The 141,728-nt window shown below is 35.6% G+C and overlaps 15 protein-coding genes and 4 pseudogenes across 19 annotated transcripts; 11 read left to right on the top strand and 8 right to left on the bottom strand.

Annotated features, from left to right (window-relative positions):
* Positions 1–10,193: 10,193 nt before the first annotated feature.
* LOC104727859 (uncharacterized) lies at positions 10,194–10,655 on the bottom strand. The gene has a single exon (XM_010446923.1). It carries the CDS (start codon positions 10,653–10,655, stop codon positions 10,194–10,196), a length of 462 nt encoding a protein of 153 aa, XP_010445225.1.
* A 14,283-nt stretch (positions 10,656–24,938) lies between these two features.
* Positions 24,939–34,294, bottom strand: LOC104727858 (vesicle-fusing ATPase-like; annotated as a pseudogene).
* On the top strand, positions 31,711–33,177 carry LOC147933823 (uncharacterized; annotated as a pseudogene).
* An 8,668-nt stretch (positions 34,295–42,962) lies between the features above and the next one.
* LOC104727857 (vesicle-fusing ATPase-like) lies at positions 42,963–47,587 on the bottom strand (annotated as a pseudogene).
* A 14,911-nt stretch (positions 47,588–62,498) lies between these two features.
* LOC147933822 (uncharacterized) lies at positions 62,499–69,328 on the bottom strand (annotated as a pseudogene).
* A 3,101-nt stretch (positions 69,329–72,429) lies between these two features.
* LOC147933821 (uncharacterized) lies at positions 72,430–72,909 on the top strand. Its single transcript, XM_087472342.1, has one exon. It carries the CDS (start codon positions 72,430–72,432, stop codon positions 72,907–72,909), a length of 480 nt encoding a protein of 159 aa, XP_087328468.1.
* A 13,190-nt stretch (positions 72,910–86,099) lies between these two features.
* On the top strand, positions 86,100–87,008 carry LOC104722877 (uncharacterized). The gene has a single exon (XM_010441130.3). It carries the CDS (start codon positions 86,431–86,433, stop codon positions 86,893–86,895), a length of 465 nt encoding a protein of 154 aa, XP_010439432.1. The 5' UTR covers positions 86,100–86,430; the 3' UTR covers positions 86,896–87,008.
* Positions 87,009–89,085: 2,077 nt separating this feature from the next.
* Positions 89,086–91,195, top strand: LOC104722876 (CRIB domain-containing protein RIC11-like). The gene is made up of 5 exons (XM_010441129.2): positions 89,086–89,371; positions 89,743–89,897; positions 90,233–90,330; positions 90,528–90,630; positions 90,726–91,195. Exons 2-5 carry the CDS (start codon positions 89,840–89,842, stop codon positions 90,950–90,952), a joined length of 486 nt encoding a protein of 161 aa, XP_010439431.1. The 5' UTR covers positions 89,086–89,371; positions 89,743–89,839; the 3' UTR covers positions 90,953–91,195.
* A 2,878-nt stretch (positions 91,196–94,073) lies between these two features.
* On the top strand, positions 94,074–95,704 carry LOC147933820 (uncharacterized). Its single transcript, XM_087472102.1, has 2 exons — positions 94,074–95,310; positions 95,670–95,704. Exons 1-2 carry the CDS (start codon positions 94,074–94,076, stop codon positions 95,702–95,704), a joined length of 1,272 nt encoding a protein of 423 aa, XP_087328228.1.
* A 4,309-nt stretch (positions 95,705–100,013) lies between these two features.
* LOC104722875 (homeobox-leucine zipper protein MERISTEM L1) lies at positions 100,014–105,658 on the top strand. Of its 2 annotated transcripts, XM_010441128.2 has the most exons (12): positions 100,014–100,440; positions 101,101–101,163; positions 101,805–102,179; positions 102,276–102,393; positions 102,600–103,256; positions 103,336–103,437; positions 103,553–103,753; positions 103,841–104,015; positions 104,165–104,436; positions 104,518–104,613; positions 104,713–105,169; positions 105,253–105,658. In XM_010441128.2, the coding sequence occupies exons 3-11, from the start codon at positions 101,947–101,949 to the stop codon at positions 105,154–105,156; spliced, it is 2,298 nt and encodes a 765-aa protein (XP_010439430.1). In that variant the 5' UTR covers positions 100,014–100,440; positions 101,101–101,163; positions 101,805–101,946; the 3' UTR covers positions 105,157–105,169; positions 105,253–105,658. The 2 variants fall into 2 exon arrangements, with proteins under 2 accessions (XP_010439430.1, XP_010439429.1); XM_010441127.3 differs by lacking the exon at positions 101,101–101,163 and having other exon boundaries at positions 100,022–100,440.
* Positions 105,659–106,116: 458 nt separating this feature from the next.
* On the top strand, positions 106,117–108,862 carry LOC104722873 (beta-glucosidase 47-like). 2 transcript variants are annotated; one of them, XM_010441124.3, is made up of 12 exons: positions 106,117–106,377; positions 106,476–106,542; positions 106,683–106,741; positions 106,852–106,927; positions 107,003–107,077; positions 107,153–107,240; positions 107,329–107,581; positions 107,652–107,767; positions 107,858–108,113; positions 108,200–108,302; positions 108,385–108,478; positions 108,556–108,862. In XM_010441124.3, exons 1-12 carry the CDS (start codon positions 106,183–106,185, stop codon positions 108,743–108,745), a joined length of 1,572 nt encoding a protein of 523 aa, XP_010439426.1. In that variant the 5' UTR covers positions 106,117–106,182; the 3' UTR covers positions 108,746–108,862. The 2 variants fall into 2 exon arrangements, with proteins under 2 accessions (XP_010439426.1, XP_087331708.1); XM_087475582.1 differs by having other exon boundaries at positions 106,121–106,377; positions 107,138–107,240.
* Positions 108,349–111,366, bottom strand: LOC104722874 (RNA pseudouridine synthase 6, chloroplastic). The gene is made up of 10 exons (XM_010441126.3): positions 111,038–111,366; positions 110,816–110,947; positions 110,476–110,730; positions 110,306–110,387; positions 109,915–110,030; positions 109,771–109,825; positions 109,559–109,670; positions 109,306–109,475; positions 108,872–109,212; positions 108,349–108,748 (listed from the first exon to the last, which is right to left on the bottom strand). Exons 1-9 carry the CDS (start codon positions 111,271–111,273, stop codon positions 108,931–108,933), a joined length of 1,440 nt encoding a protein of 479 aa, XP_010439428.2. The 5' UTR covers positions 111,274–111,366; the 3' UTR covers positions 108,349–108,748; positions 108,872–108,930.
* A 673-nt stretch (positions 111,367–112,039) lies between these two features.
* LOC104722872 (uncharacterized) lies at positions 112,040–112,738 on the top strand. The gene has a single exon (XM_010441123.3). It carries the CDS (start codon positions 112,240–112,242, stop codon positions 112,591–112,593), a length of 354 nt encoding a protein of 117 aa, XP_010439425.1. The 5' UTR covers positions 112,040–112,239; the 3' UTR covers positions 112,594–112,738.
* A 2,981-nt stretch (positions 112,739–115,719) lies between these two features.
* On the top strand, positions 115,720–118,918 carry LOC104722871 (tobamovirus multiplication protein 1). 2 transcript variants are annotated; one of them, XM_010441122.3, is made up of 11 exons: positions 115,720–116,360; positions 116,704–116,794; positions 116,885–116,937; positions 117,053–117,145; positions 117,238–117,309; positions 117,571–117,643; positions 117,766–117,811; positions 117,913–117,976; positions 118,146–118,199; positions 118,303–118,380; positions 118,468–118,918. In XM_010441122.3, the coding sequence occupies exons 1-11, from the start codon at positions 116,199–116,201 to the stop codon at positions 118,558–118,560; spliced, it is 879 nt and encodes a 292-aa protein (XP_010439424.1). In that variant the 5' UTR covers positions 115,720–116,198; the 3' UTR covers positions 118,561–118,918. The 2 variants fall into 2 exon arrangements, with proteins under 2 accessions (XP_010439424.1, XP_087327119.1); XM_087470993.1 differs by lacking the exon at positions 116,885–116,937 and having other exon boundaries at positions 116,704–116,821; positions 117,030–117,145.
* A 219-nt stretch (positions 118,919–119,137) lies between these two features.
* On the top strand, positions 119,138–121,548 carry LOC104722868 (GPN-loop GTPase QQT2). 2 transcript variants are annotated; one of them, XM_010441119.3, is made up of 7 exons: positions 119,138–119,256; positions 119,684–119,747; positions 119,887–120,007; positions 120,127–120,353; positions 120,470–120,760; positions 120,847–121,052; positions 121,128–121,548. In XM_010441119.3, exons 2-7 carry the CDS (start codon positions 119,718–119,720, stop codon positions 121,390–121,392), a joined length of 1,140 nt encoding a protein of 379 aa, XP_010439421.1. In that variant the 5' UTR covers positions 119,138–119,256; positions 119,684–119,717; the 3' UTR covers positions 121,393–121,548. The 2 variants fall into 2 exon arrangements, with proteins under 2 accessions (XP_010439421.1, XP_010439422.1); XM_010441120.3 differs by having other exon boundaries at positions 119,170–119,256; positions 119,681–119,747.
* Positions 121,549–121,555: 7 nt separating this feature from the next.
* Positions 121,556–123,665, bottom strand: LOC104722869 (derlin-2.1). The gene is made up of 6 exons (XM_010441121.3): positions 123,323–123,665; positions 122,989–123,088; positions 122,360–122,574; positions 122,185–122,268; positions 122,045–122,098; positions 121,556–121,951 (listed from the first exon to the last, which is right to left on the bottom strand). The coding sequence occupies exons 1-6, from the start codon at positions 123,419–123,421 to the stop codon at positions 121,769–121,771; spliced, it is 735 nt and encodes a 244-aa protein (XP_010439423.1). The 5' UTR covers positions 123,422–123,665; the 3' UTR covers positions 121,556–121,768.
* A 173-nt stretch (positions 123,666–123,838) lies between these two features.
* LOC104722867 (uncharacterized) lies at positions 123,839–130,633 on the top strand. The gene is made up of 20 exons (XM_087470991.1): positions 123,839–124,659; positions 124,762–125,230; positions 125,324–125,409; positions 125,516–125,629; positions 125,721–125,909; positions 126,007–126,072; positions 126,265–126,318; positions 126,437–126,562; positions 126,668–126,784; positions 126,992–127,099; positions 127,203–127,329; positions 127,592–127,729; positions 127,943–128,119; positions 128,201–128,481; positions 128,821–128,998; positions 129,087–129,319; positions 129,429–129,618; positions 129,690–129,915; positions 130,004–130,159; positions 130,277–130,633. Exons 1-20 carry the CDS (start codon positions 123,955–123,957, stop codon positions 130,365–130,367), a joined length of 3,831 nt encoding a protein of 1,276 aa, XP_087327117.1. The 5' UTR covers positions 123,839–123,954; the 3' UTR covers positions 130,368–130,633.
* A 5,984-nt stretch (positions 130,634–136,617) lies between these two features.
* LOC104722865 (peptide methionine sulfoxide reductase B8) lies at positions 136,618–137,688 on the bottom strand. Its single transcript, XM_010441116.3, has 3 exons — positions 137,316–137,688; positions 137,065–137,221; positions 136,618–136,946 (listed from the first exon to the last, which is right to left on the bottom strand). Exons 1-3 carry the CDS (start codon positions 137,402–137,404, stop codon positions 136,785–136,787), a joined length of 408 nt encoding a protein of 135 aa, XP_010439418.2. The 5' UTR covers positions 137,405–137,688; the 3' UTR covers positions 136,618–136,784.
* A 1,625-nt stretch (positions 137,689–139,313) lies between these two features.
* On the bottom strand, positions 139,314–140,390 carry LOC104722866 (peptide methionine sulfoxide reductase B8-like). The gene is made up of 3 exons (XM_010441117.2): positions 140,143–140,390; positions 139,889–140,045; positions 139,314–139,684 (listed from the first exon to the last, which is right to left on the bottom strand). Exons 1-3 carry the CDS (start codon positions 140,247–140,249, stop codon positions 139,523–139,525), a joined length of 426 nt encoding a protein of 141 aa, XP_010439419.2. The 5' UTR covers positions 140,250–140,390; the 3' UTR covers positions 139,314–139,522.
* Positions 140,391–141,728: the final 1,338 nt, after the last annotated feature.

Here is a 141,728-nt window from a genome sequence, read left to right as displayed (position 1 = left end):
AATTTATCGATAAATTAATAATTATTAATTTATCGATAAATTAATAAAATATTAATTTATGAAGAGATTTTTTTTCATGTTCATAATTTTGAATATTTTTAATTAAAAATAAGATACCTTTGTTATAATTCACACTTCTATAGAATTTATAATTTCGGTTATCGTAATATGATTGATGTCAATCGTTTAGTAGATTATCCAGGTGAAAATGATAAATGTTTAGAAATTCAGAGTATAAAAGAAATTGTTGTTACTATCTTTTATGATAGAAGTTTGAAAAGATATTGCGGTATCGTTAGAACCAATTACACGTAAAAAAACAACTATCGCGTGTAGGACGCTCCATAATTTTTGGATGCAATTTGAAAAAACAACACTAAATTTTGATGCAGTGAGAAAGATTATAGATGGACTCCATCCAGAATGCAAATTCAAGATTATTCAAACACCAACAGAGCCATATTTCAGATATATATATATATATATATTTAGTTTATATCATTATTAATTTATGATATTGATGGGACTATATTTTTACATAAAATTTCAAAAAAATATATTATCTCATTATTTTATCGAATTGTGTCATTTTTTACACCAGCCCAACTCGGGACTGGAAAAATTTATTAATTTATCGCGAGTATTAATTTAAAGAGTATTAATTTATAGTGGTTCTACTGTATTTGTTTTATTGATCAAAGTCTCGAGCTCAAATACAAGAATTCGAGGCACAATGAATCAATCTATAAACCCTAGTTGTGTTCTAGACTTGAGTCATGTGTCTTGTGTTTTAGGTCTCTTGCTTTGCTCTCGATGATGTCTCTCGTGGAGTTCGCTCTCCTTTTATATAGAGATCATTTTACTCTAATCCCTTAGGATATGTCTTGGGCTTGCCGAACCTATCTATAATAGGGTCGGTCACGAGACTCTTGGCCCATTAGCGATGTCGGTCATTACACTCTTGGTCCATTAACTGATCTAGTCCCGTGACTTTCGGCCCATTCACGAAGTTAGTCGCGAGATTCTCGGTCTCGTGACAGAGTCAGTCACGAGATTCTTAGTTCATTGAACCAATTAGGAAGCTTTTCCTTTTACAAGATAAATTCATATTTTTGTTGACTTTATCCAACAAAATATGCGTTGACTAAATAAATTATATTTATTTATTTATGATGATAAAATTATGCCCAACAATAGTACACGGATTCATCTCTTAGAGATGAGAGTGACTTACTTACAACGAATATTAAACAACATCAAAAAAACCAGAAAGAAATAAAGAAAACACAAAACTTACTTACAACGAATATTAAACAACATCAAAAGCAAGAGAAAAAAAATAAAGAAAACACAAAACCGTTTCCAGAGATTAGTGTAAGGTTTCTTTGCTGGTTGTAAGTATGTTTGGTGCATTCTCGTTTAACTAGTGAGGAATTATTTATAGTGTTTTGAAAATGAATATATATTAACATTTTTGAAGTAGATTTTGTGTTATACCCTTTTAGTTTTGCTTATTTAAAATTTCCAAAATAGCATTAAATCAGATTTTGTTTCCTAAATATTTTAAATTCAATTCCAATTAAAAATACAGCAAAATCAATATGGAAACAGAAAATATGATATATTTAACTACAACTTATATTGTGTTTTGAAAATATTCTATCTTTGAACCATTTGCAAACAAAGAAAACAACAATTTGATTTCCATTTTGTTTTCCAAGACCTGTGAATTTTGATTCTTAACGTAAGAAGAAATTTGATTCATATTTATTTAAATATTATATTTAATATATATAAACTTAATAATTGTTAAAATATTACGAATATGTAAAATTAAAAAGGTTTAAAATAGTATATAATATAGTTATATAGTAGATGAGTTATAAAGAGGAGATGTTGGAATCAATAAAGTATCATTAAATTTGTGCTAACACGGGTTAAGTCCTCATTTTATTAGTTTTCAACACTATTAATATTAGAATATTTGACATATAAATTCAAGTTGATTTAACTAAGATTGTGTAAAATAATTAAATCATTAGGAAAAATGTGACTTAATCATAGCGTATAAATGACTTATTATGTATTTAGATCCCTTATTTTTTGTTATAATATTTAAAAATCAAAATAGAATCTCAAACACTAAACAAAATAAACTAAATATAACAAACAAATGGTCATGAATTATATTATGGGTTAAAAAGTTAATATAAACATTTAGCCGTACAAATAACCAGAAAATTTAGTTATTCCTCTTTTGACAAAACATTCAATATTTAACAAAGAAATACAATATAAAATATTAATAATAATAAAAAATATATGCAAGCGGTGTACCGCGGGTTAAAATCTAGTTAGGTGTAATATGAAATTAAGAAAATTGGTGGGCAAGCAAAAATATTTAAAACCTGAAGGATCTTTTAAAACGTGAAGGATTTAAGGTATATTTATGGAATATACTATTTATTAATTTTGTATGTTAAAATTTAAATTTACTTTCCATTTAGTTTTATATATTGATTTTCTGTACTATAGGAATCGGAAAATGAATATTGGATTAACATAATTATTATGATAGCATTAAATGATTAAATCGATATTTGACGTATTAGGAATATTATTTGATTTTACATATTTTAGTAATTATTATTTTAAGAAATTTTCTATGGATGAACTTTGTAATTTGGTATAACTAAAAGGGTAGATTGTCAAATGTACTTCAAAAATATATATATAAATATATAAATTAAATAATATATTGTTGTAGTTTTTAAATTATAAATTAGTAGTGTGATATGGAATTTTAATTTTTTTTTATTCCGCTAGTCCCGCAATGGATTTAAAAATTTTAAACCCCCCAAAACTATCTTATAAAACCTGAGTAAATAATATGCATGTATCTGTCTCGCTTGAGTTCACATGACACACATACATTTTACTTAACAATATTGTTCTTTTCCAAATTGATTTTTTTAGACCCATACTCACGTCCACCTGCAAGCTTTGGTTATACTAAAAGGCTTAAAAGTGAATAATAATTAACAATGCTATGCAAAATTTGAAATTGGATATCTAAGTAAAGATATTTATTTCGGTTCTAGATTTTGAGATAATTATAGAAATCTAATTTAATATTTGAATATTATCTTTTATATTATATTTTAAAAGGTTCTTAAGAAAAATATGATAATTAATTCAGCTTAATACATATGGAAAAAACAAAAAAAAAATGTTGATTGTTTGTTAACCAATATGAAAACCTTAATATATATTTATTATATATTTTTCCTTTAAATTTTAGCATATTCCAGTTCTTTAAATTGAGATTTTTAATTATTTTTATTTTTGTAATAATTCTTTAATTACTGTTTGGTTTTAAATTTTGATTGAAAATATATATATGTTGCAAAAAAATCGTATTATGAATTTAAAATAAAATTAACTAACCTATATTTTAGGGAATACATTTAATTTGTTATCTTAATAATCAAGCATTTAAACTTCAAATCAGAATCAAATATAGTTTGTTACCTTAGTTTTAAAATTCACTTTAATAAAGAAATCAGAATCCAATATAGGATCCTAATTATTTGGACTTGCCATAACTACTCAAAGTTAAAAACTAAAAAAAAATGAATTATAAATTCATATCTCATAACTCATAAGTTAACCAATTCCAAAACTATATTTTACTGTGATTGGTCAGAAATATATTTTTATAACAATACGTCTTTTGTTTTGGAACTCAGAGGAGTACACTTAGAAAAAAAAGGCAAATCGGAAATTAACATATACTAAACATGCGGATCTGTCTGTTAGCCAATATGTCTGAGTTAGGTTCATGTGTTGCTATTCGGATCTGGAATGGATATACGCTGATTCAAACAGATTCCAAATCTGCAAAACAATTTAAAGCAAATTTTTTTTAATATAAACATTTAAGGATATCAAAACCATATTAGTATCTCTAACTATTATTGGCTGGGAGCATTAATCGCAAATCATTCATACCAAATAATGCATTTGAAAAAAACTAACCATATAGAAATTTGATTTACACCGAAAAACTGTTAATATAAAACACTTAAGTAAACCAAAACTAAATCAGTATCCCTAACTATTAGCTAGGAGCATTAATCGGAAATCAAATAATTAGTATTATTGTTGAATGTTGTTTAAATTATTGAATACATTAAACAATTAGGCATATTAAGAAATTTCAAATAATATTCTGAAACCGACTAAGCTATCCTATAAATATAGTCATCGTGTGAATTGAAATTAGGATTTGTATCACTCAGAATTTATCAAAAACTATCGAACCCCAATATCTCCAAAACAAAAACGTATTCTCAACAGAGATTTCTTTTTAAAATAAAAAATGAAGCATGTTTTTGTGGTTTGTTGTTGCTCAAGTTTTTTTTTCTGTGGTTTGGTTTTCTTTAGAACCCAAGATATATCACAAGGCAAACACTCAAACTAATGGTGTTGTGTCAGATTCTCTTTTGGGGATATTTTCCAGTTTGAATTTGGACCCGCGGCTGAATAAATATCAGTCTTGTGACTCATATTGTGAAACATAACTCTTTGATTGGATTTGTTTTGGTTGGATTTGTTTTAGTACCCATGGCTAACACTTTGGTTGGATGTTAAAGTCTTTTAGACTAAGAAGCAGAACACTTTAGTTGGATTGGTTTTGGTATTGGAAAAAAACATAGAAACAAGTATGTTTTGGTACCTTTAATCTTGGCTATTTTTTTTCTTTGAATTTACTTTTAACAAATTTAAGTCTCATAACCTTTTACTTTCATCTGATGATTAAACAAACACAGAGCAACCTCAGATCTACAAATTAAATTAAATTGTATACATGAGTTTAATGAATGATATAATAGCATGTGCAAATAATGATACATGAGTTTGTGATCACATAAATATAATTAAAAAAATAGCAACCACAGATCTACAAAACCTTAAAATCGAAACCCAAAACTGAGACTGGAATACTTTTTGAGTGAAAGTTCACTGAGCTCTTCCTGCAAAATAGAAAAATAATTGATGGATTAATGCCAAATTATGTAAACTAAAACCTTAAATATGTGCAAGTAAAAAAACCCAAATACAATGTCACCTTATATTTCAAATTTGACCACAACTATTCGATTTACAAAGATGAAGATGACGATAATTAAGAAGAGGGAACGAGATTGAGAGTGGGAGAACGAGACAGAGAACAAAGAACAACACAAAGATTGAGAAGGAACAATAATGGAGATTGATAATGGATCGAGACTAAGATTGATAGATTGAGACTGAAGATTTAGAGCGAGGGAACGAAATTACAACGATGGAAATGTGAAAGTTAAGAGGAGGGAACAAGAAAGGGATCGAGCGGGTGGGTGAAAGAAAGAAGAGAGGGAAGATAGCCAAAAGTAATTTATTTTCTATTATTTTTTAGTTTCTACTAAATTTTTAAAATATATATCGCTAAATTTTAGTTGTATAAAATAAAATATATTTTTAAAAATATTATAAAATAACTTTCTATTTTACAATGGGTAGTTATTATCATTGTTATTATATATTACTAATCCAAATTAAATTGAGTAAAATAAAATATATTTAATGTATTAGCCAAACCAAATATATTACTTTATTTCATAAAATACATTATTTTGTTAACAAAAGTATATATTATTTTATTTTAAATCAAATTGTTATATGATTGTGTGATAATTTCACAAACCTGAGTTTAAGGGAATGAGATGAGAATATGAATATTATGAACATGGACGAGATGGAAGTACAAGGGATGGGATGAAAGGAGACATAACGGAATGGAAACATAAATTTGCAAAAAAACATATATAGAACATGTTACAACTAAAATAAATTAGCGATTGAAATCTTATAAGTAACATATATTTTATTCCAATTTATCGAATGTAAAGCGATAAAAATTATAAAAATAAAATACATTAAATGATATTTTTAATAGTTTAAAAAACTAAAAGAAATGTAATATTATATAAATAAATCAAATATAAAGTAATAAGGAGAAAGAAGTCATTAGTTTTATTATAGTGTTTTTGTCCGAATTAGGAGTTCAGGAATTTTTGTTCTCGTTTTGTCCCATCTTTAAGGAATACAAAATGTTTCCCATGTCAGGAATATCCCGTATTGGAAATGCACTGTTTCATGCGAAATGCATTTGAAAACGCGTAGAAGACAGAATGGGACATGACAAAAGGAAACATGAATTATTTTCACCCTTAAAATATTTGTATTTGTCTTTAACGGTGTTTAATCGTTTTAATGGTTTTATATCCATTATGATAGGACAAGACGAATTTTTTTTGTCCTGAATAAACTTACCATATTTCTCTTACTATATTTTAGTGTAGTTGTCTTTACTGATAACAAAAATTAATCCGATAATTCTTTTTGTCTAAGTCGAATTAAAACAAATTAATATAATTCCTAAGAAAAATATGTTCACAAACTGATTATCAAATTTAGTTTTTTTTTAAATTAACTTCGCACGTATGTGCGGGTCGATCCCTAGTTTGTTCTTAAAAACGGCGTAATAATAATATATCCCAACAAAATGTTTTTCAATTTTCATTACATCACCAATTTTTTTTAATTGCGAAGGGAAAGTTTTCTAAAATAATAATGTTCATCTGCCATTGATGTTCCAGGTCAAGTTTATTTTTTTTATTCAAATCATTACCAAATTTGTTTTAGTATGATATAGGAAACGATATTTAATGTGCCATTTAATTTAATGTGCCACCCATTAAGATTACATTCTTTTAGAATTCTAATTTCACATAAATTCATTTCCTTTCAATTTCACTCGTTTACTCCGCCGACGGCTAATTATATGTCTTTAACTGCCATCTATAAACTTCAGCTGAATTGATGACAACCAGCAATTTATTAAAAGAGTTGGCTATGCTCCGGATATCTGGAAGAGAGTCCTTTGTAGGTCTTGATTTTACTGACTAAACATATCACCATCTCACCAGCTGCATACCTATATCATCATTCTGCTCGGCAAAGGATCCCCACATAATACAAGGTAACGGGTAGCCTCTCATTCCTTTATGAAGCATAAGATGTCTTTAAAACTAAATGATAAAATAATAACTTACATGAGTTTTGAATAGTGGTATTTAACTTACAATTCATCTCATAGTTAGAAGTCAATCTTGACTTATTATTGACGTCGATTGTTTCTATCTCACTAACATTGAGAACTTGCCCCACAATGTCTACACGGTAGAATTTTGAATAAGTTAATAAACGATTATTAAAAAAAGCAAATAAGATGTATAAGAGGATTCTTTACCGATTAACATGTTTGCATTAAGTAAGAACCCCAGTCAAAACATCTTTGAAAGTAGTAAGAGTTAGGTAGGGGTCATCAGAGGATCGATCTTTGTTAAAATGGTTTGAGTCAAGAAACCCATTTTGTTATAACATGAGCAACTGGTCTCAATTGATGCCAGTCAAAATTTTTGAACGCTTCTCCATTCTCCTGGATTCAAATGCCTTTGAAAACGAATAATATAGTCCTTCTTGATAGAAGTATATATTTTAGTTACGATATCAAATCATATGTTTGTTGTTGGATAAATTAGATTGTAACTTACTTGTTCATCAGTGAGGATCATGTCAAAAGTCTCACCAAACCTGGTTGTGTTGTGTATGTTTTCCAGGTGTGCAGGAATCGGAACTTGCACTTGCCAAGACGTCTTGTACGGCTTGACATCATTGAGAAAAGTAATTGCTTGCACCATTGATCTTGAAGGAATGAAGATGGCGTTTGGTTGAGTAATGAGGTATAGTATTAGTCTATTTATAATAATATTAGCTAAACCTAGAGTATCAAATGGCTTGTTTGGTGCAAATCTTGGATGAAAATTATTTATCGAATATTTTGAAGATTTAATCATAAGAATACAATTATGATTGCTAATAGTTGAAGCTTTTTTGGTAATAATTGTGAAAGCTGCTTTTATTTAGGGATGATTATTGAGTAAATATGGTTATTAGTTATGATTTTGCAATTTATATTTATGCTGTTTTAAAAACTATTATGTGATATCAGTGACAATTTAAGGAGTAGTTTTTTGGTATGTATGTCAGCTATTGGTAGCTAACTTTATGGCATTTAATTCGCAAATTACGTGATATTAAGAAAATTACAATCTCTAATTTTTAGGTGATTTGATTGTTATGTTTTGTAGGAGCCCAATATGGATCAAAAACAGAGTCCAATAAATAATTAGAGGCCCAACAAACAATTGAAGCATAAAACAGAGTCCAATAAACTGAGATCTGATACAACTGGGTCGGGTTTAGTAAAAACGCGCGGACCCTTAATTGGATATGCGGTTATATTTTATTATTTTTATTAGACCAAATTACCCCGACGAATTTCAATTAAGGCTCTCCTTAATGTTTAATTTAGTGGCAATTTTAGTAAATAGGCTAGACATTTTGGACATTTTTTTATTTGTACTTATCTTTTTAATTATAAGAAGATTTTCTAAATAATAACAATTTAATTCTTATACCATAATTATTCAAGAACTAGGCTAGGTGATTACGCTCATGAAGGTTACTTCTGAGCTATTGCATAGAATGGAACATAAGGGGATTACATGTATAACATTGCAGCTTTGAGAAAATATGATCCACCTGCTTGTGATGATTTGCTGAAAACAGATCCCAAGACATGGTGTAGAGCCTTCTTCAGTTATCACTCAAGCTGTGAGGATGTTTGCAACAACCTTTCTGAGAGTTTCAACAGGACAATTAAAGATGCTAGGAAATTGCCGGTGATAAACATGCTCGAGGAAGTCAGAAGAATAGCAATGAAGCGTAATAGTAAGCTAGCTGCAAAGACACAAAAATGCAAACTTCGGTTCCCACCAAAGGTAATGCTAATACTAGAAGCAAATCGTAGATCTGCCAAGTTTTGTTCAGTTCTCAAAAGTGGTGAGCACAAATACGAGGTCTTGGAGGGAAGTGGCAGTTTCTGTGTCAATCTCCTACATAGAGAATGTGCTTGCAACCAGTGGAATCTCACAGGCATACCCTGTCCGCATGCCATTTATGTCATTAATGAACATAACTGCGATCCAGAAGAGTAAGTTAAACTCATTATTTCGAATCATTACCTCATTGTCTTATACATTATGAACTGATGGTATGTTTTATTTTGTAGCTATATTGATAGACGTCTACAAACAACGGTCTGGCAAGCTACTTACAAGGATAACATCGATCCTGTCAATGGGGAAAGATTGTGGAGGAGAACAGGCAAAGGGCAAATTGAAGTGCCTGACAAGAGGAAGAAGCGAGGGCGTCCAAAAAAGTTTGATAGGATAAAAGAACCAGATGAATCATCAAGTAATCCAACAAAGCTCACTCGTGAAGGTAAATCTGTGACCTGCAGCAATTGTAAACAAATAGGTCACAACAAAGGAACCTGCAAAAACCAAACTGTGCAATTAGCTCCTACACGCAAGAGAGGAAGACCGAGGAAAAGTCTGGTAAGCAATTTGACCTTGTATTTTAAATAAATCATATCAAATATTAATTGCAAGGTTAACACATCAGATTTGTGATAGGATAATGATGATCCATGGAGCATCGAAAATGCACCAAAGAGGTGGCATAGAGCACAGACCCAATCAACACCACCTATTGCTCAAAGCCAATCAACGCAACAACCCCAAATTCCACAACATTCAAGTGCTCCAGCTACCACTAGTGGTCCAAGTAACACAACTGGAAAAGGAAGTGCTCGTGGACGGCCTCCTGGTCGTAAAAATGGAACAGGCAATGGTCATGGCAAGGGACGTGGTAAAGGGTCCGATGAACCTCCTAGACCGCCTGTGTTTTTTATGTCTCCATGGAATGATAAAGTGTTTGATGTTTGGCAACCTGACAAGAAGTAGAAAAATATTTGTATGTTTTTTGGTTCTATCTAGGATCAATGTAGGATGTTAACTTTGTTTTGGCCCCTTTCTTATGGTCAGATCCTTTTTTTGTGTTTTGGGATGTTGGATCTTTATAACAAAATGACTCTTTCAGATCAATGAAATTAGGATAATTTCATGGAGTAAATTACATTATGGAGTTCATTTCATACACTTAAAAACAAAAGAAACAGTAAGCTAAATCTTTGCCATTACAAGGATCATGGCAATTACAACAATGAAACCTCCCCAAGACAATAAGATAAACTGCCTAAGCATTTTTTCCCTCTCATTAGCAGCCATCACTTCACTTTCAAGCTTCTTGTTCTCTTCAATTTCAACCTTCTTCTTCTCTTCCTCGGGTTTGTTCACTAAATCATGGGAGAGAGCAGTGGAACCACTCACATTCATTGCCTTCAGAGATTCTTTCAATACCTTCATCTCATCTTTAGCCTCCAGTAAACTCACCTTCTGCCAACCGTATGGCTTTTCTTCATCTGCCCACTTTGCAAAACCATGAACAACACACTTGAAGAATCTTCTACCCGGATTCTCATTTGTCAAAGACTTTACAAGCGTCGTAGCTCTACCACAATTGCAGCAAAGAGGACCCCAAATCCGACTCGAATTTGGATCTGACCCGGAACTTTGACTCAACATTCTCACGATTAACCCAGGAAGAGAAGAGGAAGAACAAATTGAATTAGGGTTATCTATTAAGGGGGTTCACGATTTAGGGAAAAACAAAAGTGAAGGGCAACAATGTCTTTGAGTGGGTTTAATTAACTACGTGTTGTTAATTTTTAACCATGGTTAGTGGTTCTGTCACGACCCTAAACGGCTGTTAACCACGGGGTCTTAAGCAACCAACACAAATATAAACCAATGTTTTATTGAACAATAAAAAATATATCAGGTATTAAACTTCCAACTAAAAAAGACCAGATATTAAACTTTCAAAGAAAAAACAGATGAAATATTTTTAAGCTTTTTTTCCGGCTAGGTGAGCACGATAACTTGTGTATTCCAGTATGTTTCTACATTTATATTTTTCCGCAAAATATGAAGAAACAAAAAAAGAGTTTCCCAATTTTCTATTTGCTTATCAATATCACAAATGCACAGAGATGTAATTGCTCCCGTGGATATCAAACAGATCGATCCACCGTTAATGGCCCATGGAAGATAGAACATTAGGAGTTGATTAATTATATGTTAAACGAGTTCTGGACTATTGATTAATTGGACCATAAGCAACAAATTTTTTTAAAAAAATTGAACCCAAAACAATAGCTAAGTATAATAATTTCAAAACGTTTTTAAGAAAATAATTATAGAAAAAACCAAAAACTAAACAAGTTCATTTGTTCGACCAAAAAAAAGTTACCATTCATTTTGCAAAAGCTACATCATACACCAAAATTTAATAACCAAATGCCAAAAACCAAAAATTAGAAACCAATTAAAAACTGCAAAACATTCATGGCCTATATTTTTAGCCATCTTCTCATCATATACGACCTTAATCCTCAGAGGTAAAATCATAGGAAAAAAAAAGAAGAAGTATGAGCTAGAAACAAAAATTAAGAAATAACACGTGGCAGCATGCATCCGCTAAAAGCATCAATTGAAAAATAACAAAAAAAAAAAGAGAAATTTAAAATCTCGTTAAACATCGCACCTTTGATTCGGTGTCACATTATTCATGGCAGCTTCGAAATCTCCGGTAGTTAGCTTCAAACCCTCCGTCGTGGGCACTCCACCGTTTTTCAAAAGTTGGGCCGACAGAGTGTTGCCTTGAGCAAGACGAACGAGTAGTTCAAGTTCGGAACGATTATAGCTACTGGTTTGAGAAGCTGTGAAACAAAAACTGAAAATAAGAATTAGGAGGACACAAGAGAGAAGATTGTGTGGCCTTGAGAAGAAACGATATGAAAATATGAGACACAAACCTATCACACGAAGGTCAAGGTCTGAATCAAGTGCACCTTCAGACCTCATTTTCTCGGTGGCAGTTTCAAGGATACGCATACGCTCGTCATTCCTGAGAGGTGTAACTTGAGCCTTTGATGATGTTGCACTATCCATGCTGACAGTTGTGTTTGGTGGTTTGTGTCTAAGACAAAAAAGCAAGAGGATTGATGAACTTAAATATGATAGAATGATGATCTCAATGTGTGTGTTTTGTTAGGAGATGATCTATTTTGGAAGAAATCTTAGAAGTATCATAGTTTCTCTAAATTTATACTTTAGCGTTTAAATTTATTTATACAAAGTTATAACTTGTCTAACTATTTCTTTACATATTTAATATTTAATAATAAAAAATATACTTAATTAGCAATAGAAAAATATTCTAGCGAATGTTAATAAGTATATAATCGAGTTAAATAAAAAGCTAAGATTCGTTATAATATTTTCTTATTGCTAAATAAGTATATTTTGTCATTATTAAATATATTAAAAAAAAATTGTTATGCAAAGTTATAACTTGTCAGTAAAAAAATGTATAATGACGATAAGTTGTTAGATATATTAATGGAAACATAAATGATTGGGTATTACTTTCACCCTTTGAAAACGATACTTTTTCATGCGAACATAGAATTCTATATGATACCATGCACAATGCAATTACAAATTTACGATTATAATACTTCTTACCTTTCATAATATAGGATGTTTAGAGAAGTATTTTTGTTTCAAAATAAAGGAAGTTTTATGCAAGATTAATTTCATATTTTGTATTATGCAGTCTTGATTATGTTTAATTAAACTTTTTAAAAGTAACTACTTTTTAATATGAGTGTTTTATCTAAAACATATATTTTACCTATACTTTGTAAGTGGAAGAAACACAGGTAATGTCGCTTTTAAATTATTCAATTGAGGGAACACACCAACAATCTATATAATTCATGCACTTTCATTAATCCCTATATAGCATTGTGCATGGTATATCTAACAATGACGTTTGCATCTAAAGTATTTTTTCAAAACGTGAAGGTACTAACCAATCATTACGTTTTCATTCATATATGTATCTAACAATTTACTGTCATTAACTATATTATAAATTATTCATTTTCATTTACATTCATATACATATTGTATGTTTCAATATATAGGCGACATTACCAATTTTTATTTAAAGAAAATAAATACAAATGTTCTTCTTTTGATATCTAACTTAACATATTAATTTGTTAATTATCATTATACTTTACCTCTCATTTATATATATGAGTTTATTTTGTAAAACAAATAAATTATCATATTATTTATTATAACTAAAAAATGTTTTTATTTCCGGATAGACCATAAGTTGAATTTTTAAAAAACAAATATAAATTTTTTAATCTATAAAATATTCAAACTTTAGTAATATTATATATTTAAATATAATATCTATTGAATTAATAATTATACTGAGTAACGGGTCAAACTTTGAATATTTAAATTCAATTTCATATTTTTTGTTGAATTTTATAGTCTTATATAATATAATAAACTTTAAATAATTTATTTTGAAATATTTTTAAAATATTGAAACTTGATATAAAAGTTAGAAACTATGAACACTCTAAATTGATTTGTTATAGCAATGTCAACTAGTCAATAATATGTCATCACTATAATATGAAAGAATTTTAAGAAACCAAGTATATTAAAAAAAAAAGTTTAACAATATATTAAATTACTTCTAATATGATAACTCACTTTTAAAAACCAAATTTACAAAATTATGTATTATAATGACATTCAAGTCATGATATAGAATATATATTGCTGAAATAACTTCACATACATAACTAATACAACATCTTAAAATTTCATTTTAAAATATAAAATATACAAAATTTTGTATAAAATAAAATTTAACCAGTGTTATAGCACGAATATTTATCTAGAATAACAATATAAAACTTACAAAATATGTCTTTTTTTCAAGCCATCATATTTAGCATATGATTTTATTGCATAATGTTCTATCAAAAAAAACTTTTTAAAACAATCACATAAATTATATTTTATATATATTACAATCGGTGTTCTATCACGGGTGTTAATGTAGTGCAAATGGAATATAATGTTAAATGCTCGACAAAGAACCGTCGGTGCAAGTTAATAACTCTGGGAATGCTAATTGAATTCTTTTTGGAGTTAAATTATATATACTAGAGGATTGTTCGCGCTACACACGGGTTAATTATTGACATTCATTTTACAACACGTGTTATAATAAGTAAAATTTGTTTTTTTTATATTCAATTACTGTCAATTAAATTATTGAATGATACAATATCTTTGGTAAATATGAGAAGATGTATTATGTATATGATGACATTGGCTCAAGAAATTAGTAACTGGAACTTGAACCCGAAAAATAGACAAACGTGGATACAAATATTAAAACTTTTATTTTTGCCTATATTATATAACATTTTTATTCATGATTTTATGAATTTAATCTTACATGAAAAGTACACGATGGAATAATTATTTGTCAATGAAAATTAGATGATACAAATTAAATGTAAGCTCAAATTAATTTGTAGTTTTTATTAAAGGAAAACGTCCTATTTCCCATGAGAACTAATGCATTGTATCACATAGAGTCAGAACTTTAACTACCTCTTATATGTCTCCGAAAAAATATTTCTCAACCTAGGTCTCCATAAATCAAAAATTATATTACTAAATCTCTCTGATTCCATATTTCTCATCTATTTCCCCGTAAATCAGAGTTTAATCAGTTTATGAACTTAACCCGATAGAAAACCAGTTAAACCAAAATCGAAACGAAAATTTAAAATCAAACTGATCTTATAAACCCGACCCGACCTAAGAATTTTAGAACCCGATTAAAAATTCCCAAATTCTCAGAAAAAATAATTTGTCAATTTGGTTGATTTGTTTATTTGAGTTTTGTTGGTTGCCGTGGATTTTCTGGGTTTGTCCATTCATCGGAGCAGTCTTCGTTACCATTCGAGAGGATTTGATTTTGTTTTTTAAATAAGTTCATTGTTGCTTTATTGGTTTGTATCAGCTTCAGATATTTGAGATCTGATCATATTTATTTAAATGGCTTTGTGTATTTTTTCTTCTTTCTGGGTTATTTATTTGATATGGATGATGTGATTTAACGTTAATGGAAATACGATACAGGAGAAAGATGGGAAAAAAAATTCTTTTTATTTTTTGAATTTTCTGGGTTTGGTGATTTTTTTACGTAATTGGGTTGAAATCAGGTTTATACCGGTTTATAATTTTCCTTAGTTGGTTAAGTAAATAACAAACCACTTACATTTAGGCATTTAGCCACCAATTAGAGTTCACCCTAATATTCTCTTCCAGAAACTATTATCGAGGCGCCGCGGCCACCATCTCTCCGACGCCGGTAGGGCTCCAGTTCGCCGGCGTCGAGTGCTTTCACTTTCTTCGCTTCTCTGCTGCTTCCTGTTCTCCCTCTTTTCCTCTTTTAATTCTTTTTCCCCCTTTTATTTTCCTCTCATGAATCTTTTGCAATCCCCGACCAACATCCCAGATCCAGACGATGAAGACCTGCCTCCGCTCTTGTATCGAAGGATGAGGAGTCCGGCGAACCCCATCCTCAACTATTCTCGCCCAGGTCTACCGTCAAAGGTTTCAAAGTCCCTACATCTCCAATTTCTCGATTCGGTGTGTGCTTCGCCTCTGAAAAACTCCTTTCAGCTACATCATCCGGTCCTTCGTTTGAGTGGTTGCTTGACGGAGTATCTCCCAGAGCTGCGTCTTGCCCCCGATTTTGGACTCCCATCTCCCAGACTTGTCACCTCGAGAGCTTTGCAGACCCAATGGTTTTGCCAAATCCTCAAAGGACCAGGTTCTCTCTATCAAACTCCCTGTTATCCTATAGACTTATCCTATAGACTGTTATTAGCTTGTTTGGTCATACTCGATGTTCGAAGACTGCATGAGAGAACCCAATTAGCTAGTGTGTCTTGGATGTACAATGAGTATATTAGAACTATGGCTACTGCTCAACTTACGACATTGTTTGTTGGCCCCCATATCTGGAATTACCACGTTTGCCTTAATTCCCAACATTCACACCCTTTCCTGAAGTGCAGGCTATTTGTCTTTGTTCCCGTGTTCTGTCGAATGCAAACCCTGTGTGGAATTCTTGATCACCATTTCCATGGCAGAGAGGACCCACCTGGATTGCTATGGCACTACTTTTATTCTGTGCACCTGCTTTTAGCTTCTTCTCCGGTAAACTCTACTGTTCCCATTGCCCTACAACCATCCTCTCCTTCGAAGCTGAGGTCTGATTTCTCTTCACCAATGTCTTTCTGACTACAAACTTTGTGTGGAATTCTTGATCACCATTTCCATGGCAGAAAGGATCCACCTGTTATGTTACGGTTCTACATTTATACTCTGCGAATCCTAGTTTTAGCTTCAACTCTGAAATCTCATGCTCCTAAGTTCTTCAAGTTTCATGGCATACTAGACCTGAATTCAAATTGTTGAGGCTGTGGTTATGGTCTAAGAAGTTTCTCTACCAATAACCACCCCTCGATGATTCTAGCTGTTTACTTCAGGTTCCACATTAATGAGCAAACATGTACCACCACTTTCATCACCCTCCGTGATATGATCATAAGACCATCCAAGAAGATCCTTAAGCCTTGTTCAACACCAACTAAGTTGAAGATAAATTTTTCCAGTCAAACAACCATTTGGGATACATTCTTTCCGCATCTAGAGCATATCTCGAAGTGGAGTCAGTCCAATCAGAGTTCAGATGAAGGAGTTATTCATTTTACAAATCAGGTGAACTCATGGCTACGCGACTTGGACCTACGAGCATTAAAAAGAGGATTCCGACCAAACCAAAAGGATTCAAGCTATGAACCAAACTGTTCTGGAATCTTGATCCATTTCAGAACCATTGAGAATTGGAATCGCATTCAAATCAGTTCATATTCGAAATATAGGGATATTTCAAGTCAGTGGATCTGTCCCAGTTCCAGTTTCGCGTCTGAGCTAAAGATCGTATCACACAGACCAACTCAGAAATCATTTCGACACGAAATCAATTGGTGGATGTCAATTGATCGCTTATGTTTCCAACAAGCCCAATAACACAAGATTTGGCCAACAAACCACAAGGTTACGCCCCATTTTCTAAAGGAGGTCAACCTAGTTCTACACTTGAAGAGTTTTAGGTCCACTTGGTTTAGGAGCTTCCAAAATTATATATGGCAACCAGGAGATGTTTCTACTAAGTCCAGGATGAAGTAAAGATACAGCCCATGTTGTTTATCATCAGCAAAATTGGACCAAGGAGTGAAAGAGAGAGAAGTTCAAGGATGCTAATTCAAGAGATTACAGGCAAGGAGAGCATAGGAAATTCTATTGGAGATGTTGTCTACCAAGTCCAGCCTACTTTGAGCCTAATTCAAGTCCAAGAACGCCCAAAATAATCACTTTATTTTGTGGTCAAAAAGGGATGACGAAAATGAAGTTCATCTCACCTTGGGAAGAACACCTTGGAAAAACAAAGTTCAAGAGTTGAATCTTCATTCAACTATCTATCTTTATTGTGTTTTAGTTTCAAGGATAATACTTGACTTTGTGACCAAGTTTTCTATCTCTTTATAAACTCATGTAATCTCATTTGAGAATCATCAATCAATTTTCCTTTTCATTTTAAGAGTCTATCTCTTTGTTCTTTGTCTAGAACATTTCTTTGTTTCTTGGTGTGTAAAATCCAAGCAACAACCTCCTTTTGCTGGACTAGTGTGTCATATTTAGCAGCGATTGGAGTTGGGAATATCAACAGCCTTCCGCAATTGTTGTGCGACCCCTCAATCCATCAAATCTCCCTTGTTGCACCTTGCACCTTGGCGAGTTTCTATCATTTCAAATCCGGTTGAGTGATCCTTGAATTTTGGGCGTATCAAGTGGTATCAGAGCCTCTCAACTGGTACTTGTCTGTTCATCTTCTCATCTATCCATCTTTTCATCTTCTATATTTTTCTTTCATCTTTTATCTATTCATCTTCTTTCAGAAAAAAAAAACAACAAAAAAGAGGGAAAAAAAAGAAAAAGAAAAAAAAGAAAAAAAAGCAAAAAAAAAAAAAGAAAAAAAAAGCAAAAAAAAAAAGAAAAAAAAAACAAAATGTATAATGATCGTCGAGAACGTGAGATCACTAAAGACGGAGGGCTTGGGATTCCAAATCTACAATTCCAAGGTTGTTGAGGGTTAAGATGAATGTGCTCTACGAGAGGTTGGATGTAGTTGAAGCAGAGGCACAAAAGAGACAACCACAAATATTTCATCATAGAAGAAAAATTGATCAACCTAGAATAGCAAGGGCTGATGATTATTAATGTAGTCAATCATCAAGAGAGAGCCACATGACACCAAGAAGTGCTAGAGAAGGAAGAGGAAGAGTGGATGATAACATTGGTATTTTGAAGTTGAAGATTCCTACCTTTCAAGGCAAGAACGACCCAGATGCATATCTAGAGTGGGAGAAAAAGATTGAGTCCATTTTTAGTTGTCAAAACCATTGCGAGATGAAGAAGGTACGAGTTGCAGCCACATGATTTTGTGATTATGCTATTACTTGGTGGGATCAGTTGGAGGTAAGCAGGAAGAAAAATGGAGAACACCCCATTGAAACTTGGGCAGAAATGAAGTATATTTTGAGGAAACGATTTGTTCCCTACCATCACCATCGTGGTTCAAATCATATGCTAAGGAGGACTTCTAGACCAACTGATGGAGGGTCTACTATTACGCCAAGTTACCAACAAGCAAGGACGTCTCTTGTTTCTAAAGAAGATAAAGTTGCTTTTGTTTTGTTACCATCACCCAAGGAGCATAAGGAGTTGCCGATTCAGGATAATCTGTTGAAAATAACAAATTCATTGAGTGAGAAAAGGGAAGCCGAGGAAGCAGAGCACAAAAGATCAGACTGAGGAAGCTGCGAAGGAAGGCATGGTCATCAACAACCTTGGAAGTGTGGATGATTCAGCTAGTGCATCAACAAAGAGGTATCCAATATTTTATACACTTGAAGTATATACCTTGGATTTCAAAATGGTGCAAGCAGTGGAATTTGTTTTTGGAGAATCAGTATTTTTCAAACCAGAAAACAGAGTAAAGAGTTTACTAGAAGAGGTTATGGATCCAAGTAGAAAAGAGCCAACATTCCATTTATGGTCAAGTAAGATGGAGCAAGTTTTGGATTTTGAAGGAACTAAGAAAGGTCTCACTCAAAGCATTGCAACTTTGCATCATGGTCAACAATATGGAATCTTATATTCCCTCAATGAGAAGCCACCAGAATCACTTCAACACTCTCCAACCAAAGGCCTTACAGTTTCGAGGACAAAATTTTTTCAAGAGGAGGGGTATGATATGATCATGAGACCATCCAAGAAGATCCTTAAGCCTTGTTCAACACATACTAAGTTGAAGCTCAATTCTTCCAGTCAAACAACCATTTGGGATACATTCTTACCGCATCTAGAGCATATCTCGAAGTGGAATCAGTCCAATCATAGTTCAGATGAAGGAGTTATTCATTTTACAAATCAGGTGAACTCATGGCTACACGACTTGGACCTACGAGCATTAAAAAGAGGATTCCGACCAAACCAAAAGGATTAAAGCTATGAACCTAACTGTTCTGGAATCTTGATCCATTCCAGAACCATTGAGAATTGGAATCGCATTCAAATCAGTTCATATTCGAAATATACGGATATTTCAAGTCAGTGGATCTGTCTCAGTTCTAGTTTCGCGTCTGAGCTATAGATCATATTACACAGACCAAATCAGAAATCATTTCGACACGAAATCAATTGGAGGATGTCAAGGATTGCTTATGTTTCCAACAAGCCCAAGAACACAAGATTTGGCCAACAAACCACAAGGTTACGCCCTATTTGCCAAAGGAGGTCAATCTAGTTCTACACTTGAAGAGTTTTAGGTCCACTTGGTTTAGGAGCTTCCAAAATTATATATGGCAACCAGGAGCTGTTTCTACTAAGTCCAGGATGAAGTAAAGATACAGCCCATTTTGTTTCTCATCAGCAAAATTGGACCAAGGAGTGAAAGAGAGAGAAGTTCAAGGATGCACTTATTGAGCTAATTCAAGAGATTATGGGCAAGGAGAGCATAGAAAATTCTATTGGGGATGTTGTCTACCAAGTCCAGCCCACTTTGAGCCTAATTCAAGTCCAAGAAAACCCAAAATAATCACTTTATTTTGTGGTCAAAGAGGGATGACGAAAATAAAGTTCATCTCACCTTGGGAAGACAAAGTTCAAGAGTTGAATCTTCATTCAACTATCTATCTTTATTGTGTTTTAGTTTCAAGAATAATACTTGGCTTTGTGACCAAGTTTTCTATCTCTTTATAAAATCATGTAATCTCATTTGAGAATCATCAATCAATTTTCCTTTTCATTTTAAGAGTCTATCTCTTTGTTCTTTGTCTAGAACATTTATTCGTTTCTTGGTGTGTAATATCCAAGCAACAACCTCCTTTTGTTGGACTAGTGTGTCATATCTAGCAGCGATTGGAGTTGGGAATATCAACATCCTTCCGCAATTGTTCTGTGACCCTTCAATCCATCAAATCTCCCTTGTTGCACCTTGCACCTTGGCGAGTTTTCATCATTTCAAATCCGGCTGAGTGATCCTCAAATTTTGGGCGTATCACTCCGGGTCTTTGTCCCCCGAATCCATACCTTGGCTCTACGTCTGCTGATGCTCCTCATTTCAGTTAGTCCCTTGGCTCTGATTCTACTATCAACGACAGTGTGTCTTTTGACCGTGACCTACTTGTCATCTCTCGAGATCCTCGATGATGTCTAATCCTGCAACCATGATAGAAATAGAAAGCCCTTGTGTCATAGCTCTCAAGGAACCTTGCTTGATGTTTCCTTTATGTTTGTAATTGCTTATGGCTTTGGGGAAAGCCTTTTCTTGAAATCGTTTAAACTCTGGGATTTTTTATCCCTTTCTTTGTATGGTTTCTATTTGAATGAATAGAAACATCGTTTGTGCAAAAAAAAAAAAAAACAAACCAACAATAAACCAATTAAATCCAGATATATGGGGTAATATATGAGAAGTACGAAATCAGAGATATTTAGGAATATAATTTTTGATTTATGGAGACCTAGGTTGAGAAATATTTTTTCGGAGACATATAAGACGTGGTCAAAGTTCTGGTTCTATCTGATACGATGTAATAGTTTCATGGGGAAATAGAACGTTTTCCCCTTTATTAATTGTGTATTCGTTTCTTTCTTTGATGTCATTCTTAAATACAGCATATGATGATGAGGGTAAAATTCCCTGAAATAATGATTGAACTCAAATTTTCAAGTGAAACATTGATAAGCTCAAATTAAACCATAGAGCTACTCTCTCAAATTAAGAGATCACTGCAGTACTTAGAGGTCGAATTCCACAAGGACTCAAGATCAAACACAATGGATTATAGAGTTTTGTTATTACGCTAAACAAGATGATTTAAATTAAAAAAGCAATGCAAAATATTAAATTAAACTGTTGTGAAATCAGAAAATCAAAAGGTTAAGCCTAGAGAATTTCTCAGGAAATTATGAAATATTAAATCAGATAAATTAATTAAGGTTCAAGCAATTAAAAATCAGATCTAGAACTCTAATCTTTTGGTAAAATAAATCAGTTCTCACTGCAATTATTATCTAGATATAAAACCAGAATATCCAAATCTCTTTGTAAAATTCGAAGTTAAAAATCAGCTTTAAGAACAGGTTTAGATAAGTTCACAAAATTATTAATTCAAATCTCTTTGTAATAAATAATTTTGCTCATCAATGGTTTAATCAGGAAAATAATTCTATTCTCATATTAATTTATTTCCCTATGATAATAATTCTAGGTGATCAATCAAGAATTATTGTGAAGAACAACAAAGGATGAAAATTATAAAAGATTAAGCACCCTAAAAAATCTCAGATCTAATAAATCATAAAAACCCTATAAAAATCTCTAAACCTAACAATCAAATTACTCATACATGTTTAATGAAGAACAAATCATAATTCTGAATAACATGCAATAGATATTAAAAGTAAAAAGAAGGAGTTCATGAATTCTTCTCTCGAAGGAGTTCATGAATTCTTCTCTCGAAGGAGTTCAGATCTCTCTCCCAAAAGCTCTCAATATCTCTCAAAAACTGCTAGAAAATAACTTGCTAGAATAAAATTTAAGGGTTTACAAAACCCAAAAACACTATAAATATGTCCTAAAACACGTCCAGGGGCTTATGTTGCAAATATGGAAAACTTTGGCTGAATTTGTAAAACTTCCAAAACTTGGCTTCTCTCGCAGACAAAACAGGATGTCGACCGACACCAAGGTGGTGTGGATCGACACCATCACTCTTCATCGATTCCAAGTTCGTTTCTTCGGGATTAATGCTCCAAAATGATCCAAATTATTCCACTTTGCTCCATCCATGCTAAAATCTTAGAAAATCTGTAAAGACTCAAAAACATCCTAGAAAACAAATCAAAAGACTCTAAAAGACTCCTTATATCATGGTTAAAAACCACAAAAACCATGATATATCAAACATTAAAAATATATATAACCGAGATGTTACGAAATGGTGGAAGTTGTGTAGACACTTCTGTTCGGCTAAGAGAAATATGCTTGGGAAGCTTGGGAAGAAATACATACCATCAATATACATTTCTTGAATACACCAGTAAACCGTGTCTACCATCCCATTACCGTCACCACCGATGAGTTCCTGAAAAGAAAGAGACGAATGATGGTTTTCTTAGTGAATCAACAACATCAATATTCATGGAGTACTGTAAATAACCAGAAAGAGAATTAGCAAAACAGGACAAATATGATTTAATGGTGTAAAAATCCCGTCAAGTTCTTCAAATAGGCCATGTAAGTACAAAAACACAACAATAATTATACTTCAAATTATAGCCAGAAAGGCGAAAGAATAATTAATAAAAGTTGGCAAGAATCTTAGAATTTCTCTACAAACTTAATTTTGGTTATGATGATAATTAATAACTTTTGGTAAGACAGAGGAAGGCTAGAAGATGAATTCAAAACTTAAAATACGATAGCAACATGAATGGAGGTGAAAGTGTAAAATGTATATGAGATAATAGCTTGGCTAAAATGATTTGCTTTTTATTGCGTAATACATTGTCAGCAAAGAAAACCATTTGCTAAGTCGGGCGTATGCCATCAGAGCTTAATCCACATGAAGAAATGAATATTTGTATTGGATTCTAATAATTAAAAGTGAATAAGTGAAAGATAATTAAAAATTGTTAGAGAGTTTTGTTGATTAGTTTTCTAAAATTTTGTAAAGTGCTCCAAACAATCCATGTATTTTTTTGATACTTTTTATGACTTTATTTTGTAAAGAAAGTGTCTAAAATCATGAAACAATAACATAATAATTGAATTTATTGGCAATCCTAGATTTTTTTGTTTTAATTGAATAACACAAAAAAATTAATGACTTTAAAAGATTTTAAAAGACTTTTTACAAATCACAAACTAATAACACTAAACTTTAACAGATTTTAACAAAATCTTGATCTAATAACAACAGATTCTACATAACATTTAAAATCTTTAAAACTTTATTCAAATCTCAAACCAAATAACCTCCACTAAAATTTAGGAAAAAAAATCTCTAGTGAAGAATCAATACAAGAAAAGAAGAAGAAGTTTCTCTCATGTGTTTACACATCAACGTTTTAGTTGAAGGAGGAGTTGACACATGAGTTAATCATACCACGAAGTCCATCGTGATAATGTCCCACTTCCACTCAGGAATGGGTAAACTCTGCAACAAGCCACTCGGAACTTGATGCTCAACCTTCACTAACTGGCAAACATCACACCTCGTGACCCAGTCAGCTACGTCCTTCATCTTGATCCGATGATAATACCGTTTGAGATCATGATACATCTTAGTCGTTCCTACATGAATAGAGAACATGCTAGCATGTGCCTCCCTCAAAATATCACGCCTCAACTTCTCATCCTTAGGCACGCAAATTCGACCATACACAAGAATGATACTATTGACGGAGACCTGATACTTCGAACCAACATCCCTTGAGACATTCACCAGCCCTGCATCCTTCTCCTGAGCCAACCTCACTCTGCTCAGTCCGCTGCCTCTAGTCCCAAAGACTCTTGTGAAATAGTACACAGAACTCTCAGAAACTTTTAGAAATTGTTCTTTCACTAAAGGAGGCGGAAATAGGTTATCTAACCCTAAAAACGTCGGCCTCTCACCTTATATACAACCCCCAAAATAAACCAGCTAGAACCGAGAATTTTAAAATCGAAAAAAACCACCCGCTAATTTATGGTGTTGATCGATGCACTCTTTGCACCAAGCGACACTCATACCAAATCCACAAATCTTAGTTCGTGGATGTTACACCAGTCTGGGTTTCGAAACCCTTTCAGTCACTTCGGATTCCATATAGGTCATCAAAGCCATCAAATCGGAGCATCCTTCAACGGAGCTTCATGACATTCTACATGATATCTTTTTTCTATCTTTTCAGAAAATTTCCTTTAATTGCATCCCGAGGGGAAACAATCAAGAAGCTAATGTCCTTGCAAAAGAAGCTTTACGAAGCCTGGTAAGCGAGACTTAGTTTTATTTAATGAAAACCCACTGGAAAAATTAACTCCATCATAAAATACATAAAAATACCATGAAGTGACCAAGTTAAAGTCTCTCATGAATCAAAAATTAATTTTTGGCAAAAGAAAAATAATTACTAAAATAAAACCATAACCACATATTTAAATAAAATAAATCTTGTTGGTTTTAGTTAAATTGTATAGAGTTTAATAATCCAGTACGATTTAAACCGATGCTAAATTCCTGTAACTTCACCGAGGCAATCAAAGAAGTGAGCGATGTTGAGTTTCTCCTTTCTGGTGTAGATACTCCCTTTATACCTGCCATCTCTTCGGGCTGCCATTTCGATAAGAAAGTACAGCTGCTTGATTGGAATCTATACGTAAGATGTGATCCAATGTTTAATAGAAGTATGGTCATATCATAATTACAGTCCCTTTGGTTTATCAGTTCTAATAAAATAGTACGTAATAATAACTAAAGACACAATGAGATCGAGACCACATCCATCATTAAGGGCTTTGGAAGCTTCTTCGATATCATCCTCTCAGAACACATCTAGTTGCTCCAGCACCTGAAGCATAACATGTTAGAAATACCAGGACTGTTGTGATGCGCCAACATGAACCATTTACATATGTTTTTCTTATAGAAACTTTGGATTAAAAAAACAAAAATAAATACACAGTAGCCTTATATATGTTGGACCTAACACAGGCCCTTTATAACATGAATGAAAAATAAGTGAGTTGCAAGGAAAACAAATTACCTTCTTTGCATCTTGTGTCCTCAGTAGTGGAACAGAGTATGTGACTGAGAAAGCCTTACCCAAACCAACAGCTTTTAAGAACTTTAATTCACTTGTTGTACCAAGTACAAGAAGTTTGCTCCCCTATCAACCAAAAAAAAAACATTAACCAAATTAGAGATATTATGTGAAAATTACTTTAAAAATTGTAACCGGGAAAAAAACCTCCGGGGGAAGCTGATTGAGAAAGATAAGCAATGTTTGAAAAATCGTGTTTGAAAACCGTGGTCCAATTTCTGAGTATTCCAACAACCTACAAATGTTAGCAAAGTAGGCATAAAAAAGAATTTATGAAACCAATCAAGTAATGGAAGGAAAGAAAGAGTAGAGATGTATGCACGACCTTTCAATATTGTCAAGGATAACAATGCTCGATGGTGATTTGTATGCATCCTCAAACACCTGTTCATTCACACACCAAAACAAGTGTTAATAGACAATCAGTGTAACGTCCCCGAACCGCCGTACGGTCGGACAGGACCGCGGACGGCACCGAGACGCCACATGTGTGGGAACCGCACCCTGGTGGTCCGGTCGAGGGACGGAAGCTGCAGCTTCTCGACCAGTCCTCCTGGACGCGACTCCGCCCGCGGCTGAGGTTCACTTAGGCTTTGCAACCCTTGCGTCCCACGCGCGTTGTGTTGACCCGGATAAGGTCGAGTACCATTTGCAACTTGCCATGTTTTCCCCGAAAACCGAATATATATTACTTTAATAATTTATTACATTGAAAGTAAATCATCAAAGCAATATATATAGATAATCGGATAATTTTACAGAAATCATTTAGAAAAAATACAGGGTTTTACAAAAAACACAGAAAACCCTATCCGGTACCCTCAAGTTTGCTCCAGCTCTAGACTCACTTAGGCTTCCTGCAAGACAAAATAATATCATGAGTAATCTAAGATTACTCAGTGAGCCTGGACACTCCTTTCCTAAACAGGATTCTACTTCCCCAACCCAACTACCCCAGCAAGCAAAGCAAACAAGCAAGGCAAGCAATCAAACAAACAATCAAAGCAACGCAACAGAAACAATAGCGGAAGCAATAAACAACAAACAAGCGAGAGAGGTTAGAACAACACGACTCGACTCAGATGATCTAAACTCGCTATTCACAGAGAAAGACGACTAAAGGGAACAAGGACTACTTGGACACTTTAGACTCTTAACTCTTACACGACTGGAATATAACAAGGGATACTTGAAATACTCTAGACTCTTTCACCTAAGGGCCCTCGATAATCTGTTCCGTTCCACAACATTTCCCATGCCGAAACCACAAAGGTAACCAGCATGAGCCCACACAAATGCTACATCGTCATGTAGCGGTCACGCTAGTAGCTAGCTAGCCGTGACATTGTCCCGCTCGAGTGGCCATCGGGAACTCTCGCGAGACAAACCGCATTTGGAACAGAAGATCGACTACTCTATTCTTGCTAGGACTCAAGAAACAAATTCGACACACTTAGCTAAAATTCACAGAACAATTCAAGCAAGAAGATCAAGCATTGCAAGCAAGAAAATCAAGCAAGAAAACATGCAACAATCAACAAGCAACAAGAATGACAATTCATGCAACTTAGATTGTTCTACAAGCATGCAACCAATTTAAGCAACTTAAGCAATTTAATGCAACAAGTTCAAATATGCATGCAAGCCAATTTTTAAGCGAGTTAACCAATTAAATCCTTTAACTCCATTTATGCATGCAAGCCAAACTCGTCCAGTTTTATGCAATAAAATTGCAAATAAACTTCACCAATTTAATTTATGCATGTAACCGATTTTAAGCAAGAAATATTGCAAGTAAAATCCTTCAAATTCAATCATGCATGCAAACCCTTTTGTCCAAATTTTAAGCAAGTCCAACTTACTTTAAAATGCATCCAAATTCATTTTCGCATGGTGATTCCTAGCTCAAATTCTATGTGCATTTAAACATGAATTTAGCATGAATCCTACCATATTTCGCATGCACCAAATTAAACTAATTCTAACATGAATCTAGTCTAAATGCAACACGAAAAGGAGTATGTGAAAGGATCTAAAGATCAATGCAGCACTCCACACACAATTACTGCAGAACTCACTCTGATACAGCTGATGATGGTCGGACTTCACTGTACCGCGGATCAGACAACTCCCCTTATGGCATCCAACAGCGTCTTCACAACAACTCTTCCTCAACTCTTTCTCTTTGTCCGCAACATCGTTTCCCCCTTGGCTCAACAACGACCCTCTCGAACCACTCTCTCCTCTCTTGACTTTGAGAGAAAAATCGAAGCTTTGAGTGTTTAGGGTTTTAGAGAATGAGAAAAAAATGATCTCAAGGGCATATATATAGGTCGATCTCCCCCTCTCTTCCCTTAGTGCGTTTTGACAAATGGCAAGCATGAGCTTGCATGTGGCACGTGTAAGCCAATCGCCAGCCACTTGGCAAGCATGAGCTTGCATGTGGTGCGTGTATTGCACTCGCCCTTGCATGAAATTTGATTGGCCCAAATAATAGAGACACAATGATTATGCCGCCACTAACCGTTCGTTCTTCAGCAAAAACTGTACTGTCCTACCGTCCGGTACGTACGGCATCATTCGGACATCTCTCGGCCATAGGTCAGTCTTGGTCCGGACTGCGTTCGGTTCCTCCGGACTCCCTCGATCTTTTCTTGGACAACTCTCGGTCCTTTCTCCCTTCGGTCCTTCCCGTCCCTTCCGGCACTTCTCGGAACGTACTGTCTTTCTTGGTACTAGACCGTCTCTTCCGCATACGCAGTTTTCCGCATAAACCGCCAACTTCCGATCGGTCTTAAGGTCTCGATCGTACATCCGGCCACTTTTCCGCATTCTCCAACTCGTGCATTTTTCCTCGGACTTCCTTCGGCCTTTCTCCTTTGTTTTTCTTCCTCTTCCTCTTTAAGTCTTATCCGGGCCATTTCTCCGAACTTTTATTTTGGGATTTCTGCCCTTAGTGAGGGTCACTACAATCAGAGCACAAAATAAAGAAGTAGCACAAGCTTTTTTGAAGCTAGGACCTTAGCAATGCGAGTTGATTTTGTGCTCTCCTGAAGACCAGCCATTATCTCTGCAGACACCTGTCCAAGTGGTGAAACAAAATTATCAAAAAAAAAAAAGAGGCAACAACTTATAAAGGGTCCAAAGTTACAAACCATGCACAATGAAAGAAAAGAGTGGCACTTACTATTTTAACATATGGGAAGTTAGTGTCCATGCCAATGGTGGCTGCTAACACAGTTTTCCCACTGGCCAAAGAAGCTTAGATATTAGAAACGCTAGAAACAACACACCAAAACATAGATAACGTTTGTTTATCTCTTTTAAAAAAAAGTGTGTAAGGTACCTTCCACTAGGTCCCTCAAGAAGGCAAGTGAGTGGAGGACTTGTTTCGATGACAACTTGGTCAACAAGAAACATGAATCTTTCGTAGATGAGGTTTTGCCGATCACCACAGTCCACAAATCCCTTGGGTCTATATAAAGGAAATATTATACCAGCATTAGAAATTTTCCTTCAAGTAAGAGCATTAATTACTCAGATCAACTGATTCAACCAAATGTACCTGCAATTTTGAAGGTCCTTTGAAGAGGCTCCAAATGCAGGCTTTATTTCACGTAATGATTGAAGAAAATCCTCCATCGTAACTTTGATATTCTCTTCATCCACTGGTTTTGTAAGATCCTCCATGCTCAGATGTCTGTTCAAAGCATATGATGTTGCACTTTTCACAACACCTTATAGCTCAGCACCACTGTAGTTCTTCGTCTGAGAAGCTTTGCAGTAAAACAATATTGGACAAATCATTTCAAGAGTCAGATTTTATGCTAGCAAGTAATAAATGCCTATGTCACAAGTCACAAGTCACAAATCATTTCTGTCAATCTTATAAACATGCAGAACAGAATTGGCAATTATCAATGGTCTGAACAAGTATAATCGATGAAAGCATACCAAGCTCCTGGAGATTGACATCAGGAGAAAGGAAAGAGTTTTCCTTCATCATTTTCGTATGAATCTGAAGAATTTCTAAACGTCCAGCCTCATCGGGAAGGCCAATCTCAATATGAACCTCTAACCTTCCAGGCCTGTAGAACTCAAAACATTATTATCTATGTCCACTAACACAAATCTAAAGTTCATCTAAGCTAAGACACAATACGTTTTGGATGGCATCTCGTCAAAGTGAATATAAGAATATAAACTACTTTATACATAATTGGATTAATAATGAAATGACACTACTAATTAGTACAGGGAGGCATAGAGACCTTAGAAGAGCTTCATCAAGCATATCCTTCCGGTTTGTCATTCCAATAAGTAAAACATTGTTCAAGGCCTCCACACCATCTATATGGGAGATAACAAGTGTTAGCAATATCTGAAAAGATTAAAAAAAAAACAAGTATATTTTTGGGCCAATAGCTTGATCGTTTGCAAACCTCTGTCAGGAGCTGGTTTACAATACTGTCATGGACACCTGTGCCATCCCTGCTTGATCCTCTTGACTGAAATTTTGCAATACATAAAATTTATATAACTTAGTTTTAACTCATATAGTCTACCAATTAACGATCATTGCTCAAAAAATCCCACGGTATATATGATTGTTCGCTGCACTGAAGCAACATTCTACTCTCCAAGATCAATAGGGAAACACAAAACATGAGTGTGTTTTAAATGACCGCAGCTTTAATAAAGTCATGTACCTTACAAATAGCATCGATTTCATCGAAAATAATGACATGAAGCTCACTGTCATCACCTGAAAAGTTTAACAAGAGTGCCAAAATTAGCACACTTGCAAGAAAAGGATAACATAAAAACACAAGGCAGGTTCTTCCACACCAAGGTTTTTCAGGTCATTCTCAGCATCAGCAAACAGGTCTCTTATGTTCTTCTCTGTCTCTCCCACAAACTTGCTTAGCACCTCAGGACCATTCTGAAGATGTATTGGATGGCTGAAGTAGTGTTTGTGTGATTCAAGACGTGATGCAGGATTGCTGTTGTTTTATGTCACTGAGAAGTTTCTAAAAGGTTTGAGAAGACAATATTGAAGGACGTTTTAAGGATGAATTGAAGAGGAAAACTACTATTTCGTTGGTTGATTAAATTGGAGTTTTACAAGGAAAAGGAAAATATCAAAAAGGAAAAAGTCTATTTCTTATGAAATTTGGAAATCTTCTCCTATGCTGATTAGGAAGTCTTGATGGGTATATAAGGAGGTGTTGGGCACATCCTAGAGAAGCAAGAGAGATGAGACATAAAGAATAAAATCCTAGAGAGCTTTCTGTTTTTGTGTGCAACTTAGTTTTGCGGTTTGGTGCTTGTGTTGTTCAAGCTTATTTGTTCGTCGGTGTGACGTGTGTGTGAAAGTTGCTCAAGAGAGTTGAAGATCTGAAGTCTAGGCTCAGGGAGAGTTTATCCCAAGGTTAGGTTATCTTGGTTTGTATCTAGGCTTGGTGTTAGTCTAGTTAAGGGTAGAGATGTATCCTTAAGATTTCATGTTATTGAACGGAGCGGTGAATTAAGAGGGTTGTGCTTGATTTACGCGTTTGCGAATAAGTTGTATTTGCTTTCTTGTTCTAGTGAAATTGAAATCTGGACGTGGTCCCGGGGAGTAGGAAAAACCGAACCTCGTTACCAAAGTTCTTGTGTTCTTTACTTTCTGCAGTTTATGATTGCCTCATCCGCATTGACAAGTGGTATCAGAGCGGGTTCTCGATAGAGATTCAGTCTAGTTTTGGGTAGATCAAGGGTGAAGGTAGTTCAGGAAGTGAGGCAGAGCTTTGAATCAGTTGTGATGAATTCATACAGAGAAGGCACTTCTATGTCAAGACCACCGTTGATTGATTTAACGAATTACGGATATTGGAAGGTTCGTATGCAAGCGTTTATTAGTAACCTTGGTGAAGATTGTTGGAATTCGATTGAGCTTGTTTGGGAGCCCCCTAAATTCGTGGATGATAAAGGAGTTGAGTGTCTTAAGCCAAGAGATAAGTGGACTGCTGCAGAGAAAAAGCTATCAAGTTGTAATTCTACAGCCAAGACTGCGATTTACAATGCTATTGATTCAAGCCACTTCAAGTTGATTTCTCAATGTGTATCAGCTCAGAAAGCGTAGAAGTCATTGGAGAATATGTTTGAATGTACTTCAAGTGTTAAGAGAACAAAGCTGGATATGTTGGCTTGACAATTTGAGAATCTAAGGATGGAAGAAAAAGAAACTGTGGTTGAGTTCAGTGCTAAGTTATGTGATATTTCTAATGGGGCTTTTGCTCTTGGAAAGCAGTACAAAGACAAAAGGCTTGTGAAGAAGTTGAAACGGTCATTGCCTGCAAAATTTGAGTCAAAAATTTCTGCAGTTGAAGAAGCTCATAATTTAGATGAGATGGCTTTTGATGAGTTTGTTGGGATTCTTAAAGCTTTTGAATTAAGCAAAGCATATGAAGCTGAAGGAGTAAAGAAGAAAGATGATGTTGTTAAGGAAGCAATAAAGAAGGAAGTTGACAATGGAGTAGCTCTTAAGGTTTCATCTTGTGAAGATTCAATGGCTATGTTATCAAGACAATTTGCCAAATTTCTGAAGCGTAAGGGTGAAGAGAAGAAAAGTAGAATGGGTGAAGAGAAGAAGACTTCAGCAAAGAATGTTCAATGTTTTGAATGCAAAGGATATGGTCATGTACGGTCTGATTGTGCCAATCTACAAAAGCATAAGAAGAAGGCTATGAATGTTGTTACTAGTGATTCTGAAACTGATTCAGATGAAGAAGAAGATCTGAAGAATTTTGTGGCGTTTACAACTTTTGAACATAGTTCTGAATCAGCGTCTGCAACTGCGTCTGAATCTGCAGCAAAACCTGCAACTGCAACAAAGCATGAGTCTGAGAGTGATAGTGATTCAGAGGATATGAGTTATGAAGAACTTGGTAAGAGTTATGAGAAGTTGTATGCACATTGGCTTAAGGTAGTTGATGAAAATTCAGTTTTGATTAAGGAGAAGCTCGAGTTAGAGGCTAAAGTCGTTGAAGCAGAGAAACATGCAACAGAGAAGGAAGAAGAAGCATCACAAGCTAAAGTGAAACTTGAAGAAACTCAAAAAAATTTGAAGATGCTTAATAATGGTACAGAGAAGTTGGATAATATTCTGAATATTGGCAAGACAGATAAGTGTGGCATTGGATATGAAGGAAAATTTTCAAAATCGGAACGGGTGTTTGTTTCAAGTGGAAAAGTCATGTCTGCTTCAAAGACTACTTCGGAGACTGCTACAGAGGCTGCTTCAGAGACTGTATTTGTGAAAGGATGTGGTACAAAAATCTCTGAATTTCGGAATGCATCTAGACAAGTGTTTCGACCTGTTTGCCATCATTGTGGTGTTTTTGGGCATATTAGGCCAAGATGTTTCAGATTGTTGAGAGAGAGAAGCCGAATGGTGAATGCTTATGATGTAAGGTTTCAAGGTCCTACATGCTATCATTGTGGAGTTCAAGGACATGTTAAGAGGAACTGTTTCAGGTTCATTCAAGAGGTTAACCATGGAGGTCTAAGTCGTAACAAGATATGGGTTAGAAAAGATAATTTCAATGGAGGTGGTGTACTAGGCTATCAACCGCGTATTGCAAAGCGGGGAGAATTTTCCAGTTAGTTTTGACCATGTTGTGACTCATTCAGGGGGAGAATGAAGATGTGTCTAGTGATGTTGTTTAGGTGTTTATACTGATGAGTTCACAAGCATAGTCAAAAAGGGGGAGAATGAAGATGTATTGGATGGCTGAAGTAGTGTTTGAGTGATTCAAGACGTGATACAGGATTATTGTTGTTTTATGTGACTGAGAAGTTTCTAGAAGGTTTGAGAAGGCAATATTGAAGGACGGTTTAAGGATGAATTGAAGAGGAAAACTACTATTTCGTTGGTTGATTAAATTGGAGTTTTACAAGGAAAAGGAAAATATCAAAAAGGAAAAAGTCTATTTCTTATGAAATTTGGAAATCTTCTCCTATGCTGATTAGGAAGTCTTGATGGGTATATAAGGAGGTGTTGGGCACGTCCTAGAGAAGCAAGAGAGCTGAGACATAAAGAATAAAATCCTAGAGAGCTTTCTGTTTTTGTGTGCAACTTAGTTTTGCGGTTTGGTGCTTGTGTTGTTCAAGCTTATTTGTCCGTCGGTGTGACGTGTGTGTGAAGGTTGCTCAAGAGAGTTGAAGATCTGAAGTCTAGGCTCAGGGGGAGTTTAGCCCAAGATTAGGTTATCTTGGTTTGAATCTAGGCTTGGTGTTAGTCTAGTTAAGGGTAGAGATTTATCCTTAAGATTTCATGTTATTGAACGGAGCGGTGAATTAAGAGTGTTGTGCTTGATTTACGCGTTTGCGAATAAGTTGTATTTGCTTTCTTGTTCTAGTAAAATCGAAATCTGAACGTGGTCCCGGGGAGTAGGAAAAACCGAACCTCGTTAACAAAGTTCTTGTGTTCTTTACTTTCTGCAGTTTATTATTGCCTCATCCACATTTACACATTCACCATCTATATGATGTGAAGATGAGAGGGAAAGAAAAAAAGGAAGGATTTAACACATTTATACTTCTTGAATAAAGCCAACAGAACAGACACATACATTTGTGTTGAGAGGATCAGAAATAAACCTTTGGCTCCTTTCCTTTAAGCATTTTCCAATTTGACGTGCAATCAAGGTCTTGCCAGTACCAGGAGGTCCGAAAAGAAGCAGATGATGTGTATTACACCTAACCCATCCATCAGTAGCATTCAATCTCTTTACATATGTTCATGAAAATATCTTCTCTTTTCAGGTTTAAGTTTCCAAGTTAATGAATTGGTGTAATAGTAGTGTAATCTCTATAGGTGTAGGAGACTGCAGTGAAATATGCTACAGAGATCCTGTGGTAAAAGACCGACCATGGACTGCAGTTATGGATTGTTCTCCTGGAGATGCCAAATACTCTGAGGTATTCACACTCTTCTTAAAACAAACACTTTTCTTCAGTAAAGAGAAATAGACTGAACCGTGTCTAACTTGTTTTTACATTGTTTAACAATTCCGGAATGCTTTCACGCATGTGTTGCAGGCTGTGGTTACAAGGTTCGTTTCCTTGCTTCAGCCTTCAGTTTGATGTCTTTGCAAAGTTTCTTGTTCTTTGAACGTGTGTGGCTATTTGTATAGTTTGATGTTGAAGCTGAGATAGTCAATAAGGTGAAACCAAAGAGACCTCCACCACCACCGCCAAAGCCACAACCACCACCAAGGTCTCAAAAACCAATGCAGCCTTCTACTGAGGATGTTCCTGCAACTTCAGCTTGACATATCACATTTCCCATCAAAGGCTAACAACAATTGAAACTCCTCGATTTTTGGCATCTAACATGTGAAGGAGTATTAAGGTTCGGAGTAGTCAACTAAAAGCAATAGGTCCATATTACACTTTCTTGATAGTTTTGTAATCGAAAATTGGAGAATATATTAGTGGGAGTCCCACTGTGGGACTCGTCCGGTCGATGGACTCTTATGAACTTTTTGGTCCATACGGCATATTAATGAACTAGAAATTCACAAACAGCTCAAGTTCATGTTCCTAAATCCTAACCATAACTCAAACATCACCTATAAAAACTGTGACTAGTTAAAGACGATTGAATTTTTATTTTTTTACAATTCTGGACTACATTACGACTACTGAAGTAGTCCTAAAGTCCTAACTACTTAAAAGCAACTTTTGAGAAAAATGGTTCTTTAGTCATCTTGAGTCTTAATGACGGATAGAGATCACATAATTTCGTTTCTATTTTGAAATTTGCGTGTGCATATGACTCTTTACGTACGAGGTAAACACATCATTTTAAAAGCATTCAATACATATATCTAGTAATAGTTTGTTTGCAATTTTCTTAGACAAAGGAACATTGATGAACATTTTAAAAGCATTGCTATTTTTTAAGACAAAAGCATTCAGCACGCGAATGCTTTCTGTGACTCATATGCCGGATAATAATCTGTATGATATTTCCTCTCTATAATTCGCAAAATGACCACCTTAATTAGAAACTTTCTGTTTCATTGATAGAGAAAGGTGGGGTAAAGATGTGTTCACACACAAACTCAAGCTGAAGAATAAGCTAACCGAGTATATAGACTAAACCGGAAACTGGTTAATTTAATGAAAGGGTTGAAATTAATGAAAGGTTGATAATTTCTTGCAGAGGAAAGTGATTGAAAGTGACCATCAATGAGATGAAATGTAATGATGAATCAGATATGCGCACTTTTGCTGTACATTTCTTAGCTTAATTAACCAGACCCATTTTTAAGTTTTGTTTATTTTCTCGCCCCTCAAGTTGAGAAAAATTGAGAAAAAAAAACCCCAGAAAAAACCACACATTGAGATCATCACTCTATCGTTAAGTTCATCAATCTTCTTGCTTTTTTTGTCTTAGACACAAACCAGCAAACACAACTGTCAACATGGCTGGTGCAACATCATCAAAGGCTCAAGTTACACCTCTCAGGAATGACGAGCGTCTACGTATCCTTGAGAAGCCACAAAGAAAATGAGGTCCGAAGGTGCACTACGGTTCAGACCTTGACCTTAGTGTTATATTTTGACGACTAATGCCTTTTGAATTATAATTATCATTCGTGTTGCTTATGGTCCAATCAATAGTCCAATTGTCCAAAACTCGTTTAACATATAAATAGTCAACTCCTAATATTCTATCTTCCTTGGGCCATTAACGGTGGGTCTGTTTAATATCCACGGGAGTATTTACATCTCTGTATATTTGTGATATTAATAAGCAAATAAAAAATTGGGAAACTCCTTTTTGTTTCTTCATATTTTGCGGAAAAGTATAAATGTAGAAACCTACTTTAATACACAAGTTATCATGCTCACCTAGCCCTAGGTCTTGAATAGTTCTTTTGATGTGGTTTGTATTCCAAATGAGAATTATTGATACACAAACCATTTGGGAGAGTTATTGATACACAAACCATTCGGGAGAGTTATTGATACATTAGTGGGACTCGTCCCATGGACCGATGGACCCTTATGAGATAAGCTACTCTAGCCTCTTCGGTCATCGTAGCCTCGGCTAACCTTGTTACGCTCCTTCAGATAGGTTTTCAGGGCAATGCTGCCTTGACGGTAGTCTTGGGTGCTAGCCTAGCCAATGAGACTCGACGATTGGATGGACACTTGACACTTCTGTGTTGGTCAAATCTGCTTGAGGACAGCAGTAGAACTTTTAGGAGAGTTTCCGTTGTGGCGCGTCGTGTGAATCATAGTCTCAGCTTCTCATTTCATACCCTCGAGTAGCTACGGTGGTACTGGATTTGGTAACAGTTTAGCCTCCGGTGGACGGTGGCGCCTTTTTTGCTATCTCCATTTGATTCAGGCCACAAGTATTCTTGACTCGTTGATTTTGCTTCAAGCCCCGGATTTGATCGTGTCTTGCTGTTAGCGTTGCTATGAGTTGGAGTAAGCTTTGCAATGTGTTTTTTTCTCGTGGGTGCGCTTTCTTTTATGTCCTAGAGGAGCTGGCTATAGTAAGGCTAATGGCGCTCGATGCGTTCTGGGAAAGCTCATGGATTTGATATTCGGTCTCTCTTAGACTCTCGTTTGACTTGTCTGCTGTTGACGGCCCATTGACTTTTTTGGATTCGGCTACTTGCAGTTGCTCTTATCTAAAACCATTTTTCTTTTAGTGAAATATTTCCCTTCGTCATTGCATTAGCAACAGACAAAACACAGGTCTTCTTTTCTAGAAGAGGTGGAAAGTTGGCGAATAGGAAGAGAAAATAAAAAGAAAAGGTTTGCCAAGTCGGGAAGATTTAGACTACGTCTTTAGTTCTTACTTAGCCCTTACTACTACGAAACACTCCATATTTCGTAGAACGGTGTGGTTCTCACATAATTAATAATATTAATTGTAAATATAATGTCGTGTCCTAGTTAAATTTTATGCAATATGTATTGTTTAAACCAATATAAAGTAAACATGTGGCAAAAGAGAGCCACCTCTCTCCTCCTTTTTGTATATATATTTTTTTTTTCTTATTTAGATTTCCTACAACACCACAACCTCTCAATTTTTTTGTGCTAATTTTCAACTATTCCCAAGGGTAGGTAACGCTATATTTCCCAAATCCTTTAATCATATGCTTTCCCCGTCTCTATATATATGATAAATCCAAAACACTCACACACACATTAAGATCATCACTCTTATGTTTTAATCGATTCTCTTGTTTTGTTTTGTTTTTTGTCTTAGAACACAAACCACCAAACACAACATGGCTGGGGCAACATCATCAAAGGTTCACGTTACTCCTCTCAGGAACGATGAGCGTTTACGTATCCTTGAAAATGCCACCGAGAAAATGAGGTCCCAAGGTGCGCTTGATACAGCACTTGACCTTCGTGCGCTAGGTTTGTGTCTCAAATTTCCATTTCGTTTATGCAAGCCCACACACGCGCTTTTCTCTTGTGTTCTCTTATTTCTTATTTTTAATTTTTTCTTTTCACAGCTTCTCAAACCAGTAACTACAATCGTTCCGAACTCGAACTACTTGTTTGTCTTGCTCAAGGGAATGCTCTGTCCGCCCAACTTTTGAAAAACGAAGGAGTGCCCACGACGGAGGGGTTGAAGCTAACAACCGGAGATTTCGAGTCTGCGATGGATGATGTGACACCGGCAACTCAAAGGTGATTTCCGTTGAATCATGAGTTTTTATACTTTTCAATGATTTTTTTTTTTTTCAATTTTTGATCGATAAGCTTTTAGGGGATGGATGCTGATATCTTTTCCATGATTTTATTTCAATATATTTTGTTTCCAGCTCATCCATACAAATTTTTTTTCCTATGGTTTTAGCTGTCCATGATGCTGTCAAGAAAGAAGGGCTGAGGAAAGTCGTATATCATGAGACGATGGCTACAATGGTTATAATGATACGTCTATTAATTGTATGTTATAATGAAGGTTTGATGCATAATTTACTACTTAATTGTTTGGTTATAATCATCTGATGTATAGAAATAGCGTCTGGTAATATACGTACTAGTGAATCTTATATTTGGACGGCTCTTAGTTTGCTATATGAATAAATAACTAAATATCAAAAATTCAAAATTTGAAGTACATTTGGGAAAATAACTTTTTTTTCTTTTCGTAAGATTAACATAATTAAGTTCTTGTCATTTGAATAAATATCAAAACTTGAAAATTATTATTCTTAATATCCAAAAAAAATATACTTAAAATAACTTAAAATAAATTATTGTTCATAATTTAAATATTCTAGATATTTTTGTTAAAAAATGTAAATTCTTGTCAATAATGTTATGGAACGGGTTAGAGTTAACAGAAATATGTTTGTATAGTTTTTTACGGGTTGGTCTACTAAAATACACAAAACATTTTAGTTTGATATCAAATGAGTTAACGAGAAGTGTTACGCAAATCTTAACCAGTCAAAATAAAATAAAATATATAATCTAATATTATAAAATCTAAATATTAATCAAAACATATTAAAAACAAATACAAAACTATATATTTTTTTAGTAATTATTCAAAAAAAATTTTGGGATATAAGGCGGGTTAAAATCTAATATTGTTTATTTATTGATGTACTCTTATTTGTTCTCAATTATAAATTCTTACGTCTATATATATATATATATATATATAATAACATATATACAATATCGACGTAAGAATATTGAATCAGAATGACGAAATATATCTGTAACAAGAATGACGAAAATATCTTACGTCTATATATAAATTATTCGTTATATAATATATAATAATATATCTGTAATAAGAATGACGAAAATTTTAAGAGTTAAGACATGAACCGAATTCGAAGTTAACCCAAAAGTTCATCTATAATGGTGGCGGGGTCATGAAGACATGAACCATGAGTTGAAAGAGGAATTATTTATTATATATAAACTAGATTTTAATTGTGCATATTTTTTATTATTTTTTATATTTTATATTGTATTTATTTGTTAAATTTTGAATATTTTTCAAATAGAAGAGTAACTAAATTTCCCCGCGATTTGTGCGTTATATGTTTATATTTATTTTTAACCCGCAATATACTTGATGACCATTTGTTTGTTATATTTAGTTTATTTTGTTTAGTGCTTGAGATTTTATTTCGATTTTTATTTATTATTACAAAAAATAAAGGATCTAAATACATAGTAAATCATTTATACGCTATGATTAAGTCACATTTTTCCTAATGATTTAATTATTTTACACAATCTTAGATAAATCAACTTTATTTTTATATGTCAAATATTATAATATTAATATTGTTAAAAAAAAGAGGATTTAACTCATGTTAGCACAAATTTATTGATATTTTATTAATTCCAACATGTCTTCTTTATAACTCATCTACTATATAACCATATTATATAGTATTTTCAAAAATTATAATTTTACATATTCGTAATATTTCAAAATTTTATTAATTTTATATATTTTAATTATAATAGTTAAATAAATGTGAATCGAAGTTCTTCTTATATTAAGAATCAAAGACCACAGGCTTCGGAAAACAAAATAGGAATAAAATTGTTGTTTTCTTTGTTTGCAAAGAATTCAGAGATAGAATATCTTCAATACACAATAGAAAGTATGGTTAAATATATCATAATTTCTGTTTTCATATTGATTATGCTGTATTTTTTTAAATTGGAATGGTATGTAAAATATTTAGGAAACAACATTTGAAATAATGCTATTTTAGGAAATTTCTTAGGAATTAATTTTGTAAATAAGTATAAATAAAAGGGTAGAACCCAAAATATATTTCAAAAATGTATATATAGATAACTATGGAGGCTTTTTCACAAAATGGAAAATTCTTTACAATATACGAAGTTCCAAACTTGTGCTTCTACTGCTGGAAATGGTCCTACTTCTTCACATTGATCTGTAACTAAATAAAGACCTTTTTCGATACTCACTAAGAGTTCACTGATTTTTAATAATTTCTGTTTTTTTTTTTTTGGGATTTATTAGGTTTATGTACTTTTCATATGTGTAACTTTAATCTTCAATGTATATATTCAGAGATGATATGTTGATAATACAATATTACTTACGTTTCTTGTCACCCAAGAATTTCCTCTTGCCATACTCTGTTTTCTTCACAGAACTTAGACCCTCCTCTGTTTTTGTTTTTTATGAGCTCGCAAACCTACCTATACATAATTACACACAATGATTTAGAGGGGTATTGAACTTGTATTTAGAGTATTTTTAAAATCACTTGTTATTTTGATGATTTAAAAAAAAAAAAAAAATTCTTTGTTATTCAACTTGGAATTCATGTAAAGTCATTTAAAAATTAAAATAATATACAATCTCTTGTTATTCAATCAGTGATTTACAAAAATTACTTGAAATCTAATGTTATTCAAAATATCACAATTTAAAAAAAAAAATGCTGTTGTGAATGATTCTAGAAGACTTTTCCTTATTTTTTAGTTGAAAAATATGTCTAACAAAATCATACCCTTGAGGTAGTTTTTTAAATGATTTCAGAAGAAGAAAAAACTGTATAACATGGGAAATCAAATTTGAAACAGAAAATCAATTTCTGCTCTCACCTAGACTGCTAGACACGTCTTCTCGCTCTTCCCCACTCCTTCGCTCCAATCCTACCACTGGTGAATTCGGTCTTGGTCTGTATTAAGATCGGAGAGCTTGGTGGATTAACAATTCTACTTAATGCTCTTACTCAAACAAGTTTAATTTATTTACTGTCCAGGAAATCCCTACAGAATTGACAAATGACCTAAAGCTTGTCTATCATTGATTCATTGTGGAATAACTGCACGGAAGCTGCCGGTATGTGATTTCATTTTTTGGCGGGTGCTTTTTTTTTTGTCCTTATCATCTCGTCTGTGATTAGAGCACAATCCTCAAATAGCTGTTGAGATTCTGGCCAAGTTGATTAACTCCCGAGAGATTGTTGAGTAATTCATCCATGTTATCGGTTCCACCATTTACTAGAGCTGTTTTGTAAATGGTATAATTATATATTGTTTTCGATCTGTAGCAGCAAGACAAATACATGCAAAATAGGCTTGTACGGCTTGTTTGCGTCTTCTTAAAAAGCTTAATTCGTAACAACATCATTCAACGGTATGCATTCTCTGTTTTTGACTGATTGCTATCAAATTTGGGGATTTTGCTTTGCTAATAACACAAAGAAAGATCAACAGATAGAAACATTCACAGAGGAATTTGTAGTCTATCATTATGCTTTACACAATTGGGTAACATATATGTTTTTTTTTTTTTTTGTGTGGTAAGTGTAATAGTGAAGGATCTATTCATAGAAGTTCAAGCTTTCTGCATTGAGTTTTCTCGGATTCAAGAAGCAGCTGGTCTTTTCCGGTCCCTAGGCCTAGGCTGCTAACAGTTGACCATGAAAGGTTTGAACCGATAATACCAACTGCTGGTTCTGATCCAGAGTTGTTGTTTGATTCGACGAAGTCACTTATTTTATACATTCAATGTATATGTTTGTTACATACAGTACTTGCATGTATTACTATATTTTCCATTTTAAAGAAATGGTTGAGTTTAAGTATAAAGAATTGTTGAGAACAACGATTTGTTGAATGCATTGTTATTGTTCTTGTTTATTGAAAGTTCAAGCATAGTTTAGTTTTTGTAGCTCGCTCTAGTGATACGATGGTAGCTGTAAGAAAGATTCTGAACCAGGGTGGTTCGTATGCGACGAGGACACGGTCCCTTCCTTCTCAAATTTTGTTCTTTTTAATTTGTGTGGTAAAATCACTCAAAGTTTAATAATAAAATCTCAAACAATCACATTTCATTTTCTTTTTAAAAATATAAAATCTCTAATAAGAATAATCAAATCTCATAAAAACTCACTCAATCATTCAAAATTCTAAAATATTAAAATCCTACCAAATATTTTAAAATGTCAAGACAATTACCCCTCTAAGTTGCCTTAACAAAATGTTTTCCCCAATTCTCTATTTAAGCGAGAGCAGCATGAGCTAAAGCAATCCTTTCACCTCTTGCTAAACAAACAGCTATGGTGACTACATCACTCAAAATTGGAGATCAGCGGTAAAATAAATAAAATTCCATGTAGATGTATACTTGTACTGACCAAGTTAAGAGCCTCTAAAGAATCAAATATTAATTTTAACAAAAGGAAAAGGATTACTAAAATAAAACCATAACCACATATTTAAATAGAATCATTCTTTTTGGGTTTAGTTAATTTATAGAGTTTGATAATCCATTACGACCTAAACCAATCTCGGCTATGCCATCTGAAGGCTCCTGCAATGTGAGTCTTATCCTGTCCTCCATACAATTTCATTACACAAACAATATGTGAGTTCCTAAAATCAGATGCTAAATTTTCCTGTAACTTCACCAAGGCAATCAAAGAAGTGAGTAATGTTGAGTTTCTCCTTCCTGGTGTAGATACTCCCTTTAGACCTGCCATCTCTTCGGGCTGCCATTTCGATAAGAAAGTACAGCTGCTTGATTGGAATCTATACGTAACATGTGATCAAATGATTAATTAGAAGTATGGTCATATCATAATTATAGTCCCTTTGGTTTGTCAGTTCTAATAAAATAGTATGCGATAATAACTAAAGACACAATGAGATCGAGACCACATACATCATTAAGGGCTTTGGAAGCTTCTTTGATATCATCCTCTGAGAACACATCTAGTTGCTCCAGCACCTGAAGAATGAAACATGTTAGAAAAGCTAGGACTGTTATGATGCGCCAACATGACCCATTTACATATGTTTTTTCCTATAGAAAATTTGGATTAAAAAAACAAAAGTATAGCCTTAAGTATGAAACCTAACACTGGCCCTCAAACATGAATGAAAAATAAGTGTGTTGCAAGAAAAACAAATTACCTTCTTTGCATCTTGTGTCCTCAGTAGTGGAACAGAGTATGTGACTGAGAAAACTTCAACCAAACCAAGAGCTTCTAAGAAGCTTAATTCACTTGTTGTACCAAGTACAAGAAGTTTGCTCCCCTGTCAACAAAAAAAACAATAACCAAATTAGTGAGATATCATGTGAAAATTACTTAAATTTTTTTAACCAGGAAACAAACCTCCGGGGGAAGTTTATTGAGACAGATTAACAATGTTTGAAAAACCGTGTTTGAAAACCGTGGTCCAATTTGTGAGTATTCCAACAACCTACAACAAAGTAGGCATAAATAAGAATTTATGAAACAAATCAAGTAATGGAAGGAAAGAAAGAGTAGAGATGTATGCACGACCTTTCAATATTGTCAAGGATAATAATGCTCGATGGTGATCTGTATGCATCCTCAAAGGCCTGTTCATTCACACCAAAACAAGTGTTAATAGACAATCAGAGCACAATATAAAGAAGTAGCGCAATATTTTTTTAAAGCTAGGACCTTGGCAATGCGAGCTGATTTTGTGCTCTCCTCAAGACCAGCCATTGTCTCTGCAGACACCTGTCCAAGTGGTGAAACAAAATTATCAAACAAAAAAAGAGGCAACAACTTATAAGGGTCCAAAGTTACTAACCATGCACAATGAAAGAAAAGAGCAGCACTTACTATTTTAACATATGGGAAGTTACTGTTCATGCCAATGGTTGCTGCTAAGGCAGTTTTCCCAATGGCAAAAGAAGCTTAGATATTAGAAAACGCTAGAAACAACACGCCAAAACATAGATAACGTTTGTTTATCTCTTTTAAAATAAAGTATGTAAAGGTACCTTCCCCTAGGTCCCTCAAGAAGGCAAGTGAGTGGAGGACTTGTTTCGATGACAACTTGGTCAACAAGAAACATGACTGTTTCGTAGATGAGCTTCTGCGGATCAACACAGTCCACAAATCCCTGGGGTCTATATATATATAGGAAACATTATACCAGCATTAGAACTTTTCCTTCAATTGAGAGCATTAATTACTCAGATTGTCTGAAGAGCAGAACAATTGATTCAACCAAATTTACCTGCAGTTTCGAAGGTCCTTTGAAGAGGCTCCAAATGCAGGTTTTACTTCACCTAATGCTTGAAGAAAATCCTCCATTGTGACATTGATATTCTCTTCATCCACTGGTTTTGTGCTAGCAAGTAATAAATGCCTATGTCACAAGTAACAAGTCACAAATCATTTCTGTCAATCTTATAAACATGCAGAACAGAATTGGCAATTATCAATGGTTTGAACAAGTATAATCGATGAAAGCATACCAAGCTCCTGGAGATTGACATCAGGAGAAAGGAAAGAGTTTTCCTTCATCATATTCGTATGAATCTAAAGAATTTCTAAACGTCCAGCCTCATCGGGAAGGCCAATCTCAATATGAACCTCTAACCTTCCAGGCCTGTAGAACTCAAAACATTATTATCTATGTCCACTAACTCAAATCTAAAGTAACACACAATACATTTTGGATGGCATCTCGTTAAAGTGAATATAAGAATATATAAGAATATAAACTACTTTATACATAATTGGATTAATAATGAAATGACACTACTAATTACACAGGGAGGCATAGAGACCTTAGAAGAGCTTCATCAAGCATATCCTTCCGGTTTGTCATTCCAATAAGTAAAACATTGTTCAAGGCCTCCACACCATCTATCTGGAAAATAACAAGTGTTAGCCATATCTGAAAAGATAAAAAAAACAAGTCTATTTTTGGGCCAATAGCTTGATCGTTTGCAAACCTGTGTCAGGAGCTGGTTTACAGTACTGTCATGGACACCTATGCCATCCCTGCTTGATCCTCTTGACTGAAATTTTGCAATACATATAATTTATATAACATAGTTTTAACTCATATAGTCTACCAATCAACGATCATTGCTCAAAAAATTCGACGGTGTATATGATTGTTCGCTGCACTGAAGCAACATTCTACTCTCCAAGATCAATAGGGAAGCATAAAACATGAGTGTGTTTTAAATGACCGTAGCTTTAATAAAGTCATGTACCTTACAAATAGCATCGATTTCATCGAAAATAATGACATGCAGCTCACTGTCATCACCTGAAAAGTTTAATAAGAATGCCAAAAATTAGCACACTTGCAAGAAAAGGATAACATAAAAGCACAAGGCAGGTTCTTCCGCACCAAGGTTTTTCTGGTCATTCTCAGCATCAGCAAACAGGTCTCTAACATTCTTCTCTGTCTCACCCACAAACTTGCTTAGCACCTGAGGACCATTCACGATCTATATGATGTGAAGATAAGAGAGAAAGAAAAAAGGAAGGATTTAACACATTTATACTTCTTGAATAAAGTCAACAGAACATTTGTGTTAAGAGGATCAGAAACAAACCTTTGGCTCCTTTCCATTAAGCATTTTTCCAATTTGGCGTGCAATCAAGGTCTTGCCAGTACCAGGAGGTCCGAAAAGAAGCACCCCTTTAATGTGCTTTGTCCCAAGTCTACAAGATCAAAAGAATATTAACTTTAAAGGGAGTTCCACGCAGCATAAAACTTTCAAAAATCTGCTTGAAGAACAAATCACAAGAGACCTGTTGCTGACATGAGGAGGAAATATACGAGAAGCAAATGCTCTTCGGAATATATCAACAAACTCTGCCTTTAAGCCACCAATACCAAGGGACTGAAGGTTGAACTCCTTCTATTTAAATATTTTGCTAGTAGCAGCCTCTCGCTGGTTGATAACCTGTTACACAAATCAGGTTTCGGATAGCAAGTAACATGTTGAAGTGAGATTACATGTTGAAAGTAAATGTCAATTGGATTGACTGTCACACCCAAGTGATTAAACAAAAATGTGATTCCAAGAGAATTGATAAAAACCAGACCTTTATACCAGTTGCATTTGATGCTTCAAACACAAAATATGTGTCGTCGCAGATCATCCCTCTTTCTATGCCATTAAACTGGTCTTGCCCCTCTGTTACCCGCTCGATTGACCGTAAAAATGTAATTACTTCCATGATACTCAAATGTAACTCTCTGGCCTACTGTCAAGACCTGCATATAAGCATGCATAGTTTCAACGTGAACCAATTTTCAAAATATTCAACGTGAACCAGTTTTCAAAATATACAAAGCATATCTATTAGGAGCCAAATTACAAAAGGCCAAGACATGATATACGAAGCAAGAATCAAAAAAGATTTACCTGGTTAACGAATTTCCTCTTGAGTTGGGTTGAAAGAAGCACAGCATCAACCTGTTCGTTTTTAGTGCCTTTCTTTACAAACTCTAACTCAAGTGCCAGCAAAGTCAGATCAAAATATTCAGGAGGAACGAATCTGCAAGAAACAGAACAGTCTTTAGAGACAGACCAAACAAACTACGAGACAAGACAAAAATCTTTAAAGGACCCCCAAGTGTGAGAAATACCTGCTGATGGATACCAAGTCATCAGCAGAAACTCTAGCATGTCTTCGATGAACAGCATTCAGAGCAATAGTTCTATCATGGATGCTCTCATGTCAAGTATGTAACAGTTAAGGTTAACTTACAAAAAAGAATTGAGTAGCAGTCCGACTAACTGAACCCAATATATATAGTAGGGCATTGATACAAATAAAGCTCACCTCTTCCTATCCGACCAAACAAACAAAAAGTTCAAAACCTAAAACTTGAGGACCAAGATAAAAGTGGCTAAATTTCTAACTTTACACGACCGGCTCCGTAAAATACGGGAGTAACAAGTGAGGTAGTTCAATATGTGTAACTTGAGAAAACTATGTACTACTTGAAATCAGAAATCGCATTGTAAGGGTAGCAAATAAACTTGAAAACAGAGGTAAGATAACAAAAGAAAAAAAAAGATATGACAAAGATAAAACGAAGACGTCAGCGACGTTGGCGAGGAGGAGATCGGTGCCGGGAACCGCGAATTGACAGAGATCAGAGGGTGAGCAGTAAGCGAGGTTGGTTAAAGCTAGATGAGCCGCCGGAGTGGTGGTCATCTTCATGGTTATGACGACGGATGAATGTGATGATCCAGAGCGATCCGCCATGACTTGTAAAAGTTGTTTCCTTCGTTGAGAAGTATAATAAACGGCGAGGAGAGTCAAATTCTTTTCCCTTCAGACATTGGGGGATAGTACTTGACTATAAATAAGTTTTTTTCCTTTTTTTTTAAATCTCCAACCCTAATGGTTGATTCGTGAACCAGCCACAATAGAAACTTCACATAATTATCTAATTAAGGTAACTGACATTTTCCAAAAGCCAATTAGGCAACAAAGTATTCAATAAGTAAGTTCCAAAGAAGAAAAAAAATGTTAATTGGTAAGTTACTTTTGTACGATATCTATCACAGGACAGGATTCTGTTTGAACTCATGTTAAACTAAAGTGATCTTCATGGACTACTGCGAAATAAAAGTACAACCAGGCAGGAAATATATGAAAAAGTAAAGTCAATATGTCATATTTAGGTGACGTGGTAATAATATTATTAAGTTATTTGCATATCTTTGTTTTAAGAAGAAAAAGTAAAAATTCTTCTTACCAAACTTATAAAAGTTTGATACTTTGTATTTTGTAGGATAAACTAGGTCTAGTAGATGAAAGGTGGTTTCTTTTTTACAAGTTGCTTAAATCCTGGATAGTTCTAAAGTTTGTAATACTAACCCATATTAGTTACTCAAAAATAAATTAATCATATAATTAATATTAAACAAATCAAAGCAATCCACTAACTATTTAAACCAAAATCATCTTTCCACTAGAGAAACCTTCATAGGTTTCTCAATCATTAAGATATTAAGAGCATTGTTTCTTGTCAAGGAAGGTTCATAATTCTGGAAAAGGAAATGATTGTGATCACCTATTCTTTGAAGTTCAAGTCGTATTTCTTGTCTGATGAGTAGAACTCGGATGCAGCGACATCCATTCCAATGACAACTTTGCCAGTGTATCCAGCCTTCTCGATGGCAGTCTTGAGCAGTTCAAGACCTTCCTTGTTCTCCTGAATGTTTGGTGCAAATCCACCTTCATCACCAACGTTTGTTGCATCCTGGTCTTACAATTACTTAATCACACACTGAAAAAGAGCCAGAAGAGTAAATTCGTCACATAAAAGAAATGTGAGACAAGTCATGTTAACCCCAAGGGATCAATCAGTACAACAAAAGACATGTTGTTTGACTTAGAATACGTTATTAAATCATAATTCACCAAAATGATTCTATGATTCAACATATATGTCTACTACATAAGACAAAAGTAACGAATAACAAGAACCTACAGTGAGTTCTACCTGATCAGCAGATCATAATTTTTATAATAAAAATAAAGAACATAGGACGAAATGATAGTCTAGAGCTATGTGCTTCATGTGTGAGTGAAAAACAGGGTTTGCACAAAGGAAGGTGGCACCAACATTATCACAATAGACGATCGGTATGACTTGTATATGGACGCCAAGCTCAGTTAATAGATTGCAAATCCAACGTAGTTTAGCAGAGGTATTTTGGCGACTGCTCTGTATTCGGCTTCAGTGGAGGACCTAGCAACTGTTTTCTGCTTCTTTGCGGACCAGGAGACAGGGTGAGTACCCATGTAGACAATGTAGGCGTTTGTGGAGACATAATCATCAGAGTCACTAGCCGCAAGAGAGTTGTGAAACCCAATACTAAGTAGATACGCCCGTAACTCCGTGTACCAAGCACGAGGAGCTTGCTTGAGGCCGTAGATCGCTTTACGGAGGCGACAAACATAGGACGGTTGATCGCTGTCAATGAAGTCGGGTGGCTGCTCCATGTAGACCTCCTCGTTGAGAGTCCCCTGTAAAAATGCATTATTGACATCCAATTGGAGAATCGGCCACGAAGAGCTCACGGCGACATCGAGGACCAAGTGGAGTGTGGTTGATTTGATCACTGGACTAAAGGTCTCCGTGTAGTCACGACCGTATTGCTGGTTATATCCCTTGGCAACAAGACGAGCTTTGCACCTGCCAAGTTTGGCATTTGGTAAAAAATTATTTTTATAGACCCACTTACATCCGACGATATTGTGATTTGGTGGTCGCGGAATCAAGTCCATTGTCTGATTTTGAGCAAAGGCGTCTATTTCTCCGGACATAGCATCTCGCCATATTTTGTCTTTCAACGCCTGGTTCAAGGTTAGAGGTTCAGTGGGATAGGGAGAGGATAAGGCAGCAGAGAGGTTTAGTTTTGATTTGGGTTTGATGATATTATTTTTACGCCTGGTCTTCATAGGGTGAACATTTTGAGTTGGGGGTGGAGGTACGATGACGGGATGAGAGTCGGTGGACGAGGGATCGGAGGTCGAGGGAGAAGTGGGTGTCGAGGGTGGTGAGGTGGGTGTCGAGTGATGATAAGTGGGTGTCGGGGGTTGAGAGGAGGATGAAGACGTTGGGTTGTGAATAGAGTGGGCTGAGGATGTGTTAGTGGGCTGTAAGTGTGGATTTGGTCCAAGGTCTGGGCTTGAAATTCTTGATGGGCTGGACTGAGTGTTATCGGGCTCTGCAACGACACTAGGTGAGTTAGAGGCACTTAACGTGTCTGTGGAATTGATTTTCGGCGACGCATCCCAGTGAGAAGCTGAGCTCAAGGTCCCGGCGGAGACACTGACGGTGAGACGAGTGGCGGCGGGTGAAAAGGAATGACATCAACGGAAGGTGGGGTTGGAGAAGAGGAGGAGAGGGGTGTTTGAGGAGAAGATTCGGGAGGTGACTTGAACGGGAACCGGGTTTCCTCAAATTTAACGTGACGAGAGACATAAACTCGGCCAGTGCTAGGTTGAACACATAGGTAGGCGCTCTGAGTGAGAGAGTATCCCAAAAACACACACGAAGTTAAACGGTGCTCGAGCTTGTGGGCGGTGTACGGACGTAACCATGGGAAGCAAAGACAGCCAAATACTCTGAGTTTGGAGTAATTTGGTGACGATCCAAACAACCGCTGGAACGGAGACTCCATGTCAATGACTGGTGTCGGAAGACGATTGATAAGATAGACGGCGGTGGCGAAGGCGTACGGCCAATATGTGTTAGGAAGACCACCATGTGTGAGGAGCGAGAGACCAGTTTCGACAACATGGCAGTGCTTCCTCTCTGAAACTCCATTGTGCTCCGGCGTGTGCGGCGGTGAGGTGAAATGAGAGATACCCGAGATAGATAGAAAATTTCTGAGGGCCACAAACTCTCCTCCATTGTCTGAATATAGAGTGCCAATCCTTGTACCGAACTTGTTTTCCACGAGTGCTTTGAATGGGATGAAAGCTTGAGATTTGTTTTTAAGGGGATATAACCAGGTATAGCGAGTATGGTGATCAATGAGAATCAAATAATATTTGTAGTTATCAACAGAGACAATGGAAGAAGTCCAGACATCAGAAAAAATATATTCAAGAGGTCGTGTGGATGTGATAGAGGTTTGAGAAAAGGGTAGCTTGTGGCTTTTATTAATAGAGCAATCAGAACAAAACAAATTTTGAGAAGAAGATGTAGAGTAGGGATGTGAGAATTTAGAAACGACAGATGTAAGAATGGGTGAAGCAGGGTGGCCTACGCGATGGTGCTAGTCCACTAAGGTTGGTTTGGAGGGTGTTGAAGCAAAGAAAGCAGAGAGGGTTGTTTGTGAAGCCAGCCACTCGTAAAGCTCGTCTCTAGTGTTGCCTTGTAGCAACAGGGCCCCCGAGCTCAGATCCTTCACCTGAAAGGAAGCAGGAAAGAATGCAACAGACACTTTATTATCATTGCATAGCCGATAAACAGAAATTAATTTTTTTGTGGATATGAGGAACATAGAGAACTCGATTCAAGAATAGGTTGTGAGAGGGAGAGGGTAGAGATAGTGAACCAGTGTGAGAGATCTGGAGACCGGAACCATCACCAATAAGAACAGAGTCATCACCACGATATGGTTGGTGCGTTGCAAGTTCGTGAAGGTCACTGGTCATGTGATGAGAGGCTCCACTGTCCAAGAGCCAAGGGTTGGGGGAAGACGGAGCAGTGAGAGCGAAATTGGAACGGGGCTGCCATGGACGAACAGGAGTGGGAAGAAGACCATTGGATTGAGCGGCTTGATGAAGCTGAGAACAGCGTTTGGCGCTATGACCGAAGACACCACACAACTGACACTTGCCTTGGTAACCACCGGTAGAACGGTTGTCTTGACGCGGCGACGATAGGTATTGGAGGACCTATTGTTTCATTGTTGATGTGAACGCTGAGCAGACTTGTGTGGAGGACGAGGGCGAGATGTAGCAACATTGGCAGAGAGAGGAACAGATGGAGACGTGACAAGAACAGCGGTCAACAACTGAGCTTCTTTGTTGAGAAGCTTTTCATGAACTTCAGTGAGTTTGGGGGATACTTCACGACCTTCAACTTGATCAACAACAGATCTGTAGTCTTCAGGGAGACCACGAAGAACAACTTCAATCTGCTCATCAAGATCAAAAGGCTTACCAAGGAGAGCCAATTTGTCAAAATGAGTAGTTAAGCCTTGCATATACTCATCGATCGTTTTATCACCTTTGGAAAATTGTTGTAGTTGAAGTCGTAACTGCTGAATGTGACCCTTGCTAGATTTAGCGAAGAGATCAGCAACAATGCGCCACATTTCAGCAGCAGTTTTTGTGGTAGTGACAAGAGGTTGCACCGATGGAGACAGAGTGCCGAGAAGTCCACTATAGATCAGCTTGTCTTGTCTCTTCCATTTGAGAAAATCTGGGTTCGGAACTGTGGCATCATTGGAGACAATGGTCTGAGCCGGAGGAAGACTAGAACCATCAACATAGCCGGCCAAGTCGTACCCATCGAGAAGAGAGTGGATCTGGAGACTCCAAGTGATGTAGTTGAGAGAAGTGAGCTTAATAACATTACTCATGTTAATGTTGAGAAAGCTTTGGGTATAATCAATCACTTCAGCGGTGTTAGCCATGAAGACAAGAAAAGAAAAAGATAGAAAACAGAGGAGAAAAGAAGAAGGAAACCGAGAGAAACGAGATACAGAAAAAAAAATTTAGAGATCTTTTACTGCTCTGATGCCATGTAGAAGATGAGTCTTATTCATGAACGAGATCTTTACACACATATATATAGTTTGTACAGAGTAGATATTCTAGGTTAAAAACATAAACAGAACATTCTATATACAACATGATACGGGATATTCAGTAATGAAGAGCGTATCACTTGCGTATCAAGGTGTATCCTTAACACATACAACACAAAACAAGAAACATTTTTTTTTTTTGAATTTAATATTAAATTATATTCAAAACAAAAATAACTGTTTTACAACAAGTGCATCAATAGCTTTAAACGTTTGCTATAAAACTGAAGAGTAGAAAAAATTGTGATTAATGCAAAATCTAAGACTGAGAGCGGGCGAAGAGCCACCGTTGATAGCCCCTACATAGCGATGATCCCCCAAACGTTGAATTATGGTCAGCTGATCCTTAACTTGCTTATCTATCCAACCAATAAGAATGTCGGCAGAGTGAGATGGCTCACCATGCAGCCTACCATTCCGCTCCCGCCAGACAGTATGAAGCACAGCCTGAAACACATAGCATATAAGAAATCCATTGACCCGATCACCATGCGATCCGGAGATATAGGCCACGACCTCTGTCCAATCAGTAGTATAACGTGTGTGAAGTAGACTTTTAGCAAGAAACATTTCTCTCACCTGTAAGGACTGATAATAGCAACCAACGAGTGTGTGATCAAAGTCTCCAGCTTTAAACGACTTGACAACGGAAAGCCTCTTGTCAAGCTTTGAATCACCCATCTGAGGAAGAGGTTTAGCCTCATCTTCTTCATCTTCTTCCTCAGTTTCAACATCATCGTTGATGTCCCTGTAAGGCTCGTTACATCTAGGACAATTGCCCCCACCGCTTGTGATACAATCAAAGTAACAATCTCTACAGATCTTGAAACCACACTCACATCTCCCATGAACAACCTTCTCATCACAAACAAACCAAAAAATATCAGTCCAACATCTCTAAGAAACATCTCTAAGAAGACCATCGCTCATCACCAAAAGCTAAACCCTATAGATTCGATCACACAAAATAAAATAAAAATAAACAGAGCAATTGAGAAATAGACTTACAGATCGAGGACGGCGTCTTCATCTTCCTTGGCGGTAGTGACGGCAACCACCTCAAGCCTAACGATGAGAGGTGTTCGCGAAAAGAAAGAAGAAAATGAGGAGAAAAAAAATTGTTTTTTGTTATGAAACTAGAGAGTTGAAGGATGAAATCTCTTGTTCTTATTAATGATAATCGAATGAGGTTACATATATATAGTAGAGTACAAGGGCTAAAGCCCATAAAGCAATAGAGTACATAAGATAGGCCATGGGCCGCGAAGCAATGGCCGATGGGCCGTACATGTGCGGACAGTAAATGGGCCGTAAGGCCATGTCCTAACGGACTGTGAGCGGGCCGGTCTATGGAGTCCACAAGTGTTTTACAACACTCCCCTTGGACGAGATGACCGTGCCATGTTGGATGGGATCGCTGCAATGTGCTTAGGGGATGTTGCCTCATTAAAACCTTACCAGGAAAACCCAATGGGACAAAACCTTGGTGAAGGAAAAAGAGTACAGAACACATTGCTCCCCCTGATCCAAACATCACTCCAAGTCCAGAAGTCTCCGCATTCCAATCTTGTGCGTGAACTTCCTGAACGTCGATGTCGGCAATGCTTTGGTGAAGAAGAACTTCAGCAGTATGTGCTTCGTCCGATCTCCCTTGATGTAACCTTCCTTGAGTTGTGCGATACAGGCCGAATTGTCCTCATATATGACCGTTGCTTCTTTGTTGTCGTCCATGCCGCTATCCGTCCATATATGTTGAGTCATCGAACAAAACGCACTAAACCTTCTTTGCTATAACCTGCATCAACAATACCAACTAAAACCTTCTTTGTTATAGTTAGTAAAATATAAACCCAAATCTTACCTTCCTTGTAGGTAACATAATAAATACTTAATTTCACTCTAGTGCCTTTGGGTTAGTCAAGAACTAATTCTTGCTAGGAGGTTCACGGCAAAACTTATCTCTGGTCTAGTGTGGCTAGCCAAGATTAATTCTCCTATAGCACTGAGGTATGGCATTTCAGGACCGAGAACTTTCTCATTGTCCTTCTTTGGACCAATGGATCTTTATCCAAATCAATGCTCCTTACAACCATTGGGCTAGTCAATGGGTGAGCTTAGTCCTTATTAAAACTCTTGAGTACTTTTCTGTATATGCCATTTGATTGTAACCCCAAACAGAAATTTTCTTTTGCCTAGGTCTTTCATTTCAAATTCTTTCTTGTTTGGGCGATTTAACCAGGGGTTCCAAGGATGTTTAAACCATCCATATAGACTGCTATTATCACAAATCCTTTGTTTGCAAACTTCTTTATAAATACATGGACTGATGGGATCATTATTATAGCTTTCTTTAGCTAGGTACTTGCTTAATCTATTGTACCATATACACCCACTTTGTTTCAGTCCATAAAGGTATTTGTCTAGCCTTATGCAGTATTTTCTCGAGAACCACTCTTATAATTGAGCTCTATACCCTCTGGTAATCTCATTTCATTTTCCAGTGGACCATGTAAGTATACGGTTTTAACATCCATTAACCGTAAATCCAGTTTTTCTTTTATAGCCAGACTTATTAAAGTCGTTGCATCCATCACAGGGAGTAAGTCTCCTCATAATCTATTCCTGGTCTTTGAGAGAATACTTGTGCTATAAGTCGTGCCTTATCTCACGCTTTCATTACTCTCATTTCTCTTTTTTACAAAGACCAACTTATGTCCAACTGGTTTATATCAAATGTTGTCCTTAAGGTCGGACCAAACACATTTCTCTTCTTTAAAGAGTTTAACTCCACGTCAATGGCTTCTTTCTATTTTAGCCAATCTTTACTTTGAGTGCACTCTAATATAGACGTGAGTTCTGATCCTCATTTACTTCAAGTGCTACCTTGCATGCAATTATTTCATTAATGTCGACATCTTTGCAGTTCCATTTTATTCTAGACATGATATGGTTTATCGAGCTCTTATCATTATTAATACCTTAAGGTCCTTGAGATTTAGCGTCCCAAACCTCATTGTTGGTACCTTAGGATTTGCCGCGGCCATGTCTATACTATTTCCTTAACCTCGGTTTTATTTGCACCTTTCTTAGATTTCCGAAGGTTCTTTTCTATGGAACATATTGGTCTATTTAGACTCTGAGCAACTTGATTATTGTGTTCCTTTTGAACATCAATACGTACTGGTGCATTACAAGCTGGTATGTACGATTTCATAATTCTCTTTGGGTCATTAAAGGAATCTTGGCAATTGAATAGCTAGCTTTTGCAAATGTATAATCTCGAGGATCTTGCCAATTTAAGGATGTTTGATTCCATAATATTTCTTTGACCAGCTTGTCTTTCTCTCCACCCAATATAGGGAATTCGGATTCAGCAAACTGACAATCCGTGTATCTGGCCACATATAAATCACCCATAGTTGGCTCAAGATACTTAACAATGGTGGGAGAATCATATCAATATATATTCCCATCCTCCTTTGAGGTCCCATCTTTGTTCTCTGTGATGATGCAATATAAACGGCACACCCGTATATTATTTTAGATGGGATATGTCTGGCTTATGACCCGTTATGCATTTGGGAATATTTATACTCACTAGATGGCCTGATGCGTATAAGTTCTATTGCATGTAATATTGTGTGTCCCCAAGCCGACACAAGAAGCTTCGACCTCATGAGTAATGGTCGAGCAATTTATTAAGTGCGTTTAATGAAGGATTCATCTAATCCATTCTCTGTATGTTCATGTGCCACAGGGTGGTCCACACCCCCCCCATGGACATACCATTATTATTAAACGCTTGGGATATAAATTCACCAGCACTATCTAGACTTATAGTCTTAAGTGGAAAATTTCTTTTAGTTACATTTGCTGGTGATGGCCTTATAAATGAGTTTCCCTTGTGTACATGCTACACACGTGAGATTGTAGGGATAACTCTTCTCTCTCTTAGGAGTGTGCCCATTTTTATTTAATATCAACATACGCATCACGTTAGAATCCGGATGGCCAATCCGGTCATGCCATAAAGTGAATTATTGAACATTTCGTTCATTGCCATATTAGCCTCTATTATATTAATCTTAGCATGGTAAAAACCAGTGGCTAGTGCAAGGTATAGACTTCTAGGATTTGCTTTAGATCCTTGGGTGATCTTAGTAATATATATAGGAACTCTTGGTTTCCTTCACCCTTAGTTTCAATATGGAAATCATTCAAATGAATGTCCTTAAAGCTCAATAAGTTTCTCTTAGAGCTGGGTGATTATAATGCAACACTTAGTTCAAAATGTGTGCCATAAAATATATGCCTGGCCGTAGCCTTCACATAGGCTTGCTATACCGGCTTATCTTTGCTAATATTGGCTTTGTGTGGCTTAATCCACTATCCACCACACTTATTTTCTTGTCCTTAACCATTTCCAATAATGGACAAGGATTTTAAGTTTTAAACAAGCAAATATATAATATAATTGAATTTAAACCAAAATAATAATTCAATCAAATTCAAAAGCATAGAAATTAAAATTAATACACCACATGAGTTTAAATATTTTTCTTTAGGCAACCAAAATCTCATAATCCAATTTAGGAGTTCTGCATGTCTTTATCTTATGGTTTTCTATACCATAATTATTATTACAAGTGGACTTGGTCTTATGTTGCGGGTTTAGATAACCCGCGGCCTTTACCCCGACCACGGCCGAAGCCTAATCGGTTTCTATAGCCTTGACCATCATAATTATGTCTTTGGTAAGTCCCACGACCAGGACCACTATGTCCACTTCTTCCTCGGCCACGGCCATACTTGTCTCTATGGACATAGATAGACTCATTAGTCTCTTTGGCTCTTTAGGCTCTTTAGGATTTTTCTTTGTCATGTCAACCTTGTGAGTTTCATTGCACTTTTCATTTACACATCAGTGACAAACCGATTTAGCCTTGATTTGCAGTTTAAAGGACCCATGGCCCCTACCACCGCGGCCACGGCTACTACGGCCGTAACCATCAAAACGGCTTGCCTGGCCCCAACGACCACCACGTCCTCTGCCACCACGGCCATGGCCATAGTGTCTTTTTCTGTGGACGTAGTTGGTCTCCTTGGGCTCTTTTTCCGGTAATGGGGTTGTACCGGGAGGTCTCATAGCACTATTCATCAACAGCTCATTTTCATGGTACTGTTGCTGAAGTACTATATTGTGAGTACTAAAAGTAGACAAAGTCTTCTCTAGTAACTCTCTCTCCGTGACTTCAGTACCACACAACCTTAGGATTGAGACAATCTTAAAAGCTCTGAGTTATACTCATCCATGGATTGGAATTCCTGGATCCTTAGGTTTTTCGAATTGATCCTTTGGTAGGAGCACCATCTATTGGTGTCCATATTGTTTTTCAACTCTGTCCAAAGCTCAATAAGATTCTCAATGGTATGGTACTTGGTCCTTGAGACTCTCAGCAAGGTGATGGTGTGTATGCAAAATTGCCTTACATTTATTCTTTTAGTGCAACCATTATCATCCTTAATACACTCACATAGGTACTTTGACTTTACAAAACATGCACCCGATTATATCATGCGGTTTTTAAGACCGAACCATGTAATTCATTTGGATCATGCCATGCGGTGTTTAAGACCGAACCATGGAATCATTTTAGTCTTAGGTCATGCGGTATTTAAGACCGAAACATGCCTTGCCTTTACTTATAATTTCAAACTTAGGTCATGCGGTATTTGAGACCGAAACATGCCTTTATTCTACTCAATTTCGTGGCTTAATATGCATGAACAACAAACCTAGATAGGAACTAGCATGCATGCAATAATTTCCTTTTTCTAGATAAGATTTCCTTTTCTTAAGATTTCCTTTTCAGATTAGGATTAAGACAAGTTTTAGGAAATATTTTATTTAAATTTTAGGATAATTACCAAATTAAATTTGGAAGTTATCCTGAAAGTTCTAGTAACCTAGAACAGTTCTATGATTTTCGAATTTCATAGTTTTAGGATCCGAAATTTTTTTTCTTAATTTACTAGAACAGTTTTATGTTTATAATTGATCCTATATTGTTTTTATGGAAATTCCGAATTCAACAGTCCTAAACAAGTCTATCCAATTTGATATTAATGTTCATGCAACTCTAACAATTTATGCAATTATTGGTTCTTTAATACCCTATGCATAATCCGATTTCATTATGATGCATGAACAACCAGGTTTTAAATATCCTAGAACAATTAGATCAATATTTATCTTATGAGTCTAACAATTTAGTTCTAGGTTCTTATGCAACAATCAATCAAGCAAGCATAGACAATTGATCAATCAATCGGATTTTAAGCTTGATATATCTTGGTGCAATTCACAAACAATCTAACAGCCCTATGCATCCGATTTTAAAGTTTTACAGGAATAGGACTCTTAAGATTTGTTTGTTGTGTACTTGGATGTTTTAGGGTTCCATAGGTTTTATGTATTGAATTCGATTCATAGGTTCTAAGAGAGTTTTAGATCTTAATTACCTTTCACCAATTAGGGTCTGACTGGTTTTGATCTGGGAGCTAAAGACCTCAGATTTCACTCACGAACCTCGATCAGAACCGCTATCAACCCAATCCTCGTACCACTCTCGAACTGCTCTCGGACTGCTCTCGGACAGATCCTCGTACCGCCTACGTACCGCTCTCGGCCGGAACCGCGAACTGCTATCGTCAGGAACCGCGAACTGCGAACGTCAGGAACCGCGAACTGCGAACGTCAGGAACCGCGAACCTCGAACTTTGATCAAGTCTTCAATAAAATTTCGATCACGAACACGCCTTGGTTTCGAACTCGAACATAACTCGGATAAAACTCGATCTTCGAACAGGAACAGGACCGCGGACGATGATGGATTCCGAACAAGGAGTAATCACCGAGAGTTTTGGATTATCACCGAGAGATCTCCGAGTTTGCCCCGGAACTTGCCGCGTACTGGATCCAAAACGGACGGAAGCTGATCGCCGGAACTTGCCGCGTACTGGATCTTCGAACATGAACTTACCCCGGACTGGCCGCGTACACGGACAGAAGATGATCGCCGAATTTGGGCGGCGGTTTTTAGGGTAAGAGATAGAGGCGGCGGCCGATTAGGGTTTTAGGGTTTTAGGGAGGAGAGAAACGGCGGCTGCCTTTAGGGTTTTAGGATTAGGGTTTTTTCAGCTGGCCTTAGAGACTATCGTGCTGATAACGTGTTATGAAACTAGAGAGTTGAAGGATGAAATCTCTTGTTCTTATTAATGATAATCGAATGAGGTTACATATATATATTAGAGTACAAGGGCTAAAGCCCATAAAGCAATAGAGTACATAAGATAGGCCATGGGCCGCGAAGCAATGGCCGATGGGCCGTACATGTGCGGACAGTAAATGGGCCGTAAGGCCATGTCCTAACGGACTGTGAGCGGGCCGGTTTATGGAGTCCACAAGTGTTTTACAACATTTTTTATATTTAATCAACAACCAATTAGAAATAGCCACGTACCGTTTCTTTAGAGTTGCTTCCGCCGAGCAACGATTCTCAGGTTAGTGGGCCAATTTTTTTTGTTTTTTTAAGGAGAAATTGTTTGAGCAACGCAAATAGAACACCAGTGGACATGCTCATCGTCACACGGAAAAAAGTATTAATGATAATCATTTTTCCATTACCAAAATAAAAATCATAATCATTTTCCAGTAAAGACATGTAATTTTCCAATGCATTTTTGTACTACTAATTAACATTCTAATTTGTCATGGAAAAACTCCTAATTTTAATGATAATCTAGTACGTAAAACCGAATCTAAAATCTAGATCAAAAAAATCAATCCCCGTCCACGATCAAACGACAACATAACAAAATTACCAAAAGAAAAATCATAATCAGTTTTCTATTACCAAAAGAAGAATCATAATCATTTTCCAATAAAAACATATAATTTTCCAATGCATTTTTGTACTAGTAAATAATTAGATTATAGACTTTATTTCTTTAAACAATCTTATAATAAAATTTGTTCATTAAACAAACTGATTATTTTCTCTATTTTACAAACATGTATATGCTTATAAACATGTATATGCTTATTTTCTCTATTTTGCAAAAAGCTCATTTACAAAAGAGTCATGTTTCTTGTTGAGCAAGCTAAAGTCAACACAAGAAGTCTTCCACTCACTTGCCTTCTTCATGGACCTAGTGGAAGGTAACTAAATTATTTCAAAATGAGTCTATGTTTAGCGTTTTGCTTCTAGTGTTTGCTGATTTTTAAGCTTCTTTGGGCAGTGGGAAAACTGCGTTGGCCGCAACCATTGGCATTGACAGTGACTTCCCATATGTCAAAATAGTAAGTACAAGTTATCATTTTGATCCTTACTAAAAAATTGTTTTTTTTTCATTTTGTTTTACTACATTGGCAAGGTCTCTGTAGAGTCTATGAATGGCCTTCATGAGAGCAAAAAATGCGTACACATTACCAAGGTCCCTAGCTTTTTTAAGCTTTCTAGCTAGTTTCTTTCATATTTTTGTGCTCTTTTAGTTCATATCTACTAGAATTAACATTATCTGTGAACTGAGAATAGGTCTTTGAAGATGCATGCAAATCACCACTGAACATAGTTATCTCTACGATATTGAAAGGTCAATCACACTATTAGTTTCAAGCTCTTATTTCCCATACTTTGCGATTTTTATTTTTGGGGAGCTCAGTTGTATGTCTATAATTAATATTGTAGTCTCTTGGAGTACACAGAAAATGGACCGCAATTTCAAACGAAATTCTTCATACATTACTGAACTTCTTCAAACAGTCTGTTCCAGGGGTACGTAGATATTACTTATTGCGTATGTTGCAAAATTTTAGTTCACTACGGTGGTAAAAAGTTATACTAAATCTCAATAATTATTAATTTGTTTTTTGGTTGATACTTGATAGGGAAGCAAACTTCTTGTACTTGGTAAAACCAGTGAAGTAGCATTTTTGAAATCTGTTGGTTTGCGTAAAGCTTTCTATGTTGCATACAATGTTCCATAATTAAGGACAGAGGATTTTCGGAAGGTAATATGGTTTCTTTGCGCCCTCACTTTTTGTATTAGCAGCTGGTTGGTTTAATTTTTAAACTCAGGCTAAAACAAGCATGGCTCATATCGGGTCGTCTCAATCCTAACTAGGTTCTAACATACGTTTTCATGATTCATCAGGTGCTAAAGCACTTAACGTGTTCTCAGAAGATGATATTGAAGAAGCTTAGAAGGCCCTTGACGATGTATATATGAACTCAATAATCTTATTGGTTATTGAATATTATTAGATCAGTACTTCTAAACAATCTCTTATATCTTTTTTCAGACTCCAATCAAGCAGCTATACCTTCTTATGGAGATGGCAGGTCAAAGAGATGGTAGGTCCAAAGAGCCGATCTACAACAGGAAGGAAAAACTCAACATCAGTCATTTCTTAGATTGTCTTCAAGAAGTTACCGACGACATATGAAATTGCCGTTAATTCATCAAAAACTTATATATCATCTGTCTACACTTGATATTCTATATGATAATATTTCCTCTCTATAATTCGCAAACTTTCTGTTTCATTGATAGAGAAATGTGGGGGTACAAATGTGCTTTACACACAAACTCAGCTTAGGAATAAGGTAACCGAGAATATAGAATAAACCGGAAATTGGTTAATTACATTTGGTAATCTTCGTGTAAAGTTTTTTTTTTTTTTGAATTGAATGTAAAATTAATTCAAAGCAAAAAAAAAACTGTTTTTACAATGGATGTGCACCAGTTTTTAAAGCAATTCCGAAACTTTTAGATTAGAAAAATTGAAACTTATAGTATCGACTATGGCCGCGTTGCAAACCATAGGAGAAGCCCATCATCAGAGGAGTAATCTCCCTGATTTCGGATCGAGATGAATCTGTTGCGAATAGACTTGTCAATGCGCTTGACAAGTAGTGCCGAAGGAGTGGGAGGTTCACCATGACGCCGTTGATTGCGTTCTTACCAGATGTGATAGACAGCGGATTGGAAGCAATACCTGAGAGTGAATAAGCGTGTTGTGATATATTGGTTGGTATGAAGCAGTGTGAGGATGGGATTCCACTGAGAAGTGTAGTCTGCACCAAGGAACACTGCAACAAGCGTTGACCAAACAGAGCCTGTGTAGGAACAAGAGAAGAACAGATGATCCCGGGATTCCTCAGAGCCACAGAAAACACAGGCAGAGTTATGAGCAGAGTTCCATCGACAAACACGGTCACCCGTAGAAAGCCTATTGCGGATGGCTAATGATACTAAGATTTTTGTGTCTTCTAGCAGGTTCAATTAACCTTATGTAGTTGTAATACTTGAGGTGTCAATCCAGTTGGGAAACTTTACTATCACTCAAGATGCAATCAGGATTTCACAAGTCAAGCCAATTCAAAGAGAGTGTTTTTATCTAAAAATCCTAGAATGATGAAAATGCAAAACGGAAATGAACTACAGAACTAGAAACGAAAATGTATGGCAAGAAGTAAACAAAAGTAAAAACGAAAACGATTTTAAGCATGAAGAAACGAAACAGTCTCAGGAATGTAATATCAACCAAGAATATAAAAGTCCTAAGGATGGGAGTAATTGATGTCGGTGGAGTATCCTAGTCTACAGAGTGTTTAACATACGACAAGCAAACTATCCCTAAACAATGAACCTCACAACTTAGCTAATCCAATCTCTTGGCAAAAGCTACTCAGACTCAACCACTTCCATACCTAGCTCTCGCTAGAGAAACATGGTCGAGCATGCATGACAAACAAGTTCATTCACGTCAACAAACATCCTAGACAACTAATCTCTTAGGCTAGGAACGTAAGTCTCTGGCACTAGTTTGTCAGACATTTCATCAAACACCTTTTGGGGGTGGAAATGTCTCGAACCTAGTTCCAATTGATCAGAGAGAACTTAGTAATTCTAACACTAGTCCAGAAGGGAATCATACAAATCAAAACTTAAACACCCTACATCCTAAGATCCTCCACCTAGTCTATCCCATCCCCAAGAACCTTAACACTACTCAGATTCGGAAATCATCACCAAAGATACAAATCAAAAAAACATTGAACCAAGCATAATAGATAGATAGAAATGAGAAGAACAACTTTGCAGAAGAAATCAAATTAAAAAACTCAATAAACTCCAAGATGTCGGATTACAAAGTCTGAGAACGTTTTTAGGTCGTTAGGTCAAACCTTAGAAAAAAAAACGAGATAAAAGATAAGATGTCCCAAACCAAGACTTAACAACATGTATATATAGTAAAAACAAGTAAAGCCCTAAACCTAAAAACGAGAAGGTGAAGTGTCGGTTTGGGAGTCTCCTGAAGCGTGTAAGACAGAACGTCTTCCTAACATGTGCATCGAGTCGGAGTGGGCGACAGTGGCTCGATTGCTTGGGTGAGAGTGGCTCGATTGGTGTCGCTGAGAGTGGCTCGATTGGCTCGATTGGTGCCGCTGAGAGTGGCTCGATTGTTGACTCGAAGGTGGCTCGATCGTCAGCGTGGCTGAGAGTGGCTCGATTGCGTAGCTCGATTGCTTGGCTCGATCGTCCGCATTTCCGACGTCTCCTAGACACCTGAAATACTCTGAAATGCCCAATGTATGCAAGGATGATGCAAAAACTTCCTAAACATGCAAAGTGTATAAAAGAGGTTCTAAAATGATGCAAAACGACTAGTTATCCTAGCTAAATGCATGACAAATACATGCTAAGGAGATGCAAAATATAGACATATCAGCTAACCAAACAAAAAAAGAATACTTAGGTGTGGCCTTTTTAAACCAAACGCATGTAGACCAGTTGACCTTTGGAGCTGTTGAGCGGAGAAGAGCTACCGTGTCTTTTGTACTAAAGTCCCCTGTGTATGTGTTTCGTGGTCCCTTCCAGAGGGAGAGATCGACGGACTCTGTGAGGGTGAGATTAGCAATCAAAGTCTCATTGTTATTTAGGGCAATGTGGCGATGATGTTTTCTGCGATGAGTAGCTTTAACAGAAGCAACAGTGGCTTGGGCTGGGATACCAAGACCAATATGTCCCGGAAAATCAGTAAACCCAGAGAGACAACCCAGAGGGCTCCAACAATCATGCCAGAAAGAAGTGGTTTGGCCATTATGCACCTCTACTCTATGGAACTGTTGGGCCAAGTGTCGGTATTTCAGTAGCATCCTCCACATCCAAGAACCCTGGGATGTAGTAGCTTTGATTTCCTAGAAAGATCTCTGCTTCATAAGCTTTCCTGAAATCCAGCGACGCCAAAGAGAGTCCTTCCCCAACAATACTCGCCAAATAAGTTTAAGACAGCTTACCTTATTGGCTGCTTTAAGCGAGAGCAGACCGAGACCTCCTTCATCAAGGGGTCTACAGACCTCTATCCAGGAAACCTTTGCCATGTTAGGTTTAAGCGCCGGTCCAGACCAGAGAAACGCAGAACAAAGCTTGTCGAGTTGGTTGATGAACTCACTAGGGAGGTGGTAAGCTGATATCCAAAAATTTAGAGTGCCAGCAATTACTGAACGAAGCAGCTGCAGACGAACTGCAAATGATAGGTAGCGTGCATGCCACGAATTCATACGTGAACGAATACTCTCAATAATAGGAAGACAGTCAGCAAGCGTCAATTGCTTCGTTAGCAAAGGTAACCCCAGATAGCGAACAGGGAGGTGACCAGTTGAAAAGAGGAAGTGTTGAAGAATATCGGACCGACATGTCTCTGAAACCCCGGCCATGTATAAGGTGGATTTCTCCACACTTATCCGGAGTCCTGACATGACAGCAAACTCACTAAAAATCCCCAAAATCCCTTCAACAGAGGACTTTTGACCATCCACAAACACCATCAGGTCATCAGCAAAGCAGATATGTGTGAGTTGAATTCTCTGACACTTAGGATGGTATCCAATACGCCCCTCAACAGCCGCCTTATCTAACAATTTTGATAACACATTCATGTAGATAACAAATAGATAGGGGGAGAGAGAGCAACCTTGGCGCAATCCCCTTTCACTCCTGAAAAATCCAGCAAGTTATCCATTCACCTGAACTGAGAACGATGATGTGTTGATGCAGAGTTTAATCCAATGGATAAAAGTGGCTGGAAGACTCAATGCCGTAAGAACATTCAAGAGAAAATCCCATTGCACAGAGTCAAAAGCCTTGGAAATATCTATCTTCATAGCACACTGGGGTGAAATTGTATCCTTATGGTAACCTTTCACTACTTCAGACGCCAGCAATACATTTTCCATCAACAACTGGTCCATTACAAACGCAGACTGATTTGAAGCAATAAACTTAGGCAACAGAACCTTCAGTCTATTTGCAAGAATATTTGATATGACCTTATAGAGTGCATTGCAACAAGAGATGGGCCTATAATCCTTCATCACCGTGGCTGACTCCACCTTGGGGATCAAAGCTAGAATGGTAGTATTGATACCTTTAGGGAGGAAACCCTTTTCAAAGAAAGACTGAATAGCCACTGTAAAATCACCTCCCACCGTCGGCCATGCTGCTTTGAAAAATTCACTAGTGAAACCGTCTGGTCCCGGTGACTTGTTAGACGGCATGGAGAATAAGACCGATTTGATCTCTGCCGGCGTGACCGGTGTGATCAAATGTTCATGATCATCAGTAGAGCATCGAAACCTTAGTAAATGCTGCAAATCCTCCACAAATATACCCTGGTAATCCTCTGGAATATGAGTTAAAAACTCTTTAAAGAACCGCTCCGCTTCCTCCTTGATTTCCTGTGTCTGATGCAAAACATCCCCATTAGAAGTTGTGATTTGCCTAATAGTATTATGCGTCTTTCTCATCTCTGCACTGTGGAAAAAATAAGCGGTATTCTGGTCTCCTACATTCAGCCAGTGAAGTTTCGACTTTTGTTTAAGATATCCCTCCTCTAGTTTTGCAACAAAATCCCACCGCTGAAATGCATGTGTTTCCTCCTCCATCCGAGTCGGTGATGGGTTAGCCAACGTGGCTTCTTGCTTACGACAGAGGTTCTCATAAGCTTCATGTGTGCGTCGAGAGATATCTGCCAGATTGTCTCTACCCAAACAACGCAGAAGTGGCTTTAAACTCTTGAGCTTTTTTGAGAGGCGAAACAACGCAGAAGTAGAGGAGAACAGAGGAACAGAGCCCTGCCAGTGGTCCTTCACTGTAATCTGAAACTACGGGAGCAAAGTTATGACATTCGAAAATTTAAATGGCTTCTTCCCACACGGGCCCACAAAATCCAGGCAAATCCGACCGCGAGAGTGGTCATAACAACCTCCTGAATCAAACACACAATATGAATGAGGGTAACACTGCAACCAGGCTCGGTTAACTAATCCCCTATCCAATTTCTTAGAAATAGGATCCCTATCCCTCTTATGACTCCACGTGAATTGCGGGCCATGGTGTTTCAAATCAACAAGAGAGCAGTGATTAACAACATCCTGGAAATCACGCATCCCATACCGCATAGTTGGGCAGTCCACAAAAGTAGAATGCTCACTTCCATCAAGAGTCTCGTTGAAATCCTCACAAACCATCCAGGGTTTATTTTGAAGCAATGGCGAACTATGATGACTCTTAATATCATCCCATAGTTCTTTTCGACCTTCAGCTGTATTATAGGCATACACAAAAGAACACAAAAATTCCTCCTCCGCTCCTGCAAGCAGAATCCAACAGGTGATCATCTGACTACTCTTGAACACCGGCGTCACCCTGACACCATCCTTCCACACCACCCAGATATGACCAAGGCGATGATGCTCATAGTTAGACATAAAAGACCAAGATGAAAAAACTTTATTTACAAGTCGAGGAGCTATATCTTCCTTAACCTTTGTTTCCAACAAGCAACCAAATTGCATATTCCTGCTATTGATCCAGCTACGAACGATCGAGTGTTTTGATATTTTATTGAATCCTCGAACATTCCAGAAGAAACCAGACATTAAGGTTTCTTTTTGAGAACTTTCTTTTTCCCAACACCAGAATTGGTAGCTTTAGTAGCCTGGGAAACAGTAGTTGAGAGATACTTGTGGGACTCTTTCGACCCCTTTGGGAGGGAAGGCCGAATACTAAGATCAGCCTGCCTTGTTTCCTTCTCGACAACGTCAGTTGAGGTTTCTCGCTTCCCCTCAATATGGAGTTGGGTATTCGAGGCAAGGATTTCTCCGTCCTCCACATCCTTTAATGTTTCCTCCTCTGTTTCGGTATGTCCTTCCTCTCCAAGCACAGAAAACCGGGAAGGCGAAACAAAAATGCCGAGTAACCACAGGAGATCTATTCTCCACCAACCTACATCCCTTAGATGGAGAAACTGATTGCCATTCCCCATTCACACCCGACCTCTCCCCTACGTCAGCCTGACTGGGTGACTTGACGCTCTCCACTACTTTCTCTGAAACCCCTTGTACCGACTGAAAAACAGCCCCCATATGAGAGACCAGAAACATGACCTACTCCAGAGCAGCATTCTGGATATTAGTACCTGCTTCCCCAAGCGCTTCCTTAGTAGGATCCTGCACTACTGTTGAGCAGGCATAACCCTCAATACGATCAACCTCCTTCCCTTTTGCGACTCTGCAAACTTCCTTCAAATGTCCCCATTTGGAGCATACAGAGCACTTAGGGGGAAGCCACGGATATTCAAACTCCACCAATGCATCCACACCCTTTTCTGAACAAAACCGGAAAGACTTAGGCAATTCTTGTGACAAATCCGCCTCGACAAATACCTTTGCCTCCTCAAAGCTCTTACAGAGAACAGTATCAGGGTGCAACCGCTTAGGATCCCCAACTACACTCGCGAGGAACCCTAGCCCTTTCCACGTAAACATCTTATGCGGGACATGCTTGATAACCACCCATAGCGGGATCGTTTGCACATTCGGCTGAGATTCCTCTAGAATTGGCGACCACCCAGAAACCACCATCGGAACATTCGCAATATTCCACATACCACGTGCAGGACCCGATTGCGTACGTCTTTATCCCGGATCCGAAACTTCACTGTCGTGTCGTTCACTACAAACACATCGACTTTCACCTTTTGTGCCCCAACCGGCCAGATCTTGTTAACAATAACGTGAATCTTCGCCACATGCGGAACAGAGGTGGAGAGAAAATTTCCGATTAAGAAATCATCCCATAGAGGAGCCGCATCTTCCAGAATATCATCCGGAACTTGAATAGTCTGATCACCATTAACAACGGTGACATCAACTTTGTGTTTAGACAGACCTTGAGAATTTTGAACCACGGTGGAATAGGAAACCTTCACCAAACTATCAGAAGAGACCTTGTGTGACTGAGCCGCCGTAGGAGACGGTGACTGAGCCGCCATACCGACGGAGATTGTAGTACACGCCAAAAACCTAATTCGCTTTCCAAGCCGCCTGCCACGTCAGCAGAGAGAGTAAAAACTTTAAACTTAAACCTTCGTGTAAAGTTGCTTTATATATTGATATATATATATATATATATATATATATAAAGAATATGTATAATAGTTAATGACAGTAAATTGTTAGATATATTAATGAAAACGTAAATGATTAGTACTACCTTCACATTTTGAAAAAAAAAATACTTTACATGCAAACGTCATTGTTAGAATTCTATACGTACCATGCACAATGCATGAATTATATACATTGTTGAATAAGTACCATGCACAATGCTATACGTACTTGTTGAATTCTATACGTACCATGCACACAATGCTATATAAGCATTGATGAAAATGCATGAATTATATACATTGTAGGTAAAATATATTATACAAGCTAGTTTACTAATATTACTCTGCGTTCACATAACATCTTACTAATTTTTAGATTGAAAAAAAGTAATTGACAAAAATGAACAATAAACAAAGTAAACTATATGCATGACATAAAAAAAAATAGTAAAATATAGGCATAACATAAACAAAACATAAGCAAAATATAAGGGGTGATCGCAAGGCCATTTGAAATTAAAGGTTGATAATTTCTTCCACGATTACCTTTGCATAGGAAAGAGATTGAAAGTGATCTTCAAGGAGATGGATCAGATATAAACATTTTTGCTGTACAGGTAGGTTTGCGAGAGCAGCAGGGAGCTAAAATCATTTCACCTCTTGCTAAAGGTACAGCTAGACATCACTCAAAATCAGAGATCAGCGATCACACATAAAATTCTATGTAGCGTGCAAGTTAAGTCTTTCGTGAATCAAATATCAATTTTGGCAAAAGAAACTAAAACATAAAAACATAACCACATATTTAAATAAAATCAATCTTTTTGGTTTTAGTTAAATTATAAAGTTTAATCATCCAATACGATCTAAACCTAATCTCGGTTATGCCATCTGAAGGCTCCTGCAAATGTGAGTCTTATCCTCACTGTCTTCAATACGATTTCATTACACATAAACAACAATATGAGAGTCCCTAAAATCAGATGCTAAATTTATGTAACTTCACCAAGGCAATCAAAGAAGTGAGTGATGTTGAGTTTCTCTTTCCTGGTGTAGATAGTCCCTTTAGACCTCCCATCTCTTCGGGATGCCATTTCGATAAGAAAATACAGCTGCTTGATTGGAATCTACATAAGATGTGACCAAATGTTTAAAAGTAATAGTCATATACTTATATCACGAGCCTTTTGTTTGTCAGTTCTAATAAATAGTAATGTAAATAATTAAGGACACAATGAGATCGATCAAGCTGTTGTTTCAACTTTAGTTCAATTTTAAAACATTTATAAATAACACCTTGTTATTTTTTATTTTTTTATTAGCGCCCTTATTGTTATTCTAATTGTGCTTTATATTATATATAAATTAGGTGTTGTTTGAAAAACTCAGAAATTGGTCCACGATTTTCTCAAACATTGTTGATCTTTCTCAATCAGCTTTCCCCGCATGTTTGTTTTGCTTTCTGTCATTTTTTCTCTTACTTTTGTTTATTTTATACCCTTTCGGTAAAAAAAAAATTTGTTGTAAAATATTTGGAGTGTACTTCCATAACCGGCCCATACATGTCCAAGCCCACAAAGGTCCATCGGCCATATTGTCTTAGTCTAAGTCGGTTTATGTTTAAGCCTTTGCTTTACTATATATATGTAACCTCTAAACGATTGAATCAATAATAAGAATAAGAAGAGAAAACCTCCTTCGAGTTTCTCTAGTTTACAACACGTTATCAGCACGACTTGTTCTAAACCCCAACTGAGAAAATTCCTAAAACCCTAAAGTCGCCGCCGCAAATCTCTTGTACGTTCAAGATCAAAAACGGAGGAGAAGTTCGTGGCCTGTTCGTGATTGTTGCTTGTTCGTGACCAGTTCGAGGTTCGTTGCTAGTTTGTGATCAAGTTCAAAGTTAAATCTGAGGTCTTTAGCTCCCGGATCAATTCCAGTCAACCCCAAACGGTGTAAGGTAAATAAATCGAACTCATGGGACATAGATATATATCGAACCTGATCTTAAATCTATAAGAACCCTAAAATCTACAAGTAAACAATCAACAAACAAAACCTTAAGCTTTGAAATCCTGAAACCATAAAATCCTAAAACTTTAAAATCTGATTGCTGGTTTAGGATTGCTTAGATTGCTTGCAATTACACTACTTATACCATGTTTAAAATCTGGTTGGTATTGATTGTTTGCTTGTTGCATGAAAACCTTAGAACTAGAAACCTAAAATCAAAAAGAGAAAAATATTAATCTCGTTGTTCTAGGTTGTTTAAATCCGATTGTTTTTGATTGTTTGTTTAAAAATCAAAACCCTAAAATCCAATTTAAAATCAGAATTATTCTATGTTTTGCATGAAAAAAGCCTATAAAATATTTCCTAAAATTTGTCTTAATCCTAACTAGAAAAGGAATTCATTCTAAGAAAAAGGAAAATTTAAGAAAAAGGAAATTTATCTAAGAAAAGGGAAAATTACTAAAACCTGAAATTATGTGCATATTTCCTGTTCATACTAGGATTATTTTCATGTATGTTAAAGCCACGAAATTAAGAATAAAGGCAAGGCATGTTTCGGTCTCAAATACCGCATGGCCTAAAGTTTAAATTGATGGCATGGTTCGGTCTCAAATACCGCATGGCCTAAGACTAAAATAAATGCATGGTTCGGTCTCAAATACCGCATGCTACTGATCAGATGCATGTCTTGTATTGTGTAGATCGCAAAGCTAAAGAATCTCCAATATGATGCCCTTAATGTCTCTGGAGACAATTACTTACAATGGGCATTGGACACTAAGATCAACCTGAAATCAAAAGACCTATGCGAATGCATTGAGGATGAGAATGATTGCACTGAAAAGAGTAAATATAAGGCGATATTACATATACACCATCATCTTGAACCAGTACTTTACCATAGAAGATCCTCTTGACCTTTGGACAGAGTTGAAAAACAGATATGGACACCAAAAGATGATGCTCCTACCAAAGGCTCAATTCGATTGGAAAAACCTAAGGATCCAAGATTTTAAATACGTGGATGAGTATAATTCAAAACTATTTAAGATAGTCTCGATTTTGAAGTTATGTGGTAAGGAGGTTACTGAGGAGGACTTGCTAGAGAAGACATTCTCAACCTTTCACACTAATAACATATTGCTTCAGCAACAGTATCGTGAAAAGGGTTTTAAGCATATGCAAGCCTCATTTCTTGTTTGCTACTTGCTGAACAAAACAATGAGTTATTGTTGATGAACAGTGCTGTGAGGCCTCCTGGATCTACCCCCTTACCAGAGGCTCACAAGGTTGACATTACTAAGAAAGAGCCTAAAAAGCCCAAGGAAATTAAAGAGACCAACTACGTCCATAGAGATAAGTATCACGGCAGTGGCCGTCGTAGAGGACATGGTGGTCGTGGCCAGTACCAAGGAAACCAGTATGAAGGTTATGGCCATGGGAACCGATCCGACTTCGGTCGTGGTCGTGGTAGAGGCCACAGAATTTTCAAACCGCAACATAAGACTAAATCGGTTTGTCACCGATGTGGTATGGCAAATCATTGGGCTAAGACATTCAGAACATCTAAGCATCTTATTGATCTCTATCAAGAGAGATTGAAAAAGAATCCAGAAGCTAACTTGGTTCATCTCGATGATGAGGGAGATTTCGACCATGAGAATGATGACCAATTGGATTATGAAACTTCTGATTGCCTAAGAGAGGATAATTAAATTTTACATTGGTTGTATTGATTTATTTTAATTATATATGTTTTATGACTTTGAATTTTATTGAATTATTATTTTGGTTTAAATTCAATTATTTTATTTCCTTCAATATAAAATTATTAGTTTATGTTTAAAACATAAAATTCTTGTCCATTTGAGAAATGGCTGAGGACAAGAATATAATTATGGCGGATAGTGGATCAAGCCACACAATTTTGAAAGATAAGAGATATTTTGCATAATCTTATTTTGAAAAATGCCAATATTAGCACAATAGCGGGTATAACAAGTTTAATTGAAGGCTACGGCCAGACACATATTTTATTACCAAATGGCACACATCTTGAACTAAGTGATGCCTTATATTCACCCAGCTTAAAGAGAAGCTTATTGAGTTTTAAAGACATTCGTTTGAATGGTCTACATGTTGAAACGAAGGGTGAAGGAAACCAAGAGTTCCTATATATTACTGAAATCACCCAAGTCCATAAGAAGGTCCTAGAGACTATACCCGCATTAGCCACTGGTCTTTACCATGCTAAGATTAATATGATAGAGGCTAATTTGGCAATGAATAAAATGTTCAATGAAAAATTCACTTTATGGCATGACCGGCTTGGCCATCCAGGTTCAAACATGATGCGTAAGCTAATAATAAATTCAAATGGGCACACTCTAAAAGAGAGAAGAGTTATTCCTAAGAATCTCACGTGTGTAGCATGCGCACAAGGAAAACTCATTATAAGGCCATCACCAGTCAAAGTAATTAAAGAGATTTTCCACTTAAAACTATGCGTCTAGACAATGCTGGTGAATTTACATCTCAAGCGTTTAATGAATATTGTATGTCCATGGGGGTAAGTGTGGAACATCCCGTGGCACATATACATACACAAAATGGATTAGCTGAATCATTTATTAAACGTATTCAATTAATTGCTCGACCATTACTCCTAAAGTCGAAGCTTCCTGTGTCGGCTTGGGGACATGCAGTATTGCATGCATCAGAACTTATATGCATCAGGCCATCTAGTGAGCATAAATATTCACCATCCCAATTGTTAACGGGTCATGAGCTAGACATATCCCATCTAAAGACATTCGGGTGTGCCGTTTATGTACCGATTGCATCATCACAGAGAACTAAGATGGGACCTCAAAGGAGGATGGGAATATATGTTGGATATGATTCTCCCACCATTATTAAGTATCTTGAGCCAACTACGAGTGATTTATTTAAGGCCAGATACGCGGATTGTCAGTTTGCTGAATCAAAATTTCCTATGTTGGGTGGAGAGACAAACAAGCTGTTCAAGGAATCAAACATCCTTAAATTGGCAAGATCCTCGGACTCTAGCATGTGAGGCAGAGGTCCAAAAGATTATACATTGGCAAAAGCTAGCTATTCAATTACCAGATTCCTTTGCTGACCCAAAGAGAGTTATGAAATCGTACATACCACCTTGTAACGCACCAGTATGTCTTGATGTTCAAAGGGAACACAATAATAAAGTTGTTACAGAGTCTAAGGCCCGTTCGAAATGAGGTAGACCATTAGGTTCCAAAGATAAGAACCCTCGGAAATCTAAGAAAGGTGCAAAACAAACCGAGGTTAAGGAAATTATAGACATGGCCACGGCAAATCCTAAGGTACCGAATGAGGTTTGGGACGCTGAACTTCAAGGACCTGAAGGTATTGATAACAATGGAACCGTAAGAATGTCGACATTGATGAATTATTTGCATACAAGATAGCACTTGAGATAAATGAGGATCATGAACCCACGTCTATATTACAGTGCACTCAAATTAAAGATTGGTTAAAATGGAAAGAAGCCATTGACGTGGAGTTGAACTCTTTAAAGAAGAGGAATGTGTTTGGTCCGATCTTAAGGACACCATTCGATATAAAGCCACTTGGACATAAGTGGGTCTTTGTAAGGAAGAGAAATGAGAATAATGAAATCATGAGATATAAGGCACGGCTTGTAGCACAAGGATTCTCTCAAAGACCAGGAATAGATTATGAGGAGACATACTCCCATGTGATAGATGCACCGACTTTTAGATATTTACTAAGTCTGGCTATAAAAGAAAAATTGGATTTGCGGTTAATGGATGTTGTAACCGCATACTTATATGGTCCACTGGATAATGAAATATATATGAGATTACATTAGGGTATTGAGCTCAAAGATAAGAGCGGTTCTCGAGAACAATACTGCATAAGGCTAAACAAATCCTTTTATGGACTGAAACAAAGTGGGCGAATGTGGTACAATAGATTGAGTGAGTACCTAGCCAAAGAGGGCTATAAGAATGATCCCATCAGTCCATGTATATGTAGATGATTTGAATATCCTAGGAACCTCTGGGAAAATCGTCCAAACAGTCGAAAATCTAAAGAAAGAATTTGAGATGAAAGACCTAGGCAAAACTAAATTCTGTTTGGGATTGCAGCTTGAGTAAATAAATGATGGAATCATTGTGCATCAAATGGCATATACTGAAAAGGTACTCAAGAGGTTTAATATGGACCAAGCTCACCCATTGCCTAGCCCAATGGTTGTGAGAAATTTAAATTTAGAAAATGATCCATTTGGTCCAAAGAAGGACGATGAAGAAATTCTCGGTCCTGAAGTGTCATACCTCAGTGCAATAGGATCGTTAATATTCTTGGCTAGCCACACTAGACCAGACATATGTTTTGCCGTGAACCTCCTAGCTAGATTTAGCTCATGTCCAACCCAAAGGCACTGGGACGGTATCAAACATGTGTTGCGTTACCTACAAGGAACGTTGGATTTGGGTTTATATTATACTAACTATAACAAAGAAGGTTTAGTTGGTTTTGCTGATGCAGGTTACTTATCGGATCCACATAATTCAAAGTCTCAAACCGGCTATGTGTTTACACACGGTGGTACCACATTTTCGTGACGATCTATGAAGCAAAGCATTGTGGCCACTTCATCTAATCACGCGGAGATTCTAGCAATTCACGAAGCCAGCCATGAATGTGTTTGGTTGAGATAGATGATTCAACATATCAGGACAGATTGTGGCATGGCTGACGATAAGGAAGCAACGGTTATATATGAGGACAATACGGCCTGCATCGCACAACTCAAGGAAGGGTACATTAAGGGAGGCAGCACCCCCAAGCGCATTACGGAGATCCCTTAGCATCGGCACGGTTATGTCATCCAAGGGGGAGTGTTGTAAAACATTTGGAGTGGACTTCCATAACCGGCCCATACATGTCCAAGACCACAAAGGCCCATCGGCCATATTGTCTTAGTCTAAATCGGTTTATGTTTAAGCCTTTGCTTTACTATATATATGTAACCTCTAAACGATCGAATCAATAATAAGAATAAGAAGAGAAAACCTCCTTCGAGTTTCTCTAGTTTACAACAGGATCATAATTAACTTAGACTTCTAATATGAAAGTTATGGCGGCTAAAATTTTACGGGTATGGAAAGTTGGCTCGCATATAGGAATGATTATGCATTTGAAAAAAAATTCAAAATTTGTTTGAACCTGACCAATTATATATGCTTGTAAACTAATTAGAGCAAAACATACCCGACTAAAACCCGTGTAAGCTAGCTACCATCTTTTATTTCTAAAGATTAAGCATTGATTGATCGGCGGCTATAGTACAAACTTGAACTTTGGAATAAGAATTCCAACAGGGTCATCAATACCGGATGAATATTCAAATCTATACTATTAATTAGGGAGTACAGAGGAGAAAAAAATAAAAAAAACAAAACAAGTATTTCATATCATACCCCTACGCAAGAATAAAGGAAGAACAAAAAAAAACTAAGGTAATTTGGTAATCTAATGAGTCAAAACGCGCAGATCTTTTTGCGACCCCGGTAGACTGCGTTCGGATCCAGAATAAGCATGCGGATCTGGAATAATGATGTTGACATTTCCCATTGCCGAGCAGCTTTTTCGGAAAACAAAAAAAAATTAAAAAAAAAAACATTTTTTGAGAATCAGAACAAATATATTTCCTTATAAGATCATTCATATCATAACTACTATAATTAAGGGATTAATGCGATTTTCAAATTTTAAATTATAGGAATATATTTGGAAAGATTGCAATCTCATTGGCTGACGGCTTTTTCTGCAAAAAAAGAAGTAAATATTAATGAATATTTTCTTCATATATGGAAATCAGAATAAAATATATCTCCCTCATAATTAATATTTATAATAATATTATAACAAAAGGTTTAGGGAATTGTACTCTTGTATTATTCATCTATACCATATTAAGGATAAATAATAGGGTTTATGGTTAAACTAATGGGCCGATAATGGGCATCCACATAATACAATATATTCATAACACTCTCCTTTGGATGACTATTATGAAACTGTAGTCCCAAATGCGCATGTGAGATGCTGCCTCATTAAAAACCTTACCAGGAAAACCCAATGGGAAAAACCATGGTTAAAGGAAAAAGAGTGCAGCGCGCTTTTACTCCCCCTCATGAGTACATCACTTGAAATCTTCGATATGACCGATCCAATATGATGAAGTAGCTTCTTAAAAGTAGTAATTGGAAACACCTTGGTAAATGGTTCGCCTAATCTTCACTTGAACGAATCTGTAGTAAACGTGTATCATCATTCTTCTATTAGTCATGGATCTCGCAAGTGACTCATCTTTATCATTAACTTTGTTTCTCACAATCTCATCAAAGACTTTGAAGATGATAGTCTTTCACCATTGGAATCATAATATTCCTCTTTAGATGTTTATCTTTTGCGTGTTCTTTTCGTTGTCTCATTAAAAACCTTTCACGAAAAAACCCAATGGGATAAAAACCATGATAAGGGAAAAAGAGTACAACCACGCACATAAGCATATTTCTCCCCCAGAAAGCATCATCTTCAGGTTATACAATATAATCATATATATCATCTTTTCTGAACTGTTATAAACAGAGCTTTAGTGTATAAAAACACATATGATCATCATATATTCTCTCGGGTCATTAGACTTTAAGTCATTTGAACCCCTTTCATATAGAATATCTATTTGAACTTTAAGTCCAAATTTTCTTTTAAATACAATCTTCCAAACAATCATCTTATACATAGGAGTTATTCATACTCTCTTTGTAAAACTCTCTTTCAACTCATCTTCTTAGTATGGTACTACAAGACCATTTTTCTATGTAATAATATGTAAGCATCTTAAGATAAGATCTCTTTCATTAGATGTCAAATCTGTAACCTCAAGATTTCATGAAAGAACTGATCTTATACAATCTGATTTCTCCATCTGTCAGGAGTAATATTTCATCATTGATTATTTCTCCATATATTCCTTGGTATGTGAAATCTCTACTGGAGATTAGATAACATTTTCATCATCAACATATTTGCACTTGTTCTTGTACCTCTCTTTTACCAAGAACCACTTGTAAGTGCTGAAGAGATAAGAGACACATATAATTTTTTCTTTTAATGAGGTTCAACAAATGTCTACATCCTCAAACTTTCTTGAAAATATTTCTTGAACACAATTACAATTAGTGTTCAATCTCGGATTTACACAACCCTAAGATATTCACTTATCTTGTTACCGATTTATTTTCAACCCAGTATGAGATCCCTAAGATCAACAACAATGATCTACAACCAAAATTTTCTCATAGAGATAAACTCTCATCCTTTTCTCCCCAAATTTGTCAAAAGTCTACAAAACTTTTTCTCACTTTTACAACGTTCTCGAGGGCTATAAAATATTACTTATAGCAATATAATCACTTTAAGAGATACATTGAATCAAGTCTTACTCTTGTTATCAAAACTCATAAGGGATCTAAAATAGTTGCTTCCATCGAAAGAGAGTACATCTCTCATAAGTATTTTCAGAGAATCATTGTACTACTACACGTACTTAATTTCTCATACAGATCCACTTATGTTCCATTCATTTTACACTTTCAAGTGTAAGGACTACAAGTTCAAATATTATCTCTTTAAGAGACTATAACTATTTCATAGTTACTTCTTTCAATGATTAATCAATCATTCTTTGTGTACACTTTTCAGTAAAACTTTCTATTAACCGCGGTTTATGATCCTCGATTTTATCCATAACATAATCAACTGCAACACTGCATGCAAACATATTTACGACGTCGATTTGCTTATTGGTTCCTTTTCATTCTAGACATGACTCAACTTGTTGAGATTTCCTTTCATTATGATTATCAGGTACCTAAATCTCTTTCTTACTCATGTCTACATCTCTTCGAGAGATTTTCCATAACTCTTTGCTTCCTCTGTGCCATATTAAATTATGCTCCTTTTCTTTTCCGAGGATGCTTATATTTGGAACTATAAGTCTATCACACTTCATGCGATCTTTAGACTTACTAGCAGTTGATCTTATCCTACTAGGATATTAATTGGAGCACAGCTGGTATATGAGAATTTTCACTCAAGGTCAGAAAATGGCTCTTGCAAGCCTTTAACATCTTTGCAAACTTTGCAAATAAATTATCTTTTCAATTTCTAGCGCATATTTCAAAGTACGAGGATCAAGATAATTTCTCTAAATATATTTCTTTACCAGCTGTTTATTTTCTCCCCCACATGTTGGAAAGACTGACTCACTGAAACAACAGTCTTTGAATCTCAAGATATTCAATCATCAAGAGAGATCTATATCCAACATATTTCCAACATTCTTTCAAATTCCATCTAATCATTGTGGTGGAGCAACACAAAATGTATAATACATTTAGATGGAATATATCTGGTTTCTGACCCAAACCAATTATAGTAGGGAGTACTCATAATAATTTGTTGGCATGATGCAAATTTATTGACATATAGAGTCATTTATGTTAGTTACTTAGCATGGTATCATCACCATTGTCAATTAACCAAATACACTCGCAAACTCAAGGTTTCAAATTGATAACAAGAATATATGGTGGATGATCAGTCCACAATATCTCTTTTGAATACGTACCAGAAAATTGACATTATCCAAATTCATGGGGTTGGTGAAAGCCATATAATCTCGGCTTGCTTTGTAAAGCAGCACACATAACACTAGGGAAACTCTTTAGGTTCTCTAATGAATCTTTTCAGAAATTTCTGATTATTCTTTCGCATCACCACTGAACCAGAATGGCTTAACCGGTCATGCCAAACAGTGAGATTTTCACAAAGCATTTTATCTTCTAGATAATGCATGTCATCTCTAAAACACTTGTATAGTCTTGTGTAATAATACTTATGATTTCAAAGTATTTTTCTTCGCTTATTGTCTCAACATGATTACTTTCCAAATCATCAGATTTGCTCTATCATATGAGTGATTAAACTCATTTTGGGTGTGAATATAATCTTATATATGTTCCATCACCTCTCTATGTGGATTCATTAATTCTCCCCCTCGAGATGATGACACTTCATGTCTATCAATCTCGATTTGAATCCCACTTTGTAATCAATAATATTCTCAAATTGGGTCATGTATTATATCTTACACCCTTTTGACTTTGAGACTAATCGGGAGACTATAACACATTAATATCAAGAGCTTTCAATACTTTTTCTACTACTTCTTATTATTGTAGTAGAATAGTGGAAATTGTCTCACACTAACTTCTTTCATCATCATCATATATAGATGAGATAAGTACCTCATGTACTTATTATTCACTTCTAGTAGAGAAACTAGTTGACATTGACCGCGACTTTATATATCTTATCCACATTCATGACCATTTTATAGCAACTTTCTCAACTATTGTCATTAGTGCTGCTTTCTTTTTCTTTTATAACATAATTCACAAAAATAGAGCAAACCAATATGATGTGATTCATGATCAACATCTCATTATTTTATTCAGTCACAAATAACAATATTCTAATATTTTATATATATATATATTGTTTTTTTTACTATATTGTGTCTACATGACAACAATAATTTTTGTGAATTCTTAAAGTATATATTTTCTACTATATTTCCATAAATGATATTATTTTCTATTATATAATCTTGGTAATAATAGAAACAAGTTGATTTATATATATTCTTTTAAAGAATTTTAGTCATTTACTTTTTTTACATTATTTTAGAATTTTTATGATTATATATACTTGGACTTAAACCTTCTCACAGAAGTGATGCCAAAAAAATATAATCAATAATCATTATTTAGTAATTTGTTACTAAATTTTCAATTTATTCACCACACAAAGTTGGATGACATTATTTAAAATATTTAATTATGATATTATATCTAATTTAAATTTGTGATTAAATAAATAAAGTAAATCACAACACATTATAAACAATCATATGAATGCTAAATAAATATTAAGCATCATATATATCTTTTTCTTCTTAAACGTTTTATTTTTCTTTGTTTACTAAAGATTTTATTTTAAAATCTAAAAAGTTTTACAAAGAAATATAATTATATTATTATAATTTATTTTATAATAATAAATTATATATATTTTATTTTATTTTTAAGACCTAAAGCCATTCATGTGCTTATTAGACATAAAAATAATACTTATTTTAAGAGAAGATGTTGTCCAGGAGCATAGACGTAAGCATCGTTGGCTAATAATTTTTACTCAGTCCTCTTACGTCAAGGTAACTTGTAGTGCTCTCTGTATATAAATCAACTTATCAACATGGAGACAACGTCACAAACTCGGCATCTATTATTAGACCGAATAAAGCCAGCCGGAGCTGCATATGAACGATGCATCAAACAAACGATACCACATGAGTATATTATAAGATACGAGATTAAACAAACAGATTAAATAATAAAGTATAGATCCTCAATATACTAACAGTAAAGCATAAATTTCAGTATTGCTCATATGTTTGACTTCAAGCTGAATCAAAACTAACTGAACCATTTATATTTCAAACATAATAATAATATATATAACTAGCCATGATTAGACACGTTTAAGATCAAATATGGAGCATAATCGATCATAAACAAACATAATAATATAAGTCAATACTCCAAACTGACACGTTTAAAGTCAAACGTGGAGCATAATCGGTAATAAAGCGTTAAACAACATGAATCAATCAATAAAGCGAGACGATTGATATATTAAAGCATGTGAAGTCAAAGCAATATGGTTTAGAATTAAACATGTGTCGACTTGTTATAAAGATCAACAAATCTAAATTACACTAAACAATAACGATTATAGATTCGTTTCCCAAAAACAATAGTAATGATAAAACAATAACGATCTCTATAACCAAGTATGACCGTTCTTTTATATAGCATGAATCGAACGATAATAAAAGATGATGTTAGTTATCTCAATATTGAAACCGTGGATTAAAAGGTGTTGGAGATCTAGAACGGAGACACAACTATTTGCTTGGTCGGCTATGGTTTTTTTATTTTCTTTGTTTTTATTTTGAGATGGTTAGGATTAGAGACTCGTGCTGATAACGTGTTATAACATATATATATATAGGGATACATAATAGGGTTTACGGTTAAACTAATGGGCCGATAATGGACATCCACATAATAATACTGTATATTCATAACAAATAACTACTATAAGTAAACTAATAATTCTAATTAACTTTTTTTTTTTTGGGATCGTGATTAGTTCCATTATCAAATCTTAGAAGTTAACCAATTATAACAATTAAAATTTAAGGAAATCACCATAAATGCATGTTCCCATATATTTAGTATATGCTTTATTTTTGTGTGCAAATTTTAGTATATGCTATAACTATTAAATCAACATATAATAAAAATTCTTCATATGAAATCTTACTACCAATTGCATATAAAATATTCTCCAAGCCATCAGTTAAAATGTATGCTACCAAAAAATCGCAATGCTAACTAAATTCTCAATATTCTTACGATTGAAAAAAAAAGAAAAAGATATTCAACAAATTATTATTAGATTTCGATCAATTACAAAATCAATCCGAGCGTAGTCAAACCTCAATAAATACTTTTACGTGATGATAAGCACATAAAACAATATATTCCTAAGAAATGACAAACGTTTCAAAAATGGTTTTAACACAAAATAAAGTTATTTTATTTTCACAAATTTAAAGGCAACCTCACAAATAACACAATAAAATAAAATAAACCTCCAAGATATTAAAAAGTTTCGTTCTTATCGAAACCATTAATATTTTGTCTATAAAGAGAGCTCCAAGAGAAACACATTACCTCAACCTTTGCTTTTGAATGAGAAACAATCTTTGCAATATCGGGAAAATCCTGGGAATGATTTTGACGAATGGGGCGGTAACATACTGAAAAGATCATCACTGTAAGCAGCTTTTCATCACGTAAACAAATATAAACATATAGCTATATTGATCTATTTTCTCATTTTCTGTTTGTTGATAGATAAATTGTTTGATTGATACTTCTATTTACTTTGTGTGATTATAGGGTTCCAATATTCAGGTGCGAATTAAATAAGAACATGTGAAAACTGTTGGGAGGTTTGTGACCAAAGGACATTCGAAATCATCAAAAATTGTGTTTTGCACCAAGGTAATAACTTTATAACCTTGGAATTTATCATTTGATTTCTAATGTGTTTTGTCTAATTGGTGTTAGACTATCTAATGATGTTAAGCTGTTTTCTAAAAAAATTCTGAAAATTTTCCATTACAGGTGGACGGTGCAATTCACAAATAAATAAGAAGACAATCTTGATAAAACTTATCCTTTTTCTTAGAATGAATGTTGAACTTATCCTTTTTCTAGATTATTTTGTCTATGTCTTTTTTGTTTACATAGTTTCACTTATAACTTCATCCTTAATCTGTCAAAAGCATAGTAAATATGTTATTCTACTTAAATATTGTTTATTTGGTTTTATAAGTTCACATGTCTAACACATAATAAAATTATTTAATATTTTCTTTTATTTTATCATCACTGTTTTACAATAGAAAAACTAAGTAATCTTATTGTCTTTTCAATAAGGGAGAAAATATATTAGAAATTTCATGATTTAAAATCAAAGAACCTCATATCTTTTATGCATAGACCCTTTTACATGCATGAAGATTTTAGTCATCAATTTTCCTGTAAAATGTTTGAAAGCGAAAAAAAAGAGAAACGCAAGTATATTCGTAGTCGAGAAACTATGTGCACAATTAAATGGTACACATCAAAAGTTCAAAACTATATGTCCCGATATGTAGAGACCAAGTCTATTGACGTCAAAAGATTGAGCATTTGTTAAACCAGATAATTGTTAACACTTGGGTTTAATTTAAGTAAACCAACAAATTCATTTCTTTTTTGATTTGGGGTTTAATGTCTGTTAAACAAAAACAGCTTCAGAGACAAAGAAGTATAATCATGACTGTCTTTAGATTAGTTTGGACCACACTAGGAAGAATAGAAAGAGAAAAAAATTGATATTAACGCTAACACCAACGCTATTAACGACATAACTATTGAGGATTAGAGTTTAAATTATTTAAAGCTTAGAATTATATTTAAAACTCTAAAGAAACACAACACATGTTTTGGAGTGGAAGAAATTATTGTAAGACAATCTACATATCTTTTTCGAGATAGAAGAACTCGAGACCTCTTAATATCGAATTGTTTTTTTTTGTTAAAAAAAACAAAAAAAAAAGTTTAGTTTAGTGTTCGAAACTCGAAATTATACATTGTTATGTTTTTTTGACTACGGCTGGGCAATATAAAACCAAACAACCGACCGATCTGAACCTAAAAACCTAAACCGTATCCAAACCAAGATTCCTATAATAACCGAATGGTTAGGAAATCCTCGATTCAAACTTAACCAAATCAGTAATCAAACGGTTAACCGAAATCTGCAAAAATAAAGATATTAGATATTTGTACCCTGTCTAAGTAAAGAACCATGGCATATATGTTTAGAATAACCATTAATAATATCTATAATACCAAAAGCTATAAATTATATAAATTCAAAAATAATATTTCATCAGTTTCACAAAAAAGTGTTATTTTAGAAAAAAAAAATTGTTTCACAAAGAATGTGGGATTAATTATTTCTACACTCAAAAAAATCAAAAACTTTACGTAATTAATATCTCCAAATGTTGTTAGTTTGTAAAAGTTAAATACTCTTGCACAATGAAACTAATTTCAATTTTCTTTCTATTTTTCCTTTTTTATATTATTACTTTTTGTATTTTTTGGTTTTACTCGGTTAACTTGGGTTAGTTACGGTTATCTATTATCTGAACCGGAAATTTATTAAATACATGAATGGTTATTATATTACTATATTCAAACTAATCCAAACTGAATGGTTAACTAAATACTCATGTCTAAATTTTTTTACTCTTAATACGAGTATTTCTATTAAAAATACAAGGACATAGGTAATTGTTGCTAATCAAAGAACATGTTAAAGTCCCAACAGAAATTGATTTTATATTCATGTCTTCAATTCAATTCGAGTATGTGAACATACTATTTACTCATGTCGATTTCACATAAGGAATTTACTTTTGGGTCAAAAAGATTTTCATATATGTGGATCTAACGTGTTAAGGTTGATTCTTTTTACATCTCTATTTAGGTTATCCGGTTCATGATGTTTAATCATTTTGGCAGATTTTTATCTAGTTTGATTGTTTATAATTTTGATAGAAATTTAACTGATTAATTTGGTTCACAAATTTTACGTATTTAACTGAATAATTTGGTTCACAAGTCATCAAGATTTGTCATCATGTCAGTCCGAGTTTCATGTGAAATTATTCTTAGTTCAAAAAATTCACAAACCGGATTGAAATCAAACCAATATAAATTTGAGTTATAAATACTAAACTAAATAAATATATGTATAAATATAACCCCGCATGTATGTGCGAGTCCGAACCTAGTAAGTATTTACAAAAGTCACTTCATTCTTCAATCCATATAAAATTTCTCCATAGTCCTCATTTCAATATAACTTTGTAACGTATTGACTAAACTTAATAGGTAGAAAACGCCCTTTTGTGTATGATGTTTGTGTTTATCGACTAACAAAATAATTCTGTTTAATTTGACAGAAAAAAAAAACATGAATATCGTTTAAAATGTTAAAACCTTTTGGACAAAAAATTGTCCAAACCCAAGGGTTTATATTACGTAAATTTTTCCTTCAATTGACAAAGCTATTTCTTCTTCATTAAGAGTTGGTGACTTGGTATCTTCTTGGACAATTTTCCCACTAAAGTTGTTAACTTTTTATCATCACTTTTGTTAACCTATCAACAACATATCGGTGATACTCCGTGATAACATAATTGAAAAAACACACAAACAAACTACTACTACTAACGACTATGGTTTATGGACCACAACAACAACCTCGTGTCGAAACGGTGTCGTTTGGATTTAATCACATCACATAAAGCTAACTCTCACTAACTTAACAAGAAGTCAAGAACCAAAAATCAAGAAAATTCTCTCTCTCTCTCTCTCTCTTACATGGCTCTTCTCTCAAACCGCGTTAGATCTTCCTCTTCATCGATCTCCACCTTCACTATAACACTCCTCTTTATCTTCGCCGGAAACTCACTCGCCGGGGAACTACGGCCTTCAGATCATGGCCTACAGTATCAATCCAGCTCACCACCGACAGAATCTAACTCACCGCCAGACAAAATGAACTCCTTCTTCGGAGATTCACATTCTTCTTCTTCTTCTCCTCCTCCTTCTCACTCTCAGCTCCTCCCTAAAGCTACGGCGGCGGACGGCGGAGACGATGATTCTTGGTGGAGAGACGGAGCTGGGAACAGACGTGATCACGTGATGAGGCACGTGTTTCTTGCGGCGAGTATCATCTGTGGTGTCTCCGGCGTTGCGCTTCTTGTGGTTTTCACTTTGGTTTACTTCTTTAGGTATCGGAAACATAATAATCATTCGGACTTACCTAGTTACGATTCAAAGTAACCAAATTCAATTTTGTTTATTATTCTTCTTAGATTTAGATTGTTTTATATGTGGTCTATTTACATTGTGTAAATTGATTGTTTCGTGAGTAAATATATATATATTTTGTAGCACTTTGCTTTATTTCTACGACTTTTTAGTTGCGCTAGAGCACTGTTACACCCACATACTATTATTATTCTCTACTTGTTGTTGCCAAAAAGACAAGAAAGTATAAAGGCGACGAATTATTATATTTTGTGATTATCAGGACTTGTGAGGCTTCGCTCGACTTGTGTCAGTTTGTCTAAAACTAAACGATTGAAAAAGGCGAAAAAGATTTTAAGTAATATTAATTGTTAGTTGATGTGTTCTTTTTTTTTTTCTTTTTTTTTTTGGACAAACGTTTGTTGATGTGTTCATTTAAATAACTTTAACTTTATGGAAATGGAAGCTTCGTGCCAAAAAACAAATAGCATTATAATTGGCAGTCTTGTATACGTAATCGTTTGTTGATTTCGTTGCTAAACTGATGCGATCATTACTATATTATATCCTAACTAACTTTTTCATTAATCAAATAAGTTTTAAGTTGAAATATTTGAGTCTCAAGATATACACTTTCTACGGCTATTGTTTTATCGCATTCAAATTAAACAATCACACTAGCTAGTCCATGAACCATATCTTTCACTGTCACATTATATTAAAGTAAAACAAACGGCCCATAGTAGTTGAAGAATAATATTTTAGTATGTATATAGCAATTGAAATGGACATTTCATGATATAATTTTTAATATATATATATATATAGCAATTGAATTGGACATTTCATGATATAATTTTTAGTATATATATAGCAATTGAAATGGACATTTCATTATATAATTTGTAGTATACTCCCGCAAGGCCGCAACAAATCAATTTACTTTTATCTTTTTTCTTAACGAGCAAAAACTAATCTAGTATAATGTTATAGTATCCTAATTAGCTCTGATGTAGTATGTACATACTACATACTACATACTACATACGCATACGTTTGATTTAAGTGGTGAGCCTTAAACGTATGATACTATTTGATTCGGTGGGAGCATTAAATTAATTAGATGCGCCAGTTTTTATATTTTCTCCTAACAATGGGACCCATATATCCGATCAGATGATTTTTCCAGTCAAATTACTTATCTTATTGTCTAGCCCTTGTTCGTTGTTACAGATTCATGTCGTATCCCCCTTGATTTGCATTTTGTAACTACTATCTAAATTACGATTATTTAACATTAAAATCTTCGTCTCATGAATGTTATATTTATTTATTTATCTCATAATGCTTTTGACTCGCTATTTCTGAATAAACCAATAGACCGTTTCGCTAGAATTGTCGGACATATCACCACTTTCACCGTACAAATACGTAGAAAAAGAAAAAAAAACAGTAGCCTCTTGCATTTGTATATTTACCTCTCAAGGTTGCATATCGCTTCTATTGTTTTCTGTAAATTGCTAATTGTTAGATATTTTTTTTGTTACTAAATAGTAAATACAGCTGCCTTTCTACAAGTATAAAATTGTATTACTCTCATAGTATATACAGCTAACAAAAATTAGAATTGTCGAGGAATCGAAGAAAGGTAAAACGCAAAACGCGTGGGTTGAAAAAATCTGTCGAAGTTGCATTGTTTAATTCAATATGCAATTGTAGTATAAATAGTTCAATATATGCAAAAAAAAAAAATGCATGCATTAGACAGTTGTCTTTGTCTACCATTGATTATTATAGTGCGGTAAATCCTAGACTCTCTAAAAAATAAAACTTAATTAGGTTATTCTTAGGAACTTTAGCTACTAGCAGATATATATATACAATACACTACTATTTGGAACAATAAATAATTTATTAAACATCTCATTTTAAATATTAGTATCTCATTTGTAGGATGGAAACAATGATCATGTACACAATATATATTAATTATGATTCTAGTCGATAACATAGTAAAATGAAATAACATAAATAGCGATTTGGTAAAAATTCTATAAAATTTAAAAATCTGTAAGTTTTGTAATGTTTTATATACATAGTACAACTAAAGCAATATTTATCTTTTTTCTGAAACATTCTTAAAATAAACTAAGAAAAATTAGTTTCTTTATAGTTGGAGAAATTATATATTAATATATATGATTGTATACTACAAGTAGTGTCATGGTTCCCCACTCTCTTCTCTCTTTGCCCGATCAAGCCATACTTCTTCTTCCTTCACTCGTCTTCACCATCATTATTCTCTAAATTTGGCCAAATCTTGTTATTCTCGTGTTGTTTGTATGCAAAATCATAAGTTTGCTTAGTGAGAACTTTACACGCAAATGCTTTGTTAGTATTAATCGAGAGGCTTCTCCATCAAATGAAAGAAGAGCTTTATCTCATATTAGTCCCACGAGGATCCTTAACATTAATACCAACAAGCGAGCGCCTCTGTAAGAATATCCAGGTACTGTTATCTTAATGAAAACTCCCTTTTATATATTCACTACAAATAATAAATAATCATCATTAAATACACAAATACCATGGGATTACTACTAGGTAACTTTGAGAGTTATAATTAATTTTGTGGCAGAGGTGAAAATGATTCTTAACTTTAACAGTATGGTTATGATGAGATTGGGTCATAGATTGTTGAAGTTTGAATGCTCATAAATGATTGCACTAATCTACTTCCATGAGATAAACCATCACATCCATATATATCCTTCCATTTTTGTTCCTTCTATACGTGTTTCCTAAATTTTCTTATACTCTTTAACTAATGATTTGTGGTTAATTTTTTTTTTTTTTTTTGTTACCTTACTTTTGTAATAGATAAGGAATAGTGCTCTGTGTTGAGATTGTTACAATAATAAACTTTCATAAACATTTTGGAGTTGGTTTGTGCTTCTCTCTCCATCAACATTCAACAATGGCAATGAAGATGAAGGGCATCTACAAAAGCTTCAAATCCATCTCTCAAATGTTTGGTATAACTTTTACCATAATTTAGCTGCATCTAATCTGATTAAGCTACATTATATAATCTATCAAACTTTCTCGCAACTTTATACCGATATTGTAAGTTCTATACATGAAATAACAATATACGAATTAATCTTGTAATATAAAAGTATAAATTCAGTATATTCAACTATACCCCCACGCAAAAGCAATTTTGAATTTTCGGTCCATTATTTAGCCACTATGGTCCATGTTATTGATTTAAAAGAGCATTCAATTATCTTAAAGATGTCTTCTGTGATTAATATTGCATTAACAGCAATTAAATGATGGAGCGAAAACAATTATTTTTGGTCAACAGTTGTGAAAGAAAGAGATCTAGAAATTGGGCACCCAACAGAAGTAAAACATGTGGCCCATGTTGGTTGGGAGGGCTCCTCTGGCAGTGCTCCTGGTTGGGTAAGCTCTCTCTCCCCCTCTCTTTGATGTCCCAAAACATTCTTAAATGTACTTTATTTTACTCCTTATTTTACTTATCAAGCCTTCAACCATACTCTTAGGAGTATGTTATGAACTCTTAACGTTTACTTGAAATACTATATACCACCAAATGATGATGTTTATTTCAAAATTTAATTGTTTCCGGGGGAGTATAGATGAGTGACTTTAAGGCAGGAGCAGAGCTGTTATCTCCAAGAGCATCATCTTTTGGACATGCACGACATTCAAATTCTTTCTTCACACCTTCTGCTTCCAGTGGTAATTTTAATCGTTAAATTTAAATTAATGGTGTATAAACAGTTTTAATTAGATTTAGATATCTAATGGAACTTTTTGCTTTGGCTAAATTATAGATTTTGATGAGGGCTCAAGCCAACAAACTATACCGGATAGGATAAGAGATGTACCTCCAATTCCAGTAGGTTTATCCAAGATTCACACTAAGAGCAAGAATAGAAGAAAGAAACCATCTTCGACATCATCACCAAGATCCAAACCATCTCCAAAATCTTCTAGATCAATGGGTTTATCCAAATCTTCGCATAAATCAATGATATCTCGGTTAAACTCTAATGCATAACTAGAGTGCACTGAGAAATACAACGAAAAAGAGCGTTTGCCAAATATTTTTGCGTAAGGAACTTTTTTTTTTGTAGTGATTTTCTTTTTGTTCAAAGCGTCTGTTTTCGTAGTTCTCATATTTGAAAAACTATATGTACATTAATGTAGAAAGACGTAAAACATAAAAAAAGGAGAGAAATATTTTTTTTTTTTTGTAGTCTATATCAACCTATTTAATTTTAACTATTTCTGTTATAATCATGATTTGGACTTTGCATATACTTCATCAAGAACAGTTGAGGCTGAGGCTGAGGCTGAGGCCCGTTACTCAAATCTTTTTGAAAGTACAGAAAAGAGTGGGACAAAATTGTATATATATGATTAGTTAGTTGTTGACAAAAAGATCATGCATTTTTTTTTTTTTTGGACAACCGACAAAAAGATAATGCATATGATGAGTTTTGTCATCATTTTAGTACGTCACATACATAATTCTGAGCTTAACAATCCTTGTATGAATGATTCGATGTCGCCATACGACTTTTCTAGAGTTTGGTTAGTTTTATAGAGCTTAACAATCCGTAGATGATTAGTTTTCTCATCTACAACTAACTTTATGTGCATTGTAAAAAGAAAGAATATAAACATTTAGTTTACGCATATTACTAATTTTTTGACCAACTTTTTACATGTTAGGAGGTTTTAGCAAATCGTGTTATTATAAAGTTTAACATAAAAGTAGAAATTGATTTCAATAATAATCAAACTAGAGGCACAAGTAGACTACATATTTCACAAATTGTAAAGCAAGTAAAACATTCTTATCCAGGTTATAATCTCTTGCAAGTAATCTTATGTTAGCATTTAGCTTTCGGAATTAAAAGTAACCAATCTTAATATAAGCTTTTAGCTTTCATCACAACTAACCATTATAGTTAAAAGAAAGTTGTGATTTCGAAAATAAAGCTTAGTTTCTCATTTGACATATTAAACTTTGATTATAAAGTGTACCCATTTTTTATAAACCTTATCAAAGAAAAAAAACAAGAACAAAACGATACATAGTTTTCTAAAATGTGCTAATATTCAGAAACTGATACATGATACATTTGTCTGAAACTTCGTTTCAAATTACTGAAAATAATCATTCACTGGACCAAAAATAAAGAAATATTTTTGTACTGTATAATAGAATTTCTGAATTTGGATTTTGGAGTTCTAAAATTAAACGAAAACAAAAACAAATTTGAAGACATTAAATGAGTTAGTTGGTAGGCAGAAGTCACTCTTTCCCACTAGCTATTATTAGTAGGAAACGTCCCCACAACTCCAAGGCGTTTCAGCTCCTTTAATTTACTAAATTACCCTCCTCATTTCTATTAAATCATCCCTCTACAGCAATGCACATCCTGTCGTTTCTTTCTAGACGAAGTGAACTACATGCTGTTTTCTGACAATGTATAACGATACGTTGTCGTTCGGGACTCGTATTACAAAATTACAAGTGATGAATTAATCTATGTATACTATAGCTAGATTAGATATATAGGAACGTAATGGAACAACTACGCATTGGAAAATATTTATGTATATAATTTAACTAGACGTATAAATATTTTGATAAATAATTTATGTTTATTGATCCCCACCTACGTCTACGTGAGTTTTTAACAATGATTATTAAGCTATACATAGGGTGTATCAGTTCTGAAACTGTTTAAAATACTTTAATCAACTTCTAATTAACAACTTCAAGCGGGGAATCACAAAGTGGTGCATAATAAACTCAATGAATAAATTAATATCATACGATCAGCATAGTTAACGGAATAAGTTAATTACTCCGTCATCCATACTAAGTTAATATTAAATCCAAATCAAACTTAAAAAAAAATTAGAAAAAGGGCAAATTATATCTGAAAATTCACGAGGAAGACGACAAATGCAAGGAAAACAGCTATTAATCTTAATAGATATTGAAATAATCATGATTGGATGATGAATCACTACATACTAGTATATATCACATTAATAGTGGACATAAATTTGCATATATGTGTAATGTACCTCTCCACACATAAGATATGAGTTTTGTATTAAACCTTCTTTTATGGGTCAACAGCTAAGCACAATTTAATCACAGAGATCATTTCATTTATTAATTATTACAAGTCAAATAATTTAATCTAATACGTACTTGTTTCGAATATATAAATTTGGCCATTTTTATCACCTGTCGAAAATCAAATTCTAAAACAAAATTTTATCACCATTTTTCAAAAACAAATGATGAGTGTCAACCAAAAGAGCTACTGTCTTATCAGGAACTTGTGAACAAATTTTCAACCTTTCCCAAATAAGACGAGTGTCAACCAACTTTTTCCAACCAAGAGATATTAGGTTGCTGCTACACAACACACATACTTAATAGCCATTGCATATTTATGCATATGCAATGCAGGGTCGTGCGTCAGAAAAGAAACATATGACCCCCAACTTATTTAATATATTGGGAGCTCTATTTGACTATTTCATATACTAGAAAATAACAATTTAAATTAACGTTAAGTTTTGTTTAAAATAAAATTTTGTTTTACGAAACAAGCTTATGCTTTTTCGCAATGATTTTTTTAAAAAAAAATTTTAGTGTGTGTTTACATTGATTAGTAGGGTTCCGTTTTTTATATGTATATAAATATACCACGTATCAGGTACAATACATGAATATGAACATAATTGTAAAAGTGAATCTTGTCGTTTTCTTGTTGATGACTATTATCTATAGAGTCTCTGTTGTATATAGAGTTTTTGTAAATTGGTAGAATATAAACCAGTAGTACATAGAGTTGGTTTAGTTTAATCTAGTGGCTTTGGTTTAGGCCTTATGTTTATATATAAACCCACAATTGTATATTTTGATCAATTAATGGGAATGAGATTAATAACTAATATGGTATCAGAGCAATTTTAATCTCAATCTCTATCTCTTCAGCTTTCGTTGGTCGGAATCTCACCGGTATCTTGCCGGATCTTTTCTTGATCTTTCTCTCCTCTCTCCTCTTCAATCTCCCGTCAGAATCTGTGTCTTCTGTATGCTATCTCAGTCTCTTATCCTTTGATCGGAGCTGTTTTAGGGTTCAATGGGGAAACGGAACTGCAAATCGAAATATCGCACTCAAGCTGCAGATTCACCTACATCCGGCACACCTGTGTCACATCTTGCGTCTCGATCTGTTTCGGGGATGGTGAATCAAGCTCCAGATCTCATCGATCGAGCACCAGTTCGTCGATCTCTCACTATTCCTTCTCACGATGCCTTCCAGGTATCTGATTCACTGGATAATATTCACTCACCGTATCATTTGCATAGTTCTGATCATCCTGGTTTAGTCTTAGTTTCGGAACCTCTTGATGGTAACAACTATAACGTTTGGTATGTTGCTATGGTCACAAGTCTTGAAGCTAAGAATAAATTAGGATTTCTCGATGAATCTATTGCAAAGCCTGATGAATATGATCCCTATTTCAAAATCTGGTGTCGCTGTAATTCTATGGTGAAGTCGTGGTTGTTGAACAGTGTTTCTAAGAAGATCTATGCCAGCATTCTCTACATCAAACATTCATCTGACATCTGGAAAGATCTTCACACTCGCTTTCACAAGTCAAACCTCCCTCGCCTCTACAAGTTGCGTCATCAGCTTCACTCTCTCCATCAGGGTAGTCTCGATCTCTCCTCTTATCATACTCAGACTCAAACCTTGTGGGAGGAACTTTCTAACATTCAAGTTGCTCCACACACTGTTGAGGATCTTCTTGCTGAAAAGGAGACGAATCGAGTGATTGACTTCTTAATGGGGCTTAATGAGAGCTATGAAAACATCCGGAGCCGTATTTTGATGAAGAAGACCCTTCCTTCTCTTTCTGAGATCTACAATATGCTCGATCAGGATGACAGTCAGAAGACAGCTCATGTTCCTGTTGTTACTAATCTGCAGTCTTCTGCCTTTCAAGTCTCTCAACCTCCCTCGTCCAGTGTTGGCCCTAGTAGCTCTGGTTTTCCAAGGAAGGAACGACCTTATTGCACCTTTTGTGGTCGAGTTGGTCATGTAGTGGAAAAGTGTTTCAAGAAGCATGGTTATCCCACTAGCTACAAACCGAATCAACGTCCTGAGAAGCCTGCTCTCGTCGCAAATGTTGCTCTTGATGACTCCCCTGCTTCTGTTGATCCGGTAACTGATTTCACACCAACTCAAATTCAGCAAATGATGTCTTTCCTCGCCAGTAAGCTTCAGCCCCCTATCACTGCACCCACTCCAGAAGTCCACTCCGTCTCAGCATCTTCTGATCCTCCTTCTTCTTCCTCTGGTCCAATTCCCGGTAACATTCATCCCTCTATCCTTTGTTCTTTTACTGGGGTTGGTACACCTTATATCTGTTCTCTTGATGACAATCTCCCTGCAATCAATGCTTGGGTTATTGATTCAGGTGCTACCAATCATATCTATCATGAAAAATCTTCTTTCCTTTCCTTAAAACCTATGGCTAATATTGTTAATCTTCCTAATGGAATTCATGTGAGTATTGTTGGGATAGGAACTATACACTTGGGTAGAAATTTGATTCTTCATGATGTTTTATACATCCCTCAATTCAAGTTCAATCTTCTTAGTGTTAGTGCCTTAACCAATGTCATGGGGTGTCGGGTTTGGTTTGACAAACTCTCTTGTGCCATACAGGATCCTACTCGGGAATTAACGATTGGCATGGGTAGACAGGTGGCTAACCTTTACTTCTTGGATATAGAGTCTCTTTCTTGTCCAAGTACTTCTCTCTCGGTTGTTGCTGCAGTATCAAATCCTGAGTTGTGGCACAAGCGTTTAGGACATCTCTCTATGTCTAAGCTTCCCTCTTTACATAATCTTTTATCTCTTGACAAAACTAAAATTGATACTCATTATCATTGTAAAGTTTGTCATCTTTCTAAACAAAAACATTTACCCTTTACTTCTCATAATAAGCTTAGTGAAAACCCTTTTGATTTGGTGCATATTGATACTTGGGGTCCCTTCTCTGTTCCTACTCATGATGGCTTTCGATACTTTCTCACAATTGTTGATGATTGCTCTAGGGCTACTTGGGTTTATTTACTTAAGACCAAGTCGGATGTCCTCCAAGTATTTTCATCTTTCATTAATATGGTAGAAACTCAGTTTCAATCTAAAGTTAAGGGGGTTAGATCTGACAATGCTCCGGAATTAAACTTCACTTCTTTCTATCAATCTAAAGGCATTGTTGCCTATCACTCTTGTCCTGAAACTCCACAACAAAATTCTGTTGTGGAACGCAAACACCAACATCTTCTTAACGTTGCTCGTTCTCTCTTGTTTCAATCTCATGTTCCTCTTCCTTATTGGGGTGACTGCATTCTCACTACAGTTCATCTCATTAATCGCACTCCTGCAAAAATTATAGCTAATCGCACTCCTTTTGAAGTTTTAACAAAGAAGATCCCAGATTACTCAGAATTAAAAGTCTTTGGCTGTCTCTGTTATGCTTCTACTACTCCCAAGAACAGACATAAATTCGATCCTAGAGCTCGTGCTTGTGCCTTTCTAGGATATCCTAGTGGTTACAAAGGGTACAAACTTCTTGATATTGAAGCAAATACTATTTTTGTCTCTCGACATGTAGTATTTCATGAAGAGCTCTTTCCTTTTGTTGGGTCTGAGAATTCTCAGGATACTTCCTTATATTTTCCTGATCAGTCACCAACACTTCCTGTGGTTCATCGTTCTTCGGTTGTGGATTCTTCTGCATCTCCAACGTCTATAGAGATTCAACATTCTGTTGATCCTATATGTGATGTTTCTGAACCTTTCGTTCAAGCATCCCACAGGAAGACCAAAAAGCCTGCTTATCTTGAAGACTACTACTGTCATTCAGTGGAGTCTTCAACCATTCATCAACTTTCTCAATTTCTTTCTTATGCTAAGCTCTCTCCTCTTTACCTATCTTTTTTAGTTGCCATTGACAAAGAAAGAGAACCCACCTGTTATGCTGAGGCGAAGGAACTTCTGGTTTGGTGTGGTGCTATGGATGATGAAGTCACTGCTTTGGAAGACACCGGGACCTGGACGATATGCACTCTTCCTCCTGATAAAACTCCTATTGGTTGCAAATGGGTTTTTAAAGTCAAGTTTAACTCTGATGGTAGTATCGAAAGATACAAAGCTCGTTTGGTTGCCAAAGGGTACACACAAAAGGAGGGTATCGATTTCAATGAGACATTCTCTCCAGTTGTCAAATTGACTTCCGTAAAATTCATTCTGGCTTTATCTGCGATCCATAGTTTTTCTCTCACTCAGTTGGACATTTCCAATGCTTTTTTGAATGGTGATCTTGATGAGGAGATTTATATGCGGCTTCCTCCTGGATATGCTGATCGTAAGGGGGACACTCTGCCTCCTAATGTCGTGTGTAAGCTTCAAAAGTCCTTATATGGTCTTAAGCAGGCCTCTCGCCAATGGTTCTTAAAGTTTTCCTCGACTTTGCTTGGTTTTGGTTTCACTCAAACGTATGCCGATCACACATGTTTCCTGAAACTCACTGATAGTCTTTTCTTATGTGTTTTGGTATACGTTGATGACATCATTATTTGCAGTAACAATGATGCTGAGGTTGATCTCTTGAAAACTCAGCTCAAGTCCTTTTTCAAACTTCGTGATTTGGGTCCATTGAAGTACTTTCTCGGTTTGGAGATTGCCCGATCATCCGAAGGTATTCACATTGGTCAGCGTAAGTATGCGCTTGACCTTCTTGATGAGACATGACTACTTGGCTGCAAACCGTCTCCTATTCCTATGGAGCCTAATGTTGTTTTCTCTTCGACAACTGGTGGTGACTTTGTTGATGTTGGAGCCTATAGACGCCTCATTGGTCGCTTAATGTACCTGCAAATTACGAGACCTCACATTACCTTCGCGGTCAACAAGCTCAGTCAATTTTCTCAAGCTCCTCGCAAAGCTCATTTGCAGGCTGTTTACAAGATTCTTCACTACATCAATGGCACCGTTGGTCAAGGGTTATTCTATTCTTCCAGGTCAGAACGTCAGTTTCAAATGTTTGCTGATGCTTCTTATTCATCTTGCAAAGATACTAGTCGTTCTGTTTCTGGTTTCTGTTTGTTTCTAGGCACCTCTCTGATTTCTTGAAAATCTAAGAAACAAAAGGTTGTTTCCAAGAGTTCTGCGGAGGCTGAATATCGCAGCATGTCAAAAGCAACGGATGAGTTGGTTTGGATCACTAATTTTCTCAAGGAGTTGAAGATACCTCTTGCTAAGCCTACCATGCTCTTCTGTGACAATACTGCTGCTATTCACATCGCGACAAACCCTGTCTTCCACGAACGCACCAAACATATTGAAAACGATTGCCACAGTGTTTGTGAACGCCTTGTTGCAGGTTTGTTCCAACTTTTTCATATCAGGACTGGTCTTCAACTTGCTGATCCGCTTACTAAAGCATTATATCCTGCTCAATTCCATCAGTTGGTTGGCAAGATGGGTCTACTCAATATTTTCGTCCCATCTTGAGGAGGACTATTATCTATAGAGTCTCTGTTGTATATAGAGTTTTTGTAAACTAGTAGAGTATAAACCAGTAGTAAATAGAGTTTGTTTAGTTTAATCTAGTGGCTTTGGTTCAGGCCTTATGTTTGTATATAAACCCACAATTGTATATTTTGATCAATTAATGGGAATGAGATTAATAACTAATAATGACATATATATATATATATATAGATATATTTTTTTTTTTGGTCAAAATGACATATATATATATATAGTACTATATGCAAAGCATAGCTTAATCCAATACCACACCACATAACACGTCAGGCAATATCCAATTATAACCGTATTGTATGTGTATGCATATGTATGTTACATGCACAAATGTCTGAATCAGTCAGTGTACGTATATGTGTCAATGTGTGTGATGTAAATCTTAATGTGTGAGCTGTTTTCTTGGACCATGGTCCACAATGGATATTGCTCCCCAACTACATTAGTCAATCGACTGTCCAAATTTTAATTAAGATAATTAATCCAAAACTACCATTAAATATAACTTTGACCTTTTTCTAATTCGTTTTTAGTTCTTATTGGAACTTACGTGGTTTCCATCTCATCCCTTTCTTTTGTTCCTTGATAGTAGGTCCAATCACAAAAGTTATCGCATATCTTGTGTATTTTTGGTAAGAACATATAATTATATAGGCTGGAGTATACATATATATTTTTTCTTTCAATAAGGTAATTTACACCCAATCTGACATCATCCAAAATATGAATAATATATGTTTGACTATAATATTTGAGTCTTTTAGATTTTGATAATTGATCTCATGAATATGAATTAATATTAATCAGTTCAGGATAATAAGCAGAGTGTTGTGGACCATTAATAGCGATGTGGAATTAAAAATCGTGATTAATAATCTTGGAAATTTTTGGATTGCTTAGTTATTATATTATGATGATCGTGGTGTCAGTGTCATGGATTTTGGAACTTTAAATTAATCTCTTAAATTAGCGTCTACCATTTGAATTGTATAGAATCTTACTTTGAGTTTAAATTGCTAAAGTACTTTTATAATGACAGTATAATTAATTAGGACCTAAATGTAGTACTCATACAGTGTGTTCTCATCACCAGTCAACCATCAAAAGAATCTAATACTGATAAATATATACCATGCTGGTATTGGAATAATTAGCTTAAACATTAGGCCATAAATTAGAATTTCATAATGCACATTATTGACTGATACAAATGTATACTAATTGTGAGTATTTAAGCCATACAAAGCATTTATATGTCCATATATATTGGACATGTACATAAGCAATAAATGTGCAGTGCAGTATGCGCAACACACAAAAATCAAACTACTTATTAACCTACTCATATAGATACTTTATACATACTAAAATGATCTATAAGTCTATAACCATGAAATGGTAATATACTCTATTTTCTCAATTTATTCTTGTAATATTGTTACCCTAAGAGAATCCGTGAGGTCAAAGGGAAACAGTGAATTTTTTAAAAATTGATGAATTGCATTTTTTTTTTCTCTCTAGAAGAAAAGAACATATAAGTAGTAGTATGATTTTTTCTCTCACTAAAAGCATTAATGGACCTTTCGAAAATCATAAATGCAATGCACCCTCTCTATGCATTTCGCAATAACTCCTTCTCCTTCTGCCACATCCTCTCCTCACCACCTCTTTCTCTTCTTCCCTTTCTCCTAAGTTCCTCAATTCAATTCACCAAATTCTCCTTTTTTTCTTCTTCTTCTTCTGAATAGTGATCATACTATCTTTCTATAAACCCTTTCAGCTTTCTCAATAATTCTCTGCATCTATCGTCTTCTGCCCTCCGGATCTCCACTAGAAAGAGAACCCGAAGAAACGGAGCTAGGGTTTCATTGTGTGTCCAAAAGTAAGATCTCTCTCTCTCTCTCTCTTATATACATACATGTGTAACTTGTCTTTGTTTCTTTGAGGAATGGGATCTATATTGCATGTTTTAATTTGTTCATAGTAGCCGGATCCGTTTTATATTTTTTTTTCTTCTTTTCATGATACATCTGCATTTTATTTTCAAGTTGTTTTTAAGTTAATAAATGTTTTCTTTTTGTCACGATCTAAAAATAAGCGTTACCAAAAAATTAAACCTCTTTGGAGTTAGAAGTGTAAATTAAAAGGGGGTTTCAGTTTGACGAAATTTTCATGAAGGCCATTGACTTATGTCAACTCTTTAATTAACTCTATATATAATCTACGCATTTTTTAATTAATTAGTTTTTTGGGTTTTTTTCCCTCTATCCATGTAGTACCTTTTTTCAATTAAGTTTTAGTGAAAACGATATTGTTTTCATTACACTAAGACCAAGGTCAATATTACCGCGTGAAAAAGAAAACCTTACTTAAAGATAAAACGTTTTTTCTTGGAATATCTCCATCTCACTGGCTTTTATGTAGAAGAGAGAGGAAACATCATTAAATTCGATCTAAAACTTCAAGATTAAACCAATATTTCAAAAAAAAAAAAAAAAGAACAAGAAATCTGTCTAATAGGGTTTCTATTCTTTTGTTTTAGTTATCAACAAGTCGAGTTTGGCTCAACCGAATACTAATATCGATTTGAGGTTCACTCTAAAAAGTAAGTAAAACCAAGTGAATTTTTGTATTTTATGTTAGCTAATAGAAAATTAGGGTTTCCTATAGATCGGCAATCTCGTCATCCGTTTCTTCTTTTGTCTACCTCTGCGTTCTGTTCTCTTGTAGATCCGATGATGTGCTCAGTCTTGTGACTTTCAAGATTGATTCTATCGCTATTGTTTATAGATATTTGCTTAAATTTAGTCTTTAAATTACTTCAATTTCTCTCTAATTTTTCTTCTATATTATTGAACATTATGCTTAATTAAATATTCATCCTAATATTCGTGTCACATTTCTTAATTGAATTTCCCGATAACTTGTATTTTATATGCAACGAGGTTATGTCACGTAGTGGGTGCATTTATATTCATACCCTTTTTGATAAGATGAATACATATACTAATACAAGCGTATAGGTATAAATAACCATCAGAAATAGAGAAAAAGACCAATCTTTTGCTTTTCGGTTACTTATGAAATGTGAAAAAGACCATATAAATATATCTATTAAAGGCAAGTATAGTTTCATAATATACAGAGGATTACTTTCCATAAGCCAAGATTATCTTCCGTTTCTACTTTGATCTTTCCTCTTTTCATATATATAAACATGACCATTTGATCTTTGATTTTGGACAGTGGGAGATACTTGGACTAGAAAGATCGAGATGAATCAACGAAAATGATTTAAATAATCATCTTGAAGATTTGAAGGAAGAACCAAGAGCTTCAAAACCTTCCAAATCAATAGGCATCCATCATCATCATCATCATCATCATCATGTATCATCCAAACATGTTCGAGTCTCATCATCATATGTTCGATATGACCCCGAAAAACTCCGAGAACGATTTGGGTATTACTGGAAGCCAAGAGGATTTCGAGACTAAGTCCGGTGCAGAAGTCACCATGGAGAATCCTTTAGAAGAAGAGCTTCAAGATCCTAATCAGCGTCCCAACAAAAAGAAGCGTTACCACCGTCACACGCAGCGCCAGATTCAAGAGCTTGAGTCGTAAGAAAATATTCCCACTTGAGAATATTGTTAATTAATTAATGTTTTTGGGATTTAGGGTTTATGTTTGTTTGTATGTTTGGTTCTATCTTATAGGTTCTTTAAGGAATGTCCTCATCCAGACGATAAGCAAAGAAAAGAGCTGAGCCGTGAGCTAAGTTTAGAACCACTTCAAGTCAAGTTTTGGTTCCAAAACAAACGCACCCAAATGAAGGTATATATAAGGCTAATGTTGATTATTAACTCATTATATGTTCATTAATTTGATTTATTAGATAATTATCTATGAAGCCTTTCTTAAATACACATGCATAGTTTAGCTAATTTTATTGTATAGCTCCAAGATTAAGGATTTTTTTATTATATATCCTCATTTGATGATGAAATCAAAACAGTAAGAAGAAAATGTGATTTTTATAGGCACAACATGAGAGGCACGAGAACCAGATACTGAAGTCAGAAAATGACAAGCTCCGAGCAGAGAACAATAGGTACAAGGATGCTCTAAGCAACGCAACCTGTCCAAACTGTGGTGGTCCTGCGGCTATAGGAGAAATGTCATTCGATGAACAGCATTTAAGGATCGAAAACGCACGTCTACGCGAAGAGATCGATAGAATCTCAGCCATAGCTGCTAAATACGTAGGGAAGCCACTAATGGCTAACTCCTCACCTTTCCCTCAGCTCACTTCTTCACACCATATTCCCTCTCGCTCGCTTGATCTTGAAGTTGGGAACTTCGGCAATAACAGCAATAGCCAGGCTGGTTTCGTAGGGGAAATGTATGGAACAAGCGACATTTTGAGGTCGGTTTCGATCCCTTCTGAGGCTGATAAGCCTATGATTGTCGAGTTAGCGGTTGCAGCTATGGAGGAGCTTGTGAGAATGGCTCAAACTGGTGATCCCTTGTGGGTTCCAAACGAAAATTCGGTTGAGATTCTGAATGAAGAAGAGTATTTTAGGACGTTCCCTAGAGGAATTGGGCCGAAACCTATGGGTTTGAGATCAGAAGCTTCAAGAGAGTCCACGGTTGTTATCATGAATCATATCAATCTCATTGAGATTCTAATGGATGTGGTATGAATCATGTTTCTTTACCTCTGATCTTTCTAAACTTCAAGAAAGGTTCTAACTTTTGTTGTTCGTTCTCTTATAGAATCAATGGTCTAGTGTGTTCTGCGGGATTGTATCGAGAGCATTGACTCTAGAAGTTCTCTCAACCGGCGTTGCAGGGAATTACAATGGAGCACTACAAGTGGTATGATCCTTTAAAACCTATTTATCTGGTTACTTGCTTTACAAGCTATTATTCCAAACCATATAGTAATCTATTTCTCATGTGTCTGATCTTTGTTTTTTTTGGTATGTAAAAGATGACAGCAGAGTTCCAAGTCCCATCACCACTGGTCCCGACACGTGAGAACTACTTTGTGAGGTACTGTAAACAGCATAGCGATGGGATTTGGGCAGTTGTTGATGTCTCATTGGACAGCTTAAGACCAAGTCCTATCACTAGAAGCAGAAGAAGACCCTCTGGTTGTCTGATTCAAGAATTGCAGAATGGTTATTCCAAGGTAAACTAAGGATCTAAATTGATACTTCAAGAAGTATAAGGTACGGTGTAGAATTTGAGTTGTTTTTTTTTTTGGTTGTTGTTGAAGGTGACATGGGTAGAGCATACTGAGGTAGATGATAGATCGGTTCACAACATGTATAAACCGTTGGTTAATACCGGTTTAGCATTTGGTGCGAAACGTTGGGTGGCTACACTTGACCGTCAATGCGAGCGGCTCGCTAGTTCGATGGCTAGCAACATTCCAGCTGGTGATCTTTCCGGTAAGTTTTACCCTCATATCAGATTACTTTTACCCTCATATCAGATTACTTTTTAAGGGTCATCTTGATCAATTTGTAAGTTATGAGATTAAATCTGAAAAATAGTATTTACTTATTTGGTCCCTTAAATTTTGTGATAATTACGAAAGTGATAACGAGTGCTGAGGGGAGGAAGAGCATGCTGAAACTAGCGGAGAGGATGGTGATGAGCTTCTGTAGCGGAGTCGGCGCGTCGACTGCACACGCCTGGACTACATTGTCCACCACAGGCTCCGACGACGTCCGGGTCATGACCCGTAAGAGCATGGATGATCCAGGAAGACCTCCAGGCATTGTTCTGAGCGCTGCTACTTCTTTCTGGATCCCTGTTGCACCCAAACGAGTGTTTGATTTCCTCAGAGATGAAAACTCAAGAAGCGAGGTAATCATCAAGTCAAAATATTTGTATTCAACTTAGGGTTTCAAAGATCTTTAATTTAGGGTTTTGTGTTCAACTTTATAGTGGGATATACTTTCTAATGGAGGCTTGGTTCAAGAAATGGCTCATATCGCAAATGGTCGTGATCCTGGGAACTCTGTCTCCTTGCTCCGAGTCAATGTTAGTAATGTTCTATAAGTCTTTTAGTAATGTTCTGTAACACATAGTTTGCTTGTTCATAAAGTTACTGAGATTTTGTTTTGTGAAAATAAAAAACAGAGTGGGAACTCAGGGCAGAGCAACATGTTGATCTTACAAGAGAGCTGTACGGACGCATCAGGATCGTATGTTATATATGCACCAGTCGACATAATGGCTATGAACGTGGTTTTAAGCGGTGGTGATCCAGATTATGTCGCTTTGTTACCATCCGGGTTTGCTATCTTGCCTGATGGCTCTGCTAGAATTGGAGGAGGAAGTGCTAGTACCGGTGCTGGAGGAGCCGGAGCTGAAGGAGGAGGAGGGGGAGAAGGAAATAATCTTGAAGTGGTTACTACGACTACAGGGAACAATGGTGGTTCACTGCTCACAGTTGCGTTTCAGATTCTTGTTGACTCTGTTCCAACCGCTAAACTTTCTCTCGGCTCAGTTGCTACAGTCAATAGTCTGATCAAATGCACTGTCGAGCGGATTAAAGCCGCTTTGGCCTGCGAAGGCGCCTGATCGATGTTTTCAGGTAGGCAATATTTCTCTATATTTTCATCTTTATACGGATAATAATCACATCTTCTTGATATGTTTTGGTTTGTGTTTTTGCAGAGTACTATGGGAGTTATAAAGTGAGGTTTAGGAGAGTTTACGGTAATGTTTGTGTTATTTATTTTTTGGGGTTTTTATAGTTCTTCTGAGATTCTCCAAAGGAAGTCAAGAACGCACCTTTCTGCGTTTAATCTCATTTCCGCGTTTGTTTGCGGACGGGCCAAAAAAAAAAGAGGCTTGAGAAAGAAAAGGTAAAGAGGTTCGGGTATTGACTTCTGCTGGAACCAAAAAAAAAACGGTTTGTTGTGTTTGGGCTGGTTTTAGCGTTTTCTCTGTTTATCATTCACTAGCGAACATTTTTAGCGTTTTGAGTCTACTGTCAAAGTTGTATGCTACTACTACTTTGTTATTAAACCACTCTTGTGATACCTGTCATTATATATAATCGATGAAACTGTGTTTATTAGTTTTATTTCTTTTTTCTTTTATCAAAATGTGAGATTCTCTTCTACCTTTTTCACATCTCTTTCAATCTCTTTCAATAACCACCAATAAGAGTCATATTTTAACAAAATAAACAACTGCTTTTTCTTCTTCTATTGAAAAAAAAGGGATGGTTACAAATGATATACTACTAATCAGTATGCAACTTTTGTCCCGTTCTAATAATTCAGAAAGTATCGTTGTCGGTTCTTGCAATCACAAGTCATTTTCTTACGAAGCGACCCATTCACACCCATCAACAAAATCAATTCCATCAACACAAAATATTTTAATTGGTCCTTCAAATCTTTAATACTATTGTATTCTTCTTCCCCGTCAAAATCTTAATTTTCTTCAAATCATTAGTGAACTGGTTTGGTGAAACATCATTGTCGACCTAAAAGGCTAACAGTGAACAAAGCCACTCATTTTTCCTCTTCTGTCTATATAACTTCTAATCTTGAACACAAAAAAAAATAAATTGAAACATCTATAGTTTCTGAAATAATGGAGAACAAGTCATCAACGTACCTTTCTCAGTTTCCACTTGGGCTACTATGCTTCATCATCATAACTTTGGTCACATCATCATCTTCATCAATATGGTATGATGAACATATTTCATTGAAAGAGATTAACGCAGAAGAAAATTTCGTGTTCCCAAAAAACTTCCTCTTTGGCACTGCTTCTTCTGCTTACCAGGTTCTTAGGATACCTCTTTCCTATACTTCAGTGCTCAGTTCAAAATCCCCAGAAGGGTTTTAACATTAGTTTTGTGTGCTCTTATGGTATATATTCAGTATGAAGGAGCTTACTTAACCGACGGCAAAAACCTAAGCAATTGGGACGTTTTTACAAGCATCCCTGGTTAGATCTTATGAAAACACTTTTGTGTATTGTAAAATATTAAGCTTTTTAAAAAGCAGAAGCTAAACTTTAATGGATTCCTTTCATTTCTTGTTGCTCAAGTCACCACATGAAACCTTTCTTGATATATCTTTCTATAGGAAAAATCGCGGATGGAAGCCAGGGGAAAGTCGCTGTTGACCATTATCACCGATACCCGGTACATAACTGTAAATCTATACATGTATTCTTGATCTTTTCCGATACAAATCTCTAAAAAGAAGTCTTTAGAAAGAAATAAAAAATATTGTGATTTCTACACTTTAACAGGAAGATTTGGATCTGATGGAAGATCTTGGAGTTAATAGCTATCGACTATCTTTATCATGGGCTCGGATTCTTCCAAGTGAGATTCTTCTTTGTTTTTTCAATCTCCCTCTATATATATGAAGTTTTTATCAAAACCTTTTTGTGTGTCCAGAGGGAAGATTTGGAGATGTGAACATGGGTGGTATTGATCATTACAACAGAATGATCAATGCTATTCTTAAAAGAGGTAAACACTAAACACTAATTCATAGATTTTCTTGAAACAAAATCAATAAACCAAAGTTAGCACAATCATTGTCAGGGATGGAGCCATTTGTCACGTTAACACACTACGACATTCCTCAAGAACTCGTAGTTAGATACGGAAGTTGGCTAGATCCCCAAATCCGGTACGTATACACACACTAACACATATGTTACGTGTAGATACGTAACCTTATACTTATACACTGAAAACTAAATAACTGTTGTTCTCAGGGAAGATTTCGAACATTACGCAGAGATTTGCTTTCGATACTTCGGGGATAGAGTTAAATTTTGGGCTACGTTCAACGAACCAAACGTTCAAGTTGTTTTGGGATACCGGACAGGAACTTACCCACCTTCACGATGTTCCAAGACTTTTGGAAATTGCACACATGGCGACTCTGACGTAGAGCCAGTTGTAGCCGCTCACAACATTATCCGTTCACATCTAGCTGCCGTCAGCTTATACCGGACGAAATTTAAGGTAAATCAAAATTATAACCGTACTAAATAGATATGTCAGAACGGTTTAACACAAATTTGGTTTCGTTTAGGAACAACAAAGAGGAAAGATCGGTATTGTTATGAACACGATCTGGTTTGAACCGGTTAGTGATTCTTTAGCAGATAAATTAGCTACTGAGAGAGCTCAGGCTTTCTTCGTGACTTGGTACGTTGGATAAGTTCTAGAAATCTAATTCCTATCTTAACAAAATCGTAGAATATTCAAGTTTTGAATCGAAAGAGTGCAAAAATGCAGGTTCTTGGATCCCGTTGTGTTTGGAAGATATCCAAGAGAAATGCAAGAAATACTCGGCGAAGATCTTCCTCAATTCACAAAGGATGATCTTAAAAGCTTTAGTAATAAATTAGACTTCATTGGGATTAATCAGTACACAAGCAGATATGCAAAAGATTGTCTGCATTCCGCGTGTGAACCAGGCAAAGGAGGTTCGAGAGCTGAAGGTTACGTTAATGCAAACGCCCTTAAAGACGGTTTACATTTAGGAGAACCGGTAATGTAGAGACAAACCAATCGAAAGTAAAAATGTTTATCAGAAACATTATTTTGAGTTATTTGTTATTGGTAATGATGATGCAGACTGGAGTAAATTGGTTTGCTACATATCCTCAAGGAATGGAGGAGATGTTGATGTATGCAACAGAGCGGTACAAAGACATTCCATTGTATGTAACAGAAAACGGTAAGTCATATGATATGGTCCTTACTGTCTGAGCAAGTCTCTGTGGTTTTTGCGGAAAGTTTTCATCTCATTGCATTTGCAGGTTTTGGAGAGAACAATACCGGAGCATTGTTAAACGATTACCGGAGAGTGAAGTTCATGAGTAACTACTTAGATGCAGTCAAAAGAGCTATGAGGTAATAATGCTCCAACTTCAAACAAAACTCAAATATGTCTTGATTCTATAACCCTAAAGCTACTAGTGAAAAAATAGGAAAGGAGCAGATGTAAGAGGATACTTCGCCTGGTCTTTACTTGACAACTTCGAGTGGATATCTGGTTATACCGTACGGTTTGGCATGTACCACGTCGACTTCATAACTCAAGAGAGAACCCCGAGACTATCAGCATTTTGGTACAAGAATTTCATTTTCCATCACAGAGCTCAATCCAAATATGATTGATGCCTGAAACAAAAGGAAGACGCAACGCAAGTTTATATCTTACTTATTTAATTCTTCAGTAAAGTAGGACTGCAGTGTAATAGTAAGTTGTCTTATAAAATAATCAGTTTCAATAAACAAGCGTACCTTCACCTCGCATTTACCGCGGCAAGTTTAGATAACTCCTCAACATCAGGACCTGTGTTTCATCTCCACCATGGAGTCCCAGCTTCGTAGAAGTGCTCACCATCATCATCGTCCCATGAGATTTGACAAGCTTGAAGACCGATTCCTACCTTCGGTTCTTTCCCATGCCTATCAATCCATTCATCAACAGCGGTTTCCTTATCGTTCTCCTCCATTGTGTAATGTTTCTTTGCTTTCCCAAAAGGGTTGATCTCAGGATTCACCATTTCTGCTATAGCTGCTGGCATGTACATAGAGTCACCAACCAACGGTGCCCCATAAGCTGCAAGCTGAGCCCGGATCTGAAAAATTCATTCAACATAGAAACTGGATGATCCTAACATATTCAGATGAGTATCATGTTTTATTACGGAGATAAGTGTCAACTAACTCACCTGATGAGTCTTGCCTGTCAAAAGGTTTATTGTACACTCATAAGCAAATTCTTTTGATGTCCATCCACAGTCTTCAATATTGTGTTTCTTCTCAGTGCCTGCATCGGGCCAAGGAATCTTCTTACATTCTAAAACCTCAAGTTGACACAAGTGCCAGCCTTTAATCGAATCTGCATTTCAAGAAATATTCACAGCGTTAGGAAGATCCATGATCAAATAGTCAAATTATGTTTTGATGATTCTGGACATTTACCTTCAGATACGAGTCTTGGAGCCATATTTTTAGGGCGCATATAATGTAAGATGATTCCAGTGGGAAGTGGTGCTGCTGCAAGAGCGCGGTATAGTTTCTTCACTTCTTTGTTCTTGAAGAGAAGACAAGAAAACCAAACATATTAAAACAATTAATAATCCCCACAACTTGTTCTCGATTACAGTCTAACAACATTGTAAAAGCAAACTCACTCTTATTTTTGTGTGGAAGACCGAGCAGTACTCTTTCGTTCTAGCAAAGACAACACTGCAGTAGAGAAAGAAGATAAGCAATGTGTCCTGATCAATTAAATTATAAACTTCAAAGCATGAAAAAGGTTTTTTGCAGGACAGTACCAGCCTTCTGTGCAGTTATCAATCTGATGCGTTGTTTTCAGTGGTTCTGGTAAATCCAATGCACGTGAGGCAAATGTGGCACAGCTCTCTTCGATATTATCTGTCGTGCCCCCAACCTGATAAAATCCCAAAATGGGTCAACACATTGATACACTAAGTTCAGTACTTAAACCCCAATCAGAAGTTTCTCAGATATTGAAGAAAGGAAAAATCTATGCATTCTTGAGAAATGGAACACAATATAACATTTTGATAGTAAGTTACAGTCCCATCATGTATAAAACTAGTTCAACAATGATCACAAGATGAAGTACCATTTTGCAATATCTCTAATACAACTACAATGGTCAAGAATACAGAGAAAAAATCATAAATGATGTTATTAACATACCGTAGTCCCGGCTGGTTTATCCAAAATGACATAAGAGTCAGTGACAGCAATAACCCGCGACTTCCAATCAATTTCATAGCACCTGATATATAAAATCCAATATGCTAAAGTGATTATCACCAAAGCTATCAAATTCTAAACATATCATTTACAATGTGTATTATTATTACCTTGGTGAACGTTTTGGATGAACGTGAACACGCAAATAAGTTCCAGCTTCAGCATACTGATCAGTATGAGTCACACGAAACGTTTTCTGAGCTTCTCTAACAGTTTTGCCTTTAATAGAAGATCTCTTCTTTAGTACAGAAGGAGAGGTCACTACTTCAAACAGTTTAATCTGCTCAGGTGTCGCAGTTGGTGGAGGTTTAGGGCATACAAGAGCATAATGTACAGCTCCAAATCGAATAAGATCTGCAACAAATCTTCATAGAATGTTAATTTTCATATACAACCCACTCCAGCTTTAAACATACACGAGTTCTTAGACCACAAAGAGTTAGTACTTACAAAGGAGGAAGATCCAATTGTTTAGAGATAAACTCAGCTACATGAACGTCATCTTCAAAAACAACCATATGTTCAATTCTTGGTGGGAAATTATATGGAGGACATGGCATCAATCGATTGTATTCAGGGTATCTGAAACAAACACATAAAGCAATTGAATTTTGAGAGTAAAGTATCGAAATTTAAACGAATGGAATAAAAAGAATCAAACTTTAAGCATACCCAGAAGTGGAGGAAGAAGAGAGTGTGGTTTGATTTTGAGAATCGGTTTGAAGTAAAGACAAGCATGTGAATCTCCGTGAAGAAGATATGAAGCGTGGAGAGTGTTTTTTGTAGAGATTGTCGTTGGAACGAAACAGAGGAGGAGGAGTGGTTATACGGGTGGCAGCTAAAGTGCGAAGGAGAGATACCGGCGCAGTGAGGTTCCGGTAACCGCCTGTTAACGCCGGCGAAGCCATGGTTGGAATGATGCTGTGGGTAATGTGACCTATGGAATCGTTTATCGTTATAGCGCCAATATACTATTTGGGCCTTAATGTAACATTTGTTTTGGGCCGGGTTATAATTGGTTCGGTGATTAATTTGGTTGGTTTGGTGGTTTATTCCGGTTTGTTGCTTTTTGGCTGATACAGAATGTGTATGCACTTCTTTTAAAATTATGATTACTAATAAAACTCATGCAGTCTCTCTAGTTTTAGTGGGATTGATCGAAATTATTATGTTCCCTGACTTTAGGATAAAAGGAGAAACATGTTAATTTAAGTGAAAAATTAAAATTAATCCACGGCATGATAGTAGGAAAAGTAATTGAATTAAACAATCATGATTTAAATGGTCAGATTTATGTAATCTGGTTTTTTTTTCAAAACAAGTTGGGGTGTTAGAACATTTAATTTAAAATAGTTTGTGTAATTTGTATCATACCGAATCATATTTTGTCATTTCTCTAACAAGTAACAACCATGTGTTATATAGAGAGCATCATTGTGTTGTTCCTTTTGCAACAACATCTCTATCAACTTTAAATCCTCAAATCTTCCTAATTTTGTTTTTTTTGTAATAGTAAAATACGTAAATATGTCTAAAAATTCCATAATATGTGACATTTCAGAATAATAAAATCATAGTTTAAGAAGCACACTTGTATTAGTAAATTACGTACGTTGTATATATATATAGGATCGATCCATTGTATTTGAAAATAAATAAAGCGTTAGGTTAGCTGAGTTATGAAAATAAATCATCTAAATAGATAAAGAAAGGGATGATGGCCAACACCAACCAAAGCCATCATATATACATATATATAAAAAGAGACATGTACATTTTTCTATTACTTTAGCTTCAAGCATCACAACATCACTTCATTACCACTAGATCAATAGATACACCGCAGAAGCTTCTCACAAACTCTCTCTCTATCAATGGCTGCTCCAATAGCCATAGGTACACGAGGAACTATAGGATCGCTTGTGCGTAAAGAAATCGACTACTTCAAAAACTCCAATACATGTAAAGAAACTCAGTTCGATCCACGGAGGGGCAATTCCACAGCACACACCAAAAACTCTCATCAAAGAAGAGATCTCTCATCATCACGGCTAAGTTCTTGGTTCTCTAAAGCCAATTGGAGAAAGAAGAAGCGGCAGAGTCGTGGTGGCAGTGGCAAGTTTTTGCCGAGTATGTGTTCGGTTGTGGAGGTTTCCGGTGAGGATCGAGTTCCCGGTTTCAGCTATAAGATCTTGAAGAGTGATCACGACAAGGGTTTGCGTGTGTAGAGGAGTAAATTATTTATTGTGGAATTACGGTAAAGAGATCTTTATAAACATAATTTTTATTTTTGTAATATTCAAATTTAAATTATGTGTGAATTTGTTACATCTTTTAATGTCAATGAGCATATATTCGAACTTTTTTTTTAAAGTATACATATTCGAACTTTTGAAATGAGAAAAAAGAAAGAAAAAAAAAAAGTTATGTTTGATGCTAAAGTTGGTTCGGTTCCAGCCCGGTCTATATACAAACATATGGATTCGGTTATATTCCCGGTTTAAACGCAATTCCCCTCGGTATATCGTTGAAATGTACATATGAATTCTATGTGGCAAAATTCAAACGCCTTTTAACATCGGGGAAAATGTCAAACAACCTTAAGCTAGTCGATGCGATTCATATAATCTTGATGATTCGATCCGTGTCATACATTTACCAATATCCTTACTATTGAATTATTTGAACTCATTGTTTCTAGGGAAATTGTCGGTGCTAATGTAATTTAACTTTCTATATTTGGTAGCCATTTTTAGTTCAGAAGATTCATTTGAGCTCATTACAGTTTCAACTTTGGAAACACCTTGAAAAGTTACAACTTCATTTTATTGCAAACTATATCAGAGGACATAACCTAGCTGCTGTGCGATTATAAATTTACAATGAATTTACTTCTCGGTCATAATATTGCCTTTGTATTCAAATTTTGTTGATGTTAAAACCAAATGTGGGTTGTATTCTTTGGTCTAAAACTGGTTTGGACGTTCATTCAACTTGAGTTTGAGAACACACAATTCAAATTTGTTCTTGAATTCTGGCTAATGATTTTCTTGAATCTGTGTTTTTGAGTTGGTACGGTTAATGACTTCCAATGAAGCTCAATACAAGAAGAGAAGAACCATTGCTCCGATTAAGAGATCTTATTAGTGCTGGATACTTCATAATCTTCACACGTTCATGTGCAATACAGAGTTCTCGCTGTCTCTACACAACAAGATAAGCCGTAGTTTGCGGTGTGGTGGTGGTCTTGAAAACAATCTCTTGCCTTGGCTGTCTTTGGGATTCTAAAGATTTGTCTTGTTCTAAGGAATTGTGAGGTGGAAAATGATGCAGCCACATGCACGGTCATAATCGAAATCATTGAATCTTTGTTTATTAAGTATATACTACGCTTCTTTCATTAGCCTCTTTTAGTTCATTTCCTTTGTCGTAATTATTATCGGATAGTATTATTTATTTTATGAACTTGATAGCAATAAAAAGTGTCCGAACCCTTATACGTGCACACGTTTTTTATGTCTACATAATTCTTAATATGTCAAGTATCATCAACACGTCTCCAAGACTCAGACACGGTCAAAGCTGCCTACCTAGTTCACCTAGTTATATAAAACAATATCTTATGGCATATGTTACACGATTTGAAAATATAAAGATGAAAAAGACACAATTTACCCAACACACTATTAACCATTAGACCACGACTCAACATTAAATTTATTTGTAAACCAGTTGTATATATCAATTAAAAAAGTATTGTTAAATTTTACCACCGTCAAAAGATTTTGTTACGTCTGTTAACTCAATGATATGAATTCACCAACGAATATATAAACGAAGATTTTTAAAGACAAAATTAAATAAACGGAGTATTTTTCTTCCAACAAAAAAATATAAGGTATTAAAAACGTCCAAATAAAAAATAAATGGCGATTTTTTCGGCTTTTTCCATAGATATTGACATATGGTAAATCCTTAAAAAATTAAGTTAAAAACAAACAAACCTACCAAAAGGTGTTGCCACTAAATTAGAGATAGACTTTCTAGAGCTTAAGGCTCTATGGTTCAAACATTGTTCAAAAACTCAATTTAACTCTTTCACAATCTCCATCATTTTATTTTTTTTCTATCTTTCAGCTTGCTAAAGATACCACTCGGTGTTGGCAAATCATTCTTCTTCTGTTTTTTTTTTAAATATTTGTTTTACGTTTATTCCTGTGATTATTTTAAAACTTCAATGTAAAAAATCTTTAAATATATAATCACATATCGTTTCGACCATATTGTGCTGCATCTTATATATAAACTTTGCTTCAATTGTTTTCGATACTCCAAAAAACACTAAAATTAGTATATTCAAATTCAACTGTTTAATAGAAAATCAAAATTTTATCCTATCAATCATCATGTCATGACCCATAAATTTGTGCATGGACGAACATATATATAATTAATTTTAAAAATGAAAAATGAAAATTTGGTATATTCAACTTTAAAATCTATATAATATTCTTTTTATTAATATATAATACATAAAAATATCAAATATATACTGTAAGATCACACATATCGACTTCTACATATCTATCTAGTGTGATTTGTTACTTTGTATGAGAGATATATACCATAAAGTAGTAAATTACAATTACTTTTCTAAAAGTTGATTAGATATATTGACTTGTTAAGTTAAATCTAAAATATGTCTATAATACATTTATATAGAAATATATAATTAGTTTTTGTGTTATTTTATGTTGAGAAATTAAATTAGAGAAAGTATAAGTCGCAACATAGTACCGCATGGTTACACTACCACATAGCGGTAGTGTGCGAAAGTGATGAGGTTGTGAAGGATGCGTCTCCTGTAGGTACATCTCTTATAGGTACGTTTTTGGAATTGTACACCATCCACTACTGGACCTTTGTTTTTTTTTTAAATATATATTTTGATTTTATGTTCATTCTTTTGATTATTTTAAGACTTAAATGTCACATATTCTTTTGATTATTTTAAGATTTAGATATCACAAAAATCTTTAAATATACAATCATATATCGTTTCGACCATATTGTACCGCGTCTTATATATAAACTTCGCTCCAATTATTTTTGATACTCAAAAAATACTATAATACGTATATTCAAATTCAATATTTAATAGAAAATCAAAATTTCATCCTAACAAGCGTTGTGTCATGACTGCCATAAATTTGTGCATGGAGGGACATATATATAATTAATTTTAAAAATGAAAAATAAAAATTGGATATATTCAACTTTAAATCTGTATAATATTCTTTTTATTAATATATATAATACATGTCAGATCACACATATAGACTTCTACATATCTATCAATTAATTTGTTACTTTGTATGAGAGATATATACCATAAATCAGCTAATTACAATTACTTTTCTAAAAATTGATTAGATATATTGACTTGTTAAGTTAAATCTAAAATATGACTATAATACAATTATATATGAAAATAAATAATTAGTTTATGTGTCATTCTATGATGAGAAATTATTTGGAGGACGTGTGAGTTGAACAAGCCGTTAGATCTTCCTCTTCATCTTCATCTTCATCTCTCTCAACCGTTAGATATTCCTCTTCCTCATCATCTCTCTCATTCTGCCATCTGACCCCTGTGGTGGAGTTGCAGATATTCAAATAACTCATCCCCATCTCTATGTTCACCTCTCGGATTCTGAAGAGCTGAGGGAGATTAGGGTTTCAAACCGTACCTTGGTACGATTCGGCGGATTTTGGATTCTTCTCTCCTTGGGAAGTCTAATTCCTCCTCTCACCAGAATAATAGCTGATATCGATGAGGAGAATGAAGGATTCGGGTCTGATGATGATGCCGGCGGAGATTTTAACGACGGCGTTTACGAGCTGGTGGGATGATGTTAACGAGTCAACTCAGTGGCAAGATGGGATATTTTTCGCTCTCTGTGGTGCTTATGCTCTTGTTTCCGCCGTTGCTCTTGTATGTGTTTCCTCTTAATCAGTGGTTTAGTTTTGGGGAGCGAATTAGTTTTTAAAAAATGGTTAATTTTGAGGTTATAGATCAATTCCTTTGCGTGTTTGACCTATCTTTCCTTTTCTGTTAACAATCTGATTCGTTGGAAATGGCGAACCTTTGTTGTTGAAACATCGTTTTCTATCTAAAATCACGCAACTTGAAGTATTCATTGTATAGTTGGATGATTTGTTCTATACTTTATTTCTGGGTTTTTGGTTAGTTGGCTGTGTTTTTCTCACCTGGTAGGTTTTGCGATGTGTTGCAAATTTCTGATCTTTTGTTTTAAAATTGGGATTATGATTGGTAGGTTCAACTGATAAGGATCCAAATGAGAGTCCCTGAATATGGTTGGACTACTCAGAAGGTGTTTCATCTTATGAACTTTGTCGTCAATGGAGGTCATTATCTATTTGATACATTGATTTGTGTTGTTTTTGTCTGCACCTTTTGGATTATGTTTTTGTTGACTTTCTCTCTGTTGTGTGCAGTTCGTGCGGTTCTATTTGGATTCCACATGCAAGTATTCCTTGTGCATCCCAAGGTGAGAATGTTCTCTCAACTTTACTCTGGTTTAATGTACAGTATGTTTGTTTTAAAGTCGATGGAATGTATCTTTTTAAGTATTTAATGTAGATGATTGCTGTGAGGTAATGCAGGCTCTTTGCTGGGTACTATTGGATCTTCCAGGCCTTCTCTTTTTCTCGGCATACACGCTGCTTGTGCTGTTCTGGGCAGAGATATATCACCAGGTACCTAAAAAGAAAACCTTGATGTGTGTCGACTCTCTTTTAAAGTATCCAGACAAGCTCTGAATACATATGTTGTTGCCACTGATGTGCAGGCCAGAAGCTTGCCAACGGATAAGCTGCGGATAACCTATATTTCAGTCAATGTGGCTGTATATCTGGCTCAGGTACATGTCTGATTCTTATTGTTTGATTTCTTTTCGTATTATATGTTGCAGTTGCTGAGATTCATTTATATACATCTTTTGCGATTATTGGTGTTTAGAAATTGTAGATTGTGCGTGTTTCCTACTTTCTCCTTGTCTCATTAACTTTGTAGCCATTCTTTGATACTAAGAATCTATGTGACCTTAGTCACCTTTGTACACATTTTCGGTGAGTCAAAAGATGTAAGAATAAGTTTGACATGTAACTGATGTCTCTATCAGATTGGTATCTGGGCATACATCTGGGTAAATGATAACAGCACTGTGGAGTTGGTTGGAAAGATATTTATCGCAGGTAGGTTCTTTGTCTGGTCAAGCAAGTTTTACTGAAACCGTTACTGCTTAATCTATAATACTCCCTTTCTTATCTAAACTCTGTATTGACATTTTTTATTGGTTATTTTCTTATTCTTCTAGTTGTGTCTTTCATCGCCGCATTAGGCTTCTTGCTATACGGAGGAAGGTATGTGTTTTGTTATTTCCATATGTCCACTATCAAAATGGCTACTTTCAATGGCTCTACTTGACTGTCTTTTCTCACGTGTTTTTTTTTGTATGGTATAGATTGTTTTTCATGCTAAGAAGGTTCCCTATCGAGTCAAAAGGAAGAAGGAAGAAACTCCATGAGGTATTCGGATTTATATATATGTATGCGTATGATTGTACTTGTGTAATTAGTTATTTGTCTTACTTAGTTCCAATGTTCCATAGAACTTTGAACACAGACATTTTTGGCTTCAAATTCATTGCTTTTCACGGATTGGCCATTTTTGTAATTAAAATGGTTTTAATTGCAGGTTGGATCTGTGACAGCCATATGCTTCACCTGTTTCCTCATAAGATGCATTGTGGTAAGCTCTGAGATAGAACCTAAAAAAATGAAATCTTCATGTTCAGTTATTATTTTAGTCATGCTGTGATGAGTGTCTTGATGTTTTTCCATGCAAACTTTAGGTGGCTGTATCAGCTTTTGACAAGGATTTAACACTTGACGTTCTTGATCATCCGGTTCTCAACTTGATCTACTATATGGTAAGTAAAACCACTCCCTTCATTAATTGTCTCTCTCTTTCGATATTTGTTTCTGTTTCTTCATTAACTGGACCAAATAAACAACAGGTGGTTGAAGTACTTCCATCGGCACTAGTCCTCTTCATTCTCCGAAAGCTACCTCCAAAGAGAGTGTCGGATCAATACCATCCAATCCAGTAGACCTTTATCTGAGCCACCACACGGCGAGGCTGATGATGTTTAAGAGAGCAAAAGAAGAAAATTTGGGGCAAAAATCTTAAGGGTGAAGAAGAAATAGGAGTGGAATCTGCGTGAGTTTTTGGAATGCACGATCATATATGATTTTACAGCTTTAGTTGTTAGCCCTACCCGCCTTGACTTTTGTTTTGTAGTAGTTTTTCTATTATTGTTATATTATGATGTCTGTTTAAATTATATGCTCTTCTGCTACTTGGAAAAATCTGGCCTCAGTACAAGGCAGAGGTTTAAAAACATTTGTTGAGCAGATGTTTGATTGTTATGTTGGGTGAAAAATAAACAAATGTTTTACTTTTGTGTATATCTTCGCCATTTTCTTACTTTATTTACCTTCTGGTTTTGACTTTTGTCAACTCAATCGAAGCTATCTTTCTTTTACTACCGCTAATTTCAACGCCTAGCGGAAAAAAAACTCTTACCGCAAAAAAAAAAATATTATTGGGCCTTGGGCCTGATTTTTAAACGGGCCATCACAATTGACCAGAGCCCAAATTTCTCTGTTCCGGACCTGGTGATTTTCCAAAAAATGGTCTCTCTCTCCCACTAATATTTATATGTGATTTTTACAGTGAACATATCACAAATCAAAGCCCTAATAACTCTGTTGTTCCGACGACGACGACGACGACTGAGGAGGAGGTCTTTTCTCAATCTCGTTCTCGTCTTTGTCTTCCTCTTGATTCTCTCGTCTTTTCTGGAGTTTCGCTAGTTTTTATTTTAACCTGTAATAAAAACGGATAGCTCGTAGAAATCTGTAGGCTACGATCCCTGAATCTGTCACACCTGTGTTGAATAATCCCTTTGAGCATCGAATCAACTCTAGTTCCAACCGTTTCCAAGTTTTTAGTTTCTGCTCTTTGCGTTTTCTGGAATACTGTTGAGCTTGAAACTTGGAATTTATCAAAATATAGACTAAACTTGAAACTTGGAATCTTGAAATTTTGTGGTGTTTTCCGGGTTGCTTCGTCTTGTCTTCTTTAGCTTTGAGTTTTGCTGTGGTATAAGAACTTGTATAGATGAATATTGGGATGATGAAACTGAAAATGGTGATTTTTTTTTTTAGCAGTTGAGATCATACAAGAAGAAGCATTTTGCAACTCATGGATCCCATGGAGTCTTCTGGTGAGCAGGTGATTACTTCCATCTCTGTCACTAATACAATCAAATGATAACTGCTTTAAAAGATGTTATTAGCCTAATTTACTGCAAAAATAACTGAAGAGAGAACCTGTGAAAATGAATTGTTTCTTGTTGTTTTTCTAATTGAAGGACGTTGTTGAAGAGAGCAAAAAGCTGGTTGACTCATTGGACAAGCTTCGTGTTAGCGCTGGGAGCTCATCCTCTAATTTCAAGAAGAAGCCTGTCATTATCATTGTTGTTGGAATGGCAGGTATATTATATTGATTAATGCAATGGTCTTGAAAACAATCACTATGTTGGTTTCTGAGTTTCTTGTTAAGGGACTTCAAACAGTTTTTGATAGGAGGTTTTTGTTGGTTATGTGCTCAGGTAGTGGAAAAACAAGCTTCCTTCATCGTTTGGTCTGCCATACCTTTGATTCAAAGAGCCGTGGCTATGTGGTGAACCTTGATCCTGCTGTTATGTCTCTACCATTTGGTGCCAACATCGATATAAGAGACACTGTCAAGTACAAGGAAGTTATGAAGCAGTACAATTTGGGGCCTAATGGTGGAATTCTCACTTCACTCAACTTGTTTGCTACAAAATTCGACGAGGTAAAAAATGTCTCCAGAATTGGTCCAAATTAAATTATGATTACAGTCTCACTTGACAGTGGTTCTCTCAGTTTCCTTCTCTTGATTGCTCTGTCTTTGTTTGCTACTTGTTTCAGGTCGTCTCTGTGATTGAGAAACGTGCAGACCAGCTTGATTATGTCCTTGTTGATACTCCTGGTCAGATTGAAATCTTTACATGGTCTGCTTCTGGGGCTATTATCACTGAAGCTTTCGCTTCGACCTTCCCCACTGTTGTCACCTATGTGGTTGATACTCCACGTTCCACAAGTCCAATCACTTTTATGAGTAACATGCTCTATGCTTGTAGCATTCTCTACAAGACTCGGTTGCCTCTCATCTTGGCTTTCAACAAAACCGATGTTGCAGATCACAAGTTTGCTTTAGAGGTGATCTTTCTTTCACTGTCTACGTTCTTTTTTTTATTGTTGTTATACTCTCTCTAATCATGTGGTATCGGGTTTGGTTTAAGCAGTGGATGGAAGATTTCGAGGTGTTCCAAGCAGCAATACAGACTGATAATTCATACACGTCCACCTTAGCTAACAGTCTCTCCCTTTCACTCTATGAGTTCTACCGGAATATAAGATCTGTTGGTGTTTCTGCAATCTCTGGTGCTGGAATGGATGATTTCTTCAAAGCCATTGAAGCAAGTTCTCAGGAATACATGGATACTTACAAGTAATGATACTCTTCTCTTCAATTCACCCTCTTTTGTCTGCAAGTTCTATGCTTATGATTTGAGTTTTACATCAGGGCTGATCTTGACAAGAGAATGTCGGAGAAGGAGCAGTTGGAAGAAGAACGAAAGAAACATGAAATGGAGAAACTAAGAAAGGATATGGAGAGTTCTCAGGGAGGGACTGTGGTTTTAAACACTGGTCTGAAAGACAAAGATGCAGCAGAGAAGATGATGCTAGAAGAGTCTGATGAGGACTTTCAAGTTGAAGAAGACAGTGATGATGCCATAGATGAGGATGATGAAGATGAAGATGAAGAGATGCATCGTTACTACCTATGAATAAAACTCAGACATAATCTTTCAGACTTTGTCAATTCGCTTTAACTGGCTTTGTTTGCGTCGTTTCCTTGTTGTCCCAGTTGTGTAGTTGAACAAAATAACCGAATCCCTTTGTGAGACATTGTCTAATGATCCAATGACTAAAACTTATGTAAACTACAACTTTTGAAGGCTTTTTGTATACACAATTTGCGTTCATATGCACAAAGGGGGAAACAGACTTGTATCAGACATGAAAATAAGACAGAAAACTAAGGAAAAATCAGAACCAACACTCTCGTTTCCACATTATCCACAACTACAAAGGTCACTAGCAGATGCCCTTTTAACTACAAAGGTCAAGGTGCGTGTGGCTGATTTTGAAGAAGATGAAGATTCAGTCTTGGTGGATTTCATCAAAAGGCACATGAGCAAACCTCACATCTTCTGGCCGTGCAATCACCACAGGTTCATCGGCGAACAGGGCTTTGAGGAAAGATGGAGTTTTCAAAGGATGCCGAGCCGTCATTCGTGGATACACAAACGCCAAGAAGTAGTATGCATGACCTGCTATCATTCCCTGTAGGTTGGATATAAAGCTTAAGGATGAGGATATACAGAGAGAGAGAGGGATTACAAAATGGTTGAAACTGAATTAGGAGAGATTAAGTACCAGAAAATCCCCCCATGCACTTGCACCAACAAGGATAGAGAATCCAAGAAGCACCTGCAATTTCAGAAATTGGGGAAGGCCAATAAAATTATTGATCTACTTAGGGAACTTCGAGAAGAAAATACAAAAGTCCAACTCACCCATGGTAAATAAGCTGCTGTGAAAGTGAAAAGACCAAGGAAACTCATGTGGATGTAAGGATTTTGTTTACTCCATACATAGACCTACAGAACAGATGAAAAATGTCAAAGATGGTTTTGAGATGAATATGAATCCATTAGTGAATTAGTTTGGAAATAGAAAGATAAAAGTTACCATCATGAAAGTCAATGAATTGCTGAGGAAGATGATTTTGGAGAATGAAACGGACAAATAAGGTATCATTCCACCAACGAGAACAATACCAGTTAGAACAGTTGCCCCAAACAAGAGCATGTAAAGGAAATCAGCAGTCTTTCCCCTGAAGGAGTTTTCTTCGAGGAGTTTGCAGTATCTAGCAAGAAAGAACATATGGAACAAAAAGTCCAAATCTGCAAAAGATTGATAGAAAAAAGCAAGTCAAGTTATAACTAACAATTACAAAGGAAACGAATCCATACAGGGAGCATAGTCCTACTGTTCCCCTAGAGATGTCAAAGGTCTTAATAAGAAAATCAGGGAGCATTATCAATTGAACAAAGACTCAAAAGCATATCAACAAGGCAAAGCAGACCTTATCTGTAGCTAGAAGAAGCATAACTATTGAAAAAATAGAAACGGGCATTTCAACGTCTTAGCATATGACACTTCTACAAAGTACAAAGTAAAACTTGAGTTCAGACAGAACTATGAATTTGAGCTACAGAAAGAAACCACCCATCTATTAGGAACAAAGATCCTAATACTCCAGGGAAGACGGCTTCATACTAATTATGTATCGAACTCAAGAGTTGAAGATAAATTACCCATCTTTCGGAAATAAAGAAAATTTGTAACGAGGCGCCAGAACTGGTATTGCTTCACCACAAGGGTAGGATTAAGGTAGAGATTATAAGGAGATATAATCTGCAAAAACGTTCCACAAAACGTTAACAAAAGAAGAGCATGAACCATATAACACCACATCAGTCAGCTCTAAAATTAAACCATTATCCACCCCAAATCCAACAAAGACCGACCTTTCACATCAAAAACGAAACCATCACACATATAGAACACAAAGACTCAAGTTTTTTTTTTTTTTACACAAAAAACTAATCAGATTAATCAGAGCAGAACGAGCTAGAAAAACTTTAAAACCTCGAGCGAACAACCGACGGTGGTGACTACAGCGGCCGTGAGATACGACCGGGTTATAATCGGCATCTGTTTGTACCATTCTTCTACAGCTTGAGCCATTATCCCCTCCTCCTCCTCCCTACCGCACAATCACACCTTGATTCGATTTCAATCACACAGGAGCAATTTAACGACACGAACCCAAATCGAATCGGATAGAAGCGTATACGTTGATATGAAATCACCTCTCTACGTTAAAGCTTTGAAATTGAATTATCGAAAGCGACTCTCTCGTAAAAGCTTTGCTCTTTTTTTTCCGAGATGTTTATCTGTTGTGTGACAATAGCTCAACGAATAAAACAGCGCGTACTTTACACGAACCAATCAAAATAAGTTCATGACGCAAGCGTCTCTACTAAGTTTAATAAACAATCGTGACGTTTCCAAATTTTTAAAACGTCACAACGTTCATATCAGATAAATCAAAGTGGCAAGCTTTTCCAATTTTATTTACTTTTATTTTTTTATTTGATACCTAGTCGTCGTCTTCTCAAAATTTCAAATTCAAAAACTCAATTTGAACAACGGCCTCTTTCTCTCTCTCTCTCTCTCTCTCTCTCTCTCTCTAACGAATCTGCGATACTTGTTCACCGATGAGTGAAAACGAACCGCCGTGCGTTTCACCGGTGCGGTCACGTAATCCTCCGCCGTCATCGTCGTTACTAAATGACATATCCAATTTCAAAACGCCGCGGCGTTCTTCCGTTGTGAATTCGGGTTTTAGTAAATCTCCGTATCCGCATTTCTTCACTGCATGTAAGCAAACCCCAAAATCGTCGTCATCTAACCTCCGCCGTCCATCCATGGTTCCTTCTCGGTCTAAGGTCGCGGCTTCGTCGAGGCGGCTTAGGGCGTTCGAACTTCAGCAATCGCAGTCTTCACGCAAGGCTGAGTTGACGAAAGAGAAAAGTCTCAGATCTCTGGCTAAATCACTTACTGTTTGGCTCAATTTCTTGTTTGAGAACCCGGAAACTTGCGGTTGCGCTCCGTTCGAAGATGGATCTGGTGTTGGTAGCGTAGGGAATTTAGGTAAGGGGAAGAGAGATAGTGGCGAGGCTTTAGGTAATGGTGTGGGAGTGGATACAATGTGGCGAAGCCCCAAAAAGATGAGGGATTTAGGTTGGTGTGGTGAGAAAAGTTCAGAGATTGGCTCTTCCTTGACTGGTTCCAAGTACTCTACCCTGAAGGAATCTTTAAGAGATGTTTGTAGTTTTGATGATTTGAAGCAAAGAATGCAATTTCACTTGAGTTTGGGAAGTTGCAAGGAGATTTTTGATGTGATGACTCGTGTTGCCAAGGTAAAAGCATTTATAAAGACTGTGTTTTTTGCTTTGGGTTGTGTTGGCTTTTCTTTTGTTTAGGATAGTTAACTTGGTTCAATCTTATTGTTCTTGTTTCAGAATATTGATGAAGGGAGGATAAAAATGAAACCACAATGCCCTCTTGTAACTGATTTTGGACTCAAGGAGAAGGCTATCAAGGCACTGATGTGCTATAACCAAGTTTGGCTTCGTTTAGGGTTATATATCATCTTTGGCGGTGATTCCTTTATGTCTGACAGTGAAGTTAACTCAGATCAAGAAATGGCATTCTTGAAGATGGTAATTAATAAACAGTTCTTTTCCCATGATGGCCTTGCTAGAGCCTATGCCTATAACAAGATGGTTGAGGGTTTATACAGACCAGGGTACTATGAAGCCCTTGGAACCGTGATTTTGAAGAGGATTCTGTTGCTCGTCCTTGTGATTGATAGAGCTAAATCTCAGAGCTGCCTTTCACTCAAGTATGGAATTGATGGAATAGATGGTGGCTCACCCCTCATGTTCTCGGAGAAATCTAGCATAAAGTCTAGCCACCAACTTATATCTGGTATTTTCTTAGATTTTGCTGTTTAGTTTGTCAGTTTTCTTTACTCTCTCATGTTTTCTGCAGCTAATTTTCTATCTTCTGCTTTGAACATAGAATTCTTGTCCTCTGATGTAATGCATGGAGAAGGGAATCTCCTAGCACATCTAGTGATTATAGGCTACAAAATACCTTATCAGCAGGTAATTTTTAGTTAGGAGTCAATGCAATGCCTTAAATGACATCTCGGTTGCTAATGCTAAGTGTATGATGTATCACTAACTTCAATAACTGGAATGGATCTTGCAGTCTCCTCTAGTTGAATATGAATTTAAAGTGAGAGAACTGTTTGGTGACCTCCAAGATGGCGTGCGGCTCTGCAGAGCCATTCAACTACTTCTTCATGATCCATCCATTCTCATGGTTTGTCTTTAAATTGAATTTTAATCCAGATCTTTCAGTTATTTCTTATTTAGGGAGTAAGTTTTATCGTATGAGGCTTTTGATCCAACAGAAAATGGTAGTTCCGTCCGGCAATCGAAAGAAGAACTTGGCCAATTGTAGAATTGCACTTCAATATCTAAAGGATGCTGGTGTTTCGTTAAAAGACAGCGAAGGAATGATGATAACTGAAGAAGATGTTGCAGATGGTGACAGAGAGCTCACTATTTCGCTGCTATGGAACATCTTTGTACATTTGCAGGTAAGTGTCTCTTGTTATTCTTTGCCCAATTTTTTGGTGGATTGCTGCACGAGTCGTCGGATTTTCATTGGTTATGTCTTCTCTTTGAACTGGACAGCTGCCTCTTCTGATCAATGGGAGACTCTTGACGGAGGAAATCCACAGAGTCCAAGGGCTGGAACAGGTAAGGCTAAGGCTCGCTTGATTTCCTTGGTTCTGGTAGTTCTTTCCAGTTTCTAGCCATTGTTCGTTATTTTGAATCTCTATGGTGACACTTCTCAGCTAGAAGACTCTTAATCAGTTCTTAATGGTGACACTTCTCAAGTAACACTATTTTTTCTCTCTTCAATTAGTTCTCTTTTGGGTTTCTTTTCAGAATAATCAAATTACCATGTCTACTCCTCTGGAAATGCTCTTGAACTGGATCAAGGTAGCTTATTATATCAGCGTATTCTTATTACTTCCTTACTATTATATTCTTAGCGGGGTTTTTTCACTTCCATGTCTAACCATGTACAATACTTGCATGTCTTGCATTCTTCATTCAGTCAATTACCAGGAAGAATGACTTCAAGTTAGAAAGCTTTGCTTCATTGGTTGATGGAAAGGGGATATGGTTCTTGCTTGACTACTATTTTCGTCAAGAAGTTTGCTGTCCTTGTTTTCACAAAGAGGTATGAAATCCGGTTCAATGCATTGAAGTTTACCTAGGCCATTTCTCCTCACGTATCTTATAATACAAACAATGCTATATTTTCTGAATAAATATATATATTCAGGATTCTGGTGGTCAAAAAGGCCCTCAATCAGTAATGTCCAATACTGATTACCATGATGCAGTGCAAAATTTCATACTGTCGCAAAAGTTGACAGCACTTTTGGGAAGTTTTCCTGAGGTAATAATTTCAGCCTGTGAATGTCTAGTTGTTATTCTCAAGTTTATTATAAAGAAAAATAAGATTACAAGAGATATGAAAATGTTACGACGTTGCCCGTTGATACTTTTCCACTAGAAAATTTGCTTCAGTTAGGCTAACATAATATATATGTTTGGCGTCACAATTGTACTATCAATTTCCTGACAATAATTTTTATCTCTATAGGTTCTACAGATTGGTGACCTACTGGAACATAATGCAGTAGTTAGCAACCAAAGTGTGATTATACTGTTGGCTTTCCTATCATCAAAGCTGATCGTCAAGGAGAATTTGGTATTGCTCTATTACCACAAAATGTAGCTTTCGTTGTTTACTTTATGGATGGCAGTTAGATTTTCTAGTTACAGGTTATCTGAAAAATTCCTTCTTTCCTCAGGAGCAACTGAACTTTCATAAGTTACTGTGCTCGAGCTGTCAAGCTCAGGAGAAGAGATATTCACGCATCAGTCTCAGCAGCTCTGAAGTAGTTAAAAATGAGGAACCGGACATAGAAAATGGAGAAGGTTCCCATTCATCTCTTTTTTGCATTCTCAAAAGTATTTTGATGAACTGAGGAACTGGACCTGATTATATTGATGTTTGCAAGTCTATCAGTGGTTTGCAGTCTGTATATCTCCTTTTACTATGTTTTTCGTTTCTGATAGTTGTCACCCTAGTTCTTATAGAGTCTCAAGCTTCTTACAATTGGTTGAATGAAGCAAGTATGCGTGGTGATAATAGATATGTATGACTGGAATTGATGTCAAATGTGTGATGCTATTGTAGATGCTACTAAAAAGTTCCAGGCAATCAAAGCCTGGTGGCAGGATATGGCCAGCCAAAATCAAAATTCTGTTGGAAAAACTAATAGCTATACTCTGCAAGACTCCTTGTCTACCAAATGCACTAAAGATTCCCAACGAGGTAATTCAAGTTCAATAGCTATTTTTCTCAACTAAGCCTGCTTTCGATATGCATCTCCTTTTTATGATCTAACTCTTGTAGATGGCACTTGATTGAATCATTATATTTCATTTTGTATATATTTATTGATTTTCTGTTACTTGGTAGTTGGTCAAAAGAGTATTGAATATTGGAATACCCATTATTTGATTTCAACATACCTCTTTCTTACAGAAATCGCAGTAGTGGTCATACAATCGAATCTTAGGGGACTTCATGCACGCCGAAACTTTAAAAAGAAGATGAGAGAAATCTGCTTCTTACAAGCAGCTGTTCGGACATGGTTGTCAGTGAAACATATAACAGTTCTTGAAAAATTAACTGTTGATGATGTGACATTACATTTATCAGGTAATTATTTGTTTTTGTGAATTCATTACCATTGACAGATCAAAAAGTTACTCCCTGATGAAAGTTTTGTTATTCCTGCAGAAAGATCGGTCAACTTAAAACCTGTAGCTAGATATGTCAAGTTCATTGTGGAACGAAGTCGCTTCATCAAGTTGAGAAAATCCGTTTCTGTCATTCAAAAAGCTGTAAGGAGATATCAGAGCAACCTTCATCATAAGCTGAAAGCAGCATTACAAATTCAACTAGCTTGGAGGAGCTATAAAGAAAAAGTTCTCTCTTCTATAACCATTCAATCTTATGTTCGTGGATGGACCACACGCAGAATGAACTGGACGTACAAGTTTTCTTCCATACTTATTCAAGTAAGTTTATTTTGGTCGTCTGATGTTTTGCTTATGGAACTGGCGATTATCCAGTTCTCAGTTGATCATTAACTCTTCTTATCTATAGAAAAGTTGTAGTTTTTTGTTACCAGCTGCCTGTCCTAATATTGTTTCATCAACCAGCTTTCGTTTCCTCTTTGTCTCTTCTTTTTGTCTGCCTTTGATGTTTCATTTTCCTGTCTCATAGCCTTTCTGTTTGTTTGATTGAGGTCTCTTAATTTTAAGCTCTTCTTACATAAAACCACAGCGAGAATCCGTATCTCTGATTTCTACTTCAGTGTGTTCCCTACTTTATTAACTTCCTGCATCTAACTGTAGAGATACTGCCGTGGTTGGTTGGCGAGAAGGAAGTTTTATCTTCAGAGAGAAGCAATAATATGCATGCAGAGTGCTATCCGAAAATTTAACTGCATGGTGGCATTTTATCGTTACAAGCATGTAGCCACGGAGGTTCAGCGGCTCGTTAGAGGACAAATTGTTCGAAGCAGGCTTCAAGGTGATTAAGCCGATTGCATATATGTTTTTCTGGATGGAAATATCCTTTCTTCAGTATACTGATGGTTACTCAAATTGAATTATCGCAGGAGCTTCTTCTCTCTATCCAAAAATTGACGAAGGCACTTCAAGACTTCCACAACACAGCGTTGGGATGACAAAACTGCTACATTCTGTCATTAAAGTGCAGCGTTGGTGGAGGTTTCTTCTCCATTCACAGAAAATGAGAAGAAAATCAGCAGTCTTAATACAGAGTCATATTCGAGGTCTACTTGCCAGGCGAAGAACTTATGTGGAAAGACATTACATTGTCATGATTCAAGTAAGATATGGCCTAAGCTAACTTTCATCTAATTTCCTTCACTTTCAGTAAAAATGAGCTTTCTTTCTAGCTAAAATTAACAAGTTTCATTTACCCTTGAATCTCTCAGTCACACTGGAGAGGTTATCTCACACGCAAAGCCTCAAAGGCTCAAGTTCTGGATCTGAGAGTAAGAATGCAAACTTCTGCAGCAAACATAGATGACAGGAAACGGTTGATAAACAAGCTTCTTTCTGCGCTTTCGGAACTACTGATCATGAAAAAGGTCCACAACATTCTTCACATTTGTGAAACGTTGGGTGAGTTTCTCAGCTTCCTTTGTTTACGTACAGAACCATGTGCAACAGACTATAACATGTTTCCTCTACAGATTCGGCAACAAAATACTCTGAAAAATGTTGTGAGGAGCTTGTGAAAGCTGGAGCTATAGACAAGTTGCTAACAATGATCCGGTCTGCAAGCAGAAGCATCCCTGATCAAGAAGTTTCAAAATATGCACTATCAACTTTGAGTCACCTTGCTCGCTATCCACAAATGGCAGATGAGCTAATTGATACAAAAGGATCCATTCAAACAATCTTCTGGGAACTACTCAGGTCTTCATTTTGTACTCAAATGTCAAATCTTCTCTCTAAGATTAGAGTTCATCTTTTCTCACTTTGGCACTGTTTTTTTCCTTTTCAGAAACAAAGAAGAAGCATATTTCATTGCATCAGACGTTCTGAAGAAGATATGCAACTGCCATAAAGGCGTAGAAGCAGTTCGAAAGCTTCCTGCATTGGTAAAACGGTTACACACCTTAGTTGAGGAGCTAACACGTAAGGCAAACATGGAGAAACGGTTGGTTTTTTTTCTTTCCCGCTTTATTGTCTAATTGACTTGAATGTTCACTCAAATCCAAATAAGAAAGCATGAATCAAACATGCCTTAATTGAAATATATTGTGTGTGATTTCAGGAACGTTAAGGGTCAGACTGATAAAGAAAAGAGTGAGAGAAGATTAAAAGAAGCTACTGAGCTTCTAAAGCTTATTACAACCAGAAGATGATTTAGTTGGTTTGGTTTCAGACTCGCTTGTGTTTTTGTTGTTTGACGTGCATTGATCAGTGCACTAACACAACTCTTCTCTGTTTAGTTTGAATCTGTAATTACTTTTTAGATTTAATGAAGAAACCGTGCTGATCTCAGAACTTGACATGACAGCTTCTTCTTCAGCATCATTTCTTTTGTCTATATGTCTATTGTAAGAGATTAATGATTCATGTTTTATATGACTTTCACAAGAATCGGATTTCAGAAGATTCATGAAGAAAATGTGATTCCCACTAGTTTACGACATAAGATTGATTTAATATGAAAAATTAAAAAAAAAAAATTGGAGTTTACACTTACGAGAACGATCCAAAAGCTATAGATTTGGTTTAACAATGTGAACAGACTACAGAGTATAGCAATTATGACACTTTAAGATATGCGAACTTGTGATCCGATCAAGAAGTTTCAATCATTTCCTTTGCCTTTCCCCACTGTTCTTTCTGATCCTCTTGAGGAGTGGGTCTTTACTGCCAGACATATGGAGACACTAGAGTGAGGTTTCCTCGTTGTCATATGCAAACCGGTACAAATGCAAAGACAAATTTGTACTATTCTTCATAGTTAATGAGGTCATCCATACTTGTTTATCACAACCTTCCATATGGATCCTCACCCATGGATTTTTGAACCATTTCAGCTTTTGTGGGGCAATTACACAGCTATGGGTTGGAATGGAAAGACACTTGAAGAGATACTTGCAGGGGATAAATGTGAGGACACTCACTCTGTTCACTTTTGTTCTTCATTAGTTTTTGTTTTCATTTCCGATGTAGGTGTTTCTTGGGGATTTAAGGATAAGGGTGAGACTCTTGAACCATATACCGCGTCATCCGACCCTAAAATCATGTCTAGACAATGATGGTGAATTTACATCCCAAGTGTTTGATGAATATTGTATGTCCATGGGGGTAAGTGTGGAACATCCCGTGGCACATGTACATACACAAAATGGATTAGCTGAATCCTTTATTAAACGTATTCAATTAATTGCTCGACCATTACTCCTAAGGTCGAAGCTTCCTGTGTCGGCTTGGGGACACACAGTATTGCATGCATCAGAACTTATACGCATCAGACCATCTAGTGAGCATAAATATTTACCATCCCAATTATTAACGGGTCATGAGCCAGACATATCCCATCTAAAGACATTTGGGTGTGCTGTTTATGTACTGATTGCATCATCACAGAGAACTAAGATGGGACCTCAAAGGAGGATGGGAATATATGTTGGATATGATTCTCCCACCATTATTAAGTATCTTGAGCCAACTACGGTGATTTATTTAAGGCCAGATACACGGATTGTCAGTTTGATGAATCTGAATTTCCTATTTTGGGTGGTGAGACAAACAAGCTGGTCAAAGAAATATCTTGGAATCAAACATCCTTAAATTGGCAAGATCCTCAAACTTTAGCATGTGAGGCAGAGGTCCAAAAGATTATACATTTGCAAAAGTTAGCTAATCAATTGCCAGATTCCTTTGCTGACCCAAAGAGAGTAATAAAATCGTACATACCAGCTTGTAATGCACCAGTACGTATTGATGTTCAAAAGGAACACAATAATAAAGTTGCTACAGAGTATAAGTCCCGTTTGAAACGTGGTAGACCAATAGGTTCCAAAGATAAGAACCCTCGGAAATCTAAGAAAGATGCAAATAAAACCGAGATTGAGAAAAATATAGACATGGCCATGACAAATCCTAAGGCACCGAATGAGGTTTGGGACGTTGAACCTCAAGGTCCAGAAGGTATTGATAATAATGAGATCTGGATAAATTATATCATGTCTGGAATAAAATGGAACCGTAAAGATGTCGACATCGATGAAATATTTGCATACAAGGTAGCACTTGAAATAAATGCGGATCATGAACCCACATACATATTAGAGTGCACTCAAAGTAAAGAATGGTTAAAATGGAAAAAAGCCATTGACGTGGAGATGAATTCATTAAAGAAAAAGAATGTGTTTGGTCCGATCTTAAGGACACCATTCCATATAAAGCCAGTTAGACACAAATGGGTCTTTGTAGGGAAGAGAAATGAGAATAATGAAATCGTGAAATATAAGGCATGGCTTGTAGCACAAGGATTCTCTCAAAGACCAGGAATAGATTATGAGGAGACATACTCCCCTATGATGGATGCAACGACTTTTAGATTTCTAATAAGTCTGGCTATAAGAGAAAAACTGGATTTGCGGTTAATGGATGTTGTAACCGCATATTTATATGGTCCAATGGATAATGAGATTACCAGAGGGTATTGAGCTCAAAGATAAGAGTGGTTCTCGAGAACAATATTGCATAAGGCTAAACAAATCTCTATATGGACTGAAACAAAGTGGGCGTATGTGGTACAATAGATTGAGTGAGTACCTAGCCAAAGAGGGCTATAAGAATGATCCCGTCAGTCCATGTATTTTTATAAAGAAGTTTGCAAACAGAGGGTTTGTAATCATAGCAGTATATGTGGATGATTTGAATATCCTAGGAACCTCTGGGAAAATCGCCCAAACAGTTGAATATCTCAAGAAAGAGTTTGAAATGAAAGACTTGGGTAAAACTAAGTTTTGTTTGGGATTGCAACTTGAGTACATAAATGATGGAATCCTTGTGCATCAAATGGCATATACTGAAAAGGTACTCAAGAGATTTAATATGGACCAGGCTCACCCATTGCCTAGCCCAATGGTTGTGAGAAGCTTGAATTTGGACAGTGATCCATTCGGTCCAAAGAAGGACGATGAAGAGATTCTCGGTCCGGAAGTGCCATACCTCAGTGCTATAGGAGCATTAATATTCTTGGCTAGCCACACTAGACCAGACATATGTTTTACCGTGAACCTCCTAGCTAGATTTAGCTCTTGTCCAACCCAAAGGCGCTGGAATTGTATCAAACATGTATTGCGTTACCTACAAGGAACGTTAGATTTGGGTTTATATTATACTAACTATAACAAAGAAGGTTTAGTTGGTTTTGCTAATGCAGGTTACCTATCGGATCCGCATAATGCTAGGTCTCAAACCGGCTATGTATTTACACATGGTGGTACAGCTATTTCGTGGCGTTCTATGAAGCAAACCATTGCGGCCACATCATCTAATTATACGGAGATTTTGGCAATGCATGAAGCCAGCCGTGAGTGTGTATGATTGAGGTCGATGACTCAACATATCAGGACAAATTGTGGCATGGCTGACGATAAGGAACCAACGGTTATATACGAAGACAATACAGCCTGCATCGCACAGCTCAAAGAAGGATATATCAAGGGAGATCGGACAAAGCACATTTTACCTAATTTCTTCTTCACACATGAACTACAAAAGGCCGGAGAAGTTCAAGTGGTACAAGTTCCGTCTTGCGACAATTCAGCCGATCTCTTCACCAAGTCATTACCGACATCGACATTCAAGAAGCTCACTCACTAGATTGGAATGTGGAGACTAAGGACTTTTAGTGATGCTTGGAACAGGGGGAGTAATGCGTGTTGTACTCTTTTTCCTTCACCATGGTTTTGTCCCAATGGGTTTTCCTGGTAAGGTTTTAATGAGGCAGCACCCCCAAGCGCATTACGGAGATCCCTTAGCATTTGCACGGTTATGTCATCCAAGGGGGAGTGTTGTAAAACACGGATGGTGGATCTTCCATAACCGGCCCATATATGTCATAGTGTGTAAAGCCCATGGCCGAAGGCCCATTACCTATTTCCTATTCCTAGTCGGTTTTGTACTAAGGGTTTATCTATCCCTATATATATGTAACATTCGATTGAGTTAATAAGAATACAAGAGAAAACCTCCTTCGATTTTCTCTAGTTTACAACATACTTGTCATTCTAGGCATATTTTTTTGGTTCAGTTTACTTGTCATTCTCAGTTTCTAATGCACTTTTTAATAGAAAATTATCTTTTTTACTCTTCACTAAATAAATAAAATATTAAATGCTTTAGAAGTTTAGTGGTCAAATAAAGGTTGCAATGGTAAAATATAATAGACTATTTATATATTTTGTTAATATGTGTGAAACAACCTATATAACAACTAAAAAAAATCAGAGGGAGTATTCTTCATAGTTAACGAGGTCATCAATACTTGATTATCACAACCTTCCATATGGGTCGTGACTCGTTGATTTTTGAACCATTTCAGCTTTTGTGGGGCAATTACACAGTTATGGGTTGGAATGGAAAGACACTTGAAGAGATACTTTCAGGGGATAAATGTGAGGACACTCACTCTGTTCACTTTTGTTCTTCATTAGTTTTTGTTTTCATTTCCGATGTAGGTGTTTCTTGGGGATTTAAGGATAAGGGTGAGACTCTTGAACCATATAGCGCGTCATCCGACCCCAAAATCATGTCATCGTTTATGGGAGGGAAGAATCTGGTGAGAGAGATAGTCTTGAACTTCCCGATATCCTTGTTTGCTATGGTTCGAGAATTCAATGTACAAGTTCTCTTCATTTGATTTCAAGCATTACAAAGGGCTTGTTTGGTTCTATGGAATTTAATTAGGTGGCTACATCTTGTTTTTGCTATCTTTTCGTTTTGGATGTTGTTGTATCTCCTGCCTACGGGTTTCTCTTCTCGGACTTCCGATACTATTCCAACAAAAACGTAGTCGTTTCGTTGATGAATGGTCAACCTTTGTACCTGTCAGACCGATAGTTTTAATGTGATTTTGGATGCTGATATACTTGTGTGGAATTATAACCGGTCGACTGTTCGGTAAGTTCCTTAACCAATAGTAATTCATCAAAATTTTCACAAAATTTATAATTTTTTATCATTAATTGATAAAAATATACAGAAAATCAATGTTTATGATACAAAAAAAAATTCTAAAAACCATCTATATAGTGATACAGAGAGAGTAATAATGTAAGATTTTCGATATCATGCTTCGGAAGGTGACAAATGGTGTTTTATTCTTTTGACATTTTTGCACAAAATATTATTAATGAAGTAATGTTACTTACATGAATCCAGATCTGAAAATGACATTCATCAATATAAGTATAAGGTGATATATGATTAGTTGTCTCAATCATATGAAAAATATTTTAATAGTATTTAAATGAGTGAAAATGATACATATTTAAAGATTAGAAATAATCGTGATTAATATCTATATTTTGCTAGATTATGAAATTAAAGACGATATATGGTTTGACTGTGTGTGATTCAACGTTTGCAATGGGTAGGGCAGTTGAGGGTATAATTAAAGCCTTTAATTTGTGTTTATGCATGCAAAACAATGATTTCTTATCTTCATGACTAAAACAATTATTAATAGAATTTGAAAAGATTCCAAAGAGTAATCAAATACTCCACCTGGTTCTCTACATGTTTTAATAGCTTTTAATTTCTCCTTATTATTTATAAAGAATTGAAATGTATAATTACTATATATATATATATACTATATGTTATGCAACAGCAAATTAATATAAGAATATTGATTTCAACCCAAACTAACTAGTGGTAGCACAATCCAAGTTGAAATAACTTAGATTTAAAGTGGTAAAAGACTATGAGTGAAATATAAATTGTTACCAATTGTTTTAAAGTAATCATGAAACTTAACATGCTATATTCATTATTAATTATAACTTTTTGTTTTTTTTTTGGTAATTAAGACTCTCTTTGTACTACTTTAAGTGATGTTTTAACCACTTTTCTGTTCTATTTTAAATGATGCTTTTTATACATAAGGAGTATGTTGTTATAAAATGTTGCTTTATTTATTACTTTTAATATTAAGCAACATATACTATTAAAAAAAAAAAGAATGTGTTGTCGTCGTTGATGATTATTTTTGAAGACGTGTTTGTATATATCCAAAAATATATGTAATCCCTGTCAGCTAGTTTTCCCCGTTTACTTATCCGAATCTATTGAATGTATGTATACTGACTTACTCCAACCTAATAATATATCTACAAATCTTAAATTATATTCAAATAAGAAGGTATGAATGATGAAGCTTCTTAGTTCGTGTTAGATATGATTTATTTCTCTACATCTAAGTAAAAGATAGGTTGAAATTAATATGTAACTATGTTGGTTTCGAATGGACAAAAAGCCATGCTCGTTGAAGCTAGACTATCTTCGTCTAATTTCTTAGTTTTTCCTCCTTCACAATAGTTTTTTTTTGTGAATAAATTTTAAGTTCATAATAAAAATGACAAATAGGAACAAAAAAGAAGAAATTTTATTCATTACCAAAGTTTATTATAATTTTAGAAATTAAACGTAGATTTATTATAATATGACATGAGTAGGAAGAAAGTAAAAGTAGCATCTCACGAAGCATAGAATAGATTATTTTATTTGAGATAAAGTGGTCCGACGAAGATTTATTTGGAGGAATCAGCACCAGCGAATTTGAGAGCGACACTGTTAACGCAGTGACGTTGGTCGGTAGGAGTAGAGTAGCCTTCGCCTTTGAAACAATGGCCAATATGTCCATCACATACTGCACATGTTATCTCCATTCTTCTTCCACCCATGCCTTCTGGCTATATACATTAACAAAACCAAAAAAAAAAGTTCAAGATTTATTTTAGATTATAATATTGTATATCTATCTATATATATGGATTCAAAAAAAACTATAGAGAAGAATCAAATAATTACAGTTTGTTTAATAGCACCGGGGATAGCATCAAAGAACGCCGGCCAGCCGCAACCGGAGTCGAACTTAGTGGTGGATTTGTAAATAGCAGATCCACAACCAGCACAACTATAAGTTCCTTCGTCAAACTTTTTCACAAACTCTCCTTTGCCTCGTTTACTAAAATCACAAAACAAAACCATTACAACATGTTAAGGTAACAACTTACAATGCAAGTAAACCGAATATTAAGATACCAAGCTAGAGGGCTTACTCTGTGGCTCTTTCTCTGAGAACTTTAAACTGGTCAGGAGACAGGATCGCACGCCACTCGTCGTCATTTGCTGGAAGTGATGCTGCCATGATGGGAATAGGATTTGCTTATGTAATGATGCTTGAGATATTGATTAAAGAGGAAGTGATTAGCTTTTGAGTGATTGTGATTCACATGGAAATGGGTTGGGGTATAAATAGGCCTAGACAAGAATAGTATATCTCAGAGAGACAGGAGAATCGTCCAAAGATACTATACTACACAAATAATAATAATTTAAGTAATTACAGCTAATTAACGCAATAGATCTAGATCTAAAATGATAATGAGGAAAGGGAGAGAGGGAAAAATTTAAAATACCGAGGTAGTGCATGTGGACCTTTTGACTCGGTTTGTATATTATATATTTTCATTTGATCACGATGCTAATACATTTATTTCATTTTTTTAATGGTATTGGTCACATTTTTCTCCTCTTAAAATTATGGCCCCTCGTTTAATTGTTAAAAACAAATAAAACTATGGTTCTTTGAATCTTCCAAGTATTTTGCTGAACAGATTTAAAACGTCGAGTTACGAGCATTTTCTGTGTTATGAGAAAACATTATTTTCTTCTCTCCATGATTATACCATTTATAAACAGTAAGACTCAAACAAGTTGAGCAAAGCGTAACTAAATAGTCTATATTGGAAGATGGAGAATTAGAGATCTACCTAAATTGATGGTTGAGATGACAAAGTTGAAATTTGAAAATCTAAAAGATATGATATTAAAAAAAAAATTATTGATAAATGTTAGTATTTATGTTTGTTCTTCTAGGTTAGGAAATTTAGATTGATCAGCTCTCTCTATATAAGAAGAATGTACGTAAGTTATAATATTATTTTTACAATAATCAGTAATAATTCTTTCTAAACACTTTTGTGTTCTTCACTATCATCCATTTGTTACTCTGATTTCATTCTTACATGTTACAAAAGAACTACAAATAAATGAGAAAATATCTTAAAGTCGATTAATTAGATAAAATAATATGTATTATGATATTCCTATTTTTCCTGAATCCAAGAAAATATCATGTTAAATTGGAGATCCATAAATTGAAGTAAACTAGAATTATAGAAGTCATCGAATGAAGGCATTTGACCATTTATGTGAAGTTTCACAATTATATCAATGAATTTAGATAAGACATGAGTTTGGTGTGGGAAATTTTGGATTTGGGTGAAAGAAAAACTCATATAAGTATATAATAAGTAATGTCAATATTTTTTTTAATGATACTTTCAACTTTTTCTGAATAATATTGTTTTTCTATAATAGTTGTGGGGTTATGTTCCATTAGAATTCAATTATTCAACAGTAACTACGTCCAAGTGGTTATAGCTTTTGTCTTAACTTTAAGTGAGTGTTTTTTAAGAGAAGGTGGTGGATTATTTTAATTAATCTCTTATTTATATTCGGATTAAACGTTGTATTTTGGATTAATAAAGTAAACAAAAGACAAGTTGACATAAAAAAGATATATAATTTGAAGACCAATGATTCAGTATCTATTACATTGAGATTGTGACAATAGTTGTTAATAGTCGGAGCTTGCCAACTGTTAACTTATGGAGCCTAATTTCTCGGATTCGTCTCCTGTTCTGGCGTGAAAATTACATTGATCGAACGTTGGATTATACAACATGTCTGAGAGAAACCCATTTCATATTTTGGACTGTGTAGTTATATGCTCATTTTCATAAAGTGTATCCTTATATTTAAACCTCATTGTACAATTTGTATCTATGTGTCACGAGTTAGCGAAATGAGGGGAAAAAAAAAAAAAAAAAAAAGAACTCCCAAAATCGATTATAATGAAATCTGACAGCCTCTTCTATCATCACAGTTTAATTCGTGTTAGATTTCTTAATTAGTATGTCTATTGTCACAGATTCTTAAGTAAATTAAAGGCTGGTGTAATATGTTGGCTTGGAGTTGGCAAAAAGAACAAAAAAAAAAGAGTTTTTTATTTATTTTTATTTTTATATTTTCTAATTTTTATTTATGTAGTAACCACAGTTTATTATCATTATAGAGCGTACATTGAACGAAAATTTATGATAATATCACACGAGTAGGAATGTAAACTAGCAAGCGTCTCATGGTCATGGATTGATTCTTTTGATTTCATGAGATAATCTGGTTCGATGAATGATTATAATTATTGGGAGGAATCAGCAGAGGCGAATTTGAGAGAGACACTGTTAACGCAGTGACGCACGTTGGTAGGAGTATCGTAGCCTTCTCCTTTAAAAACATGGCCTAGATGTCCATCACAAACTGCACATGTTATCTCCATTCTTCTTCCATTTAGGCCTTCTGGCTATATATATATACATAACAAACCAAAGAAAACAAACATCAAAGTTAATTTAATTATAATTAATCTTTTAATTATGGGTTTGAATGGATTGCCGATTGGCTATAAATGTCCATATTATATCTTTGTCACTTCATTAATGTTTTCGTATATAAAAAATGTAAAATCACTCAAAAAAAGCATAGAGAAGAGTCAATTTTTAATTACAGTTTGTTTAATAGCACCGGGGATGGCGTCGAAGAACGCCGGCCAGCCGCAACCGGAGTCGAACTTAGTGGTTGACTTGTAAAGAGCAGATCCACAACCAGCACAACTATAAGTCCCTTCGTCAAACTTTTTCACAAACTCTCCTTTGCCTCGTTTACTAAAATCACAAAACCATAACAACATGTTAAGGTAACTACTTACGTACTACGCAAGTTAACCGACCGACAATTAAAATACCTAGCTAGAGGACGTACTCTGTGCCTCTTAATCTGAGAACCCTAAACTGCTCAGGAGACAGAACCGCACGCCATTCCTCGTCTTGTTTCTGGACAGAACCAGTTGTTGGAACTTCTGCTGCCATGACAGGAATTGGATTTGCTTATGTATAGAGATATCAAAGAGGAAGTGATTATAGCTTTTGTTCGAAGTTTTGTTTAAAAGACTTGTTTTAATTGTGATATAACTTTTGTGATGATTGGAGGTATAAATAGGCATAGACAAACGAAAGAGCTCAGGAGAATCGTCCAAATTTAAGGAACTGTTCTAAACAAACAATAATAATTTATGTGTGAATAAAACAATAGATTTAAAAAGGGAAAATCACGTTTTAAACCTTGAAAGTGTTACTGGATAGCACTTTAAACCTCAGGAGAATTTCACTAACACTATAAACCTTGAAAATGATTTTACTAACACTTTGAACTTTTAAAATGATTTTACTAACAATTTAAACATTAAAACTAACTTTCATTTTTGTATCGCCATAAAAAATAACGGAATAATAATATCCGTCAACGCGAAATAGTTAAATTATGTTGGTTTAATTTAAATTTTAATTAGTTCTAGTTTCATAAAGAAATGAAAAGATAAAAAAAATGAATTTGTGTTCATCTTCATTGTAGACAAAACTTTTACGACGTTACTCTTCACATTATTAATCATTTTAATAAATGTATCTCCACTGGATTCTAATTCAAATCGATTGACTTCTCATTGGAAACCAATGAATCTTCTAAATATATTGTCGTCTTCAATTTTACATTTTTTAAATGTTTTAACTTTACCTCTGATTCTTCATTTGTTTTTGCTTAGATGTATTTTCAATTTTTTTATCAATCATCATAAATAATTAAATTAAATTAAATTAATTAATTAAGTATTTAAATCAAACCAGCAGAGTTTAACTATTTCATGTTGACGGATATTACTGTTCTGTCATCTTTCGTGGTGGTACAAACATAAAAGTTAATTTTAAGGTTTAAAGTGTTAGTGAAATCATTTTAAAAATTTATATTGTTAGTGAAAATATTTCAAGGTTTAAAATGCTATTAAATGACACTTTAAAAGTTTAAAATATGATTTTCCGATTTAAAAATAACAGCAGCGTGAGTTCTACTCGCGGCTCTCTCCTCTCTCCTCCTTTCTCTTCTTCTGATCACAACGCCGTGCATCGAGTGAAAGTTCCTCCGGCGATTCCGGCGTTGAAGAGGAACTACTGGTCCATGGCGCTTCATCCGTAGTCCATTGCACCTACTGATGAGGTCACCAGATCGAAATCAAGGGAGTTTGTGGCGAGGAGAAGCTTCCGCAGGACAATTCCGGTAAGAGCTCTACCGGCGGCGTGGCTTTGCGGTTAGAAGAAGGTAGTTCTCGGCGAGGAATGAGAAAGATACAGCGGTTAGATCTGAACGGCTGGAGACGCAGGAGGTTTTGTCACGGCCGGTGGTTTGACGGGGGAGGTCTACCGCCGGAAAGGCAAGGCTAAGCCACCGTCGATGGCTGTTTAGATCTACTCCCTACTGCTCTATCTCTATCAGACTGAACCATGGCTTCCGGATTG

The sequence above is a fragment of the Camelina sativa genome, chromosome 11 (genome assembly GCF_030686135.1).
Source record: "Camelina sativa cultivar CO46 ecotype springtype chromosome 11, ASM3068613v1".
Taxonomy (NCBI): Eukaryota; Viridiplantae; Streptophyta; class Magnoliopsida; order Brassicales; family Brassicaceae; genus Camelina; species Camelina sativa.
The sequence above is the reverse complement of the archived record's forward strand: the minus strand, read 5'-3'. Positions and strand labels throughout refer to the sequence as shown.

Excerpts from the sequence above, each read along its gene's own strand:
- LOC104727859 (XM_010446923.1), bottom strand. The coding sequence starts at position 10,655 with ATGTTGAGTCAAAGTTCCGGGTCAGATCCAAATTCGAGTCGGATTTGG.
- LOC147933821 (XM_087472342.1), top strand. The coding sequence starts at position 72,430 with ATGAACAGTGCTGTGAGGCCTCCTGGATCTACCCCCTTACCAGAGGCT.
- LOC104722877 (XM_010441130.3), top strand. The coding sequence starts at position 86,431 with ATGGCTCTTCTCTCAAACCGCGTTAGATCTTCCTCTTCATCGATCTCC.
- LOC104722876 (XM_010441129.2), top strand. The coding sequence starts at position 89,840 with ATGGCAATGAAGATGAAGGGCATCTACAAAAGCTTCAAATCCATCTCT. Across the intron at positions 90,331-90,527 it reads CTGGCAGTGCTCCTGGTTGG|ATGAGTGACTTTAAGGCAGG; the intron begins GTAAGCTCTCTC and ends GGGGGAGTATAG. Across the intron at positions 90,631-90,725 it reads CACACCTTCTGCTTCCAGTG|ATTTTGATGAGGGCTCAAGC; the intron begins GTAATTTTAATC and ends GCTAAATTATAG.
- LOC147933820 (XM_087472102.1), top strand. The coding sequence starts at position 94,074 with ATGGGGAAACGGAACTGCAAATCGAAATATCGCACTCAAGCTGCAGAT. Across the intron at positions 95,311-95,669 it reads TTCCTCTGGTCCAATTCCCG|GATCCTACTCGGGAATTAAC; the intron begins GTAACATTCATC and ends TGTGCCATACAG.
- LOC104722875 (XM_010441128.2), top strand. The coding sequence starts at position 101,947 with ATGTATCATCCAAACATGTTCGAGTCTCATCATCATATGTTCGATATG. Across the intron at positions 102,394-102,599 it reads ACAAACGCACCCAAATGAAG|GCACAACATGAGAGGCACGA; the intron begins GTATATATAAGG and ends TGATTTTTATAG. Across the intron at positions 103,438-103,552 it reads ACAATGGAGCACTACAAGTG|ATGACAGCAGAGTTCCAAGT; the intron begins GTATGATCCTTT and ends GGTATGTAAAAG.
- LOC104722873 (XM_087475582.1), top strand. The coding sequence starts at position 106,183 with ATGGAGAACAAGTCATCAACGTACCTTTCTCAGTTTCCACTTGGGCTA. Across the intron at positions 106,742-106,851 it reads ACCATTATCACCGATACCCG|GAAGATTTGGATCTGATGGA; the intron begins GTACATAACTGT and ends ACACTTTAACAG. Across the intron at positions 108,114-108,199 it reads GTTTACATTTAGGAGAACCG|ACTGGAGTAAATTGGTTTGC; the intron begins GTAATGTAGAGA and ends ATGATGATGCAG.
- LOC104722874 (XM_010441126.3), bottom strand. The coding sequence starts at position 111,273 with ATGGCTTCGCCGGCGTTAACAGGCGGTTACCGGAACCTCACTGCGCCG. Across the intron at positions 109,826-109,914 it reads GATAACTGCACAGAAGGCTG|TGTTGTCTTTGCTAGAACGA; the intron begins GTACTGTCCTGC and ends TCTCTACTGCAG. Across the intron at positions 109,671-109,770 it reads TCTTCCACACAAAAATAAGA|AACAAAGAAGTGAAGAAACT; the intron begins GTGAGTTTGCTT and ends CTTCTCTTCAAG.
- LOC104722872 (XM_010441123.3), top strand. The coding sequence starts at position 112,240 with ATGGCTGCTCCAATAGCCATAGGTACACGAGGAACTATAGGATCGCTT.
- LOC104722871 (XM_010441122.3), top strand. The coding sequence starts at position 116,199 with ATGAGGAGAATGAAGGATTCGGGTCTGATGATGATGCCGGCGGAGATT. Across the intron at positions 116,361-116,703 it reads TTGTTTCCGCCGTTGCTCTT|GTTCAACTGATAAGGATCCA; the intron begins GTATGTGTTTCC and ends TATGATTGGTAG. Across the intron at positions 117,146-117,237 it reads GGGCAGAGATATATCACCAG|GCCAGAAGCTTGCCAACGGA; the intron begins GTACCTAAAAAG and ends ACTGATGTGCAG.
- LOC104722868 (XM_010441119.3), top strand. The coding sequence starts at position 119,718 with ATGGATCCCATGGAGTCTTCTGGTGAGCAG. Across the intron at positions 119,748-119,886 it reads TGGAGTCTTCTGGTGAGCAG|GACGTTGTTGAAGAGAGCAA; the intron begins GTGATTACTTCC and ends TTCTAATTGAAG. Across the intron at positions 120,354-120,469 it reads TTGCTACAAAATTCGACGAG|GTCGTCTCTGTGATTGAGAA; the intron begins GTAAAAAATGTC and ends TACTTGTTTCAG.
- LOC104722869 (XM_010441121.3), bottom strand. The coding sequence starts at position 123,421 with ATGGCTCAAGCTGTAGAAGAATGGTACAAACAGATGCCGATTATAACC. Across the intron at positions 122,575-122,988 it reads TCTTTATTTCCGAAAGATGG|ATTTGGACTTTTTGTTCCAT; the intron begins GTAATTTATCTT and ends AATCTTTTGCAG. Across the intron at positions 122,099-122,184 it reads CAGCAGCTTATTTACCATGG|GTGCTTCTTGGATTCTCTAT; the intron begins GTGAGTTGGACT and ends CTGAAATTGCAG.
- LOC104722867 (XM_087470991.1), top strand. The coding sequence starts at position 123,955 with ATGAGTGAAAACGAACCGCCGTGCGTTTCACCGGTGCGGTCACGTAAT. Across the intron at positions 127,330-127,591 it reads GGACATAGAAAATGGAGAAG|ATGCTACTAAAAAGTTCCAG; the intron begins GTTCCCATTCAT and ends ATGCTATTGTAG. Across the intron at positions 128,120-128,200 it reads TGTGACATTACATTTATCAG|AAAGATCGGTCAACTTAAAA; the intron begins GTAATTATTTGT and ends TTATTCCTGCAG.
- LOC104722865 (XM_010441116.3), bottom strand. The coding sequence starts at position 137,404 with ATGGCAGCATCACTTCCAGCAAATGACGACGAGTGGCGTGCGATCCTG. Across the intron at positions 137,222-137,315 it reads CTCAGAGAAAGAGCCACAGA|TAAACGAGGCAAAGGAGAGT; the intron begins GTAAGCCCTCTA and ends TTGTGATTTTAG. Across the intron at positions 136,947-137,064 it reads CCGGTGCTATTAAACAAACT|CCAGAAGGCATGGGTGGAAG; the intron begins GTAATTATTTGA and ends TAATGTATATAG.
- LOC104722866 (XM_010441117.2), bottom strand. The coding sequence starts at position 140,249 with ATGGCAGCAGAAGTTCCAACAACTGGTTCTGTCCAGAAACAAGACGAG. Across the intron at positions 140,046-140,142 it reads CTCAGATTAAGAGGCACAGA|TAAACGAGGCAAAGGAGAGT; the intron begins GTACGTCCTCTA and ends TTGTGATTTTAG. Across the intron at positions 139,685-139,888 it reads CCGGTGCTATTAAACAAACT|CCAGAAGGCCTAAATGGAAG; the intron begins GTAATTAAAAAT and ends ATATATATATAG.